Source organism: Staurois parvus, unplaced genomic scaffold, assembly GCF_062004578.1.
Source record: "Staurois parvus isolate SC_StPar_1 unplaced genomic scaffold, SC_StPar_1.0 ptg000153l, whole genome shotgun sequence".
In the NCBI taxonomy this organism is placed as follows: Eukaryota; Metazoa; Chordata; class Amphibia; order Anura; family Ranidae; genus Staurois; species Staurois parvus.
The window spans coordinates 1,703,123-1,847,301 of record NW_028317949.1 but is presented as its reverse complement, the minus strand read 5'-3'; the positions used below and the strand labels follow the sequence as shown (position 1 = coordinate 1,847,301).

Below are 144,179 nucleotides of genomic sequence, written 5' to 3'. Positions count from 1 at the left end.
CCAAATGCATTTTCACTTCAGTTTAGCTAAATACATTCCAGGTACATCAATACTAAAGAGGTTCCAAGTCTTATAGTTGTTTTTTTTTTTTTTTAAAGCAGTCACAGCCTAGGTAGAAATGTCTGTCTCCTGCGAGCATGCTGCTGAGAGGGATCCTTTCTGAACCAGGGATATATTATTATATAGGATTTATATAGCGCCAACAGTTTGCTCAGCTCTTTACAATATAACGGGAGACAATACTGCAACAATACAGTTCAATACAAGAGGGTTAGGAGGGCCTGATCTTGGGAGCTTACAATCTAAGAGCTAGAGACCTCATGCTCATGCTGTATGTTGATTGGAGAGCAGGGGTATGTCAGACCCTTGCAGAGAGATCACTTCATCCACAGTAAAAATCCCTCTCTGTAACATGCTGGTAGGCCACAGGCTTTTCTGCTTTTAAGAAAATGAACTGTAAGACTTTTGACACCTTTTGTTTTAATGCACGTTGAATGTATTTGGCTATATAGAAGCTGGAAGTTCAGTTAGAATTTAAATTGTAAATATATATATCAAGTCCACTGTTTTAATGAGTATATAGTCATACCTATTGTTTTTAATTACTATATTTTAAGACATAAAACATGTTTTCTTATTGGACATTAGTTTTTGTGCTTTGTATTCATTGACAGCAATATGTGGTTTTGAGCCATTACTGGAATGCCAAAAGCAGTAGTTCTCCTTTTGTTCTTTCTGCCTAAAGAGTTCTTTGAGAGCTGTACATCCTTTGGAATATCTGTCAAAGTGAATTAAAAGTTGTCGGGAGTGTGTATTGTATAGCTTACATAACTTATCTGTATGATAGCTTAGAATGTTTTAAGTCAAAAGTTATTAATGCTGCCACCAGGAGACACACTACTTGGATTTCTGCTTCAATGATTTTTATTAACCGCTTGCCCGTCGCCCTATAGCAGAAATACTGCTACAGGGCAGCACGGCTGCACAAAATCACGTATATATACATGTGATTTTGTATTCCTGGGTTGGGGGCGCGCATTCGCCCTACCCGCACCGCCATTGGTGGCTTCAGCTGTCAATCACGGGACCCGGTCAGTGATTCCGTGCCAGCACTTGGCGATCGCGGAGTGACACTGACAGGGGAACGGTCTGTATTTAAATACAGATCTCTTCCCTGTCAGCTCCAGCATGCTGCTTTGGATTGCTCTGCATAGCAAAGCAATACAAAGCAGTGTGCTTACACTGTAAAACACATACACAGCACACTGTAAAACAGCACACAGTTAACCCTTTAATCGCCCCAGTTCTTAAAGTTCAAGTAAACATACAGAGGATAACAAACTTGTATTATATAAATGTGTTAGAATTTGTATAGTCCTATCATAAACACACAATGGAACAAGAAAAGAAAAAGATAAATGGTAAAGAATTGTAGGGTATTCATCATGGAATAAAACATTTGTATGCCTCAGCAGAAGTATATCTAAGCCAAGGATCTCAGACCTTCCAGAAATCATCAATTTTTTCATCAAAAAGGGACTACCATTGATCATTATCCAGCTCAATTTTTAAATCTATTGAAAGATAATTGATGGTTAGTTCTATGGCCTGGCAATTGTAATCTGGGACGCAAGGAAAATGTTAGAAATGAGTTTAGCAGAATCTCTAGAAATCTTTTCCTTTCACCATACATCTTCCTCATACACATTCTGGGGGGGGGGGGGTACTTTTTCACCACCACTTCCACTTCCAGTCCCACTTGTGTTCAAGAGATTGAAGAGGAGACCCTCAATAGTGTAAATCAATGTATTAACTCAAATAAAAAACAATTGCTGCACTTACAGAATTCATATGTTGATACAGCCTCTGTGATATTCAGTGGTACCTTCACTTCCTCATCAAAATGGCCATGCACTCCACAGGGCGGAGATGTTCTATGATGTCATCATGCACACCGGCCAATCCCATGGTGATTCCTTGTATTTTGTACATCGCTTACTGTTTTCATGTTCCTGTTCCTTTTAATAAATTCTGTTTGTTTTTTTTAGCACCTTGAGGCTTCTCCTTTGTCTTATATGATATGGTCTGTGGAGTGCTGCGGTGTTCATGGATTGTGACAGATCACTCATGGATGCCACCCTCTGCTAATACTGACCGGCAACTGGCTGTTTGGATCCTCAGCACTCTTTTTATAAAGTGCAGATTGACCTCTCTGTGTTGAGATCTTCCCTTGTTATGAAGAGCTGTGCATGGGGAAGCAGCACTTGAACACTGAAGCACTTTAGATCTACTTGAGTATCACTAAAAGAACCTTATTCACTTGGTGGATTTTATTTTATGAACTTTTGATATGGAATAATAAACACATGAACTGGTACAGAAACAGAAAAATGAAACAGAAACAGAAAAATGTGCTTATACCACTCCAAATAATGTATGCTCATAAAATGGACATTGGAGAATGCAGTGATGGGTACAGGGATGACGGTATGACCTTTACTCTAATTTGGTCAATTCTGTTAAGGTTTATCATCGTGTCTGTGGTAGAGTGAAGGGATCCACTTTTTAAATGATCACCCTGACAGGGTGGTGCATGAGCAGGTATCCTAACGCATCTTTCATAAATGAGGTACTGATGTGTGCCTGTGACAGAAGCGTAGGCGGGACAGAACGCACAAAGAAGATGGTAAACACACAAAGCTTTATTGAACTATGGAAGGCACTTAATCAGGTTAGGAAGTTAGTGTCTGGGTACCCAAAAAAGGGGGGAAGAGGGGGGAGGCGTCCAAACAGTTATAATCTGGCCCACACTAGGGCGATTCAGGTAGCGATGGCCTGAGCACTCAGGGGGGCAGCCCAGGTAGCTACGATACTCCAGACTTCCTGTTTGTTAGGGAGCTGGCAGCTGTCATCCATCATCTCAGTGAGTAATCCTCAACAAGCTCATTCAGCTGTCAGTTGGGGATTCCTGGCTTACAGGTGAATGTAAACAGAGGTCTGGGGATGTTGGAAAGTGGGTTCCCCCAAAAATGCATACCAGGCCCTTCAGGTCATAGAATACATGAAGGGGAAAAAAAATCAGCTTTAGAATCACTTTAAGTACACCACAATGCAGATACTGTATGTAAACCACTAGGTTGTGGTACACTGTAAAAAACAAAGTGTAGGCACATTATGATGCATATTGTAAAACACCGTAAAAATGTGAATCTTGCCTCACAATTGTGAAACACATAGAAAAAAAAATACTAATTTTGAGATAAACATACAAAACGATCTTTCATACAACAAAGGCGCCTCAAAACAATCTGCTTGTACATCTATAAATCTATTTAACCACTTGAGACCAAGTTGCCATTTTTAAGAAGAACTGGGACTCAACAGATCCACAGGGCCCATCTGGCTTCTGTGGCGGATCTGTAGGCTGTTAGTGGCAGAACAGGGTTTAGTGCTAAGCCCAGGAACTGAAACAATCAACTACTGGGCTTCCAACCCTACTACACAGTTCTCCATAAACATTCTCTATAGCAAGCAACGTAAATATGTAAGGGGGCTTTTGGCACCATATGTTGGTGCCAAAAGCACAAATCCCTGTTATTCCCCTTGTTAACCTTTATATCACTAAAGAAAGGAAAGTCCACACACAAATGGGGTTGCCGCACTTTACTTGACAGTATATTGTCAATGTGAAAGTGTCATGCAGCACTTACAGTTAGCCGTCTTCCATTCAATAGTCTCTCTTCACCCAGGGTCATTAGTACTCACTGAGATGGGATCTCTGCTGTCAGCTCTTTTATGGGTACACCTCTCCAGGGACTCTCTAGGAGGATAGCCTCCCTGCAGAGGACTTTTGGCCTGGCCTTAAAAGCCTTTTGCAACTGGCCCTAGGCCCTCCCTCCATAAGGGTCAGGAAGTCTACAGCCAGCTCTCCCAGGAGCAAGTCAACCTCTCCCCAACCTCCAGGGCCTCCCCTTTTTGGCTACATCTGCCTGATGATGGGGTCTCTGGCTCCCATTCCCTAACTGCACTAATGCTCCACCCAACATGTCTTATATATGGGCTCTGACTCACCTATGACATAACTACAGGAGAGCTCTAGCTAACATGGAAGCTGTCACTTGCTTTTAAGTTTCCTTTATACAGACTGTAAAGGAAACAGAGCCATTTAATGGCCAGCCAGCTAACTGCCCCTACTTACAAACACTTCCATACATTTCCTTACACATGCTTCCGTACCGTGTTTATCTAGTGAAGTGATGTCTAAAGGGGAATAAATTATTGCAAACATTCACTTGAGCTTTACCATTGCAACACATTACATAAAAATTATAATTTTGTGATATTGTTTTAATTAGTAGACTCTGTTTATATCTTGATGTCTTGATATCTTCAATACCGGGCACTTTTACCCCCTTCCTGCTCAGGCCATTTTTCAGGTTTCAGCGCTCTCACACTTTGAATGACAATTGTGCGGTCATACAACATTGTACCCAAACTAAAATTTTATCATTTTCTTCACACAACTAGCGCTTTCTTTTGGTGGTATTTAATCACCACTGGGGTTTTTATATTTTGCTAAATTAACAAAAAAAGACCGAAAATTATGAAAAAAAACCGTTTTTCTTTGTTTCTGTTATAAAAGTTTGCAAATAAATAATTGTTCTTCATAAATTTAGGCCAAGATGTATTCTGCTACATGTCTTTGGTGAAAATAACCCAAATTAGGATGTATTTTTTAGTTTGTAGGAAAGTTATAGATTTCACAAACTATGGTATAGATCTGAATGTTGATCAATCCTGAAGAACTGACAGCCAATCTAATTTCTTGAGGTCCAAGAACGTCAGAACAGTACAGATATCCCCCTTTTTGCAGAGTAGACACTCCGACGTACTTCATAGGAGGCATGGCGAGTTTTTTGAAGTTGTATTTTTTTTGTCATAATTTTTCAGAAAATGAAAAACTTAAAAAAATTATTTTCACTATTTTTTTTTCACATACTGTCACCAGTGCAGTACAGCATCATCATGTAACTGGCATGGCGGTGATCAGGGACACTGACTGGTGACAGTATGAAAAAAATATATATATTATTTTTTTTTTTAATTTTTAATTAAATTTTTTTCTTTTTTTAAGATTTTTTTTTTTCATATTTCACTATGACCAAAGTAGTACAATGTTACCATAGTAACATTGTACTACTTTGGGGAAGTGATCAGTATTTTTTTTTTTTTACACAATTTGCTTATAGCAAAGAATTATTTTGCTATAAGCAAGCATTAACCTGAATGACATCGATTCATTCAGGGTTTTTTTTTTGTGCTTAGCTGTGATTTGGCCACGGCTAATCACTTGACACAGCTGGGCTGTGATTGGCCCAGCTTGTGCATGTGATCGCTGTGACCATTCACAACTAGACACACTAGTATACAATGGATGGCATGAATGAAGCCATCCATTGTATACAACTGTCATGTAACCTGCTGTGATTGGTCACAGCAGGTCACATGGTACCGGGAATGGGGCCAGTACTCAGACTTGTCATCGGCCGTGTCCGAGGTACACGGCCGGTGACAGATCGCCTTGCTGCGCGGCTCTTCAGGTGCATAAACTGTGCATGCCCGAAAGGACGCCATATGGCGTCCACCCCTAAAGGTGAGGGTTTTTGCTGGCCGCCATTCGGCCATAGGCCGGGAGGGAAATGGTTAATATACAGTATTGGGCTGCGCAAATTACATTGCCTTGATATAAAGAAAATTAGAGAAAATGCATTGCCTTGATATAAAGAAAATTAGAGAAAATGCATTTTTTCAAGGTTTTCACTTTTTCTCTAAAAAAAAATAAAATATATATCTAATCTTTCCCAAAAAATAATGGTTGGTATGTTAGGATGGACAACAAAATCTAAAATGTATATGTTGTGTAACAAGGAAAAATTCAAAACAAAACAATGCTCTGAAACTTGAGGGGGTATAGGAAGAAACATCTCGCAGACTCAGGAACTTCTTTTTACCCAAATAGACTGGCTCCTACACCACTTACTTGTTGTGGTGTGTAGATATAAAGGGACATCTTTGACATGCGTGGATAGCTTAAAGTGGTACTTAACCCCTCTCATCCTTTTTATCCCCCCTTGTCTGTATTGCTGCATTCTCTACAAAATACATACTCACATTATCCCACTGCGATCTGTTGCTCAGGTGACATAGATTGGGTCCTGCTCTGACCTGCAGATGTGATGCAAATCTCCCAGGAGGCTGCAGGACCAGGGAAAAGTCATTCAGGCCTAGGGCAGAATGGTGGCAGGGATGGGGACAGGGGCGGGAGGAATATTAAAAAAAATAACAGATGTAGAAAAGAAAAGCATTTCTGCTTGAGGAGTGTGCAGGGGTTTAATGGAACAAATTCCCTTTTAGGAGTTAGGTTTGCTTTAATAAAAACTGATAGATATCGTGTTTCCCCGAAAATAAAACATCCTCCGAAAATAAGACCTACTTACAGGTTTCCTTCTGGGTGAAATATAAGGCATCCCCCCTAAAATAAGGCCCCCCTAGGCTCTGTCTCGGAATGAAAATTAATTTACCGTAAACTGGTTGCTAGGGCCGCCCCGACTGGCGTCTAGCAACCAGTGACATTACGCGGAGTCCTGAAGTCACTGCTGTGTGGAGGCGGAGCGGAGGTCGGAGTGAGCGGAGAACGCGGGGCGGGAGAGAGGAGGAGACTTTCGCAGATGCGTGTAGAAGAACAGGAGGATCAGAGCGGATGGGACACGGCAAGGGTGGTGAGTGCTGGTCTGTCTCTGGTGACACTGCCTCTTATGATGATTGTTATGATGATGTTCCAGAAGATGATGACATGATTGTCATTGAATAAATGAGTTAATTCTTGATACTGTAGGATTCAGAGTTTGTCTGGTTTGTGTTGACAACTACCGTACTACCGTACCGTATACAGGTAATAAATTTCCTTTATTTTCATTTAACAATAAATGTGTACCGTATTCATCTTCATGGAAAAATAAGACATCCCCTGAAAATAAGACCTAGTGTGTTTTTTTGAGCCAAAAAAAATATAAGACAGTGTCTTATTTTCGGGGAAACACGATAATTGGGAGTGCATAATCTTTCATAGACAAATGAATGTTCCTTCAAACCGTTGTTTAATATATGTGGATATATGTGGATAGTCTAAGGGTTGGTCCATATTTATACAACAAACATATTAAGGACAAATCCTAGAGCAACCCTATCAGATAAATAGATTGCAGAGTCAAATAAACAAGTACCTTTCCCACTACCTGTGCTGCCAGAATGCTGCTCCATTCAGTTGAAATCTTCATCTAAAGTCCACAGGGAAACCAGCACACCCAAAAGTGTCAAACTTCTGGATGTACTGCAGCTTTCACTGGTTCTGTCTGCTGACCTCTACTCCTTATGGGATGCAGTAATAATGTGGAGGTCATCAGAAGAAACTAGAGTTGGGGAGGATACAGGAGACTGACACCCCTGGAAGTGTCAGTTTCCCTGCCAAAACGTCTACTAAACAGAGCAGTGTTCTGGTGGCATGGGCAAGTAATCCTTTATCAGTTGCATATTGTGCAAGCACAGTTGTTTCTGAAACTTTTTCTTATGACAGGGTCACTTTAAAACACTTGATCTGCAAATGCAATGTTTACAATATGTCCTAATTCATGCAATTGAAATCTGTCAGGAGTATTACTGCAATCTTGAATGCATGAAAAAAAAAACATATTACAGTTCCCTTTCCCAGATTATTACATGCATTTAAAGATTTGACTACAATGCGATGAAGACTTTGTATGGTGACTACATATGTACAAAATGAGAAATCCTTATTATTTTCATATGATCACTTCAGGTCTGCCAAACGTACTAAAACAAATGTACACAATAGTGAACACAATTAAATCAAATAATCTGTCTGCAGGTTTAGGTTATGTCAGAATGATTAATTCTGAATTCACCTTGCAGTGTTTCCACATTCATAGTACATTTCTATTGGGAGTGACCTGCTCATGCAGTCAGTTATGTCAGCAGGCTGCACAGAATAGTGTAAATCATACCACTTCTGACCAAATATGGTCCGATACTACTGCTTGATGTGAAACACGTCTGTATCTATTGAACTGATACAGCGTCACTTCCTTAGCAACACTGGTTGTTTCCATAGCAACGCTAAGGAAAAAGGGGAAAAACATCTTTTTCTTTTTCACCCTTATGATGCTGAATTGTTGTTATAGAAAACTGCAAGCGGTACCCTATAATTCACGGATTATTGAACAGATAAAAAAATATTTCAGCAGTCACATCTTGGTTTTGCAGGTTAGGGTCTAAGAAAAAGTCCTGCAGGTTTGACATTTTGTAACGTATGCTACCACATAAGTACTTGGCATGCTGATAATTCTTATTGTCTTACTGTCAATTGCTGGTGATACTGATTACAGCCTATGTTGTGCTAAGAAACATGTTATCCTAAAATAATCTTACTAATTTATACTCAGGTTTTTCTTTACTTCTTAGAGCAATGTTTGTGCAATTTTTCAGTTAAGCTATATACATAATTCCTATCTGATTGTTTTCAATCTGTTAAATAGTCTATATAGTAAAGTAAAATATAGTCAATCCTCGGGTAAAGTAAAAGCATGTCAAGTTCTTTATTCAGGGTGCCCAAACTATTTGTACCACATCCTGCAAATTACAGATACACAGAGGTTACCCCCTCAGAACCTTTAAGGTACAGATGGTATTGAATTAATCACCATCATTGTCAAAACATTTTCTATTCTATTCACGAATAATAATAGAAAAGAACAAAGCTAAAACTATATATATCCTGGACATGTATTACTCTCAATACCTTTGAGACCTCCTACCCAACACTCTTTTGTGTGTGTAAAACTGAATATGTAGCATGCACCATATCACAAAAATGTCAGATGCTAGAGTAGGGAGGCCTTGAAAAATTTTGATGCATCTTGTCCGCTTCTTCAGGAGAATGTAGAACTACCCCTTTAGGAGTTGCTAGAGATTTTGGTTCCCCTATAGTCCTACACATTTTCCACAGAACTGCATTCCAGAGACAGTAAAACAGTTCTTGAACTTGTTTTTTTTTTGTTTTATTAGGGGTATTGAACTTGGATAGGGATTAGGGACACATGAGATGTCCAAGGAACTGTTAACTGAGGACAACTTCCTGGAAACTATGTACAAGTCCACAGGAGGGTTTTTTTTTTCTCTTCTTGGAGAGCTCTCCAGCCTCCCCTGGTGTAGCACCCCAAACCCCAGATAGTCCTTCTCTATCCAGCAATCTTAGGGCTTTCCCCAGACAAAGGGATCTGGTATCTGCCACCTTAAGAGCACAGTCCAGCTGGAGGCTTGTCAGGTTTCCCACTCAAATGCCCTCTCCCTTCTTTCTGGTCCAGGGGGCATAGAAGTACTCACTGTTCCTCTACTGCAAGCTGTAGGTTGGTAGCTGCCTTCAAGCTTTCTGCTGAGCTGGCTCCTTTCTTAGCTCCATGGATGGTTCTCTCTCAGCTGCAGTTTTCCCTCTGTCCTGATCCCACCTGGAGGCAGGTCCCTTACCACCGGGCCCCGTCCTAGGCTCCACCCTCACCTCCTGCTCTCACATCTTCCACCCAAACTCTCTCTGCTATTGAGCAGGCTCACCTATCCTTAAGGGCTACCCCAACCCCTTGCCAAGCCTCCTGCTTGGGGATTGGTCAGGGTTCCTTAAGCATACAGATCAGCCACTCCTCACATCCACCCACTGAGTTCTAGAGACTTTTCCAAGTCTCTAGATCAGAGGGAGGTACCAGAGGGCTGACCTGCAAAGCCTCTCAGCCCTTCCCCAAATTGAACCTCTCTGATTGTCTCCACAGCTGATACTCAGCCTCCTATCTAAAAAATATTTAACTTACCTCCCCTAGCTACCTAAAAGAGTGCTACAAGAAGAAGTTGGAGATACAGTTAGGTCAATATAAATTATATTTGGACACAGGCACAATTTTAGTTTTTTCAGGTATTTACCAAAACATATTCAAGCTATAGTTATATAATGGATATGGACTGAAAGTACATACTCTCAGGTTTCTTTTGAGGGTATGTACATGCAAATTGGAGGAAGGGTTTAGGAATTACAGCTCTTAAGCGTAGCTGCCCCTACTTTTTCAAGGGACCAAACGTAATTGGACAATTGAATCAAAAGCTGTTTAATGGCCAAGTGTGGGCTACTCCATTATTTCTTCATCAATTAAGTAGGTAAGAGGTCTGGAGTTGATTCTAAGTGTGCTATTTGTATTTGGAATCTATTTCTGTGAACCTACATCAGGTGTTCAAAGGAGTTGTCCATGCAAGTGAAACAGCCCATTGTAAGGCTTAAAAATTGAAACAAATCCATCAGAGAAATAGCAGCAACATTAGGAGTGGCCAAATCAACAGTTTGGTAGATTCTGAGGAAAAAAGAATGCACTGTGAGCTCAGAAACGAGAAGGACGGGAAGAAAAAAGTGTGGAGAAGACTTGGAACAGCTCACGATCCAAAGCACACAACGTCACCTCTAAAACATGGTGGAGGCAGTATGATGGTATTGGCATGCATGGCTTCCAGTGGCACTGGGTCATTGGTGTTTATTGATGATGTGACAGTAGACAGAACCAGCTGAATTAATTCTGCAGTGTTTAGAAATATACTGTCAGCCCAGTTTCAGCCAAATTCAGAAACGTTGATTGGATGGCACGTCACAGTATAGATGGACAATGATACAAAACACACTGCAAAAGCAACCCAGGAGCTTTTGAAGGAAAAGTAGTGGAATATTCTGCAATGGCCGAGTCAATCACTTGATCTCAAGTCTATTGAGCATGCATTTCAATTGCTGAAGGCAAAAGTAATAGCAGAAAGACCCACAAAGAACAACTGAAGACAGCGGCAGTTAGAGCCTGGCAAAGCATCAGAAAGGAGGAAACCCAGTCTTTGGTAATGTCCATGGGTTCTAGACTTCAGGCAGTCATTGCCAGTAAAGGATTCTCAACAAAATGTTAAAAATTAACATTTTATTTATGATTATATTCATTTGTCCAATTGCTTTTGAGCCCCTGAAAACGGAAGGACTATATATAAAAATGGTTGCAGTTCCTGTAATTTGTACTTGATATTTATGCTCAACCCCTTAAATTAAAGCCGAAAGTCTGCACTTCAAATTCATTTGGATTGTTTCATTTTAATTTATTCTGGGGGCATACAGAGCCAAATGTATGAAAATTGTGCCTGTGTCCAAATATATATGGACTTAACTGTATGTATATCATCACAGTAGTCACATTGAATCCTATAAAATATGTCAACCACCAGTGTGTACATCTAAGGCTAGCCATAGACAGATTGAAATTTGGTTGGTTCAGCAGGGACCAGCCAAACATACAGTCAGGTCCATAAATATTGGGACATCGACACAATTCTAACATTTTTGGCTCTATACACCACCACAATGGATTTGAAATGAAACGAACAAGATGTGCTTTAACTGCAGACTGTCAGCTTTAATTTGAGGGTATTTACATCCAAATCAGGTGAACGGTGTAGGAATTACAACAGTTTGCATATGTGCCTCCCACTTATTAAGGGACCAAAAGTAATGGGACAGAATAATAATCATAAATCAAACTTTCACTTTTTAATACTTGGTTGCAAATCCTTTGCAGTCAATGACAGCCTGAAGTCTGGAATGCATAGACATCCCCAGACGCTGGGTTTCATCCCTGGTGATGCTCTGCCAGGCCTCTACTGCAACTGTCTTCAGTTCCTGCTTGTTCTTGGGGCATTTTCCCTTCAGTTTTGTCTTCAGCAAGTGAAATGCATGCTCAATCGGATTCAGGTCAGGTGATTGGCTTGGCCATTGCAGAACATTCCACTTCTTTCCCTTAAAGAACTCTTTGGTTGCTTTTGCAGTCTGCTTTGGGTCATTGTCCATCTGCACTGTGAAGCGGCGTCCAATGATTTGTGAAGAATTTGGCTGAATATGAGCAGATAATATTCCCGAAACACTTCAGAATTCATCCTGCTGCTTCTGTCAGCAGTCACATCATCAATAAATACAAGAGAAGCAGTTCCATTGGCAGCCATACATGCCCACGCCATGACACTACCACCACCATGCTTCACTGATGAGGTGGTATGCTTAGGATCATGAGCAGTTCCTTTCCTTCTCCATACTCTTCTCTTCCCATCACTCTGGTACAAGTTGATGTTGGTCTCATCTGTCCATAGGATGTTGTTCCAGAACTGTGAAGGCTTTTTTAGATGTCATTTGACAAACTCTAATCTGGCCTTCCTGTTTTTGAGGCTCACCAATGGTTTGCATCTTGTGGTGAACCCCCTGTATTCACTCTGGTGAAGTCTTCTCTTGATTGGTGACTTTGACACCCATACACCTACCTCCTGGAGAGTGTTCTTGATCTGGCCAACTGTTGTGAAGGGTGTTTTCTTCACCAGGGAAAGAATTCTTCAGTCATCCACCACAGTTGTTTTCCGTGGTCTTCCGGGTCTTTTGGTGTTGCTGAGCTCACCGGTGCGTTCCTTCTTTTTAAGAATGTTCCAAACAGTTGTTTTGGCCACGCCTAATGTTTTTGCTATCTCTCTGATGGATTTGTTTTGTTTTTTCAGCCTAATGATGGCTTGCTTCACTGATGGTGACAGCTCTTTGGATCTTATCTCGAGAGTTGACAGCAACAGATTCCAAATGCAAATAGCACACTTGAAATAAACTCTGGACCTTTTATCTGCTCGTTGTAATTGGGATAATGAAGGAATAACACACACCTGGCCATGGGACAGCTGAGAAGCCAATTGTCCCATTACTTTTGGTCCCTTAAAAAGTGGGAGGCACATATGAAAACTGTTGTAATTCCTACATCGTTCACCTGATTTGGATGTAAATACCCTCAAATTAAAGCTGACAGTCTGCGGTTAAAGCACATCTTGCTTGTTTCATTTCAAATCCATTGTGGTGATGTATAGAGCCAAAAATGTTAGGATTGTGTTGATGTCCCAATATTTATGGACCTGACTGTAGATCTGTGTGTGGGTGTCCCTGTTCGACCAAAATCGAACAAGCTAGAAAATCTTTGTCAGTTGGCCACTGCAGTGTATTTTGACAGCAGAGAGTCCGGCTTTCAAATACAATATCCTGGTGTCAGAGAGGATTCCTCCATTTACCTCATTTGTGTGGCTGGAGAAAGCTGTTCAGCAGCCTGAACAAAAAAATAGAACCATTAGCTTAAATATGTCTACCAGGTCACCAGAGAGGAAGAGGCAAGGGGAGAAAATGGGAACAGAGGAGATGCCAACAATATTATATGGGAGAGCAAAGTGTATAAACCTACATCTAATCCTATTGGCCCCAACCTTTCAACTAACTGTAGTATTCTGATGATACAGGGCCACTGTCAACCAGAACAATTCTATGGATCATACAAACTGATTGTAGAATAACTTTTTATCCAAGGTTATATAATTCCAGCACATAAGGAGTGTCCAAAAACCTGTCTGGGGTATGGGCCACTAAAGCAATGACTCACCACAAGGAGATAGCCTAGGTATATTTATCTGCAGCCCCTTCACATGTCCACAAACCACACTGACCATATTTTGTTTCATTGTTTCCTTATGCTGCCCATACAATCGGCAATTTTGCTGGAATTCTGTTGCTTCCCATCAGATTTCAGTTACAGGAATTGATTGAAAATAGCCTTTTGACTGGCATAGGAATATATTTTAGTTACTCTGCATTTTTAGTTGCTTGTTCGAAACAAAAAGTAAATGGAACCATGGGTGGCAGATTGCATGGTTGAAATGTGATGAAAGGCAATGAATTGGGATAAATTAACCACTTGCCTACTGGGCACTACTACCCCCTTCCTGTCCAGGCCAATTTTCAGCTTTCAGTGCTCTCATGAAAATTGTGTGGTCATGCAACATTGTACTCATATGGCATTTTTATAATTTTTTTGAGACAGATAGTACTTTCTTTTGGTGGTATTTAATCACCTCTGGGTTTTTTATTTTTTGCTAAACAAACCAAAAACAACTTAAAAGTTTGAAAAAAAAACTTTTTTCTTAGTTTCTGTTATAAAAGTTTGTAAATAAGTGATTTTTCTCCTTAATTGATGTGTGCTAATGAGGCTGCAGTGATGGGCACTGAAAGGCTACACTGATGGGCACTGATGAGGAGGCACTGGTAGGTGGCACTGATGGGCATTGACAGGCATCACTGATGGGCACTGAAGGGCAGCACTCATATATGGCACTGATAGGCAGCACTGATAGGTGGCACTGATGGGCACTGATGAGGAGGCACTGGTAGGTGGCACTGATGGGCATTGACAGGCATCACTGATGGGCACTGAAGGGCAGCACTCATATATGGCACTGATAGGCAGCACTGATAGGCGGCACTGACGGGTACTAATAGGAGGCACTGATGCGCACTGATAGGTGGCACTGACTGGCACTGATAGGTGGCACTAGTTGGCAGCACTGATAGGCGGCACTGACTGGCAGTGATAGTTGGCACTGAAAGGCAGCTCAGATGGGCACTGATATGTGGCATTGATGTGCACTGATAGGTGGCATTGATGTGGCACTGGCAGGTGGCATTGATGGGCACTAACAGGTGGCGTTGATGGACACTGACAGGTGGCACTGATGGGGCTACACTGATCATCAGTGCCCTCTGAGTAATGCCGAGTACAGGCTCTCCTCTGCTCACAAGCTGTCAGCGTGACAGCTCGTGAGGAGAGGAATGCCGATAACCGGCATTTACTTATTTACATGCGATCAGCTGTGATTGGACACAGCTGATCACATGACAGAGCCAACATCATCTGCTCTTTCTGCTGATCGATGATCCGCTGTGTCCCGGGGACAGAGCGCACCCCCGATTCCCATGCTGCACAACCTCGGGGGCACACACACGCAGTTAGAGTGGGAGGACGTCATATGGCGCCCACCCAGAACAGGAGAACCACCTTGCGTCCGTCATTTGCTTATATGGCGGGCGGGAGGCTGTTAAAGAGGTGCAAAGCATTGGGAAGAAACATTGATTTACTTGAGCCACATAACACACTTTGGGCAAGCTGTCATCTCTTTATGCCTGATTGATTCCTGTTCTGTAAGACACTCATCTAATAGATAAGATAAAGGAAACACCAATAAAGCACTGACAAATATTCCAACCTTTACTTTCTATTTACAAAAAAAACTAAATTGGGCTAGAGTAGGGCACTCTGTGGTACTCTGTGATGTTGTCATACTGAAATTTGATAGTAATTATCTGAATTGCTTATTAGCATTGTATTTCCAGCTTTTTGGTGACACACAACAGCTATTCAAATGTAATTTTTTTTGTCATCCAACTACATAATGAAAGACACTTGAAGCCTTCCATTGTTGACCTCTTTCTGAAAATAGTGTTGCTTGTCTGTTAGTAAAGTTCAAAAAACAAAAAGTGGGCCCCTGGAGGATTAAGCCATATTGTGCAGGTATACTAGCACATTATGACAGGCTTACCTTAAATGAAGCCCTTTAGCAGCGCACGGTCACTGCTGTCATAACTTCTATCTTCACCCAGTCTTCTTTCAGGGTTCACAGGCTCTGGCCGTTTAAACGGCCTTGCCATGATGACATCACTGTCACGGCACAGCGCTCTCAATAGACGCCATACTCCAGTAGGCCATCTATTCAGAGTATAGTGCTGATGCGCTGGTGAGGTCACTAGCCTCTACAATGTGTTTAGGAGATATTCACCTTGTTATAGGCTTACCTGTAGGTACAAGTCATAACGTGGACTTTGCTACCTCTTTAAGTCGATTCACAAGCTTTATCTGTAAATCAGTTTTGGGCTGGTGATTCAAAGTATGGAAGCCAGGCACTTAACTTCCCTAGCGGTATGATTATGTCCATATTTCTGTACTCAAAGCGGTACATTTTTTTTGCATAGAAATATGTATTTTTTTTATTGTAGGCCTGTAATTTTTAGGAATAACTCACTGAAATCTGTCCAAACAAGAGTCTAGTAAACATCCCAGGTATGTTAAAATTTGAAACACGAAATCATAAATTATAATATAATAAATAATCATAAAAAATAATAATATAATAATAATAAATTTAATTCAATAATATAATCAAACCAAAAACACTGAAATTTGAAATATAGCGCCAAGTTCGCACATCACTGAGCAAAGTCGCAAAATCGTTTTCAGTGTCTGATGACGAATTTCCCCACGAATAATTATCACTCAATTCTGCAAGTAGTTCTGATTTACTATCGCTGTTCTCTAGCTGGTCTAAAAACAATTTTGACCTAAAGGGACGCTTTTTGAACGCCATGGATGTTTCTCAGTTTCCAGGCAGAAAGAACAGTAAAAATGCAGGCAGGGCACAGGACAAAGCACTAGGGACAAAATGTATGTAAAATGGTTTGATACAGTAATGTTTTACTTTGTGATTTTTGTGTATTTAGTGAATGTCACTTTTGGTTATTTTCAAATTTCCCGCCGTTCCATCCCCCGTAGGTCCCGATGCTCGCAGGGGACGGAACCCAGAAGACAGATACCGGCATCCGCGGGAAGACATTACAGGGGACACTGCAGGAGGGACATCGTGGGAGCGCAGGACAAGGTAAGAGAAGAACAAATCCTGGAATAGCGGCGCATGGTAAGCCCGAGTGTAGCTCGGGGTTACCGCTTCTGGTACTGAAACTTTACCCCAAGCTACACTCGGGAATACCGCCAGGGAGGCTACCCGACAGCTAGGCAACTAGTATTTTTAAATCAAAGTCAGCAGTATCAAACTCAATGTTTCTCCCAAGGTTTCTTTTTAAAATCTTAAAGTCACAAACAGGTTAATTTCATGTTACTGGCACGTTTTTATTGCTGCCTGAGGTCACATTGGGAAGATTTTCCATTACTGATTCTATGCTCATGAGAGAAAACCTGGAGGTATTTGTAAACCATCCCCACACTAAAGACTAAAATAAAATGTTTTGGCTGCATTTCTAATTTAAAGTGATCCTGTAACCACTGAAAGAGACAATATACTTACCTTTCTGAGGGCCCATTTGTTGAAGCATCGCCACTTTGCTCCTTGCTGCTGAAGGTGTTTGACTCTTCAAGGTAGGTCACATACAGTACCTGCAACCCTAGCCTCTGTAGTAACATGAGGCACCGAGAGGGTTTAACCCTTTGAGGACCAAGGGACGTATTTGTCCCATGTTTGTAATTGCGTGTATCATCTGATCAAGAACTTAAAACTCTTTTTTTTTTTTGGTTTGAGTCAAAATATTAGTTCTTATCAACAAATGGATCTAGCTTTTTGCCAATTATTTCATGAAATGCCTTAGTTACTGCAACTGAAGTGTACGAACTTTAAAAACAAAAAAATTGATTCTTTTGGCTTTCCTTACGGTCCTCAAAGGGTTAAAGCATATGCAGCTGGGGAGCAGGTACTCACACACCTAAAATTGGGGACAGGGAAAAATCAGAGCGGCGCTGTTTCTAAACATGGGCTGCCAAAAAAGGAAATATATTGCCACTTTTATTACAAGGTGCACATTTTGTAAAAGTGACCCTGTGACTTTAAGTTGCTGTAGCAAATTTATTTGACAAAGTTATCTTTTCCTTTAAATTTCTTTTAATTGCTACAGACTACAATTAATTACACCAGGGTATATGCTTGTTAGAGTAATGAGATGTACTTGCAAAATGCTTAACAGAAAGTGCTAGGAGTGAATTATTCTCTCATTTTCAAAGCATGAGCGGTGCATTTTGAATATATACAGCAACTGAGCTAATCAATGCTTGCAAATATGCTCTGTGGTGTGTTGATCCAGAAGGCTTGCAAAAACTGCTTACTACTAGTTAAAATATTATTAATAAAATGCTGCCATCTTGAGGCCTTAAAGCTGAATTCCAGGAAAAAAAGCTGAAATAGCTATATTTATTATTATTATATTATACAGTATTTATATAGTGCCAAAGGGTTTGCTCAGCGCTGTATGTGCTATATGTGAACTGTCTCAACCTGCCAAAAGATGCGTGATTCTGCTTAGACAATATCTCCCCAACTCTCTGGCTTAAAGTGGCATTAAACCCAAAACCAAAAATGAATATACTGCAGCTTACCAATTAGATGAGGTAGCTGTATTTGTTTTCTTTTTTATGTCCCCCACCCCACTGTGTTTACCTGGTGATCTGGCCAGTAACACACCTGTATTAGATTGCCCCCACTCTGGATGAAGGAGCACAGGGGCACCTTTGGACAGCAGCATTTTCAGTCTGGAGGGAAGGGAGTGTTACATGTACTAACAGATTTAAATAGAGTAACAAATTGCAGCTGAACTCCAGGTACCACTTTATAATCAGGTACAGCAAACAAGTTATTTTTCCTTTAGGGATAAAGGTTTTACATACTGTACCAGCATATGACAATAGAAAAAAGAAAGCCTAAAAAAAAAACGAATGCAATCACCACATCTAAGATTTGGTAAGGAGCAATATAATAAATGTTTGATTTTGGGATCAATACTGCTTTAAGAGTAAAGTAACTTAACTGCTTCCCGTCTGCCCTATAGCAGAAATACTGCTACAGGGTGGCAGAGGTGTGCAAAATCACGTACAGTTGTGTTCAAAATAATAGCAGTGTGTTGAAAAAAGTGAATAAAGCTCAAAATCCTTCTAATAGCTTTTATTTCCATCCACACAAATGCATTGGGAACATTACACATTCTATTCCAAATCAAAACATGAAGAAAAATATATCAAATTTGTGTTGTTCCTCTAAAAAAAATTGAAGAAAAGTGAATATTAGACTGTTCAAAAAAAAAAAAGTGTTTGTATTCTTCTTTACAAACTCAAACATTCACTATATAAACTGAAAAATGTTTGAAGATTTTGCTTTCCTTTGAATCACTTAATGAATATTTCGTTGTATAAGCACTGTTTCTGAGAACTGCTGTACATCTGTGTTGCATGGAGTCAATCAACTTCTGGCACCTGTGGACAGGTATTCAAGTCCAGGATGATTGGACTACATTCCACAGTTCTTCTCTATTTCTTGGTTTTGCCTCAGAAACTGTATTTTTGATATCACCCCACAAGTTTCCTATTGGATTAAGATCTGGGGATTGGGCTGGCCACTCCATAACGTCAATCTTGTTGGTCTGGAACCAAGATGTTGCACATTTACTGGTGTGTTTGGGGTCGTTGTCTTGTTGGAAAACCCATTTCAATGGCATTTCCTCTTCAGCATAAGGCAGCATGACCTCCTTAAGTATTCTGATGTATTCAAACTGATCCATGATCCCTGGTATGCGATAAATAGGCCCAACACCGTAGTATGAGAAACATCCCCATGTTATGATGCTTGCGCAACCATGCTTCACTGTCTTCACAGTGTACTGTGGCTTGAATTCAGTGTTTGGGGGTCGTCTGACAAACTGTCTCCGGCCACTAGACCCAAAAAGAACAATCTTACTTTCATCAGTCCACAAAATGTTGCGCCATTTCTCTTTAGGCCAGTCAATGTGCTCTTTGGCAAATTGTAACCTCTTCAGCACATGTCTTTTTTTCAACAGTGGGACTTTGCGGGGGCTTCTTACAGATAGCTTGGCTTCACATAGGCGTCTTCTAATTGTAACAGTACTCACAGGGAACTTTAGACCTTCTTTGATCTTCCTGGAGCTGATTGTTGGCTGAGTCCTTGCCATTTTGGCTATTCTTCTATCCATTCGAATGGTAGTTTTTCGCTTTCTTCCACGTCTTTCAGGTTTTGGTTGCCATTGTAAAGCATTTGCGATCATTTTAGCTGATCAGCCTATCATTTTCTGCACTTCTTTATATGTTTTCCCCTCTCCAATCAACTTTTTAATCAAGGTATGCTGTTCTTCTGAACAATGTCTGGACCGACCCATTTTCCTCAGAATTTCAGAGAGAAATGCACTGTAACCAGCATGTACAATATTTGCTGCCTTCCTTCCTTAAATAAAGGCAATAATCGCCACCTGTTTTTCAAAGAATGAATGACCTCACTAATAGAACTCCGCACTCCACATGCCCCTTTCAATTAGTGATTCAATTACACCGCATCAGCAGCATGCATGTCTGTTGGGTCTGTTGGATTTTCTATTACTCTACTACACCTGCTAGTAAATTATTTGCCATGTAGAAATATCATTTCTACCAAAAACAGTGATTGATCAGGTTAGTGATGTCTGCTATTATTTTGAACACAACTGTATATATATGTGATTTACGCTCCTGCGGTGTTCGCAGGCCGGGGGGGGGGGGCCCACCGACCCGTGGGTGTTGTGATTTACACAGTTAGAACACTTTAGGACACATTTAACCCCTTGATCACTCCCCAAGTTAACCCCTTTACTGCCTTGTCATCAGTGTCATTAGTACAGTGTACAGATATTTTGCTGATCACTGTATTAGCGTCGCCGGCAACTTCAGATAGCGTTTGAGTCAGTTATCATCCCTCCCATATAGCGTCAGATTGCCTGTCATTACACCAGTCATCAAATATAACCCCTTGATTGTCAGGAATATGCTCACATGCACAATAAATCTCCATTGCTAGTATAGTGTCTGTATGGATCAATATCTTTGATCAGATCCGCAATATTACAGCGTTCACATTAGTATAGTGTCCCCAAAATACAGTGTTAGCGGGATCAGCCCCGACACTTGCGTTTAACCCCTACGCTTACCCCCCTCTCCCCTAGCAAGTGCAGTGTCAGTAGATCACTGTCACTTGATACATTAAACACAAAGCCGCAGTGTTCAAAGAATCAGGCCTGATCTCAGTTAGCACTTGCCGGTAAATTTTTTTGTAGCGGTTCAAGCAGTCCCTGACAGCCAGGTGCTCTTTTTTATGTGAGTCGCACTAGGTACCTATAAATTTAGTGGCCAAATGTCAATGGAAAGGTACTCTAGTGAAGAGACCTACAGGATTCTGAGCATGTCAGGTGAGAGCGAAGGGGAAGACTCACTGGCACAATCATACCTGACCCCGTTCCCAGGTTTCTGAAATGTTACAATCGCATGATGACTCTCATATGCAGCAGAGTGCCAGTACTAGTGCCACTCTACCTTTTGGTCAACTGGCGAGCACCAACTGCCTAGTACAGTATTTCACATACCAGCACTGCAGTATCACTTGGTGACGTGGCGAGTCCCATAAGTGCAGTACAAGCAGGTGCGGTGGCTAGCACAAGTAGTGTCACGCAGCCACCAAGAATTCGCACACACGCCCATAGAGCCCATAGAATGCTTCCGGATGTGCTTGCAAATCCCAATTGGCAGCCTACAAATTCTGCAGCACCCATACTTCCCCCATTCACTGCCCAACCCAGAATTCAGGTGGAAACAGCAAATTGAAGTACTCCCCCTGTTTTTTTTGGAGCTGTTTTTCACAGAAGATCTGTATGCATTGATTGTGGATCAAAGCAATTTATATGCACAACAGTTTATTGCTGCCGACCCAAATTCAAACCTTGCCTGACCATTCACATGGAAACCCATTATGGTTTCTGAATTTAAAGTTTTTTTTGGCCTAACCCTCGACATGGGCATTACTAAAAAATGAATTGCGGTTGTATTGGTCCACAGACCCGATTCATCATATGCCCGTGTTCTCTGATACCATGGCCAGGCATAGATATGAGAGTATTTATTTTATTTTTATTTATTTATAGTACTTATATAGCGCCGTCAATTTACGCAGCGCTTTACATATATATTGTACATTCACATCAGTCCCTAACCCTCAAGGGTTGTACAATCTAAGGTCCCTAACTTTCATTCATACATACACATACTAGGGACAATTTAGACAGGAGCCAATTAACTTATTAGCATGTCTTTGGAGTGTGGGAGGAAACCGCTGTACCCGGAGGAAACCCACGCAGGCACAGGGAGAACATGCAAACTCCAGGCAGGTGGTGCCATGATTGGGATTCGAACCGGCGACCCTAGTACTGCTAACCACTTGGCCACTGTGCTGTATAATGAGTGAGTATAATGTGTTTTATACATTTCAACAACAATACACTCTTTCGTCCTCAGGATGACCCTGAATTTGACCGGCTCCACAAAATTTGTCCCCTCGTAACTCACCTTAACCAAAAATTTGCAGATGTCTATACTCCCCAGCAAAATATCTGCGTTAAGGAGTCCCTCATTAATTTTTCTGGCTGCCTTGCATTCAAACCATTTCTCCCCTGCAAGCATGCCAGATGTGGGGTCAAGATGTATAAGACCTGAGAGGGCAACAGGCTATACATATAAGTTTCAGATTTATGAGGAAAAAGAAAGTTACGTAGAGTCCCCCGAATGCCCAGACTACATGGGGAGCAGTGGAAAGATAGTTTGGGACTTGGTGTCATCCTTTTTCCATATGGTGTACCACTTATACATGGACAATTTTTATTGAAGCGTGCCACTATTTAGACATTTGTATAATCTTGGAATTGGTGCATGTGCCAGATGCTGCTACAAAAAAGTGTCTGTTTATTTCAATTGGCTCTATATACTGTAATCCTTTTGTGCTTTACAAAGCAACTGGACGAAGTGGATCCTTTGTAAAATTCCAGCAAGAAATCATCACGGCCCTTTTGTATCCAGAAGGTGCTGTGGCCCAAACCCCCAACCCAGATGCAGTTAGCCGGCTGCATGAGAGGCATTTTCCCGATGCCATTCCTGGCACCCCAACCCAAAGGACACCCCAAGAAAGATGTTGTGTCTGTAGCAGACATGGAATTAGGAGTGACACCACCTTTTTTTATCCCACCTGTCCTGGCCAACCTGGTCTCTGCCTCAAGGACTGCTTCTGTCGTTACCACCCACTAGTGGAGTATTAGAAAAGGGTACAGCACAGTTCAGGGCACATATTTGCACAGGGTCTCAAAAGATGTTAGGTAGTCAGGAAACTGGCTATCGCATTTTGAGAGACCCTACAGTCTTGTTAAGTAAGTTCAAGTTAAAAAAAAAAGTTAAAAAAAACCCAAAAAATATAAAAGTACAAGTCTAAAAAAAAATATTACATTTTAAAAACCAAAATAGTTGCAGTTTTCTGTTGTTGTCATTGTTGTTACTGTTCTACTGTTACGATTTTACTGTTTTATTGTTAACCATTGCTGTTTTCTTGCTCTCAAAATATACATAAGTAGGTGTGTGCAGTGCTGTTGGATGAGATTTTTTTATCCGCAGTTAAAAAAAGAGCATATATGCCGAAGCATGGGGGCCTGGGGTGGCCAGTGAGTGGATGGTCCCTATGCTTCGGAATATATATTTTGTAACATTTTTTGGCAGATATTTCAATGAAAAAAGTTGTTTTATTGGGTTGCTGTTTTATTGTTAACCATTGCTGTTTTCTTTGCAGGAATGCCATTAAGCTGCAGCTCCAACTTGTTTATTCTGACAGCAACAGGGTCTTGCTCTCAGAATATTCATAAGCAGGTGTGTGCAGTGCTGTTGGATGAGATTTTTCATCCGCAGTTAAAAAAGAGCATATATGCCAAAGCATGGGGGCCTGGGGTCGCCAGTGGGTGGATAGCCCCTATGCTTTGGTATATATTTAAAAAAAAATTTTGGCAGAGATTTCTTCATCCACATTGACTGATGTGAATAGAGCAACCTGTTAGGTTCTTTTTTTTCATTCAGCCCACTGGCTAAAGGTCAAAAAAAGAACATTTCATGTGTGCCCACCATTAGAAGTGGGTGGATGCAGGGCGGTATATTCTAATGGTGGGCATACCACACACTTTTTCTGGCAGAGATTTCTTCTCTTTTTTTCATTCAGCCCACAGGCTGCATAAAAATAAAACAACATAGCATATATACCCAACAAGGACCAACGACGTACTGGTACACCACTGGACTTTGAGTGGTTTTACCAGGATGATGCGTGCAGCATCATATCATTAAAAGTGATTAAAAAAATATAAGGGACAGTGCAAAAAAAATTTAAACAAAAAAAGAACCCTCGCCCTCACGCACGAATGCACCTGCGTGCATGAGCGTTGACCCCTTACCAGTATGTAAACAGCGGTTGCATCATGCATGTGAGGTATCGCCATGAACATCAGATCAAGGGCAGTAATTCTAGCATTAGACCTCCTCTGTAAATCTAAAATGGCAGCTTGTAAAGGCTTTTAAAGCATTGCCTATGGATATTAAAAATGTATGCAGTTTGTCGCGATTGCATGGGGCATGCGCAGTTTTAAAGCATGTCATGTTTGGTATCTATTTACTCAGCATACCATCATCTTTTATAGTTTACTAAATAATTGACCAATATATTGTATTTTTGTGCATTAAAAGTAAAAAAAGTATATTTTTTTCAAAACATTTGCGTTGAAAAATCGCTGTGCGAGTACTATGTGACATAACAAAATTGCAGCACCCACCATCCTAGCACAAAAATACAGATTTTTTTCATGTGAACAAAAAGTGTCAGAAAAGGCTTGGTCTTCAGGTGGTTAGAAGAGTGAGTCACGTGTGGCATAAACTTCAGTCAATAAAATGAGTCAAGAAAATAATTTATTTTTTACCATGTTTTTTTTTACACACGATTTATTGCTCACACATGCCATGGGTATATGTAGAATTACTCCTCAAAATACATTCTGATACTTCTCCCGAGTATGGGGATACCACACGTGAGAGACGTTTTGGCAGTCTAGCCAAGTACAGGACCCCAAAATCCAATAAGCACCTTCAGGCTTTTAAAGGGATTTATTTCCTCATTACACTTCCCGACAGCCCAAGGAATTTGATAAGAAGCATGGTGAGTATTTTGCAGATCTCGTTTGTTGCCACAAGTTTTTGGAAAATGAAGAAAGAAAACAAAAACATATTTTTCTCTTCTTTTTTCATATTTCAAAACCTTGTGATAAAAAAATAGATCTGAAAGGTACTCACCATGCCTCTTTGTAAATTCCTTTGAGTGTATGCTTTCCAAAAAGGGGTCATTTGGGGGGGTTTGGTGCTATCCTGGCATTTCAGGGCTTCCAAAACTGTGATAGGTAGTGTGAAAGTGAAATGAGGAAGTTACGCACCTTCAAGCTTTCAAAGCGGTCATTGGATTTCAGGCTCCTTTATGTGGCTAGGCTCCCAAAAGTCTCACACATGTGGTATCCCCATACTTGGTAGAAGTAGCATAATGTATTATAATGACAAAAACTTTTTTTGTCATTTTCCAAAAACTTGTGGAAAAAAAATAAATCTTCAATGGACACAATATGCCCCTCAGCAGATAGATTAGGGTGTCTACTTTCCCAAAAGGGGTCATTTGGGGGTATTTGTACTGTCTTGGTAAGACATGTAGCAAAATACATTTAGTTTAGTATTTTTGAGGGTTTAGTTCTACTTTAGTTGAAAGGCTATTAGCCTGAGCCTCACTAAACTGAGGTTTTCTTTATCGTCTATTGAGTAGCGCAGCTTGAAGATATTGAAGTGATTGTAAACCCTCACCTTGTAAAGCAACCCATTCAGTTGTGTATACATATAAAAAAATACACCTTTTTTTCCCTTTTTTTATAAGTGATTACATATGCTTTGTTCTCAGCTGCATACGAGTCAAGGAGGAGAAACAGCAGCACACTGATCTTCCCAGTGAGTGGCTGCGCAGGGGGTGTGTGTCAGATCAATTCTGATCATTGGAGGAGAGCACACTGAGTTCCCAGCATAGCTAGAGAACTGACCATGCTTTGCTCTCCTGCGTAGTGTAGTCAGTTTTTAACAGGAAAGCAGAGGGACTGGCAGAAACACCAGGGATTTCACACAAAGGAAGAAATACAAAGAGAACAGGATACTTTTGCATACAAGTACATGGTACAGCAGGCACATATCATGATTCTGAAATGTTGAGTTTACATATTCTTTAAGCATTCTAGGGTTATACTGCTGCCTACAGGAGAAATAGATACTGGTCACATAAAACCTGAAGGCCTGCTCCTTTAGGGATAGAACAAAAAAACTATTTTAGCGCACTCAAAATACTTGTGCCTATAAAAATGTAAATGAAAGAACTTGTGAAATGTAAAAAAAGATGTACAAGTGTAAACAAAAATCAAGTTCATCAGAAAAAACAGTTCATGTCCATAAGTTGATTAACCCCTTGCCTACTGGGCACTTTCACTCCCTTCCTGCCCAGGCCAATTTTCAGCTTTCAGTGCTGTCACACTTTGAATGACAATTGTGCAATCATGCAACATTGCACCCAAATGACATTTTTATCATTTTTTCACACAAATAGAGCTTTATTTTTATGGTATTTAATCACTTCTGTTTTTTTTTTTTTTTTTTTGTTACACAAATGAAAAAAAGACCGAAAATTTTTAAAAAAAACTTTTCTTATTTTCTGTTATAAAAATTTACAAATAAGTAAATTGTCTTCTTCACTGATGTGTGCTGATGAGGCTGCATTGATGGGCACTGATAGACTGCATTGATGAACACTGATGAGGCTGCACTGATGGGCACTGATAGACTGCATTGATGAGCACTGATGAGGCTGCAGTGATGGGTACTGATGAGGCTGCACTAATGGGTACTGATGAGGCGGCACTGATGGTCACTGATGAGGCTGCACTGATAGACACTAATTGGCACTGATGAAGCTGCACTGATAATCAGGGCACAGATGATCCGTGCCCTGAATTTCAGTGTAAATGTCCCTTGTCACAGGAAAACTGGTTATCGGCTTTCCTTTCCCCAGAGAGTGGCAGGCCTGAGGAAATGAAATGCCAATAACTGGCATTTGTTTACATGATCAACTGTGATTGGTTCTTTACCCTGATCAGTAATGTGCTGTGTCCGAGGAACATAGCTGACCACCAATCGCCGTGCAATGGGCAACGGTTGCCCTGGAAGACATCTTTTGATGACAAAACAGGTTGGGCGGAGCTGCTGACGTCATCGTGCTTTACGAACATTTAGGAAGTGTGTTTGGATGCTGGTCCGGTCTATCTGTTTACATGCTCATGTCATTTTTTTACCAAGTGAGTTTAATTTTTTGATTACAATAAAGTTTTAAAGAGAAGCTTTCTCTTTTATACCTTGTATAATGGCACATATGCATGAGTGACAGAGTTCCTGGTTCCTATTGGAGGTCACTGGAGGGGAGTAAAACATCTTGAAAGATCATACAAACGCTTCAAGATCACGCTTTGATTCAGAGTCATGGAGCGTCAGTAAGGGTCTTTATATCACCTTGGGTGTTCGGCTTGTGTTGGTGGCACTTTGGATACAAACATTGGAGAAGTGTGGTTTCATAATCTTGCACACCTTGGATGGGACTTTCTTTAATTTATTTTATTTTGATTTAATGATTCTTTTCATATTTGAGTGCAAAACAGATTGCTGGGTAATATAGTCTGACATGTCCTGCCCAGTATACTGTGAGTGTTCTGGACAGTTTATTTGTAGTCTTCCACTACTACCCTATTTCATGTAGAGCTTTAAAAGTATTTGTTTCTGTTGTTTTATATGGCCCAGCTGGTCTATGCAGTTTGCCAGCTGCTGTCATTGTTAGGATTGAGAATAATGGGTTGCACTGTTGTGGCAAGCGCCCTGCCATTCTCCTATATAAAGCAATCACAGTATTCCCTTTGGATAGGATTGACAAAGAAGGGGGTCCTTAGAAATGCGTAGCCATGCCCACTGCTCCACCCACATGTAACATCATCCAGGAGATCCCCTGCAACACACTATGCCTGTGTACAGAGCTCTGTTCTGTCCTCCAGCTGCAGCTATTCCTCCATCTGACAGCCCAGCTATCCAGGACTACAACAGTGATTCCAGAGAGGCATCCATATTGAGAGTGTTGAGTACATGCTTTTTCTATTTTAATTTTGTGAGTGGCCAATTTGCATTTGATTTTAACATTAAAGCCCTTATCTCTACTGCACTTCGTGAGCGCTCTTCTTGTTTATTTTTAGGGCTATAACTCCTTCCACCTTGAAAGTTAGGGTTAAGCCTGCTTAGAGTCTTTAAGAGAATGGATATATTAAAGCAGAAAGGTTCTCTATATTAAAGTAGAAAGGTCCTCTATGACAAACTGCAAGCAGGCAGGCTCTTTATTGCAGAAGAGGCATGTAATCAGACAATGTAGATCAGAGGTCTCCAAAAACGTTCTAAAAAAAGGGCCAGTTTACTGTCCTTCAGACTTTAGGGGAACTGTTCTGTGGCTATAGGAAGTAGAAAATGCCCTGACATCAGTGGGAGTAAACAATGTGGAATTGAGCCCCCTCGTTGGTGTCATTGGGTGGGAAGAAACATGCCCCATCATTGGTGTAATTGGGAGAAGTTGTGCCCCATGCTTGGTGTCATTGGAAGGAACTGTGTGCCATTGCTAATGTCATTAAGAGGAATTTTGCCCCTTCATTGGCTTTAGTGGAGGGAATTATGCCTCATTGTTGGTGTCTGAGGGTGAAATATTGCCCCAAGGGCCAGATAAAAGCAAGCAAAGGGCCATATTCGGCCCGCGGGCCAGTTTGGAGACCAGTATACTTGAGACATTGGGGCAAAACAGGCAAAAAGTAGGGGAGAGCTACTAGGTTTAGGTCTGGATACTGCCCTGCAATACAACAGCAAAAATATATAACTGTGGTCAGATCCCAATAGCTTGTACATGCATATGATCAGGTGTTACAGGGGTGTGACCACGTTAACATTAGAAATGTAAACATGTATTGCAATATGTGTGAACAAAAAATCCATGTTTTTCATTGCAAAGTTTGCTAAAAAGGGTATATAGCAGTGTGTAGAGGGTCTATCCAGAATTTCTAGTGTTAACATGTGGTCACACCCCTCTAGCACCTGAGAGATTAAATGCGTTTACAAGCTATAGGGAACAGAGCACAGGTATCTCGTTTCTTTAGGTTGCTTTAACTACAGCTGCCCACTTGTTCTGTGAGTATACTGTAATGCTGGCTTTGAATAATCACAGCAGACAACTACGGTATACTGTGAACGGTGTCTCAGAAATAGGACAGAGATCAAATATGCTGCACATGCCCTGTGTACAATGATGACTTTTTTGGGGGGTGTGTGTAGCACGCCCAAAGTCTGCAACTAGTCAAACAAATTAATAAAAAAGTGTGAATCCTAAGTTGGTGGGAAGTCCTACAGATGTTTTGATGTCTCTATGAATGACTTTAAAGGGAAGTACTGTATAATAAATTATGTGATATTTAAAGTGGTAGTAAAGCCCGCTTTGTTATTTTTACCTACAGGTAAGATATAACAAAGCTTACATGTAGGTAGAATGAATAACTTCTAAACGTGCACCATTTAGGAGATATTCGCTCTTTTTGGCAGCCGACGCATGTGCTCTGAAGGAGCGGCATACCCATGCCATGACCCGTGACTCCCACATGCATGCTTGGTAGCGACATCATTGCGGCTTGACCATACAAGCTGCCACAGCCTGTGATCCCGGAAGGAAGACCAAGTCACGATGGAAACCGTGTCAGCGGTGACAGCACACCACTGGAGGGCTTCGTTCTAAGGTAAGTATTTCATAATGTGTGACGCATACTACCACATTATGCAATTGCCTTGCAGGGGATTTTTTTTTAAAAAAGCTGTGGTTTACTACCGCTTTAAAAGGAGAAGCGTGGGATTGTAAAAAAAAAAATAAACACATGTACTCACCTCTATGCTGCAGCATTGGTCTGATGCTGCAATTGTCCCCACCGGCTCTATCATATGACTGCTGATCGCTCAGTTCTCAATCCATTCTGAGCATAGAAAAGTGACTGTCAGTCATGACTCTGTGCTCTGCCCCTCCAGCAATCACTGGTGGGCTGGGCTGGGCTGGGCTGGGAAGGGGTCAGGTGCAGCTGACTCTGACTCTCAGGAGCATGTTGCTGATCAGACAGCCAGGTGGATCCTGACATTATTGTCAGAATCGTTCCAGATCCTGCAGAGGATCTGTGAAATTAGCCGACAGCAGGCTTTAGTCCACTGTTGTTTGGGTCCCAGGACAGCATACATAAGTGCACTCCAGTGACCCAGAAGAGAAGTATAGCCAGAAACCTATCATCATACTTCTCCTTTAAATCAATTTTTCATGTGATTTTTCACATTTTACAAGCTTGCTGCTGTTAACCTTTTATTTATTGCATTAAATGTAGAGATTTGTAGATCAGACAACAAATCCTGTGTAGATTACCGTCTTCAATAACTCTAACTGCTTAACAGCTATAGAGAGCAGTCACATACAAAGTGGATTTTTTTATTAAACGATCCAATTTAAAGATTTGCATTGTGAAAGCAGGAAAGCAGAACCACTTTGTAGCACTCAAAGGTGGATCCTGCATATCTAATGAACAAAAATGGCTGCACCCATGTACATATATCATTACAAACAATACACAGAAACAATATTTTTCATAAAGGTACATATACTTATATGAGTATTCACATTAAGCCATTCTTAGGTATAGCTAAATAGTCCACAAAGAGACTATACATTCATTTTAAAATGGACCTATCATTTAAATTCAGACATTTGTTCAAAAGTGCTTCTTTCTATTCATGAATAAAATTGCCATTGTTAAGATGCATTGCATAAGAAAGTGAAGGTAGCAGATCACATGGTCATAAATATAATGAGAAAATAGGTCTGATCCCATGTACATATAAAGCTGCAATAAAATGTTTATGCTGCTGTACTACCCCAAGTACAAAAGTGTAAAAATGTGGTATGGTGGCCACTTCTAATAAACAAGGCACTCATTTTCAATTTCCTAAAGGTAGCTCTGCATTATTTTCACCCAGTCCATAGTTAGCTTGGGCAAGGGTTGGGCTTTAAATTGCCCACCTTTGTTTTTAAAACTATTGCTGAATAACAAATGCTACTGTTATATTTCTTCTATAGGTGGAGCCGTGTAGTTTAACTCTCTAGCTCAGTGGTTATCAACTTACAAGGTATAGGGGGCCTCAGCTTTTCCCTCTGACATCAGAGGGTACAATACAACAAAGGACTGTCAGAGACAACAGAAACATTAGAAGAAATTAGGTCATAAATGGAAGAACAGGAGAAATTCTCCACTGGGACATCATCAGGGGCTGGGACAAAATGCACATAGGGTGGAATCAAGCATACTGACGTCACATACAGCTATCTAGGAATGCAGTGGCATTTCTGTAGGTGAATTAACCAGCATTTTATGTTCTGTTTAATGCACATTGCTTAGACAATATATTTTTTTAAATACTGCACTGAGAGACTTCTTCTATTCCCTCATGGTTGCTATGATACCAAATGTAAAATAGTCAGTGAGACAAGGATTCAGTCGATGGTCTGCTGTGCTGGTGCCATTGAGGTCCAGATTACAGGGATAATGAAGTGCAGCGGTAGCCATCCATCCTTGGGGTAATAACACACATGCAATTACCTCTACTTAGGAGGTAGAGGATCTGGTAACCTTAAAACTTACCTCTGGGTGCCGGGTACTTCACTTCTGTAATCTGCAGACTTGTTGCTGGGATGCGCATTTCAACTGGATGGAGGACATGGTACAATTTCTGAACTTTATCTTGATTTGTTTTAGATATGCATTCTACATAGAGGAGATGGAGGTTCCGATCGGGTCCGCCTGAAAAATGAGCAGGCGGACCCAATCAGAACGTCCGTGTGGAAGAGCCCTTAGACACCACATTTATTAAACGGTGGTTCTATTATTTATTGATTGGAAATTAACATACAGTATATTGGTTCCTAGCAAGAAGCCATTAGCACATACTGTTTGATCTATTTGAAGTTTATTTAAAAAAAAAAAAAGTTTCTGTTTGTATTACATACCTTATTTTAAACTCAGTGACACCATCACTAGATCTCTGAGTTTCTTTATCGAATGCAGGCAGATTGTAGCTGGCAATTGGGTCAATGTAAGCAATTTTAGGACAGGGGAGGAGTTTGTACAACTGTGAAAGCTTTAAATATGTTACAGTTAATGAATTTTATGGCAATTTGTAAAATACAGCTAAAGTAATTACCTAAATGATTATTTATATTAGTTTTCTGTAGTTCATTGTACAGTAATTCTCGGGGCTCTACTACTTTTGATTTAACATGTTTGTAGGTGGGTACAACACAGAGGTTACCTCGATAAAATACTACTGTTCTTAGAATTGTGAGGTCTGGATCACCTGAGATCCTGAATTCTTCACAGAACTGCTGATGTGCATCCATTTGATGAGTGCAAACTGTGTACATCATGGGAACATCCTACATACAAGCAATTCTCTTAAACCCTAAATTGCACAGTGGTACTTGCAGTCCTAACATTTACTGCTCCCAACAACTACTTTCAGGGAGGTAATGTTTAAGCAAATAATTTCAATATTTCAAAAAGCACAAGAAGAATGTCGGAAGGTCAGAGAGCAGTACAGCAAGTCACGACAAGAAAGATCTTTATCATCAGAATGTTAACCTCTGATAAACTTTTTAACCTTCTGCATATTTTTTATCCTTCATATTATTAGAGTCCCCAATGTCCTAAACTGGCAAATACCCAGGGTGATGTTTGCTATAGACAATACACACAAATATTTTCTTAATACAATTGACAATATAGAATTAGCCCAAAAATATTAAGTTAACTGGTAATTCTACCTAGCTCAGGTCACCATATATCAAAAGCATGTGCATATTTGATATAGTTCAAATGTGAATAGACAATGCAAGAAAAATGATCACTCTTGCCTCCAGTATACTAATTTTGTTTAAAGCTTCTTAGTTAGGTTTATTCGAAAATTGTCCTAAAGAAAAAAGATGAGGGCTGAAAAACGTTGCTGTAACTTTGTAAAATATTCATAAGTGGAAATCCATAGTTCTAAATAAACAGCTAAAATCACCTGCCTAAACCTGTTCCTGCAACCAGTCATACAAACGCATAAGATGAACAAATAAAAACAGAAATGTAAATTAACCCAAAAACACTATACAATGCTACAAAAAAACCAAAGCTTATTTTTGCCTGTAGATGTCACTGTTGCTCCCCCAGCCTGTGGGTCTAGTTACATTTGTCACTGTTGCTCCCCCAGCCTGTGGGTCTAGTTACATTTGTCACTGTTGCTCCCCCAGCCTGTGGGTCTAGTTACATTTGTCACTGTTGCTCCCCCAGCCTGTGGGTCTAGTTACATTTCTTAAATGATAGTAAAAACATTTGATCATACTACAGTAATGGCAAGCTACCACTTGTCGATGCTTTGTCACAAGGAGTTACTGTGAATCAGTAAAATGTGAGGCAAGATCTGGGTGAAGAGTAGAATGCAGCATTACAGAGATCAATTTAGTTCTTAAATCTATGCTGCCATTTCGAAGTGATTACCAGAGGAAAACAGCAACTAAGTAATTTAGGAGTTAGTCATGTGTGAAAAATTGCTACTCACTTTTTTTTCTACAAAATAAGTGCATTGAGTACTTCTATATCATAGCATTTGTGGTATTTGATTACTTTAGTAAGATGGTGTTTCTATTGCTAAGGCCTACCATATACAGGAGATCATTTTATTCTTCCTATGTATGAAGCATGAATGATCATAACTGTGAACATGGACAGCCAGCAATACTGGCAATCTGACAGGATAAGATTCTTCCTATATTTATCTTTGGCTATAAAGGACAGTTAAATAAAATAATCCAGAGTTCCACAATATTGCTCCAAAAGTTATTGATAGGGAAACTGTCGGATATGCACTAAATAGTGAATGTGGATTTTGAATGAACAAAGAAAGGGTTCCATTTAGTGCTAAATTCCCTGATATACTGTTACCTCAAGGTCTTGGGCACAGCAAATGCAGGTTGGTGTGTAACAAAAACTTCAGTTCCTTATTTACATGTAACTCCTCACATTGTTGTAAAATTAGATGAAAAGTTATAAGTCCACTTAGACAGTTGGATGAATTCCCCCAGTCTCCTTGTTTTTTCTGGGACACAATGACGGTCAATGAGTATGTCTTTTCACATAAGTGCATTGAGCTGTATGGCTATTTTACAGGGTATCATGCTGAGGAATATGCTTTTCTGCACAAACAGAAAAGGTGTTCTTCTGCAGATGAGTCCACTCATATGGCTTTGACTGGTATATTGTAGTTTCTGTCATCTTCAGTCATGAGACATATCTCATTCCAGTCTCTTTTGTAATCCTCAGGGTAATAAATTTCAAAGTCTTCAGTATCCAGTTTAGCCAACCGGAATAATTTTATCTTGACTTCAAGAGAATAGCCCACCAAACACAAATCAGCCTTAATAAAGAAAGAAAAACTGTTACTATGCATCATATAATCCCTTATTTGAATAGGTGGCCTACTAGATTACAGGACACAAAAGCCCTTCAGCCAGTTCCCGCGCAGTTTAAGAGGCCCTCCATAGTTGCAGTGTGTATCAGGAGTCACTTCCTATGTATATTGGCCATCTTTGTAGCTTATGTAGTATGTTTTTGAGGCCCAACTCATTAAAGAATCACTAAAGCATCTAAGAGACACATCAAAACAAAATGCATCAGAAAAATTATTTTACATTGTCCAAATGATGGACATCCATCCAAATCTGAACAATGATAAAGCAAGAACTGTCACTGTTACCTTTCACACATAAGGTATACATTTATTGATATTATCTATGCTTTGTAATTTGGACAATTTGTATATGGGTAGGCAGGGGCGGACTGACAACTCATGGGGCCCCCGGGCAATAGGGGATCATGGGGCCCCTGTGTCCTTGCCCAAACTCAAAAAAGCCTATGAAAAAGGTACCAGGGGCATCTCATGGGGCCCCCTACTGGCCCCAGGCCCTCGGGCAGTGTCCGAGTTTCCAAATGGTCAGTCCGCCCCTGTGAGTTGGTGCTTGTACTATGGTAAATGAATGCTGTAGAATACCTTATTATTTAAGGGAATAACAGCAAGTATGTACATGTGTCTGCAGATATTTTAAGTTTGTATTACAGTCTAGGTGTGGCCCTTAGAATCTAGCTGTGTTGTTAATAGTATAGTAACCCAACTACTGTATATGGAAACCTTCTCTACTGTGCCTATGTATCTAAGAACAGCAGATAAGTCTTCCTTATTAACTTTTGTGTTTCCCAGTGCTCTTGTCATCTGCACATATTGGATTTTAATGTGGTGTGGGGAGAAGTTGGAAAAATATAGCATTAAGAAATTACCTGCTCCAGTCCAGATGTATCGCCCACTGCATTCAAGTGGTTCATCATGTAGCTTAGAGGGTCAGCTGAGGTGTCCCGTGAGAACAAGAAATTAAAGAAGCATGGAGAGTGTTGTGCTGACTTTATATTTTCATAAGCATCAATCACCAAATACAGCATAAGAAATTTTAATCCTTCATACAGTTTATTTTCTGTAGCTTCATCAGAAAAAAAGGACTTGCACATTCTGTTTCTTTCAACCCGGTCTTTACAATTGTAAAATTCTGCCCACTGAAACAGAAAGCAAAGTCAAATTTAAATGTTAACACCCTATAAACTAAGAACTAACAAAGTATAAGTAATGTTAATATAACAGTATGTTCTTTAAAAAAAAACAAACATTCTTTCTTCTACCATTACAAAATAATGGATACAACACATGGCAAATGTCACTCCGATACTTGATAGAGTCACCCAAGACTCGAAGCTAGTCCATCATCAAAGAATATTATCAACACAAAAATACATCAAAATACTTTATTATAGGTTGTTTAGATGCATTTTTTAAATTTTCAGACCTCCCTTAATCCTCCATCCTCTGCAGCTGGTGTTCAGGGGTGTGTTTATGTCACAGCAAGAAGCGCATTCTTCAAAGATCAACTTCAGTTGCTAGCTCACAAACCTTATACATGGAAGGAAGCAACAATATGCTACCTCATTAGGCACTGCTGCTTTGAAGACGGTGGGCAAGGGGGCTGACAACATTGCTGTACTTTCTGCTGCAGACAGCTAGAGTTGATGGCCCTCTGCCTGAAATAAAAGAAAAAACAACTAAACGGACAGAATTAAGGGGTAAATTTATAGGAAACACCCAAACCCAAAAAGGATAGTCTGATTGAAGAATACTTGTAATGCACTTGATAAATGTTTAAACATACCTGCAGCAGCTTTCAGTACCCTATACCCAAAAGGACAAGATGTTTTAAAAGTAGGTCAGTGTGGGAGTGTGCCCACTGTCTTCCTACCCTGTGTATTTTCCCATCAGTATGATGGTTTGGCTGACTGGCCAGCAGGAATTATTGAGAGGTTATAAGAGGGCCTCTTTAGTAATAAAATGACTTTTTTTAATCTGTCCTGGCACAGATACATTGGGGTTGATTTACTAAAGGCTAAAATCAAATATACTGTTCACTGCAAGTGCAGTTGCACCAGGGCTTAGTAAATGAGGTACAGCTTCACTTTGCAAAGAATACCCAATCACATGCAATGAAAATTAAAAAAAAAAAAAACCAGCATTTTTCGCTTGCACATGATTGGATGATCAGCAGAGCTTCCCCTCAGATCCAGAGTAAATGCACTTGCAGTGCGCAGTATATTTGGCTTTAGTAAATCAACCCCATAGCCAAACTGCTTATTGTACTGGGTCTATGGAGGGGCTTCATAGATTTCTTCAACAGTAGTCTGATTCTACAGTTAGGATGTAGGCTTCATGAACATTTTTTGTATTAATCAGAGCACCCTTAACAGCAATGTCACTGTCTCACATTTACTGTGCATGGTTTAACACCTTGCTACACGCTAAACTCTTTTATTCCAAGTCACTTGTACGAGAAATTCCTGTGGATCAATATGTAAGGACACACTTAAATTGTTGATCAGATGAGGGTTTTAAACAGTTTGAGGTCATTAAATTTGGGAAGAGGGTACAATCACAGAGGCTCTGTAAAGGCCAATTGCAGTGTTAAGCAGAACATAAAGAAAGCATTACTCTTTAGCAAACAGAAGAACATAAATTGTTATACTTTTCATGTCAACTGTGCATACCAGGGGTCAAAATTGATTTAAAAAGGGCATTATCATTTGCTCACAAATGAAAGTGATTGTATCCAGATACACCCAAACTGTGTGAAATGACTTCAATTAAAAAGAATGTATATCCTTTATAAATTATGATCCTGACTTAACCTGGCTATACACTAATCTAAATTAAGCTGGTTCAGCAATGATAGAATGAATTTTGATCAGTGTGTGACAGTCCCTGCTCAACAAAAGTTGTTGTTTGATTGACTTCTGTCAAAGGGCATGTTGGAAATGTTTTTTTGATCAACGGCTGCACCCACTGCTTAATGTATTCTGATGGTGTTGAATGCAGCTGTCAGAATACAATGTCTGCCATTGGGAATTATTCCATCCACTTTGTGTAGTTAGGAGTAATCTGTTTTTTTTTTTTTGCTAAGCCCACTTGATAAAAAAAAACAAAAATAGGTTGGGCTACAGTAAAATCTTTTTCTTGGAGTACATTAAGGGAAACAGAATGAAGTAATTCAGCTACATTGGATTATGCAGCTGCCTTCAGGAGACTAATCAGGAAAGGGGATTTTATGGTAAGTCAAAATACTTCTTTATCATTTGTACATTGAGTCATAGAGGGACGTCCAAAAGCAGTCCATCTAAGGGGTAAGCAACACAGCAACAAAAATGTTAACAGGGCAATAAAAACCAACAGGTTAACAGAGTGGGCTTGACAAAGCCTACAGAGTCGCCTGAAGAACCAACCAGCATCAAGCAAGGCCTAATTGACTACCTAGTAAAACTGAACGAATGTGTCAGTAGAATACCAGGTGGCAGCCAAACCTAAAAAAAACAGATGTCAGATGCTGAAAAGCTCATGAGGCACTAACTGATTTAGTGGAGTGTGCTTGAAAGGGAAAGGTGGTACCTTGCACCTTATGGCAATAGGCAATGGCAACGTGAAAGGAAGAAACCACTCTGAGAAGTAAATATAACCTTGTCTCTGTGTAGCAGCAGCCCAGATTCTTTGTAAGTTAAATGCACTAACTTTGTTCAATTTAATTTTATTGAAATTACAGAAAAAAGTACATACATACACTCTATTGCCAAAAGTATTGGGACACCCCTCCAAATCATTGGATTTAGGTGTTCCAATCACCTCCATAGCCACAGGTGTATAAAATCAAGAACCTAGGCATGCAGACTGCTTCTACAAACATTTGTGAAAGAATGGGTCACTCTCAGGAGCTCAGTGAATTCAAGCATGGTACGGTGATAGGTTGCCACCTGTGCAATAAGTCCATCCGTGAAATTTCCTTGCTGGTAAATATTCCATAGTCAACTGATAGTGGTATTAAAACACAGTGGAAGCAACTGGGAACAACAGCAACTCAGCCACGAAGTGGTAGGCCACGTAAAATGACAGAGCGGGGTCAGCGCATTCTGAAGCGTACAGTGCAAAGAAGTTGCCAACTGTCTGCAGAGTCAATAGCTAAAGACCTCGAAATTTGCTGTGGCCTTCAGATTAGCACAACAGTGCATAGAGAGCTTCAAGGAATGGGTTTCCATGGCTGAGCATCTGCAAACAAGCCTTATATCACCAAGTGCAATGCAAAGCGTCAGATGCAGTGGTGTAAAGCATGCCACCACTGGAATCTAGAGCAATGGAGACGTGTTCTCCGGAGTGGCAAATCACGCTTCTGTCTGGCATTCTAATGGACATGTCTGGGTTTGGCAGTTGCAAGAACGGTACTTGCCTGGCCTGCACAGAGTCCAGACCTTATCCCAAAAGAACACCTTTGGGATGAATTTGATCGGAAACTGCTAGCCAGGTCTTCTTGTCCGATATCAGTGCCTGACCTCATATGTGCTTCTGGAAGAATGGTCATACATTCCTATAGACACACTCCTAAGCCTTGTGGGCAGTCTTCCCAGAAGAGGTGAAGCTGTTATAGCTGCAAAGGGTGGGCCAACTTAATATTGAACCCTACGGACTAATACTGGGATTCCATTAAAGTTCATGTGCGTGTAAAGGCAGTCATCCCAATACTTCTAGCAATAAAGTGTGTGTGCTGTATGGAGATTGAAGATTGAATGATAGGAGATCTCCAATATAACAATTCAATCTGGTAAGGTTACATTACAGTTCAGTCACTTTACACAGAGAAGAAAAAGTGGCAGAGGAAGGGATACATGGCATCATCTTTGGCATCAAGTGTAGGTACATAAGAAAATTAAATTTCATAAAGTATACTAATATTCAGTGTTACACAAAGAAAGTACACTGCTCAAAAAAATTAAAAGAACACTGAAAAACATTAGATCTCAAAAGGGGAAAAATATCATGCTGGATATCTATACTGATATGGACTGGGTAATGTATCAGGAATGTAAGGATGCCCCATCATTTGATTGAAATTAAAATTATTAACCTACAGAGGACTGAATTCAAAGACACTCAGAAAATCAAAGTGAAAAAATGTTGCAGCACGCTAGTCCATTTTGCTGAAATTTAATTGCAGCAACTCAGAATGGTACTCAGTAGTTTTTATGGCCCCCTCGAGCTTGTATGCATGCCTGACAATGTCAGGGCATGCTCCTACTTAGACAACAGATGGTGTCCAGGTGTATTTCCTCCCAGATCTGGACCAGGACATCACTGAGCTCCTGGACAGTCTGAGGTGCAACCTAGCGGTGTCAGATGGACTGAAACATGATATCCCAGAGCTGTTCTATTGGATTTAGGTCAAGCGAGCATGGGGGCCATTTAATGGTATCAATTCCTTCATCCTCCAGGAACTGGCCGCATACTCTCGCCACATGAGGCCGGGCATTGTCGTGCACCAGGAGGAACCCAGGATCCACAGCACCAGTGTAGGGTCTGACAATGGGTCCAAGGATTTCATCCCGATACCTAATGACAATCAGGGTGCCGTTGTCTAGCCTGTAGAGGTCTGTGCGACCCTCCATGGATATGTCTCCGCAGGCCATCCGTGACCCACCCCCAAAATGGTCAAGCTGAATAATGCTACAGGCAGCATAACGTTCTCCATGGTTTCTCTGGACCCATTCACGTCTGTCACATGTGTTCAGGGTGAACCTGCTCTCATCTGTGAAAAGCACAGGGCACCAGTGGTGGACCTGCCAATTCTGGTCTTCAATAGCAAATGCCAATCGAGCTCTATGGTGCCAGGCAGTGAGCACAGGGCCCACTAGACAATGTCGGCTCTTCAGGCCACCCTCATGAAATTTGTTTTTGATTGGTCAGTGGCCGGCTGAAGGTAATTTTGTAGGGCACTGGCAGTACTCAACCTGTTCCTCCGTGCACAAAGGAGCAGATACCGCTCCTGCTGATGGGTTAAGGACCTTCTACTGCCCTGTCCAGCTCTCCTGGAGTAACTGCCTGTCTCCTGGAATCTCCTCCATGCTCTTGGCAACCTTCTGGCAATGGCATGTATTGATGTGCCATCCTGGAGGAGTTGGACTACCTGTGCAACCTCTGTAGGGTCCAGATATCATCTCAAGCTACCAGTAGTGACAATGACCCTAGCCAAATGCAAAACTAGTAAAAAATAGTCAGAAAACATGAGTAGGGAAAAAAATTCAGTGGCCTCCCTTGTAAAACCATTCCTGTTATGGGGGTCATCTCATTGTTGCCCATCTAGTGCACCTATTGTTAATTTCATTCACACCAAAGCACAACCCCTTCTGCTTATTAACTGACCAGATCAATATCCCTGAAGTTTAATTGACTTGATGCTATACTCTGATTAAAAAGTGTTCCTTTAATTTTTTTAAGCAGTGTATATGTTGAAGGGTTCACATATCAGAGTATACGGTAATGATTCTTGGTATAATGGATGGATTAAAATCTCTGAGGAGCAACACAGAGTAGAAGAGAGCATGTGGTTGGACAGGGTAGAATAGGAAGGATAAGGATACACTCTGTCACAGCTATGCAGGAATGGGATCAGCGTCACTCTTAGCCCATGAAAGGAACTCAGATGAGTAACAAAACATGGACCATGAGGTCCAGGTGAGAGAAAATGGTTCCTCCTTGCCTGTTTCCTGCTCCAAAAGGTGTTCCAGTTCTCCTACAGAGTCCAGCTCATTGACCCATTCCCCTAGGAAAGGCGCGATGTTTGTCTTTCAATGTCAGGGGGAAACCACCCTGGCTGCAGTCATGAGGTGACTCATGACATCTTTTTTTTTTACAGATTTGAAGGGTTCAGGCAGCATGGAAAGAAGGGCTACTTCAGGGGAGGGTTCAATAGAAGTCGCCATCAGTTTACAGTATAAATCGAAAATGTGTTGCCAAAATCTCCTGATGGAGGGGCATTCCCACCAGATGTGTAGTAAAGTACCCTTGGAGGCCTTGCAATCCCATATGTGAGGCGTGGATGGGTTAAAACAATGGAGAACCGACGGACATCTGTCCTATGTGCTTACTAGTTTAAACCCTTTTTCTTGATTCTTTGTGGCTAGAGAAATTTTGTGGGTCAGGATAAAGCCAGTCCGGAAGAGGGATAGTGTGATGAAGCTCTGCTTCCCAGACTTGTGTATAAGGAGGGGGATCAGGAGAAGATGTGTTCAGAAGTAACGAATAGAGTTGGGAGACTACATCAGTAGGAGGGTGTTTCTGTAAAAAGCAAAGATTCAAATTCAATCGGCTTGTCTGGTATGGAAGGAAGAAGCTGTTGTCAATAACATATCCGCCTGGAGCCAGGTCCCAAATCCCATAACAAATAGAGCTGGTGGGGAGACCGGGGTCCAGAAAAAGGGTTCAATCAAAGGTGAGCCAAGTAGACAAAACCACATATCCATATTTAAAGCTGAAAAAGTCAAAACATCCAAATGTTTATTGTGTCCCAAAATGTACAAACAGCATTTTTACTCCCCAGCTTGGGGAGTAGGCGTGTAGTTTGTATGTTTTGAGACAGCTTTATATATGGATATGAGGTTTTCTCTACTTGGCTCACCTTTGCACCTTTGACCCATCCCTCTTGGATCCAATGCTCATTGTTCCTGCTGGCTTTCTATAAACCTGTTGATGCCATTATCGGTTAATGTAAACATCTGTTTGTTATAAACGTTATTTTCCTTAAGTGTGCTATATGCTTATTTTTGGCCTTGTTTATATAATTTTAGAATCATATGTTATATTCCGTCAGAGAAAGGATTGAGGCACTATTTTGCAGCAAATATGTCAACTATGGTTCTTATGTTCTCCAAGGTTATTCCTTGTAAGGTTATGTAATAAGCCTGTTAGTTATAAGCTATATATGCTTTTTATGATAAGCTATGTGATTGCTCAGATATCACTGAGTATATTTTCATTTTGATGTCGTGCCTCTTACAGCCCCATTAATTTTTTTCTAGTCAGGGTTTCCATGTCTTCCTCCGAAACGCAAGCAACACAATCCAGGTTTGTTAACAGCTGATCATTTAAGTACCACATCCACTCTTTCAGAGGAGCAGAAGGGAGCAAGAATGTCAGCTAGATGGGAGAGCGATCAGACCATACCATAGTATCTACATAGCATTCAGGAGACCAATCCAAACAACTGTGGTCGGTAAGGAAATAGTTGATTCGACTATAGGATCAATGGACAGGGGAAAAGTAGGTGAAGTTTTGGGACTTAGGATGCAAAACCCTCCAAACATCAATCAAGTGCATGTCATATAGAGCGTACTTTAGGAACCTCAATTTAGAAAAGGAGATAAAAGACCTCACCATAGACGATTCCAAAACCAGATCCAAGGTGATACTGGGATTCTTGCCCAGGATAAATTTCCCTTCCAAAAAATGGACAATACCTTCAAATAATACATAGCAGTTGAGATATGGTTAACATTTGTGAGATAGATATTGGCAACAGTAAATTTAGTGTCCTATAGTGAAAATTTCACATATCTCTCCTGTGACATATCTCCCCTGTGGGTCGGACATGTGATTAAGCAGGACAATTGGAAGAGCTTTATGGAAAGCAATAGAGACTCACTTGTCCTTCTGAAGAGGACTGGTACTGTGGAACCACCTGTTAAAGTATCTGTTGGAGGAGGAAGGGGTAGAGTCAGATTTAAAATGCATCTCTTGCAGGAAGAGCACATTAACCTGCTGTTTGTGCATTTGGAATAGAATTTGCCCTCGTTTAGAGGTGATATTAAGACCATTAACAATGTTTGAGCAAAGTTTCACTTTCTGGCGCGACACCATCATGTAAGCCATGTGGAGCAGGAATGAAGGAGGGGAAAGAAAGGGCCAGAAGGTGGGGGAGGAAGGGAAAGAAAAAGTCAGGGCTACAAATGGGAAAAAGATAAAGAAAGGAGATAAGGACAGAGTACCTGGGGGCAATTAGACACTCAAGAAGAGTGCCTGCAAACACAGGGCATTGCATGAAATATCAAGTTGTAGGCACCAACCGTGCCAATCCTATTGAGGGAGAGAGGTCGAAGTAGGAAAGGTCGGAGGTGCGATCCCAACAACATATCAGGCATGACCATGTGCAAGGTATGCCCATTGAAAGATACAGTTATGTCCATATATATTTGGACACAGGCACAATTTTAGATTTTTCAGGTATTTACCAAAACATATTCAAGCTATAGTTATATAATGGATATGAACTAAAAGTGCACACTGTCAGGTTTAATTTGAGGGTATGTACATCCAAATTGGAGGAAGAGTTTAGGAATTACATCTCTTAAGATTAGCCATCCCCCCTTTTTCAAGGGACCAAAAGTAATTGGACTATTGAATCAAAAGCTGTTTCATTGCCAGGTGTGGGCTACTCCTTTGTTATTTCTTTATCAATTAAGCAGGTAAAAGGTCTGGAGTTGATTCTAAATGTGGTATTTGCATCTGTTATATTAGGTTCTTCTTATAGCTTTGTTTACAGTGTCCAATCTCCTGAAGGCAGCAGAATAACCCAACTTACCTGAATTACTAATTTATTTGTCCCTACACTGGAACTTCAGTTATTAAACAAATGTCACACAGGCAGGATTTTTAATGCAGAAATGACATACTATACCTTCCTGTCCACCTTGTATACTTAGCTGTGCACGCACAACAGTATAATTTCAGCGATGCAGAGATGACTGAACTCCCACATATGCACAAAGGGTGACATAATCTTAGCCCAGCCAATGAAAATGGCCGAAGATCAGTACCTAGATGCAGACTGGCTAATGATGTCAGCGGCTGGTGGGGAGCTCTGGGAAACTGCTGCTCTACCGTGATGTTTAGTTCCCTTTACCGTTGGATTAATAATTTTTTTTTCTTTTTTCTAGTCAAGTAAATATAAAACATTGCATACAAACATACTGTATTCTTATATCCGTCCAGTAGTTGTAACTTTGCGGTCCTTTTCATATATAATTTACAGTTTCTTTCATCTCCTGTTGTTTAAAGCCTGTTATTTATATACTTCAGCAGTCCAGAATTAACTTTTCACACACGAATGAGTCAGAGCAGTGAATCATCATCCTCTCTCCCTTTTCCCTCTATATGGCTCAATCAAAGGTTTCAATGAAATACAGTATGCCTGAAAGGAGACAATTACTGTTCCACACTCTCTTCAAAAAAGATTTGGAACCCCATGGTTAGGGTTGCACTGTGCACTAAATACTACTTTGTTAAGAAAAAATAGTATATATACAGTATATATAATAAAACATAACATCAGTTTAAGGTATTTAAAAACAAAACATAGGAGTGATATACGAAAACAAATGTTTTGACCATGGACAGAAACTATCCAGATCTCAGATGAGCTAATTATCAGAAGACGATAATGGTGGCAGATTGGGAACTTGAAATAATAAACTCTGCAGAAAAACATGACAATACACGGTCCCTGGAATACACTAGAACTGGCAGATTGTGTGAAAGAGTCTCTCATGTGTTCTAAAAGTGGTGCAGCATGTGCCAAATTCATGTACCTATCTAGAACATGTACTTGAACTTAGCTCATGCTGTACCACTTCTAGAATGCACACACGACACTTTGGTAAAATCTGTTTGCACTAATTTATCTATGTAGGCCAAAAGAGAGTTAATCCTAATTAGCTCCACTTTCATGAGATACATACTGTCTCTATTTTATTTTGAATTTGTCACATTGAATGCGACACAGTTCATTTTGTTCCATTCAATGTGACACAATGTAAAAGTGGTGCATTTTGGAATTTGGTGCACGAGTTGCTGTCAGAGCCAAAAGTGTAATATTTACTTCATGAATTTGGCGCAATACCTTTAGAAGAGTGATTAACACCAGAAAAGTGAAGTGTTGTGGCAGCTTTATTGAATTCCCTCCCTGTATGTTTTATTACAGTTTCAGGAAAATATCAGTCAGAAGAAACTATATATCATTTGAAAGGGTATGTGCCATTAAATGGTGTAACTGGCTGGAATCTCCTAGGACAGACATGGCACCTTCCCTCCTGAACATCGCTAGCTGGATGATGAGGGGAAATAACGGCTCAGCTGTATGCCTTTTAAGACCTGTACCTGTGAATTCTTGTACCTTTCCCTAAAGCAGCCTGCAACAGGCACTGACACAACCAGTCAGGTTGGTTTCAGGACACGCAACCTGCATTGCTATTACTGAGTGAAACTGCAGACACTGGGATGGATAAGTACCTGGCCCAGTCAATAATGAATGTGCATTAGGCTATATGCTCTGCTGACAGAAAGAGAATTAGAGAAATTATATATATATTGTCGTAGCTAAGCTTCAAACACATGCATTGGTGTTTCTAAGGTTATAATCAATGTAAGAAAGTAGCTTTGACTGTTTTATTTTACTCCAATTGACTTTGGCACTTTCCAGTATAAAACTGTGTTTGTATTAAGTATGTTTGTCTCACCTTTTGGCTGTAAGAGAATATAAAGCATGCAATGAAGAGACAGATTTACTAATCACCCACCTTGTTTACAGGATTACAATGACAGTTACTGATTAGTGCATTGTACTTAAAGGGCAACTACTAAGTCAATACACTTTAGGTAAATTTGTTTTCATACAGCATCATACATCTGGACATGGATCATCTGATGGTAATGAATACCATGTAATTGTGACCCTTTGGGTTATCAATACTTTAAGGTGCTGCAAACAGGTAATGCTACAACCAGGCCAATGCTGAAATTGTTTGCTAAAACTGTATCTGAATTTCTTGTAAGCCATATGAAGTAACACCTTTGAACTTTTGGGCACAAACATCATCAGGCACCTTAGGCTTGGTGACGTTTGCTAGCTAGGGAATCTTTCACTTCAAAGGGGATATTTTCTGCTACCCAAGTCCGAAATATGACTGCAGCTATTTCTACATATGGGCTTCTGCAACTTGACATAAAAATGACACTTGTGAGACATTCCTGTAGTCAGAGAGCAATATAAATATGGTTCTTTGAAACATCTGAGACTGGAAAAAAATTGTAAAATGCATTTTTCTCTTTACATTTATTCCTAATTAAATAAATGAAAAAGTTTAAACAGTATTAATAAGATGAGGAAATGGTTTAACCAATCTTCAGTAATGGCTGTTTTAATGGTGTATGTGTTTTACTTCTGCATATTTTACACATAGTTGTCTCATAACAAAAAATTATTCCAAAGTTACTGGATATACTAGATACAGCCAGTAATGAGTTGACACATTGCTCCCATCCTCCATCATAGGAGTTGATCATATAAACATGCTGGTAGTCAGTTTCCCATTCAAAACTAAAGCATAACAAAATATTATAAAACAACATACAGTAATTTGCAATGCAGAAACATTTTATGTCATGTTCATTCTATTACAATAGCAATTTTTTTTGTGAAATGGCAAGTGCTGAAGGGTTCTGTAACCAACTCAGTATAGTGTGTTCATTCCACTCTATGAAATAAACCTAATGCAACTTGTATCATGACAGCAAGTCTCCTATTGTACGCAGATGGCATCCTTTACAAAGTGCAAGAAACAGTTCCCAGACCATAGGCAGAGTTTTTTCTTTTGATGTGCATGTTTTGCAAAGGTCTTTGCTATAAATAGTGCATAACTGCATGAAAAATGTTATCCTTAGGCCTTGTTCACATGGGCGTACTTAAAGAAGAGCTCCACCCAAAAGGGGAAGTTCTGCTTTAAGGATTGGCACCTTTGGGGAGCGGGTACCCAAATTTGACAGGTTGCCTAGGCGATCGTAAGCAGAAGTTGTCCTCACCCCCTTCCTCCCTGTGGTCTTCTGGGGCACGTGACAGGTCCCAGAAGACTACGGGGCCATTCACAAAGCACAGCGCTTCTCGCCCCGGATGTCCACACTGAAGATGTCGGCGCCAGGGAGAGAAGACGGCTGGTGAAACCAGCTGTGGTTAAGATACCGCTGGACCGAGGGACAGGTAAGTGTCTGTATTTTAAAAGTCAGCAGATACAGTTTTTGTAGCTGCTGACTTTTTTTTTCAGGTGGAACTCTGCTTTAAGTGTATGACCATAACAGGGCCTTGTTTGCCTTCACGGGGATGCACAGTCCCTGAACGCAGACCATGTACGTTCAGAGACCTGCACAAACCCGAACGGATGTCAATTTGGAGTATCATCTGTGTCCATCCAACAGCTGCCTCCCAAGTGACATGAATGGGATTGCCTGCACAGGGATGCTGGGAACTCCTATGTATGCTTAAGTATGCCCATGTGAAGGAGGCCTTAATGGTGTCTATTAGAAAAATGTTTAGCTCAATAACATTTAATTAATCTGCCTTTTAACTACCCTGCAATAATATCATTTGCTGAGGTGATGTGCTTAAACCACCGTGCATCTCTACCATTAAGATCTACAATTCCACTTTTATTCCATTCTATTAAAAATTTATTGAGACAATCCCCAGTTTGCAGTCTTACTGCAGAGGGTAAGCCTTCATTTGCATTTTTACACGCTATGAATTCCAGCGGCAAGGACCTGCAGATTCATGGGGCTGGAAATGACAGATGCATGCGAATAGCAGCTATTTGTGACTGTTGGCACAGCCAACAATTACCTGCGATGATCATGATCATATGCACACAAAGTATCAGGCTAATACTTATAGCCTTTGTATACAATAAATGATTCAGAGACAGTTCTTATTTGCAGCCAGTGTAGATAGAACACTTACACTATTTCCCAATTTACTCTCTGCCCATCTAATAACATCACAAAAACGATGACGATTACTACACCTAAATACAAATCTAAAGTGGCATTCTGTGCTGCTTAGGAAACTAAGCCTATTGTTCAGTTAAAGTGGTTGTAAACCTCAGGCATGAAATATGAACAAAGGGTATCCCTCTATGGTGTATACTTGTTTCAGTTAAGAGCACCAAATATGATTTCTGACTGCTGCCCTGTTCCTCTGCTATCAGCATGAGTCACTTCTGAGACGTTTTCCCCGACACCAAGAGAAAAATGGTGACAACGGAGGGACCTCCAGTAGAGTGACAGTCTCAGCTCTGTTCCTGTGAGCTGTGTGGAGGGAAGTGTGTCTGTAAATTCAGCTCTCCATCCCCTTTTTGCTGAGCACTCAGACAAGCTTTAAAATTCTGGATTTTGAATGGATGTAAAGAGAAGACCGCAGAAAGGCAGGTACAACTTAACTGGGTATATGTAAGAGTTTACAACCACTTTAGGAATGTAATACCTACATCACTTTGGCAACTAAGATTATCTGCCAAGACCTTTAGTGGTATGAGAGCTTCACTAAATACAAAACAAACCCTTTTATGTTTAAAGTGGTTGTAAAAGCTATACATTTTTACCTTAATGCACTCCCTGCATTAAGGAAAAAAATATCCCAGTAGTTGTATAGCCTTCCCATCCTAAATAATTACCCGAGTCCTCACTCAATCCAGCGCTGTGCCTAGCTGTAGCGGCTATCTCCTCTCTCTCTCTCTGCATTCACAGGACTTATTCTGTTTGCTTTTGCTGACCTCAACGGATATGGGCAACAGAAATAATTAATAAGGCAAATGGCACCAGTCACTTATCTGACTTTAGTATATGGCAATCTGTTTAGTTTCCATTTACTACATTTTGCTCAGCTCTTTGCACTATTTTATTCAATAAACCCTTTTGTATTATTTAACCACTTGCCTACCGGGCACTTTACCCCCTTCCTGCCCAGGCCAATTTTCAGCTTTCAGTGCTGTTGCACTTTGAATGACAATTGGGCGGTCAAGCAACACTGTACCCACATGAAAGTTTTATAATTTTTTTCACACAAATAGAGCTTTCTTTTGGTGGTATTTAATCACCACTGGTTTTTATTTTTGGCACTATAAACAAAAAAAGAGCAAAAAATGTGAAAAAAAGGTTTTCTTTGTTTCTATTATAAAATTTAGCAAACAGGTAATTTTTCTCCTTCACTGATATGCGTTGATGAGGCTGCACTGATAGGCAGCACTGATGGGCACTGATGAGGTGGCACGGATAGGTAGCACTGATGAGGTGGCACGGATAGGTAGCACTGATGAGGTGGCACTGATGATGTGGTGCTGATAAGGTAGCACTGGTGGAAATTGATGAGGAGGCACTGATGATGCACTGGTATGCAACAGTGATGGGCACTAATAGGCGGTACTGATAGGCAGCACTGATGGGCGGCACTGACTGTTAGCACTGACTGGAGGCACTGAGTGGTAGCACTGATGTGCGGCATTGCTGGGCAATGATAGGTGACACTGCTGAGTGGCACTGATAATCAGTGCCCTGATTATCAGTGTAGAATTCCATGGAAACCCTCCCAGAAGTGGACAACTGCGCTGTAGTCGTCTTTCGGCTATAGTTTGGTTGGCAAGTGGTTAAACTGGTGTCAATACCATCATAAGGCATAAAGTAGTAATTGTATAGAAACATATAAAAGTGACAGCAGAAAAAGCTGCCTGTTTTTATTTTTTTGTTTGTTTTTTTTTATTAACTTTTTTGTCTGAGTATAGATCTTTGCTTGTACCAATGTATCAATCAATTCAAATCAGGTTTTAAAAAGTGCACTTACCTGGTTTTTGAAGCTTTCTAGACAGCTTCGCAGTTTTCCATAGACCTTTGGACCTGTGTACTTCTCATGTCCAAAGCTAAACTGTTGTATCCAATTACATCCTTGAGAATATAGAAGCTTTTCAGGAAGCTATTCAAATAATAAACAGAAACAAAATTGTTTCAAACTTGCTACACCACTCTCCTCCATACTATTGAAACTAAACATATATCGAACAGCCTTAGATATAGACTGCTGTCCAAAGGATTGCCACAAATAGAGCCACTTACTCTAGATGCGCAGATATAGACTGTGTCATAATAACACAGTAGTGTGCTGCGTTTCAGTAAATTTACAACCAGTACATCTTTATGGTGACTGGATACAGAACCATGACTACAGGGGTCATAGCAAACTAGACTAATAATACTGGGGCCCACAAGCCCCCACCACTGTCACCTAACTTAAAGTCCCCATTTCAAAATGTGCATGTAAGGCTAGGTTCATACTGCTGCCATATGATTTTTCTTGGACTTTAAATGCAATTATGTAGTGCTACTTTGATATGTTTTGTATTTTCTATGGGGCCAAAATTGCACTGGAATGACACCAAAGTAGTACAGGAACCTTTTCCAAAATCACTGTGCTGAGTTGCAATAATTATTATTACACAGCATTTATATAGCGCCAACAGTTTGCTCAGCGCTGTACATTACAATGGGAGACAATACAGTAACAATACAATAAAATACACAAGGGGTTCGAGGGCCCTGCTCCTTGGAGCTTACAATCTAGGAATGTGAATGGACACCATTAAAAACAATTTGATTTCCTTTGTCATTTGATTCTGTGTCACTCAAGGCACAACTGAAATCACACTAGTGTGAACCAGGCCTAAAGTTGAAAGTATTTACTTACCACACCTGCTACCCACACTACCATGCTGCTCCATTACCCCCACAGTGCTCATTTGTTCCACCCATCCACCTACATGTCATGACAAATGTCTGTGAACCCGGGAATCTCTAGACAACACAAATATCAGATATCTATGAGTAAGAGGATCTGATGTTATTGATTCTGGCTCCAGCGGGGCAACACTGCCTGGATACCCATGTGACGTTGAGGAATACAGCAAACACTCCTCAATGGACCACTATAAGTTGGATAAAACCTTATCCGCACCCTCTCCATCACCACCACTTTTATTCCTCTGTGCTTGACCAGGTTCTGGCACCTTTACAAAGTTGTTTCCTATGCAGATACTTGGCTAAGTTTTGTTCATATTGAAAATGATGGAAAAAATTACAGTCAACCCATGTTAGGATACGTAAAAGATTTTATTTGCCTTGTGAAAATACTAAAACTGAAATACCTTTAGGATATCCTTTTCTTTCATCCATCCAGGAAAGGGCATTCCTTGACTAAACACTTGGAACATGACAGCTCTAAGAACACAGTAATTGTCCTGTTTTACATACTGCAAAGTTTTGATATGATGATTCCAGTACAGGTTTTTGTATGCCTGTTGACAAAAGTGATATATAGCAACAATATATATAATTATTTAGTTGATATATATATATAATTATTTAGTTCAAAAAGTGTGATTATAAAATCAAGTGTATGGTGATACCAAATCTGAGTAAGGAATTCACCTCTTGTGGTTCCTTTTGGTATCTCCCTAAATATAATAGAGCAAAATGTTATATACAGTAATTGTAAATACTGTGAGTGAATGATAAACTTAAAGAAGTCTAATCAGAAAGATATGTAGTTCATCCTGTTAATACTGTACATGCAGCACTTTGTAAGGTTTTAATCGACGTTGTGCATGCTGAGCTAGCATGGTGGGCAGCTTGCTGTGAGAGACTATCACAAAATTAGATGTGACTGACAGAGGAGGGGGGTGGAGACATACACAGTGCTGGCATTTCAGAACTGATGGTGAGTGACAGGCACACAGAGGAAGTGAAGCCATAGATACAGATGCACAGTCACAGATGAATGATGATCTTACATAGGATGACTGCAGAGAATATTTGGTAGGTGCCTATTCTTTCAATGTACTGTATGCAAGGTTTTCTTTCCTACACATCTAGTACAAAGAGGAGAGAATATGTTGGTTATTGCTATGCTGTAGCTCTCACACAGAAACACCCATAAATAGGGGTTCAGTCTAGGATAGAGCTACAGTCAGCACAAGCAGAAAAAAAGATGCACTTTTATTTGCTAACAGGATTCTAAATAGGACTGACTGTTACATGAACTCGGCTCCCTAAGGGTTCCACAAGTGTTTTGCAAGTTCTGCTTCTTTAAGCAGGAATTCCCTAATCCCCAGTATGTTACCATAGAACACCAAAACTGTCTGTGCAGTATCAGAACACTATGTACACCAAGAGCATGCAAATCAGCTGTTTGCTGGAGTCAACATCCTTTTATTTTACAGTATGTGGGCCAAATTAGTCACCCAGTGCTTATGAAATGTCTGGTCTCGTGGGAATATCTAGCCTCTGAATTCCCTTTGCAATATGAGAAACCATCAATTCAATCAGCTAACACTAATATTATTATTACAGGTACTTATATAGCACGGTCAATTTACGCAGCGCTTTACACACACATATATATATATATATATATATATATATATATATTGTACATTTACATCAGTCCCTAACTCTCAAGGGTGTACAATCTAAGGTACCTAATTTACATTCATACATACACATACTAGGGCCAATTTAGACAGGATCCAATTAACCTACCAGCATGTCTTTGGAGTGTGGGAGGAAACCGGAGTACCCGGAGGAAACCCACGCAGGCACAGGGAGAACATGCAAACTCCAGACCGGTGGTGCCGTGGCTGGGATTCGAACCAACGACCCTAGTACTGCCAGGCCATATAGAGCTCTCTAGGACCCTCAGAAAAACTTATGGATGCCTATGAGTCTGGCAAGGGATTTAAAAGATCACCAAGTTAAATTAAACCAAACATTCCACTCAAAGGAAAATAATCTACAAGTGGCGCAGATTTCAAAACAACTGATCATTTTTTCTGGAAATTCAATCCAAGACCTGCCTGTTTGGGGCCAAAACAAGTCTTCCAAGTACCCTAAAATGTCACTGTGGGATCTGCAGAATGAGACTGAACAAATTTAACCTCCATGGGAGGTGTGTTAGGAAAAATAAACCTTTACTGCCTGAAAAGAAAATTACAGCAAGATTACAGTCTCTTATTGAGCATGTAGGCAAAGACCCGGCCTGCCCTAGATAGCGGCCTGACTTGAATCCCAGTGAAATTTTGTAGGGGATTTGAAACGGGCACTTCATACAAGGAAACGCACAAACATTTTGTAACTGAAAGAATTTTGCATGAAGGAGTAGTCAAAAATTTCCTTGGATCGAAAATCCAACACTTAAATTGTATGTATTGCAGAACCTGGTTTCTTTAGCTTTGGATAGAGTAGGAAAGATTAGGAAATCTCTACAGCATAAGAGAAATTCCATACATAGACAGTTGCCACCAGAACAGATGTACCTACTGGAAAATGTACCCCCACCTCTTGTTCTTGTGATAACTTTAAAGTGGTTGTAAAGGTTCAAGCTTTCTTTACTTTCATGCATTCTATGCATGAAGGGAAGAAAAAAAAAAACAAAAACTTTGTATGTGCAGTAGCTCACCTAACACCTACCTGACCCAATCTTGATCCAGCGATGTGCAGAAGAGCCTCAGCTGTCCCGGGTCTCTCCATCCTAATCATCTGAGACAGTAGCGGGAGCCAATGGCTGTCAATCACCCCGTGAGTCAATGTGAAGAGAGCAGGGGCAGGGCCGAGCCATGTCTGTGTGTGAATGAACACACAGCAGTGGCTTGGGAGGGAGTCTGCTCAGGTCCCCCATAGCAAGCTACTTGTTAAAGGCAATTGGTAGGAGGGAGGTGCCAAGAGGGCCAGCAGGGGACCTGAGAAGAGGAGGATCAAGGCTGCTCTATGCAAAACCACTGCCCAGAGCAGGTAACTATAACATGTTTGGTAAAGGCTTTTTTTTTTTTTTTTTTTTTTAAATAACAATCACTTTAACACCTTCCGACCCAGCCTATAGCAGACTGATGGCAGGACACTCCTCCTCCTGAGTGGGCGTCATATGACATCCTGTCAGAAGGTGCAGATCAAGGGGCTGCGGAGCGGCGCAATCTATCACCGGCTATGTTCACAGGACACAGCTGATGACAGATCACTACACCAGCCCGCTGCCAGTGTCATGTGACTGCTGTGACCAATTACAGCAGATCACATGACAATTGTATACAATGGATGGCTTGCTTTCATGCCATCCTTGTAAACAACTGTGTTGTTAGCTGTGATTGGTTACAGCGGTCACATGGGAAAGACTGAATGAGTCAGTTTAATTCAGTAAAAATGGTTGTTAATACCAATGAAATACACTGCTCAAAGAAAAAATTAAAGGAACACCTCAAAACACATCAGATTTCAATGTGGAAAAATATCATGTTGGATATTTATACTGATATGGACTGGGTAATGTGTTGGGAACGCAAGGATGCCTCATCATTTGATGAAATCGAAAATTAGTCCATTTTGCTGAAATTTCATTGCAGCACCTCACATGGACTGGGTAATGTATAAGGAATGCAAGGATGCCCCATTGTTTGATGGAAATGAAAAATATTAACTGAATTCAAAGACATCCAGAAAATCAAAGTGAAAAAATGATGCAGCAGGCTAGTCCATTTTGCTGAAATTTCATTGCAGCAACTCGACAGAAACAATTGAGTACTGACGTGATACTTTTTTTATTTGCACTAACATACAATTTTAAGGACAAGTTTTCGGGGTATGTCCCCTTCTTCAAGGTCCAGGCAGTACTACTTCACAAAGTTTTAGCAGAATGTTAAAAGAGATGTTGAAAGGGGGAGAAAAAAAAACAGAAAGAAACACACACACACACAAATGTACACAGCAATGGTTATAAAACTAGGATAAGACTAGAGATAAGACACAGCAAAAGCAAAGACTGGGGGGGAGGGAACAGCACTCACAGAGGGGGTCGTAAAACTGTTGGATAATGAGTGAGGAATCCCATGTCCAAATTAAGGCCATTATCTATTGTGGCAAATAGAAATATTCTTAGTTCAAAAGTTTTCCTTTTCTGAATAGTTTTGAAATTTCCTTTAAGAACTAAAATATTGAGGTCTTCCATAGTGTGGTGCAGTTGTGCGAAATGGTGTCCCACAGGTGTGCAAAGGTCATCTTCTTTATGTTCCTTCATGGTATGTCTGTGCAAATTCATCCTTGTTTGCAACCTCTGTCCTGTTTCACCAACATAAGATCCTTTGCTGCATTTTCTGCACTGGATAAGGTACACAACATTACTAGAGGTGCAGCTGTATGATCCGGAGATATTGAAGATCCCTTTTGAGTGTCTGACACTGTTTGATGGATTGATTTGGTTGCACAGTTTGCAGCGTTTTTTATTGCAGGGTTTGCTTCCATTATTTGTGACCTCATAATCATAAGGAAGTTTCCTACTGATTAGTTTATTTCTGAGGTTGGGGGGTTGTCTGAAAGCCAGTTTTGGGGCTTGCTGGAATATTTCTTTCAGAGTTCCATCCTCTGTTATGATGGGTTGTAAATCTCTGATTATTTTTCTTATTCCTTCTAGAGCTGGGTTGTATGTGGTTACTAGAGGTATTGCAGCAACTCAAAATGGTACTCAGTAGTTTGTATGACCCCCCACGTGCTTGTATGCATACCTGACAATGTCAGGGCATGCACCAACTGAGACAACAGAGGGTGTCCTGGGGTATTTTCTCCCAGATATGGACCAGGGCATCACTGAGCTTCTGGACAGTCTGAGGTGCAACCTGGCGGCGTCGGATGGACCAAAACATGATATCCCAGAAGTGTTCTATTGGATTTAGGTCAGGCGAGTGTGAGGGCTATTCAATGGTGTCACTTATTTCATCCTTCAGGAAATGCATGCATACTCTCGCCCCATGAGGCCGGGCATTGTCATACACCAGAAGGAACCCAGGACCCACTGCACCAGTGTAGGGTCTGACAATGGGTCCAATGATTTCATCCCAATACCTAATGGCAGTCAGGGTGCCATTGTCTAACCTGTAGAGGTCTGTGCATCCCTCCATGGATATGCCTCACCAGACCATCCCTGACCCACCACCAAAATGGTCATGCTGAATGATGTTACAGGCAGCATAACGTTCTCCATGGCTTCTCCAGACCCTTTCATGTCTGTCACATGTGTTCAGGGTGAACCTATTCTCATCTGTAAAAAGCACAGGGCACCAGTGGTAGACCTGCCAATTCTGGTGTTCAATGGCAAATGCCAATCGAGCTCTATGGTGCTGGACACTGAGCACAGGGCCAACTAGAGGACGTCGGTTGGGCCCTCAGACCACCCTCATGAAGACTGTTTCTGATTGTTTGGTCAGAGTCATTCAAATCAGTGGCCTGCTGGAGGTCATTTTGTAGGGCTCTGGCAGTGCTCATCCTGTTCCTCCTTGCACAAAGGAGCAGATACTGGTCCTGATGATGGGTTAAGTACCTTCTACGGCCCTGTCCAGCTCTCCTAGAGTAACTGTTTGTCTCCTGGAATCTCCTCCATGCTCTTGACACTGTGCTGGGAGACACAGAAAACCTTATGGTGATGTGCCATCCTGGAGGAGTTGGACTGCCTGTGGAACCTCTGTAGGGTCCAGGTATTGCTTCATGCTACCAGTAGTGACACTGACCCTAGCCAAATGCAAAACTAATGAAAAACAATCAGGAACAATGAATAGGGAAAAAATGTCAGTGGCCTTCACCTGTAAAACCATTCCTGTTTTGGGGGTCGTCCTATTGTTGCCCATCTAGTGCACCTGTTGTTAATTTCATTAATACCAAAGCAGCTGAAACTGATTAACAACCCCCCTCTGCTACTTAACTCTGCTCAATATTCCAGGAGTTTAATTGATGTGATGCTATACTCTGATTAAAAAAGTGTTCCTTTATTTTTTTGAGCAGTGTACACTGGTATCAGCAATCATGTGTAAAAAAAAACCCCAAAAAAACAAAATCCTGATCACTTGTCCAGAGTAGTACAATGTTACTATGGTAACACTGTATTGCTCTGGTCACAGCGTGTTGAAAAAAAATTGTATAATAAAAAATAACAAATTAATAGAAACAATTTTATAAAATAAAAAAAATTATTATTTTTTTTTTTTTTTACATACTGTCACCAATCAGTGTCCCTGATCACCGCCATACCAATTATATGCTAGCACTGTACTGGACTGTGACAATATGTAAAAAAAAAATTTGTGAAGTTTTTTTTTTTTTATTTCTTCATTTTCCATAAAATTGTGACAAAAAATTACAACTCCAAAAAAAACTCGTTATGCCTCCTATCAAATACCTTGGACTGTCTATTTTTCAAGAAATTAGATTGGCCATCAGTTCATCAATACTGATCGATTGCCAGATATATACTGTATACCATAGTTTGTGGACTCTATAAAAAACATTCCTACAGACTACATAATATACACTGATTTGGGTTATTTTCACCAAAGAAATGTAGCAGAATATATTTTATTTTAAATGCATGAAGAAAAGTTATCTATTTGCTAAATTTTAAAACAGAAATTAAGAAAAAAGTTTTTTTTAATTTAATTTCTTTTGCTAATTTAGCAAAAAAATAAAAAAACTCAGTGGTGATTAAATACCACCAAAATAAATCTCTTATTTGCATGAAAAAATAAATTTGTTTTATGGGTACAGTGTTGCAATGCTGTGCAACTGTTATTCAAAGTGCAACAACACTGCTAGCTCTGGGAGCACTATGTGTGCTCACTCCCAAACCGCCTCTGTCCATGTTTGTCTCTGTTGCGGCTCCCCCCACTGGCTGTTATTGACAGCAGCGGAAGCCAATGCTGTGTCTCAGCCAATGAGGAGGTAGAGATCCAGGAGAGCTGCTGCTCTTGTGCACTACTGGATCGGGATCAGACTTGAGTAAGTATTGGGGAGGCTGAAGGGGGAGCTGCACACTGAAGATTTTTTCCCTTCATGGGTAGAATGCATGAAGGTAAAAAAACTTCAGCCTTTATAACCACTTTAATCTGGCCATACATGGATCAAAATTTGATTGGTTCAGCAGGTACTGGCTAATTTTTGATCCATCTATGGCCATACAGGTTTGAGAAGAGTCGATTTTGTGACAGACTCCTCCCGAACGTGACTGCCAGAATATTTTTGCTCAATCAGCACTTGCAGCCATTCAGCTGCAGCGCTGATCAGTATATTCTGGCAGAGGAGGAGTTCCACTGCCAGAATATAATGTTGCAGTGGGGGGATTATTCTATCCACCTTGGATGTGTGGGTGGGGGAATCTGATGAATCTATGGCCAGCTTTAGTGCTGATGGTCACCAAGACAAACAGAAAAGAAGAATCTGCCTAGCAGAGACACAGGTAGCAATACAAACTTGACAGGAGTTCTAAAAACAGGCCAAACTGTATTAGGTGTTTTTAGTTCAGCCAGATTCCTCCAACCATGTTATAAAGGCTGGGTTAATTTTTCACCTGACTGCTTCAACTTTTCAATTGAAGTACGTCAGGTAGGAGAAGGCTAACAGGGCCCCACACATTATTGAATTTTGGCCAGTTCATCAGGAACCGTTCAAAATGCAAACACTGCATGGTCAACTTACAGTAGAGTAACTCCACTTTTGTTGAGAAAAAAAAACATTCCCCTCTGTGTGATCTATGTACATTGCAGGGATTTTAACAAACTTTGTTGCAGATTCCTGTTGTTTGTTATTCTAAAGCATATGTGTTAAACACAAGGCCCGGGGGCCAAATCCAGTTCTCCAGGCCATTTCATGCGGCCCTCACAGCCAGGGCTTTTTTTCAGCTGAAACATGGTGGAACAACATTCTGCCACCTCTGGCTCTTGCCTTCTGTTTTTATAAGGACAGCATTACTCTCAGTGGTTCTCACAGATCCCTGCATGCACTCAATGTGGGAGACAGATACCAACCAATGATCTCCCTGCAATTGAGAGAAAGGCAGAGCTACCTACACTGCCTGGAGGTACTATAGTGGGGCTAGGTAGGTGAGATGTGAAGAAGCTTTTGGGGGTGTGGGGAGAGACAAGCGCTGTAGAAGGATATGTGCAGAGGTCAGAGCCGAGGAGGAGGGGTGGGAGTGAGATATGGACAGCCTGTGAAAGAGAGTTGAGCCCTGCACTATGTGCATAGTACACCCCTAAACCCGGAACTCTGTATGTAAAGCACCCCTCAACCCCGCACTCTGTACACTGTGCACCCTTGAAGTCTGCACTCTGTACGTAGTGCATTCCTGAACTCTGCACTCATAGTGCACTCCTGAACTCTGCACTCATAGTGCACTCCTGAACTCTGCACTCATAGTGCACTCCTGAACTCTGCTCTCTGTGTGTAGCGCACTCCTGAACTCTGCACTCTGTATGTAGCGCACTCCTGAACTCTGCACTCTGTATGTAGCGCACTCCTGAACTCTGCACTCTGTATGTAGCGCACTCCTGAACTCTGCACTCTGTATGTAGCGCACTCCTGAACTCTGCACTCATAGTGCACTCCTGAACTCTGCACTCTGTATGTAGCGCACTCCTGAATACTGCACTCTGTATGTAGCGCACTCCTGAACTCTGCACTCTGTATGTAGCGCACTCCTGAACTCTGCACTCATAGTGCACTCCTGAACTCTGCACTCTGTATGTAGCGCACTCCTGAATACTGCACTCTGTATGTAGCGCACTCCTGAATACTGCACTCTGTATGTAGCGCACTCCTGAACTCTGCACTCTGTATGTAGCGCACTCCTGAACTCTGCTCTCTGTGTGTAGTGCACTCCTGAACTCTGCACTCTGTATGTAGCGCACTCCTGAACTCTGCACTCATAGTGCACTCCTGAACCCTGCATGTAGCACACTCCTGAACTCTGCACTGATAGTGCACTCCTGAACTCTGCACTCTGTATGTAGCGCACTCCTGAATACTGCACTCTGTATGTAGCGCACTCCTGAATTTCACATACATAGTCTTAGAGATACAACCCACCCTTTGAGGGTAATCATAATGCAGATGTGGCCCTTGATGAAATTGAGTTTGACAACCCTGTTCTAGAGAAATAGCGGTTTGTTTCTCTGTGTCCATGTGTAGAGTGAATGGGAGTGGTTTCATAAATATCAGTCAGCTGCTGCACCTGCAGGGCTCTAATAAGGAAACTGGCAGGGTCTGCATCTCTTTAGATGTGATTTCCCTTTGGAAGTATCTCACCAAAAATGATATTTTTGTTGCAGGGGATGCCAAAAATCTGATTTGTATCTTAGTGCAGACTTCTTGGAAACTCAGTAAGCTAATCACGCAAGCAGGAAATTACATTTCTGGGGGGTGTTCTGTACATCATCTATGTACAGAACACCTCCAGTTTGCCATATTGTATTGCATTTTACAAAGAACTGAATGCTGCAGATTGAAGGAGAAAGGTAATTTTAATAGTAATCAATTAGAATATGACTTGTGTCACAATTTTATACACTATATTATTTTTTTATATTTCCTATTTTTTTTCCCTACGAAAGTGGAGTTACCCTTTAATCTTGCCATACTCATTAATAAAAAAAAAAAAAAAACTTGACTATACATACACAAATGCACTTTCTCCTTCAAAGTAATATAAAAGTGTAGTAAAATCCTGATGTTGCATGACAAAAGTTAATTTCAGTTTGGTGATAGGTCTTTTTTATGTGAAGGGAACTCCTTGAATTGGGCGTTACTTCGAATCAAAATTACCTTTCTTTGACAAGAGTGATGGTGTTAAAGGAACATGACATTATTGTTTTTGAACAAGGATATGTTGCACAACAAAATTAACTATATCCTTGTCTTTTCTACTCAAAATATTCCACAGTTTTGGTGTACAAAAACACTTTTTTAAAACCCTGCGATTTTTAGGGCTTGCAGAGTTTTCCCTTCTCTGAAAGCTAAGAGCTACTGAATGTGACTACATCATTTTTATTGCCAGTCTGGCGAACAGTTTAAAACAGAGTGAAAATTTACTTTTTTTTTTTTGACAGAAGCTACGTTGAATGATACTTGCATATTTCACTGTCTGGAGGGATCCCAGCTTTGTTTGGGGTTCCCTGGGTAAAGGAGGATGTCTTGCCTCTATTGTATAAAAAAGAATAATGGAAATATGCACACTGTTCGATAAAGTAATTTGTGAACTGTATTCAGAATTGCACTAGCCACACTCACATCACAGTGTAGTTTGTACCATGTATTTGCAGTCTAAAGCAGCGTTTTCTGATTTTTTGATACATGGAGGCTGTATGCATTGTATGCTGGGTATACAGTGGGAAAAATAATTGATCCCCTGCAGATTTTGTAAGTTTGCCCACTTACAAAGACATGAAGGATCTATCATTTTTATCATAGGTGTATTTTAAATGATAGAGACAGAATATCAACCAAAAATCCAGAAAAAAAACACATAATACAAATGTTATAAATTGAATTGCAGTTCAGTGAGTAAAATAAGTATTTGATCCCCTAACAACCAACAATAATTCTGGCTCCCACAGACTGGCTATGTGCTCATGTGGTACAGATTAGTTCTGTCAATTTAGGAAGGTGTTCCTAAGGACAACTCGTTATGTGTATAAAAAGACACCTGTCCACAGAATCTCTTTCTCTTGGCAAGCACAGAGGTAAGACGGTTTTTGTAGTTGGTTACCAGGTTTGCACACATCTCAGGAGGGATTTGGGTACACTCTTCTGCACAGATCTTCTCTAAATCCTTAACCTCCTTGATGATTCTTTCCGATTTTTTGTGCTGAAAGCGGTACCATTATTTTGCATGGAAATATGTAGTTTTTTATTGTAGGCTGTAATTTTTAGGAATAACTCACTGAAATCTGTACGAACAAGAGTCTATTAAACATTCCGGATATGATAAAATTTGAAACACGAAATCATAAATTATAATTTAATAAATAATCATAAAAAATAATATTGTAATAATAATAAATTTAATTCAATAATATAATCAAACCAAAAACACTGAAATTTGAAATACAGAGGCAAATTCACACATCGCTGAGCAAAGTCGCAAAATTGTTTTCAGTGTCTGATGACGAATTTCCCCACGAATCATTATCACTCAATTCTGCAAGTGGTTCTGATTTACTATCGCTGTTCTAAAACCGCTTTTAAACGTAGAAGGGACGCTTTTTGGACGCCATGGACTTTTCTAAGTTTCCAGAAAGAACATTCAAAATGCAGGCAGGGCACAGGACAAAGCAGTAGGGACAAAATGTATGTGAAATGCATTGAAACAACAATGACAGCAAAAATGACATTTTTTAAAAATGTCAAATTTCCCGCCGGTTGCGGCGCCCGTACGTCCCGACGTCACAGGGACCAGAACACAGGAGCCGGATGCCGGCATCAGCTGGAGGAGATGGCCGGGGATGCTGCAGGGGACACATCGCGGGAGCGAAGGACAAGGTAAGTGCTGCAGGGACCCCCAGAGCAGCGCCGCATGGTAAGCCCGAGTGTAGCTCGGGGTTACCGCTTTTGGTATAGAAATTTTACCCCGAGCTACACTCGGGATTACCGCTAAGGAGGTTAAGGTTTCTTGGCTGTCGCTTTTCAGCTCAAAGTTTCATCTCCCTCCACAAATTTCCTATAGGATTAAAGTCTGGAGACTGGCTAGGCCACTCCGTGATCTTAATGTGGGATCAAATACTTATATTACTCACTGAACTGCAACTTAATTATAACATTTGTATCGTGTTTTTTTCTGGATTTCTGGTTGATATTTTGTGTATATCATTTAAAACACACGTATAATAAAAATTATAACCCTTAATTTCTTTGTAAGTGGGCAAAATTACAAAATCTGCAGGGGCTCAAATAATAATTTTCTCCACTGTACAAAACAAGAAGCTTAGCATTGACAACCTATCTGGAAGCACTTTGCTAAGATAACAGTGTTTAAATGGTAATAGCAGGAGGTGCTGTTGTTGTTATCCTCTTCTTGATGTTCAGAATTGCGGTAGCTTATTTTAGGACATTTTCCTGTTGCTTCATCTTCCTTTTAGAAATGTTTTTTACTTATTGTACTTATTTAGCATTCCAGTGTGTTTTATTTTGGAGTAGTGCACTGCCAAGGAGATTATGCACTTGGTGCTGAGTTCCTTACAGTATGCAAAAGAATCTGAAGCAAGTCAGATTGACCTTGCCTTACTTTCTGGTTGGAAGACCTCAAGCATTAAATATATAGCTATACATAGAGCCATTTCCTCTCCAGATTGATTAACCCTGACCTGCCCCTTTCATTTGTTGGATTTCATGTTTCAATCAAGAAAACGCAGCATCAAATGTGTGCATTACCTAGAGTTTTCTGCATGCAAATGAATACTACCTAGCAACACTTAGGCCCCTTTCACACAAGGCGTACTCCGTCAAGCAGATCTGCCTGCTCAGAGGGGGATCTGTCCGCTGATCCTCACTGAGCAGGTGGATGACAGGTCTGTGTCAGCTCTGCTTGTGCAAAGCGGACACAGCCTGTTGTTCTCTATAGAGCGGTCGGAAGTAAACGCCTCTCCTATTGCATCGGACTATCATCCAAGCTGATCTGCTAGATGGATGGTGAAAGCATCCCCATATGTCTGATTTTGGCAGACCGGATTGGATCGGATGCAGGTGGGAATAAACAGACACGTCTGTTTACATCCACCTCCCCATTGAGCACAATGGGTGGTCCGATCAGGTCCACCTGAAAAACAGATGGGTGGACCCGATCGATCTGCTCATGTGAAAGGCTTTACATCTCCAGATTGCCACCTGCTCATGTAGGCACTTTGAAACATGCATAACTCCCTATTACAGTCAGCCAACTGCTAGCACAGGGCTGAGGGCTGTTGAGAGGTGTACTGAGGCAGGGTGCTGTGATGTTTCAGGAGGCTATGTACAGCACCTTGATACCCCTCCTACCTGACATATTGGGGTTTATTTACTAAAGCTGGAGAGTCCAAAATCAGACTCCCTTCTGCATAGAAACCAATCAGCTTCTAACCTCAGTTTGTTCAATGAAGCTTTGGCAATGAAACCTGGAAGCTGATTGGTTTCTATGCAGAAGTGAGTCTGATTTTGCACTCTCTAGCTTTAGTAAATAAACCCCATTCTGTCTGCATTGTATAGCGAAGCACAGCATTCTGCCTCTTTATGTCACTTGATTCAAGCAGCATCAAGAGATATATCAAAATGTCCTGAAGGGTGAATATCCGCCTGGAGAAATGGGTGTTCCTAGGCTGGCTGTATGTACCTGCAGACCACCCTAGGTAAAGCTTATATTTGATACATGACTGTAAAGAATGAAATCTTGTGAATAAAAGGAGCGAGCCAACAACATTTAGGCCAGGGAGGAAAGAGCTAGATGGTGATAATTGCCCTCTAGCCAATAAATGAGCAGGCTCAGTCTGACTTGCTGCTGCATTTTGGATCAAAATATAACAAGTCCAATGTTTACCTTCCTCATGTATGTGACATTTGGTGCTTCCCCTTTCCATTGTTTAGAACAATAAGACAGTAAATCAACTTCTGTATTCACGCTCAAGTTTCCTGAATGTAAATGTAAAAAATAAAAAAAGAACAATAAGATTTCCTGTATTCCCATACCACTTTGAATGCGTTTATCCTAAAAAGAATATTAAAACTTACTTCTTTTTTTAAAAAGTCCTTGACATGGAATGCTACACCTACAAATAAGCAGAAAAAATAATGAAAATAATTGTGAAAGCGGATTATGTGGAAACAGTGCATATGTGAAGTGCATACCACAAGGAAATTAGGGCTTTGAAGTGTTGCCACATCATACACAGGACAGCCACAGCAACTACAAGGCACTGATGTACATGATTCCACATCTTGCTTATAACCTCAAGAATGGGTGGAACTCTTGACTGTTCATCAGGTGTATCTGAAACAAAGACAGCAAAATGTCATCTGTATTCAAATTTACATTTCATTTGCACTTTCAATGTTACAAACTTACAACACAGACTTTGTAAGTCAGAAATGAAAAAAAAAAATGATAATGAAAGCAGCAGGGCAGAATTTGCTGGTAACAGTCCCATAAATACTGTATATGCTTGGTCTTCAAAGCTGTACATATTAAACGACAAAAATGGGACATAAGACATGCATGCAACCCAGATGTGCCACTTGTTTAAAGCTCTAATCATTTTTGCAGTAGAACTGGTCCAGTCTAAAACAAGCAGCAAGGAGAATATTAATTTCAGTAACCCGGTTTATTGAATTATGCTGTAATTATCTTTCATTTCTAGTGAGCCTTCTACTGTGCAATAATTTGGAATCATAGAAAAAAAAAAATTCCGGGAGAGACCAGGTTCCACAATTACATCTCACATGCTGGCTTGGGTCACCTCCAAATAAGCAATCTACTGAATCAGCAACAGGAATGCCACACACTAAGATGCAAAACAAACTTCCTTTATTAAAATAGCCAAACAGGAACAAATTCTATTCTGACATGTTTCGTGCTAGCCACAGCACCTTCTCAAAAGAAATCGCTTTGTCTTGCACAAAACATGTCAGAATAGAATTTGTTCGTGCTGGCTATTTAACCGCATGCCACCCAGCCACTGTACATATACGGTGGCAGGGCGGCACTCACAGGCAAAACCACGTTTTAAAACGTGTGTTTTGTAAACAAATTGGGGGTGCGTGCGAGGCACGCTGCCGCCCTATTTGTCCTGTGGATCACCGCCGCAGATGTCAGTTGCCGGGTCACAGCCGCTCATTAGCGGCTATGTCCCGACGATCGGCGGTAAACGGTGACAGAGAGCACAGCTGCAATAGCTGTGCTGTCTGTCACCTCTCTATCAGCTCGAGGATGAGCTGATCGAGAAAGAATAGTTTCACTTTCTCGATCAGCCTTGTCCCGCAAAGCACACACCCCCGCCCCCTAGTAAAACACTCCCCTCACTCCTATAACCCTTCCCTGCTAAATAAAGTTAACCCCTTCCTCCCCATTGCCATTAGTACAGTTTCAGTTTGGTGTTTTTTTTGCACTGATCACTGTATTAGTGTTTTTGGGGATGTCAGTGACCCCAAGTCAGTACCCCCCAATGTCAGAATGTCCGCCGCAGTCCCACCATAAGTCGCTGCCATAAGTCCCTGATCGCCGCCATAATTCGCTGATCGCCGCCATTATTAGTATAAAAAAAACCCCTAAAAATCCCAGTATCTTTCCCGCCATTTGTAAATGCTATAACTTTCACCTAAACCAATTAATTTACACGTATTAGGGTTTTTTTTAGCAAAGACATGTCGCAGAATGCATTTTGGCAGAAATGTATGACTAAATTTGATTTTTTTTTACTGGACATGTTTTATAGCAAAAAGTCCAAAATATTGTTTTTTTTTCCTCAAAATTGTCAGCCTTTTTTTTTTTATAGCGCCAAAAATAAAAAACCGCACAGGCGATCAAATACCACCAAAAGAGAGCTCAATTTGTGGGGAAAAAAAAGGATGTAAATTTAATTTATGTACCATATTGCATGACCGCGCAATTGTCCGTTAAACTAGCGCAGTGCTGTATAGCAGAAAAATGGTGTAAATTGCAGTATCTATACCATAGTTTGTAGACGCTATAACTTCCACACAAAGCAATCAATATACACTTATTGGGATTTTTTTACCAAAAACATGGAGCAGAATACATTTTGGCCTAAATTTATAACCAACTTTGAGTTTACTATATATTTTTTATAGCTGAAAATAAAAAATATTGTTTTTCTTCAAAATATTTGGCATTTTTTTCTTTATAGCGTGAAAAATAAAAAGCGCACAGGTGATCAAATTACACCGAAAGAAAGCTCTATTTGTGTGAAAAAAAGGACGTAAATTTCGTTTGGGTGCAGCATTGCATGACCACGCAATTATCAGTTGAATTAGTGCAGCGCCAAGTAGCAAAAAGAGGCCTGGTCATTAAGGGGGGTAAATCCTCAGGAGCTCAAGTGGTTAAATAAAGGAAGATTATTTAGCATTTTGGTATGTGAGATTCCAGTTGCTGACACAACAGAACCCTATTCATCTTTTTATTACTGTCTGTGTCCCTGAAAAAACACAAGAGGTACCAACCCTGCTTCATTCTATCCACAAAAAAAAAAAGGTTTTGGCTGGACATACATGCTAAGTAGACTGACACATTAAAAGGAGAAGTATGGGATCATAAAAAAGGCAAACAGACATACTTACCTCCATGATTCAGCATATGTATTCGGAGGAAAAATCAGTGCTCTTAGGGTAATAATAATAAAAATGGCTTAAAGAAGAACTTCATTCCCCTTTAGCTTTAGCCCCATCCACCCTCCTTTTTACTCTGTTGCAATAAGATACATTCATAAGGCTCCATGCACACTGGGCGTTTCAATAACGCTGGTAACGTTAGCTGTGTAAAGCCACGTTAAAAACATGAGCTTTTCAGCATTTTTGTATTAGCGTTTAGTGGCGATTTGCCACATTTTTCCACGTTTGCGTTTTTTTTTTTTTTTTAACCAAAAAAAATTTTTTTTTAGTCACAAAAACATACAAAAACACTGATGTACTGTGTTTTTCAGCATTGGAGTGTTTTTACAGCTAAAAAAATCCTCTAGAAACCCACTAGTCCTGGGGTTTTCTTTCACCCAAAAAACGTTGATTACAGTCTGTGTACATGGATACATAGGAGAGCATGCTGTAGAAAAAAAAATGTCAAAAGCCAAAAACAGCAGCTGTAAAAGCATCCAATGTGCATGAGGACTATGAGTTCAGAAACTTTGCTCACATAGCCCAAATTACAGTCTACAACACCCTTTTTCAAAAAAGTTGTCCAGGCACCCTGGGGTGCCTTCAGGTTTCTTCAGGGGTGCCTTGGCAAAATGCCTACAAATTATTGTTTCATAAGCCAGCTGGTGGATCAAGCCTACCTTTCAGTTACACAAAGTCACAGATTTTCATTGTGTGCCATTACAACCTTCTGGCTGCCAGCATCCTAACAACCAACAGCATCGGTTCATAAGGAGGACGTTGGGTGACTGCACACCATTCTTGTTTGCCCCTCCCAGTCAGCATTAGGCTCACATTAGCTGAGTGAGGAAGAGAAACTGAGGGAGAAGAGAAACACTGGAATACTAGTCAGTACCAATGTGCAAACATGTCATTTGCTTGCAACAATAAATCACCTCTGATGTTGGGTGTCCTATACGGTGTGTGTGGATGTTGCTGCATTATGTAAAACTATTCGATTTGTTCTTTTATGTTTTAAAATAGGGTGCCTCAAGATTGTGCAGAATTTGAAAGGATGCCTTGACTGAATAAAGGTTGAGAAACATTGGCCTAGTAGACACTGTCTGCATATAATATTTAGATCTTTTATTTTAAAAGCAAATCAATGTTCAAATTTTGACAAGTGTTTATGGTCATTCAGGGTCCTGCTTAGCTATAAATATATACTCTCTGAATTTCACCAACAGGACAACATGGGGTTTATTTACTAAAGCTGGAGAGTCCAAAAATCAGACTCCCTTCTGCATAGAAACCAATCAGCTTCCAGGTTTCATTGCCAAAGCTTCATTGAACAAGCTGAGGTTAGAAGCTGATTGGTTTCTATGCAGAAGGGAGTCTGATTTTTGGACTCTCCAGCTTTAGTAAATAAACCCCCATGGGTCTCCCTGCCTCAATATCATGATTCTGTTTAATTCTTTTACCCACTGTTGCATTTTGCATTGTAGATTCTACATAGAACCCTGCATGGGTCTAATCATTTGTGTGGAAAATGTTTAATTTCTAAATGTAATCTGATCAGAATGTACAACATTGAATGACTCACGTACCAAGGAAATGCTTAATCAGATCACATCAGTAAATTTTCCATCAAGCAAGTCAAAACATTGGGGTTGATTTACAAAAGGAGCAGAGCAGATTTGGTGTACAAAGTGGATTTTCACACGGCTTAGTGAATGAGGGTTGGGCTGACTTCAATCATCCTATCGTGTCAAATAATAATTCTGTTTTTGTTTTTTTAATGTACTTTTCCCATGATTGGATATTCTTTGCATGGTGATTTTTTGATTAGCTTCAATTCTTGTCATTATTATTATTACATCGCGTTTATATAGCGCCAAAGGATTTGCTCAGCGCTGTACAATAGAGGGGGGACAATACATGAAACAGTACAGCAACTACAAACCGCACACGAGGGGTTACTCTTTCGAGCTTACAATCTAGAAGGGACGGGGTAGTGGCACAGGAGGAAATGGCTGTGGGGGATGGAGTGGTAGGAGGAATGAAGGAGAATGGCTGTTAGGTGAGGGTGGGGTAGGCTTCCCTGAAGAGGTGGGTTTTCAGGGAGCGCCTGAAGGTGAGGAGGGAAGGTGACAGTCTGATGGATTGGGGTAGTGAGTTCCAGAGGATGGGGAGGACCTGGAGAAGTCTTGCAGTCGTGCGTGGGAGGAGGAGACCAGGGAGCAAGACAGAAGGAGGTCCTGTGAAGAGCGAAGGGTACGGGTAGGGTGGTACTTGGGAATCAGGTTGGTGAGGTAGTTAGGGGCAGTGTTGTGAATGGCTTTGTAGGTCAGTTAGCAGTTTGAATTTGATGCGTTGGGCAATAGGGAGCCAGTGGAGGGAGAGGCAGAGGGGGGTGGCAGAGGTGGAGCGGTTGGTGAGGTGGATGAGTCTAGCCGCTGAGTTCAGGATGGTCTGAAGCGGGGAGAGCCTGCACTGGGGTAGGCCGGTGAGAAGGGAGTTACAGTAGTCAAGGCGTGAGATAATCAGGGAATGTACGAGTATTTTAGTGGTGTCTGGGGTAAGGAAGGAGCGTATCTTGGCGATGTTGCGAAGGTGGAGCCTGCAGGTGTTTGTAAGTGATTTGACATGAGGTTGGAAGGAGAGGTTTGAGTCCAGAATGACGCCAAGTACTTTGGCTTGCGGGGCGGGATTGATGGTGGTGTTGTTGGTAGTGATGGATAGGATGGGCGGGGGGGGTGCGGGCAGGGGAAATAAATAAACACAAAATACCTCTGCTGTTCACTTTCATATTAGTGAACATGACTGAACAGCCATGACACAGCAGTACCAGATATCCAGATGCAAAAGTTGAAAATCTTTGCATCAGGAGACAAGGAAAACATTACTTGCAATATCACTTTCAAAGCCAAATATTTTATATCATATTTATCTGTACTGCACAAAGTTTCCACACCACTTAACATTTTCACATTTGCATGTTATTGTTTTTCATGTTTGCATACTGTCAGTCCATGTCCATAATGCTGACATGAGGACATACATTTGCATTGTAAACGAGGTTCATTAGCATATGCAGATCCATTGTCCATTTTTGTATGAACTCTGTTGCTGCTTCCTTTTTGTAGTAATTTAAGTTTTTGTTAGTGTGTACACTACTTCTGATCATACAAAATGAGTTCAGCTTTCCTTTTTTTATTAATAAAATGTAATAGCACATGGGGATACTACAAAGACTCCCAGTGTACAGTCATGAGTTAGCATACGGGGAACTCTCCAAACAGTGCTGTGGAGAGTTCCGACATAATATTGAACTGGAGATACTTCAAACCTGTGGTCATTGCTCATCATCCATCTGCAGGCTCAAATAGAAAACATTGATGCTATTGGCACTGCGTGATGGCCCATTATTGTTGGCCTCCTGGGAACAGTTGAGATCAATGTGAACCCTGTTCCTACATGACTGCTATTCAGATACCAAAAGAATAAATAACCAAGCATCTGTGCCCACATGAATGTTCAAATTCTGCTAGTTTTCATGGGGGAGCTATGACAATGGAATGTTGCAACTATGAAAATAATCTGAAGACTTCTAGTTACAGCTACAGTTTCAACATTTCACCTATATCTCAACATTTCTCATAGTGTGGAGCAAATGTCTAAAAAAAACAATGTTATTAGCAAAGGATCTTTGCAGAAACAATCCTTAGATTCAATGCACAGTTTTTCTTATAAGCTCAAAAAACACTAGAAAAAAACGCTGGATGGAAAATGCTGATAATAGCATTTTTTTGCCAGAATTCAGTAGCATTTTACAGTACATAAAGAAAAAAAAAATGCTTGAACAAAGCTTTTAGGAGCATTTTTGTAGCATTGAGGAGCGCTCTGCATTTTTTTTCTGCTCCCTAAAATTCAACAAAAACAATTTATTTTTCTGCTCCTAGACGTTGAAGCTTGAAAACCATTTCTAGCATAAAATAGTGTGCATGGATACATAGGATAACACTATTAGCTTCTAGGAGCAGAAACAACATGCCCATAATAGCTTCTAGGAGCTTAAAAAAAAGCCAGTGTGCATAGAGCCTTAAACCTTGCCCAGACAAAACACTGCAACAAAATGTCTCAGGTGATGAAGTTTAGTAAAGAAATGGCAATCCGTGCCATTACCCACAAACTCCTGTGCTTAGGGATGGACTCTGTATAGATAGGACCACATCACAAATTTCTTGGGATATGCACGCCTTGCAGCCCTCAAATGACCGGGGAAGTTCAAATTACTAAGCGGAGAAAAACAAACAGAGGGTGCACCGGCCTAGTGCATTACCTTAAAAATGTATTTATTAAAATAAAAAAACATGTGTTAAATATATTTTTATTTAATAAATACATTTTTAAGGTAATGCACTAGGCCGGTGCACCCTCTGTTTGTTTTTCTCCACTCAATGAAGTTTAGTACCAACATCCCTCAGCAAATAGATGAAATGTCTTTTGAACTCTCTTTTTGTGAGCAGATTTAACCTACAACAACAGTATTGAACTTCCAAAGTACGGAATGTCTGACTAATGTGAAGTATCATACACGTCTGCATTTTAGAAGGAAACGTGAGAGGAAAAGGTTCCTAGTCTCCGAGGTGCAATCCACGTTTCAGTTTTTTTCAACTTTATTTGTAGTGGTGCACATAACACTTCATTCATGTCACTGCACAGCAGCATGGTGGGTTGCATTGCTGTATAGTGACATGCAGTGGACCCCTAGCCATGACTTGCATTTTTCCATTGCTGAAAAACAATGGTCACTGCACATAGTGTGAACAAGCCCTGATTCCCAAAAAAATGTTTTTGAATGCTTTTTTCAGAAACGCGTTACATTCCATTTAACATAGTTTCTTATGGGACATGTTCACTATGCTTTTTTGAGCAGCTGTGTTTTTGGAAAGGGTCAGGGACTTTTTAAAATGCAAAATGCAGCATTTTTGCTACAATAGGGCTCAATAGAAACGCTGCTGAAAGGCATGTAGTGAGTTTTTGCCACGTTTTGCATTTTTATTCTGCCCAGCAACAAAAACATTTTCCCTTTAACAAAAAACACTGAAAAAATGCACAACGCAGTAAAAATGCTGTGAAAATGTGTGTGTAAAAACGCAAAATGAAATGCAAAAAGCATTGCAAAGATGGATCAAAACAAACTGCACTGGTGTGAACCAGGCCTTGGTGTAATAGGCGTGCTTTTATGTCTGCACATTCTGTGGCCAGAACAGTGTCGAGTGCAGAATTGACAGCTGCTGTCTGCCAACCTACCTGTCTAAAATGGGCTTTCATTAAAAATTATTAAATTATTTCACGAACATCCTGAGATTTAGGAGCCCTGCATGTACAAGTGGTGTACAAGTGGTGTACATGTACTAGTGGTATAGAGGTGGTAACAACAGACAATGAAAGAAGTAAGCTACGGGAGGATAAAGTAATCCTGGATCATTGACTTATGTGCTTGCCAGATCTTTAAAAGTACATTTGAAGTTTTAAATGTGGGCGTGCAAAACCACATGAAAGAAGTGGTTCCAGAGAAAAGGACAATTGCATGAGAAGTTCTGATGGCAAATGTAAAAATGTGAACTGAGTTTAAGACAAGAGTTCACATACAGAGCAGAAGCTAAAAATGAGATGATTTTTTGCTGGTACTTTAAACCCCCCCCCCCCCCATTCATACTAATGTGATTTTTCATATGATTTGACAGTTCATAATCGCATTACAAGTTGCACCCTATTTGTGCCTTTGGAACCATTCAAATCAGTGCGATTCCAGATGATTTCAAAAAAAGGTTCTTTGTGATTTGATGGGCAACTTGCATAGACTTGCATGACATTGCACAGATATCAGGCAACCACACATGAAATCACACTGACCAGCGGCTTTGAAATCACGCTACTTAAAGGAAAGCAGTGCAATTGCAAAGCTGCATTCAGTGTCAACCAGGTCTGAAGTTTGAACCGTATTTTCTATGTAAGTTAACCACCTGAGGGACTAAGAAATAAGGAAAGCACTTGAGACACGAGAGAAGAGATGAAAAGCTGTAGAGATCATAATGGACTGGAGTAATGCTTAAGCTGGCCATACATTTAAAGATTCTTCCATCTGCACAAACGAGGTGGATAAAGGAATATCCCTACCGGAACATGTATTGATCAGTGGATGCAGCTGACTCGCTGCAGTCACTGATTGAGAACATTTTTTTTTTTTAACATGCCCCTTTAAACAGGTGTCATTTAAATGACCATGATTCTGTCTAGTGGGGACTGCCACACACTGATCAATATTGGCCTGGTGCCTGCTAAACCAACCAACTTTGATCACTGTATGGCCAGTTTTATCTATTTGTTGGAAGGGCACAGAGAAGAGTGGAACAACATTAATGTAACACAGGGCTTGACACATGTGCTTTGAATCTAGGCGCAAGCTAAAAAAGTTAGGTACTAGTTTGTTGCCACGCAACAAAAAAAAAATTGAAAATAATGGCACCTGAACCTGAGGTTTGCAATCACTAAGATTCTGCAGTGATCCCAAAACTCCCAGGTGTGAATGGAGCCACCCTGGTTCACACATATGTGATTATGGATGCGTTTTCAAACTCAAAGGTTCGCATGATAGGCTAAATATTATGTGTTTCTCTTGAAGTGGTTCACACAAATGCAATCCACACGCATTACGTTTTGAGTGCCATTACAAGAAAAAGGGTCCTGTGTGAGTTTGAAGCAATGCATTCCAGACTCGCAAGTGATAGAGTAGAGTGGCATGCGGAGATAAGTGTTCACATAGGATTGCTATTGACAGGGGTTTTTGCATTGAAGTCAATGGGCAGCGTTTTTGCATTGAAGTCAATGGGCAGCGTTTTTTGCATTTAAGTCAATGGGCAGCGTTTTTTTGCATTTAAGTCAATGGGCAGCGTTTTTTTGCATTGAAGTCAATGGGCAGCGTTTTTTTGCATTGAAGTCAATGGGCAGCGTTTTTTTGCATTGAAGTCAATGGGCAGCGTTTTTTTGCATTGAAGTCAATGGGCAGCGTTTTTTGCATTGAAGTCAATGGGCAGCGTTTTTTGCATTGAAGTCAATGGGCAGCGTTTTTTGCATTGAAGTCAATGGGCAGCGTTTTTTGCATTGAAGTCAATGGGCAGCGTTTTTTGCATTGAAGTCAATGGGCAGCGTTTTTTGCATTGAAGTCAATGGGCAGCGTTTTTTGCATTGAAGTCAATGGGCAGCGTTTTTTGCATTGAAGTCAATGGGCAGCGTTTTTTGCATTGAAATGAATGGGACGAGATTTTGCATTGAAGTTAATGGGAAGCAGTGTGTGAATGCAGGCGTCAGGACACAATTTCTAGTTGTCATGGCTACCTGGCACTTGGGATTTGTCGAGCCCTGGTGTAACAACATTTTAATGGATCACTTCCATTCAGTGCATACAATCTGGTATAGGTGTTTGGCCCTGATACTTGTTACGCACTTTAGCCAACAAGGTCATCAATAATTTATAACATTTAATTAATTACTAGCATTACTAGGGTGGACTCCCTGCGCAAAATCACGTATATAAACGTGATCCGCACTCCCGCCGTGTTTGACGGTAGGGGGGTGCGCACGCGTGTGCCCACCAATCCGTCAGTGCTGTGATACAGTGCAGCAAAAATCAGTTTGTAGATTCAAGCCAGTGATCTTCCCAAAAACACAGCGGTATCAGGATCAGCCCCGGCACATGCCAGCACCTGCGTTTAGTCCCTACGCTTAACCCCCCTCCCCTGCTCCCCCAGCAAGTGAAGTATCAGTAGATCACTGTTTCTTGATACACTGCACACAAAACTGCAAGGTTAGCAAGATCAGGCCTGATCTCTGCTAGCACTAGCAGGTAATTTTTTTTTTTGTAGCCGTTCAAGCAGTCCCTGACAGCCAGGTGCTATTTTTCCCGTGAGTCACATTAGGTACCTACACATTTAGTGGCCAAAATGTCCAACCAAATGTGCTCTAGTGAAGAGGCCTATAGAATTCTGACCATGTCAGATGAGAGTGAAGGGGAGGCCTTCAGAATATGAACCTGTAGACACCAGCGGCACCCTGACATATAGCTCAGATGATGGAGTAGAGGTCCTTGCTAAGGTCAGGCGTACCCAACCCAGTTCCCAGGTTGCTGAGGTGTTACAATTGTATGATGATTCTCATATGCATAGTGCAAATTCTAGTGCCTCTATACCTTTTGGTGAACTGGCGAGCCCCAGCGGCCTAGTACATCCTGCTCTTTTTTTTTTTTTTTTATACCAGCACTGCAATATCACTTGGTAGAGCCCATAGTGTTCTTCTGGATTTGCTTACAAATCCTGATTGGCAGCCCACAATTTCTGCAGCATGCGTACTTCCCCCAATCACTGGTCAACCTAGAATTCAGGTAAAAACAGCAAATTTAACTACTCCCCTTGATTTTTTTTTGGAGCTGTTTTCATGGAAGATCTGTATGGATTGATTGTGGATCAAAGCAATTTATACACACAATTTATCACTACCAACTCAAATTCAAACCTTGCCAGACCATTTGCATGGAAACCTATTCAGGTTTCTGAAATTAAAGTTTTTTGGGACAAACCCTCAAAAATGAATTGCAGTTGTATTGATCCACAGACCTGATTCATCATATACCTGTGTTCTCTGCTGCCATGGCCAGGTATAGATATGAGAATATAATGTGATTTATGAATTTCGATGACAATACACTCTTGTCTGGGATGACCCTAAAATTGACCGGCTCCACAAGATTCGGCCCCTCGTAAATCATCTTAACCAGAAATTTGCAGATGTGTAAACTCCCCAGCAAAACACCTGTGTTTAATTTTTCTGACCACTTCACCAATTTCTCTCCAGCAAGCGTGCCAGATGTAGGGTCAAATGTATAAGGCCTGTGAGAGGGGAACAGGCTATACAGCAGTGGCAAGAAAGTTTAGGACTTGGTGTCACCCTTTTTCCACCTATACGTAGACAATTTTATACAACCGTGCCATCATTTAGACATTTGTACAATCTTGGAATTGGTGAATGTGCCACCGTGTGACCTAATCGCCAGGGCTTCCCCCCCGGCTTGTAAATACCTGTCTTAGAAAGGAGAAAGCCTGCTTGAAAAATGATGAATTGCTCACAGTGAAGTGGAAGGACAAATGGGATGTTTTCATCCTGTCTTCCATTCACACAGACACGACCATCCAAATTTCCACAGCAGCTGGTGTTGTTGAGAAGCCCCTTGGTGTCCAAGACTACAACCTTAACATGGGAAGGGTGGACTTCAACGACCAGATGATAAAACCGTACTTAGTTTCCTGTAAAGCCAGACGTTGTTATAAAAAAAGTGTCTGTATATTTATTTCAATTGGCTCTGTACAACGCTTTTCTGCTTTACAAAGCAACTGGAAGAAGTGGATCCTTCCTAAAATTCCAGGAAGAGAGCATCACGGCCCTTTTGTATCCAGAAAGTGCTGTGGCCCAAACCTCCAACCGAGATGCAGTGAGCTGGCTGCATGAGAGGCATTTTCCTGATGCCATTCCTGGTACCCCAACCCAAAAGTCACCTCAAAAAAGATTGTGTCTGTAGCAGACATGGAATTAGGCGTGACAAACACTTTTCTTTGTCCTCTCTGTCCTAGCCAACCTGGTCTCTGCCTCAAGGACTGCTTCCATTGCTACCATATACTAGTGGAGTATTAGTATAGGGTAGGCACAGCACAGTCTAGGGCACATGTATACAGTACACAGGGTCTTGAAAGATGTTCTGTATTCAGGAAACCGGCTATCGCAGGGGATATTCACATTTGCTGTGATAACAGTAAACGTGATATAAAAAAAAAAAAAAGGGGACAGTGTAAAGATAATGATTTTAAAAAAAACACCCTTGTCCCCCCTACGTGTGCACTCAACGGCATACGCAAGTGTTTGACCTGTGTTGGTATGTAAACAGCGGTTGCACCATGCATGTGAGGTACGTCAGATTGGGCCAGTAATTCTAGCACTAGACGTCCTGTGTAAACCTAAAATGGTAGCCTGTTAAGGCTTTTAAAGCCACGCCGATGGATATTAAAAATGTATGTAGTTTGACACCATTGCACAGGGCATGCGCAGTTTTAAAGCAGGTCTTGTTTGGTATCTATTCACTCGGCATACCATTATCTTTTATAATTGGCCAATATATTGTGTGTCTGTGCATTCAGATTTAAAAAAGTGCATTTTGTTTTTTAAAAAAGTGTGTTTGAAAAATCACTGCGCAAGTACTATGTGACATAAAAAATTGCAACACCCACCATTTTATTCTCTAGGCCGTCTGTTTTAAAAAAATACATATAATGTTTGGGGGTTCAAAGTAATTTTCTAGCAAAAAATACAGATTTTTCATGCTAATAAAGTGTCAGAAAAGGCTTGGTCTTCAAGAGGTTAGAAGAGTGAGTGATGTATGGCATAAGCTTCTAATGCTGGGCATAAAATGCAAAGATAACAACCTCCCCCAAATGACTCCTTTTTGGAAAGTAAACACCCCAAACTATTTGCTGAGAAGCATGTTGAGTCAATAGAAGAATTAATTTTTTACCACAAGGTTTTGGAAAATGGCAAAAGTTTGATTTATTTATTTATTTTACACAAAGTTATCACTTAAATGATATATTGCTCACACATGTCATGGATATATATGGATTCACGCTCAAAATTCATTCTGCTACTTCTCCCGAGTATTAGGATACCACATGTGAGAGACTTTTTGGCAATCTAGCTGTGTACAAGACCCCAAAATCCAATAAACACCTTCAGGTTTTTAAAGGGCTTATTTCCTCATTGCACTTCCTGAATATCAATCAGTTTCGGAGGCTCTTTAATGTCAGAATAGTACAGATTCCCCCCCAAATGACCGCTTTTTGGAAAGTAGACACCCCAAGGAATTTGATAAAAGGCATGGAGAGTATTTTGTAGATCTCATTTGTTGCCACAAATTTTTGGAAAATGAAGAAAGAAAACAAACATATTTTTTTTTTTATTTTTCAAAACCTTGCTAGAAAAAAAATTAGATCTGCAAAATGCTCACCCAGTCTCTTAAATTCCGTGGGTGTCTACCTTTCAAAAAAGGGGTCATTTGAGGGGGAGGGGAGGGGGGGTGTTATCCTGGCATTTCAGGGCCTCCGAAACTGTGATAGGTAATGAGGAAGTAAAATGAGACAGTTACGCAGCTTCAGGCTTTCAAAGTGGTCATTGGATTTCAGGCTCCTGTATGTGGCTAGGCTCCCAAAAAGTCTCACATGTGGTATCCCCATACTTGATAAAAGTAGCAGAATGTATTTTGGGGTGTAAATCCACATATACCCATGGCGTATGTGAGCAATATATAATTTAAGTGACAACTTTGTATAAGAAAAAAAAAATTGTCATTTTCCAAAAACTTGTGGTAAAATATAAATTATTCCATTGACTCAACATGCCTCTCAGCAAACCAGCACAGCACCATATAGTAAAAAAATGGCGTAAGTTCCATTATCTATACCATAGTTTGTAGATGCTATAACATTCACACAAAGCAATCAATATACACTTATTGGGATTTTTTTTACCGAAGACATGTAGCAGAATACATTTTGGCCTAAATGTATAACTAACTTTCAGTTTACTATATATTTTCGGATATTATATCCGAAAGTAAAAAATATTGTTTGTTTGTTTTTTGTTAAATGTTTGGTCTTTCCTTGTTTATTGCGCAAGAAACAAAAAACCCAGCGGTGATCAAATACAACCAAAGAAAGCTCTATTTGTGTGAAAAAAAGGACATCAATTTCATTTGGGTACAGCATTGTATGACTGCGCAATTATTAGTTATAATAGTGGAGCGCCAAATAGCAAATAATGGCCTGGTCAGGAAGGGGGGTAAGTGGTTAATAAAAGAGAAAATATATGCTGTACCACTAGCAATTTCCTATAAAGTGATCAGGTTGTGAAAATAAATGTCAATAAAAATCGGTCAATTTTCGACTGATTCAAATTCCATTAATTCAGAAAGTTAGGATTTCTTCAGTAATTTAATGAAAAAAAAAGTGTGCCGGATCCAAATCACATCAATATAGATGAGGATTTGAGTTGCAGGTGACTTCCATTAAAGTCTATGGGCACAAGTCGGACCGAAGTCGCCTTGAAGTGGTACATGAACCTTTGCTAAAGTTGGAATGACTTCAGTAGTGCTAATTAAGACAGTTCTCGTGTCATGCAACTTGGGGTCTCACAAGTCGGAGCCCAAGCTGCGGCAATGTGAACGGAGTCTAATGCAGGGATCTATTGCTGCAGAGGAAAGAACAGCAGAGATGGGATCAGCTCTTCCCTTCTCCACCATGGCCACCAGAGATCCCACTGATGTCAGAGATTACATTGCTGGGGTTTCCTACATAACCACATAGCGCAGTATATTTATAAATTGCTCTACAAAGTACACTTAGAGATTTGAAAGATTAGATAGATATGAAGCCCGGGAGGTGATCAATCCAGTTCCTGGGTTTAGCTCTGGACCCTGGCTTACACTGACAGCCCGTAAGTCCAGGGGACACATCCTCCAGATGCGCCCACAGCATGTGCTGCTAAAATAGCTGTTTGAGAGATTGCATTTGCATCTCCATCACTGTGTATATATGATGATTAAATGAAAGGTAAAATCAAATATTAACCCTAAGCAAGACATGTAGGGAACCAGCAATTGTGGTATTATCAATAGCAAAGCACAAAGAGGCAGCTGAAACATATTTTTTCATGATAAGAGGATATGGCAGAGGAGACAGCTGTTGGGCAGTCCGGAACACAAGAGAATAAACAAATGATTCTGGAACCTGAGAGAGAACTTTGATTATCATCTGAACATAAATTATTTTGAAATGCAAATATGGTAACAAAATCACCTAGATTATAGTTATAGATAGAAAGGTGAAGAGCTGCAAGGACATTGTGGTACACCAACAGACTGAGGGAAAAGAAACTAGATGTGTGGACATGAGAAACATTATCCAAACCTAAAGGATACTTTGGGTAGGATTATGGGGGTGAAACCGACAACTACCCCACAATGACCACCTGATCTATTATGGTTGCATTTACATATAGGCAGGTCTTCTCGCTACATAGCTATTAGTAAAGTTTGTCAATCTGACCTACACTTACTATCCCGGATCCCAAAGGATTTTTCCACAAACACCCAAAAGAGGAGTCCCTTTGAATACCCAACTTCCCCGCATACTCAGCTAGATCTTGCTAATACACCATGTTGGCTGCCCCCATCCCAGTGACATTGCTGCAGTCAACACTAGTGACAGAGGAGCTGGTGGTTACAAATACAGCACACAGCAGGGAGACACAGGCATTCAACACTCCACGTATAATCAGTTGCTGAAAAGTTCTGTAAGAGTTTAAAGATTGAAAGCAACAAAATCAGTACCAGTAAGTATTGTCAATGTACTCCTACAGGCTGCCTTTTTTTTAAGCAAGAAATTTTTATTTTTTTTTTTTAAATGGTGCTGCAGCACCAGCTAAACAGAATTAGAAAACGATACCCAATCAGGTCACATTTCTTCTCACCCGCAGTATAAAACCGACTTTGTATATAGTTAAATTGGTGCTAGACAGATGTGTCTTTCTACAGGCATTGTTATGAGTCGGTAAAAATAGGCACCCTGCTGGCTGGTGTGGTGGGGGACAAATTGGGGAGATGGAGAGTGCTACGGATGGATAGGGATGGGGCACAGTTTGATAGGTGCTACTGCTGTGATGAAGAGGAGCTCTGACAGAAGAACTATGGATGGGGAACACTGTTGTTAACATTGGGACATTAAAATGTGGTGGCAGCACTATGGGTGTGGAGTGCTGTGTGGGTGAAGGTGCTGTGGCTGTGAAAGGCAGCACTGCTGATAGAGAACAGAGAGATGGATGTCACGGTGTCTGTAATGAGGAACACTATAGCTTTGATAGGGAAAGCTAGAACAGGTTTGGGTTACTGTGGCTGTATTGGGGAAGAGGTTGGGGTTACTGTGGCTGTGATTGAGGTACTGGAGCGAAGCTGGTCAATTTGGCTCTTGAAGGAGATACCAGAGACATGGGAGTCACTGTAGCTATAACAGTGTTTAATTGAAAAAATGTGGTTGTTTAAGGCTCCATGAACACAAGAGCTTTTTTTAAGAAGCCGTTATCAGCATTTTTTTCCGCTCCTTGAAGATAAATAGTTATCTTATGTGTCCATGCACTATTTTGGTAATGTAGCGTTTCTCAATCTGCAGCCTTTAGGAGCAGAAATAAAAAAAGTTTTTGGAAACTTTTTTCCGCAGACAAAAAATGCTGAATGCTCCTAAACGCCACTAACAGCTTTTTGCTAGGTTTTTTCCCTACATGTACTGTAAACGCTAATAAAATGCTAACGCTTCTAATGTTACTTAAAGACTACTAAAAAATTATAGTACCAGTGTTTTTTTATCCAGTATTTTTTTTTAGCTTAAAAAAAAAAAACGCTAGTGTGTATGGAGCCATAGGGTGATGGAAAACCCTGAAGCTATGATGGAAAAACTGCAGACATAAGGGTTAATGCAATTGTGTGGACAACATTTATCATTGCATAGAATTACCTACAGTACTTTCAGAACTGAAATTTAATTCCAAATTATATGTGAAGAGCTCTGTAATATACAAAATTGTAAATATTTCTTAAATACATATGTCATTATAAGATAATGGTCTGTCTAAACATGTTTGAACATTTTAAACCAACAACTGAAACCAAATATACTGTAATGACATTTCCACTACAGTGTGCTGCAAAATGTTTAGAAACAACCGATAAAACCCCCCATAGTTTTACAATAACAGTCTATTTGCCAATTTGAAAGCACTGTAATAAAATATTTTTATCTTAACAACATGGTTAAAAAATAAATATTTAGACTAATATATGTACTATGCAGATATGAAAATTGCTAAGTACACCACGCCAAGTCTTGCATTTCCAACTATGAGTCATACAAATTAAGTGAAACCATATCCTGAGTATTTTCTTACAAACATTAAGGCCTCTTGCATACTGTACTGATGTATGATCATCAGACATTCCAGGCAGAAAAAACAAGAGGATGGGCTGTATATCACTTACACGTTTTTGCAAATATGCACGCCCAAGCAGGAAGCATGGCATTTGCACATATTCATGCATATTTGTGAGCATACATGCAATCATACTGAGGGGTACATTACCCCTGAAAATTGTATATTCTTATAGCTGTGTATAATTTATACATGTAATATAGTATTCAGTATACTTGCGTGTTTTGTTTTTTTTAATCTCATGTGTCTTTAAGTTAACTAAGTGATGTTGACATGGGTTGTAGCAAACTAAAAGGCCTCATGTACACTATTTTTTGCCAAAGCCCCTGAACCGAACTCAATAAAAGCCTATGTGTCCATGTACCCATAGGCTTTTACAAAAAATACTGAACTGTAAAGAATAGACTAACTGAAGAAGTAGGTAATTAATCACCCCACCTTCATTTGTGGCTTTGTCCATTTTTTTTCTATGACACATAGGCTTTTACCAGAGTTTAGGAGTAGCAAAGTTTAGGGGCAGTTAAACGTTCCTCTCCTGAACGCAGAAGAATCGCTTTCAGGAGAGGAACGTTTTGGCCAAAAAACACAAAACGTGTGTAAATGCGGCTAAACACCAGCCATGTTTAGCGCTTGAGCATTTATCCATGCCAATAGAAAATAATCTGGCCAATCAAATGAATAAACATCCAATTGCTAAATGTGGGTAAACGCGGCTAAACGTTTTTGGTGTTTTCCTGCTGCCAGGAAATCTTAACATCTAGGGGAGTTCATGTGTACATGAGGCCTTACCAAAGATGTTTACAAGGGTCATCTTTTCTCTCAAGGTCTAGTTTTTTAAACCACTGTCCAGTTATCAAACTTGTTGGTATCAGTTTTCTGGGTAGCTGCATGTCTTTGTGCACCTTTGCTCTGAATGTTTTACTGACTTCTACCTACAGCCTGCCTATATTGTATATATAAAAGCGTGTCTTGCAAAAATCTAGTGGGCCCAGCTCCAGCCTTCATGCCTACAGTCTCAGTATGCAGATCTACACTCAGCGGCCACTTTATTAGGTACACCTGTTCAATTGCTTGGTAACACAAATTGATAATCAGCCAATCACATGGCAGAAATTCAATACATTTAGGCATTTAGACATGGTGAAGACAGGGAAAGGGGATTTAAGTGACTTTGAATGTGGCATGTTTGTTGGCATGTCACATGCTGGTCTGAGTATTTCAAAAACTGCTGATCTACTGGGATTTTCACACACAACCATCTCTAGGGCTTACAGACAATGGTCCGAAAAAGAGGCTATGTCCAGTGAGCTGCAGTTGTGTGAATAAAAATACCTGGTTGATGATAAAAATTGCAACACCCACAATTTTATTCTCTAGGGACAAAATAAATATAATGTTTTAGGGTCAAAGTAATTTTCGAGCAAATAAAACGTTTTTTTTTCATGTAAGTAAAATGTGTCAGAAAAAGCTTGGTTTTCAAGTAAGCTTCTAATGTTGGCCCTAAAATGCCAGGATAGTAGAAGCACCCCCCAAATGACCCCTTTTTGGAAAGTAGACACTCCAAGGTATTTGCTAATTCATAGCTCCCAACTATCCCTGTTTGGAACAAAGTCCATCTGTCTGAGATGGGATTTGGACGGAGTTTCGCCTTCCAGTAGGACAATGACCCTACACATACAGCCAGAGCTGCAATGGAACCATATTCATGTGTTAGAATAACCAAGTCAAAGCTCAGACCTAAATCCAATTAGAATCTGTGGCAAGAATTGAAAATTGCTGTTCTGTTCACAGATGCTCTCCACCCAATCTGACAGAGCTTGAGCTATTTTGCAAAGAAGAATGGGCAAACATGTCCCTCTCTAGATGTGCAAATCTGGTAGAGACATCCCCAAAGACTTGCAGCTGTAATTGCAGTGAAAGGTGGTCCTACAAAGTATTGACTCTGGGGGCTGAATACATATGCACACCACACTTATCTATATTTTACAAATAAATATCTGAAAATACAGGATTGTGCACTATGTAGGAAATGAGATAACAGAAGGAAGAGACTGCTGCACTCACTGGTCTAGTGTACTCTCTCAAATTGAACAATAAAAGAGAAATGTGATGCGCTACCTCCTCATATAAACCATACATTTTAAATAAACATACAGTGACAGTCCAAAAAAAATGTTTTTCAATATAGTACAGTAGTAAAGTCCAACATATGTTGTACGATCATCCAGTAACATTCCACGCCGTGCTTGAATTGTGGCCCCACTCTCTGCTCACCTTAGATGTTGACCTATAAATTATAATAGGCCAACCACACTTCAAAGAATTTCGTGCCTCCAAATTTCTGATCCATAGTGTTCCTGCCACGTGCTTTATCTCCAATGGACCTTTGAGACCCAAATCCGTGAAAAATAATACAGAAAATACCATAGTGCAACACCGGTTTTTTTTTTTAAAACCAAAATTAACATGTTACATTATCCACTCGCATTAAAGGAGATTTATGTATGCTTTATAGTGAACAATTATTTACATGACTCCACTGTGCCAACTACATGGTAGTGTTACCCATCACCGAGTAGGTGTACCACCTTCTTCCCTGGCCCAACAATTTAGGTCACACACACTTAGGGATACTATATTGCTTCTGCTGATCAACTGTCGATCTTTAGTGGCTATTTCCTTAGCTCTGGCTCTTGAAGGAAACTGACTCTAGGATATCCAGTGGGATTATGATGTGTATAGTTAAAGAGGAAGGAACAGATCAAAGTGCAACCCCATAAACTATATACAGTATCTTACAGAAGTGAGTACACACCTCACATTTTTGTAAATATTTTATTATTTCTTTTCATGTGACAACACTGAAGAAATGAAACTTTGCTACAATGTAAAGTAGTGAGTGTACAGCTTGTATAACAGTGTAAATTTGCTGTCCCCTCAAAATAACTCAACACACAGCCATTAATGTCTAAACCGCTGGCAACAAATGTGAGTACACCCCTAAGTGAATGTCCAAATTGGGCCCCATTTTCCCTCCCCAGTGTCATGTGACTCATTAGTGTTATAAGGTCTCAGGTGTGAATGGGGAGTAGGTGTGTTAAATTTGGCGTTATCGCTCCCACTCTCTCATACTGGTCACTGGAAGTTCAACATGGCACCTCATGGCAAAAAACTCTGAGGATCTGAAAGAAAAAAAAATTGTTGCTCTACATAAAGATGGCCTAGGCTATAAGAAGATTGCCAAGACCCTAAAAATTAGCTGCAGCACGGTGGCCAAGACCGTACAGTGCTTTAACAGGACAGGTTCCGCTTAGAACAGGCCTCGCCATGGTCAACCAAACAAGTTGAGTGCACATGCTCAACGTCATATCCAGAGGTTGTCTTTGGGAAATAGACGTGCTACCAGCATTGCTTCAGAGGTTGAAGGGGTGGGGGTCAGCCTGTCTTTGCTCAGACCATACGCTGCAAACTGCATCAAATTGATCTGCATGGCTGTCGTCCCAGAAGGAAGCCTCTTCTAAAGATGATGAACAAAGCCCGCAAACAGTTTCCTGCAGACTAAGGACATGGATTACTGGAACCATGTCCTGTGGTCTGATGACACCAAGATAAAAACTTACTTGGTTCAGATGGTGTCAAGCGTGTGTGGCGGCAACCAGGTGAGGAGTACAAAGACAAGTGTGTCTTGTCTACAATCAAGCATGGTGGTGGGAGTGTCATGGTCTGGGGCTGCATGAGTGCTGCCGGCACTGGAGAGTTACAGTTCTTTGAGGGAACCATGAATGCCAACATGTACTGTGACATATTGAAGCAGAGCATGATCTCTGTGATGTCGTCATGGAGCAGTAGAAGAGGACTCCAGTGGCAACCTGTGAAGCTCTAGTAAACTCCATGCCCAAGAGGCTTAAGGCAGTGCTGGAAAATGATGGTGGCCACACAAAATATTGACACTTTGGGCCCAATTTGGACATTTTCACTTAGAGGTGTACTCACTTTTGTTGCCAGCGGTTTAGACATTAATGGCTGTGTGTTGAGTAAATTTGCAGTCCCCTCAAAATAACACTATTATACAAACTGTACACTCACTACTTTACATTGTAGCAAAGTGTCATTTCTTCAGTGTTGTCACATGAAAAGATAGAATAAAATATTTACAAAAATGTTAGGGGTGTACTCACTTCTGTGAGATACTGCACACTTAATTTTCGGTAAAAAAATGCACTCACAAAATTATTAAATGCATAACATGACCATAGTCAATCAAAATGGTTCCTCACATTCCTCGCACATCGCTTACACTGATGAAGTCACGTGATCTGTGACTTCATCATGGTAAGCGATGTGCGAGCGATGTGGGGAACCATTTTGATTGATGGCTATGGTCATGATGACCTAAATTGATGGGTCAGGGAACAAGGTGAGTGCATGGTGCACCTACTTGGTGATGAGTAACACTACCATGTATAATAAACAAGATATATGAGCGCTGGGTTAAGGTAAGAGTGGAAAGCTGTCAGCATAAAGCGGGAAAACCTCAAAATCCTCCAATGCAGCGCTAGAATAACATTAATGGGTGAATACAAGTACATGTGTAAAATAGGCAAACGAAATGTTCAAAACACTATTCAGTTTGAGGTATAGTCTCACAGAAGCAGAAAATGACAATCATACTCTAGTCCTTATAAATGCACATGTAGGATAGTAGACACAAATGCAGTGATATTCAGAAAATAGCGTTTGGCCATGCTATGAGATGAAAAAAGACCAGTCTAGGGTAACATCTCATAAGTGCAAATGGTGACAATAGTGCTCAAGTCCTTATGGTAGATAAAGCAAAAAACTGTGATTGCTGTAGCTGTGAAAATAGGTGTACAATGCACTAACCAGATAGCACAAATGATTGTGCATTGGAGTATATAAGACCTACTTCTTGGTACTCAGGGAATGGAACCTTAGACATGGATGAAGTTGTCAAGGCAGGATCAGCCACCAGGGGTCATCCATCCAGGACAAGTTACCAGTCTCCAGCAATGTGAATCACAGCCATCAGGACAGGTTAGAAGTCTCCAGCAATACCGGTATCAACCATCGGGGGGATCATGAAGATATGCATAGATCAGATAAGAAGAAGCACCTTAAGAGAAGGGGGGGCTCGCCAGTAGAAATAAACGAGCCCGAGAGAAAAAAGCTCCAATAGTGTAGTAGTTTTAATGTTTGAGATAGAAATGACATCCAAAAACAAAAACATTCCAAAAACTTACATCAATCAATAAAAACGTTGTCAGCCATAAGGAGAGGCCGTATGGTGTAATGGTAAGGTTAGGGGCACCTCCCTAACACTACCATGTAGTTGGCACGGTGGAATAAAGCAAACGATTGTTCACTATAAAGCACACATAAACCTCCTTTAATGTGAGTGGATAATTTAACACGTTAATTTTGTTTTTAAAAAAAAAACAGTGTTGCACTATGGTATTTTGTTTTATTTTTCACGGATTTGGAGCTCAAAGGTCCATTGGAGATAAAGCACGTGGCAGGAACACTCTATGGATCAGAAATTTGGAGGCACGAAATTCTTTTAAGCGTGGTTGGCCTATTATAATTTATAGGTCAACATCTAAGGTGAGCAGAGAGTGGGGCCACAATTCAAGCACGGCGTGGAATGTTACTGGATGATAGTACAACATATATGGACTTTACTACTATATTGAAAAACATTTTTTTGGACTGTCACTGTATGTTTATTTAAAATGTATGGTTTATATGAGGAGGTAGCGCATCACATTTTTGTTTTATTTGCAAAATATGTTGAAAATCATTTATCATTTTCCTTTCACTTGGTCTATCACATAAAATCCCAACAAAATACATTACGTTTTGGTTGTAACATGACAAAATGTGGAAAATCTCAAGGGGGATGAATACTTTTTCAAGGCACTGTAGTTACAATGGTCCAACTTGCACCAAAGTACACCGCTCAAAAAATTAAAGGAACACTTTGAAAACACATTCGATCTCAATGGGGAAAAATCTCATGCTGGATATCTATACTGATATGGACTGGGTAATGTGTTAGGAATGTAAGGATGCCCCATCGTTTGATGGAAATTAAAATTATCAGTCTACAGAGGACTGAATTTAAAGACACCCCAAAAATCAAAGTGAAAAAATGATGCAGCAGGCTAGTCCATTTTGCTGAAATTTCATTGCAGAAACTCAAAATGGTACTCAGTAGTTTGTATGGCCCCCACATGCTTGTATGCATGCCTAGCGTCCGGACATGCTCCTAAAGAGACGATGGATTGTGTCCTGGGTTATTTCCTCCCAGATCTGGACCAGAACATCACTGAGCTCCTGGACAGTCTGACGTGCAACCTGGCGGTGTCAGATGGACCAAAACATGATATCCCAGAGGTGTTCTATCATATTTAGGTCAGGCGAGCGTGGGGGCCATTCGATGGTATCAATTCCTTCATCCTCCAGGAACTGCCTGCATACTCTCGCCACATGAGGCCGGGCAGTGTCGTGCACCAGGAGAAAGCCAGGACACCACTGCACAAGCGTAGGGTCGGACAATGGGTCTAAGGATTTCATCCTGATACCTACTGGCAGTCAGGGTGCCATTGTCCAGCCTGTAGAGATCTGTGTGTCCCTTCATGGATATGACTCCTCAGATCATCACTGACCCACCACCAAAATGGTCATGTTGAATGATGTTACAGGCAGCATAATGTTCTCCACGGCTTCTCTAGACCCTTTCATGTTTGCTACATGTGCTCAGGGTGAACCTGCTCTCATCTCTGAAAAGCACAGGACGCCAGTGGCGGACTTGCCAATTCTGGTGTTCAATGAAAAATGGCAATCGAGTTCTATGGTGTCCGGTAGTGAGCACAGGGCCCACTAGAGGACACCGGGCCCTCAGGCCACCCTCAGTGGCCTGCTGGAGGTCATTTTGTAGGGCTCTGGCAGTGCTCATCCTGTTCCTCCTTGTACAAAGGAGCAGATACAAGTCCTGCTGATGGGTTAAGGACCTTCTATGGCTCTGTCCAGCTCTCCTAGAGTGACTGCCTGTCTCCTAGAATCTCCTCCATGCTCTTGAGACTGTGCTGGGAGACACAGCAAACCTTCTGGTAATGGCACGTATTGATATGGCATCCTGGAGGAGTTGGCTTGCCTATGCAACCTCTGTAGGGTCCAGGTATCGTCTCATGCTACCAGTAGTGACACTGACCCTAGCCAAATGCAAAACTAGTGAAAAACAGTCAGAAAAGATGAGTAGGGAAAAAATGTCAGTGGCCTTCACCCGTTTTGGAGGTTGTCTCATTTTTGCCCATCTAGTGCACCTGTAGTTAATTTTATTAACACCAAAGCAGCTGAAACTGATTAACATCCCCCTCTGCTACTTAACTGACCAGACCAATATCACAGGAGTTTAACTGACTTGATGCTATGCTTTGAGTAAAAAGTGTTCCTTTAATATTTTTGAGCAGTGTATGTACAGTTGTTCAAAATAAAAGCAGTGTGTTGAAAAAAGTGAATAAAGCTCAAAATCCTTCTAATAGCTTTTATTTCCATCCACACAAATGCATTGGGAACATTACACATTCTATTCCAAATCAAAACATGAAGAAAAATATATCAAATTTGTGTTGTTCCTCTAAATAAATTGAAGAAAAGTGAATATTAGACTGTTCAAAAAAATAGCAGTGTTTGTATTCTTCTTTACAAACTCAAACATTCACTATATAAACTGAAAAATGTTTGAAGATTTTGCTTTCCTTTGAATCACTTAATGAATATTTAGTTGTAGTCGCACTGTTTCTGAGAACTGCTGTACATCTGTGTTGCATGGAGTCAACCAACGTCTGGCACCTGTGAACAGGTATTCCAGCCCAGGATGATTGGACTACATTCCACAGTTCTTCTCTATTTCTTGGTTTTTCCTCAGAAACTGCATTTTTGATGTCACCCCACAAGTTTTCTATTGGATTAAGATCCGGGGATTGGGCTGGCCACTCCATAACGTCAATCTTGTTGGTCTGGAACCAAGATGTTGCACGTTTACTGGTGTGTTTGGGGTCGTTGTCTTGTTGGAACACCCATTTCAAGGGCATTTCCTCTTCAGCATAAGGCAGCATGACCTCTTCAAGTATTCTGATGTATTCAAACTGATCCATGATCCCTGGTATGCGATAAATAGGCCCAACACCGTAGTATGAGAAACATCCCCATATCATGATGCTTGCGCAACCATGCTTCACTGTCTTCACAGTGTACTGTGGCTTGAATTCAGTGTTTGGGGGTCGTCTGACAAACTGTCTCCGCCCACTAGACCCAAAAAGAACAATCTTACTTTCATCAGTCCACAAAATGTTGCGCCATTTCTCTTTAGGCCAGTCAATGTGCTCTTTGGCAAATTGTAACCTCTTCAGCACGTCTTTTTTTTTCCACAGTGGGACTTTGCGGGGGCTTCTTGCAGATAGCTTGGCTTCACATAGGCGTCTTCTAATTGTAACAGTACTCACAGGGAACTTTAGCCCTTCTTTGATCTTCCTGGAGCTGATTGTTGGCTGAGTCCTTGCCATTTTGGCTATTCTTCTATCCATTCGAATGGTAGTTTTTCGCTTTCTTCCATGTCATTCAGGTTTTGGTTGCCATTTTAAAGCATTTGCTATCATTTTAGCTGAGCAGCCTATCATTTTCCCCTCTCCAATCAACTTTTTAATCAAGGTACGCTGTTCTTCTGAACAATGTCTGGAACGACCCATTTTCCTCAGAATTTCAGAGAGAAATGCACTGTAACCAGCATGTACAACATTTGCTGCCTTCCTTCCTTAAATAAGGGCAATAATTGCCACCTGTTTTCAAAGAATGAATCACCTCACTGATAGAACTCCACACTGCTATTATTTTGAACATGCCCTTTCAATTAGTGATTCATTTACACAGAATCAGCAGCATGCATGTCATGACTGTTGGGTCTGTTGGAGTTCTATTACTCTACTACACCTGCTAGGAAATTATTTGCCATGTAGAAACATTTCTGCCAAAAACAGTGATAATCAGGTTAGTGATGTCTGACTGCTATTATTTTGAACACAACTGTATATGCAATGCCTGCAACACCGCTGTGGAAGAAGAGAATCACTGTGACATTACTGCCCTTCCTCTCCACCTCATCCAATCAGAGAATACCTAACAATAATTGAGACAAATGCAAGGTGCCTGTGCCAAGCAAGCAATCCCCATTGGTTACTATGCAGCAGGGAAGCTGCTTGACACGGGACCCTGAAAACACTTGATCACTGCAGTAGTGGTGACTACTACCTGTAGTTCAGAATTCATTTTATGAAAGTTTGTAAAGCATGTTCTCAACTGAACTGAACTTTAACCTGGTGCTCACCTTCTGCTTTAAAGTGATATATCCTGAAATTCGCAGCTGGCAGCTGTCATGCTACCCCTCTGATTTCAGTACCTTGAATCTTTGACCGGTATGCAGATAGAGACATACAACTAAGTTTTGGCTTTTCTTTTCTGCATATTTGTGGTCTGTAACAGAAAAGAACCACCAAAATTTGGATGCCAAAGTTCAAAGCAACTGTCAGTGAACTACGTCTGTGAAGCTTCTCATTGATTTAGGTCGCAGTATAGCTAGTAGTAGTTAGTTACATATAACCGGACCTGTGTCATGTTGAAGACATTTTGCTGCTCATCCAAATGGCATCCTCAGTTCTATTTAGAGCTGAGAAAGTTGCTTGTATAAAACAAAAACCATCTCTAGGGCTCATGCACAAGGCCTGTTTGTAGCACAAATATGCTCTTGCATCACAGGAGGCATATACAGCCAGACAGAAATAAATGGTGGTACACGGCTGTAATCCAGTAAACATTGATGCTGTTATGTGTTTGGGGAGTACGTCATACACACATGTGCATACAGCCATCCACTTTCAAGGCCGGCTGCATGTGCCGGGATAAGAATTTCAACAAATAGTTTTCCGGGGAATGTTTTTTTTTTTTTTTTGTGTTAAACTAAAAATTGCTGAGAGATTAGATTACAAAGAGTGGTACAGTATATCAAAAGTAATTTTTTTCCAGTTTGTACGGAGTAGGAAGTGCTATAAAACCCGGTAAACAGTTTATTTTTGTGTCCCCTTTGAGAGGTCTCTCTTCTCTTTCTGTCCTGTCAACACAACAGGAAGTGAGAAGATATCTCTGAACTGAAGTAAAAGTGAGAGATTTCTTTTTGAATAAAGTTTCAGTCCCAATGACTGGGCTCACCAGGACAGGGACAGGGGCAGTAATTAGGACCTGAAAGGGTTGTAATCCCTCACCATTCCTTCCAGAAATAAAAACAAAGTTCTGGCTTTAGATGCACTTTAAGGAAAGCCTATACTGAAGGAAATATGGTGGGTGCTGTAACTGATCTACTTTTAAAAATGCAAGTATTCTCTCTCTGCTTCTATACTTTGAGTCATTTACAGCAGAACAAAACCCTGCATGTCATGGTTACATCCCTGGCCGGTTTCTGTCTTCTTCTCCCCAGGCAACTTCCAGGTGCTGGGTTTTCAGCCTCTTGACTGGCTGGTTGGGGGACAGTGTGATCCCAGCAATGCACACAGCAAACAGTTATCCTGGCACAGTCACAGTGTGACGGGAATACATGCTGAGCAGCGCATGCGTAGCTCAGTGTTCAATAAAAGACTACGAGCAGGCAGGAAGGTGTATCCTTTTGCAGAGGATATATAGTATATCCCTTCTGCAACAAATAGCTACCTGCTTGCAATTTTAAAAATATTAGGTTTAGTTCCTGCTTTAGGCATGCAGAACAGGGAAGTCAGAGGGAAAGAATTCTTAGCCAATGTACTAGTTTTAGGTCAGATACTCAGACAGTACTGAAGCAAGTGGATCAGCAGAGCAGTCAAAAAACTGGTATTTTCAGAAGGAAAGGTCTGCAGTGAACTTACACATGCATTTATTATAACACTGCATTCAGAGGCATAAAAATCATTTTAAAAATTCTTCTAAAAGTGTTTTTTTTTCTGCCGCAGTGCATGAGGCCTAAACTGGAACAGACCTACCATAGGTCCCCAGAAGCACCTGCCACAATGGACAAGTGTTTCATGACATACTTGCACATTATAGTAAACTTACCTCCTTGTTTGCCTTTCAGCAGTGAGGCAAAATCTGAGCTCCCTACTGCTAGTGTTGCATTGTTCTCCGCCACTTCTTCCAGACAAGCATCTTTTTCATAGGCCACTGATGATGGATCTCCTGACGCATGTTTGAATTACATTCTCCACGCACAATGTACATGACTTCTCCATCATGTCCAACAACGCCACCATCAAACCCGCCCCGCAGGCCAGAGTACTTGGTGTCATTTTGGACTCCAACCTATCCTTCCAGCCCCAAGTCCACTCTTTAACAAACTCATGCAGACTCCACCTCCGCAACATCGCCAAAATCCGCACGTTCCTAACTCCAGAAACCACTAAACAGCTCATCCACTCCCTCATCATATCACGACTCGACTACTGCAACTCCCTCCTCACTGGCCTGCCTCGCCGCTGGCTATCCCCGCTTCAGTCCATCCTGAATACGGCTGCCAGACTCATTCACCTTTCCAACCGCTCCGTTTCCGCCACCCCCTCTGCCAATCCCTCCACTGGCTTTCGATTGCGCAACGGATCAAATTCAAAATCCTAACGCTGACGTACAAAGCTGTCCACCATACTGCCCCGAACTACATCACTGACCTAATATCCAAGTACCGCCCAGCACGCACACTCCGCTCCTCACAAGACCTCCTTCTCTCTAGTTCCCTGGTCTCCTCCTCCCATGCCCGCCTCCAGGACTTCTCCAGGGTGTCACCCATCCTCTGGAACTCCCTGCCCCAACCCATCAGATTATCACCTACTCTCCTCTCCTTTAGGCGCACCCTGAAAACCCATCTCTTCAGGGAAGCCTACCCCACCCCCTGCTAACCTGCCGACCTCCTCCACTCTTCCTACCACTCCATCCCCCACAGCTATCTCCTCCTGTGCCACCATCCCCTCCTTCCTAGATTGTAAGCTTGAAAGAGCAGGGCCCTCGATCCCCTCATGTTTTGCTTTGTATTGGTACTGTTCTGTCACATGTTCTGTCCCCCTTTGTAATGTACAGCGCTGAGCGAACTATTGGCGCTTTATAAATACTGTATAATAATAATACATGCTCCGCAAGAAGTGAACAATTTAAAAAAAACTGCTAGCAGACAGACAGGTAATGGAGTTCTCTTCTTTCTTAAGATACATTAAAAACTCTGTTTTGCCAAAAAATTACACCTATCAATTTTTTGGACCGGAGGGCTAATTCATACCTGTATATTACAGTAACATGATAAAACAGACGTTTTGCCATGGGTTACAGCAAAGCACAGTAATCCATAATCTATAGCAGCGTGCGTTGCTATTCAGCTGAGTTTCTTTTTGTCTGTCACCTACTTAAAGTAGAGTTCCAGCAGTGTTTTGTGTTTATTAGTTTTTGTAGCTGCTGATTTTTAATAAACACACACTTACCTGTCCTGGGGTCCAGTGATGTACTCACCCACGCAGTCCCTTCTCTCCTCCATGGAACTGGCATCTCTACTGTGGGCACCAGGCTGTGGCTTGCGGCTTCACAGCCTGGTGTCCACTGCACATGCGCGAGTCGCACTGCCTGATTGGTCCGACAGTCTCCTGCGACCTGTGAAAGCTCCCAGGAGACTGCGGGAGCAAGGAGGGGGACAAACTTCCGGCTCACTTTGCTGAGGTGAACTGAGCCGGAAATGGGAGCAGGTACCTGTCAAAACTAGGTACCCGCTCCCCCCCTCCCCGTCAAAAAGTGCAAAATTTGCCAGTGGAGGGGGGGGAGGAGGCAAATAAGCGGAGCTTCCACTTTTGAGTGGAACTCCGCTTTAACTGTTAATGGTGAATTTGTTGCACTGTGTTAATGAGTGTTGTGTTAAGGCAGCCCATTCATATGAATGAGCTGCCTAAAGTACCAAAAAAAGGTGCATGTAACATTTTTGGCAGTGAATGACATTGCACCAACACGCGTAACAAGCGATACCATTCATTACCACAGCACAATAGTGTGAACAAGCCCTCAAAGTCCATTTAAAACTGCACGTCTTTCTAAGGCAAGTCATAGATGATACGATTTTCTTTCCTTCCACCATGGCTTGAAGGAAAAAAAATGCTCGATCCCTCCTGCGGGGCTATTGTTTTCTTCCAATGGGGAGCCATCCCTGCCGGTAGAACACAATGATCACTACTGGCTGCATAGCCACTGCCAACGTTTGCATGCATAAATGATAGGCTCGTTGTAACAAAGTTGATCAATGGACTGACTTCAGTACAACAAGCCTGCCCATACATGGTTTGAATTTCAGCCAGTCCCTACTGAACGGGACAAAATTTGATCCATCTATAGCTGGGCTAAGACTGCCCTGTTTACAGTGTGCCAACACACTGTTGTGTGACTTCACTTTAGAAAGGCAATGCATACAGAGCTCGGTCAATGGCAATATTTGGGAAATGACTTGTCATTGGGTGGGTGGAGCCTGATGGAGTATTGAGAGAATAATTAGGTCTGTTTTACTTGTGATTGACAGTACATGGTACTGAGCAGATTTGAAAGCTGCTACTGGACCACACTGACAATCATTAGTAAAGCAGACCTCACTGAGAACCAGTCTCTCAATTCCCCATCAGTCTCCGACCACCCCAGTCCAAAACTCCCCAGCCATGAATCTGTGTGATGGGTGTAGTGGTTGGAGAGGGAGGACATGAGTGTACTGAGGAAGGAATGTCCAGGGCAGACACTCAGTGTTGACCCAGATTCATGTACCGATCTGCAAGCACTGATACCTTTATGAATTCCTCCATGTGTCTATATTCTGTGTGCAGAAAAGCATATGTAATAGAAAAGTTTTAGTGTTGAGGATTATTCTGAGTATAAGGACTGTGACATATAGGTGCTGTGTATACAGTAAGTAGTCTCCGGTTTGGTTCACTATGCCCCTTTAAGTCCCTCCCACTGTTAGTGCCACACCCACTGCTCACTGTAGTGTGCTGTGCACACCGTGTGATTGTTCTCCTTGAAGTCTTTCACACAGCAACACCCCAGTCCCATAACGTCCCTTCTAGGATCCCATGAAACCTGTGCACGAATACTGAGGAGTGATGCTGTGGCAGCTGGGAGTGCCCTGGGCATCAGGTGACCCTGTCCTGGTGTAGGTAAGGGTTCATTCAGGCGGGTGCAGAGGGCTGTACACCATTATAGACAAGCCTATTTCTACACAGGAGTCGCAGGTGTTTGCATACAGTCACATGTACAAATCAATGACAGGCTGCCGCTGTATGTGGGTAACCGCATTTATAAACATTTACATACGTACAAGGATGAATAAACAGCCCTGAACACAAACTATCTGCATCCAGGCCAGGGGCACAAATCCATCCACCAACGTACACCGCAGCCTGTCATTGATTTGCACAGGGGGCTATACACAAGCACCGCCGACTCCTGGGTGCAGAAATCAGCTTATGTTTTTTATAGTGTACGACCCTCTGTGCCCGTTTGAATGTACCCATGCACTTTACTCTAACAAATGACATAAACATGAGCCACAGCAATATTTTAACCCTAAATACGGGACTAAACCCAGGGCAAAACTACAACATAGAAAACAGCATAAACATTGATTTGTCCATGGAGTCCAAGTCTCACAATTAACTCAGTATCATAAAGGTGAGTGAAACATTCATAGGACCACAGCTTAGCAATGCCATACACTGCGCACACTAAAGCTGGCCATATATGGATCGAACCTCAGCTGGTTTAGCAGGGACCAGCTGGGATTCGATCCATCTATAGGCAGGCTGATTGTACTCAAGTCAATCCATCAATTGACTTGGGTACAATCAGCATGTCATATTTTTACATGCGATTACTGGCAGCGGCTATAGCTGCTAGCAATAATTAATGTGTTCTCCCAGCAGGGATGGCTCCCTGCACCCCCCTTTCCTGGTGGGAGAACACAATAGCCTCTTGGGAGCGATTCCTCCATCACTGACTGTGTTGAAGGGGGCTTGAATAATTCATCACAAATGGCCTGCCTAAGACTGACCATATGTAAATAATCTGATTGTACATTCTCCTTTAGATCTTTCAATAAAGCCCAGCTCCAGGAAACTTTAAAACCCAAAACTGAAAGGATAAATTGCTAATTTTGTCTAGGAGAGAGAAGCACTTTTACTTACCTGATCCTCTGCTCCCCCCCTGCAGATAGTCTCCCCCATGCTTCGCCTGTTCCATGGTATCATCACTTTCAATGCAAGGCTATGGACCTTGCATCAGTCATAATGACAGATCCTAGACTGCAAGAGCACAAGGGAGAAGACACTGTGGGGACCAGTTTATCAGCGCAGAGGGGTTGAGAATCAAGTAAGTAAATCTTCTTTTCAATGTCAGCTTGATCTAAACAAGTAATTGACCATTGCAGTGTGAGGGCAGCTCTACTGCAAGGGATAACTTTTCAGTTGCCTCGAGTTTGGCTTTAACTTTGTAGTTGAAGGGCCTGTCTGATTTGATACAAATTGAAAGGATTGCTTAAAGTGTTAAAGGCAGATTTTGCTATTTTTAAAAAGTAAGATAACATGTTACACTCACCTGCACTGTGCAGTGGTATTGTACAGAGTGGTCCAGATCCTCCTCTTCTCAGGCCCCCCATTGGTGATCCTGGCTTCTCCTCTTCTTTGTGTACCCCCATAGCAAGCTGTTTGCTATGGGGACACCCAATGCATGCTCGCTCCCAACCTGTGTCTACAGAGTCGCACTCCATAGACAAACACAGCGATACTTAGCCCCGCCCCCCATTTCCTCTTCACCGCATCTGATTGACAGCAGCAATTTACAATGTATCACACATGTAGGCTTTCCTACTACATAGTTGTTGGTAGATCTAAAGTAGATTGTATAATCAGATTGATAGCCGTATCAAAACGATGTTAGAGGAGAACAAACCAGAAGTCATCTATTCAGTTAAAGCAGAAATCCGGGCAAAAAAAAATGTCTGTCCTTGCTGTGCCGGCACTGCACGGGTTAAAGTGTTACTAAACCCACAACCGTAAAATCAGTCTGTATATGCAGTAATGCGTCCTTGTTATACTCACTGTGGAACGTAAGGGGTAATCATCTGCATTTTGTAAAAATGCTGTTTGATCCTGACTTCGCTGATCCTCCCCTTCTTCCAGTGTCTCCCTCTTATCTCCTGATCAGACATATCATGTGGAGACACACTGCACATGCTCAGTTGGGTGTGTATTGCTAGAGAAGTGTTTTTTTTTTTTCTTGGGAGAATGCATGTGATCAGCACAGAGCCAATCAGCACTGTGCAGACAGAGGTCAGGGGTTCTGCATCCTCCTAGAGAACTCCTCCTACAAGCTTTAACATGTGCTGGGCTGGACACTGATAGAAGTCACAAGACTGCTCTAACTGCTGATGAGAAAAGGTATTTAGCAGTTTATATTTACTAAAATAATTACACTTCTATGTTCTGCGTACTGTGGGAGACCAGATATAGTGAATGCAGGGTACAGGGTTTAGTAACACTTTAAATGCTTGTTTTCCTCCAAGGGTGAGGACACTGAAGATATACTCACCTGACCCGCTGATCCTCCCCGCACAAGACTGGTCCTTTCAGCTCCTGTACCCCCCCCCCCCCCATGGTCCAATGGTCTTTGAAATGGGCTGTTCCTGACGTTAGCACGCTCAATCTGCGCTCCACAGACAGGAACAGTCCACTGCTGGACCGTGGGGAGCACAGTTTTCTGTAGGCAAGTGTAGAGAAAACGAGCAGCCAATCCATGCAGTGGGGGACACAGCCCTGCTGCATGGTGAATAGAAAAATTGGAGTTCTGTTTTACACCTCGGTCACACCGGATGCGACTCGACTTGCCATGCGATTTGGCACGCCATGTGAGTTGCAAATGACTGCAATTAAGGCAGTCGTATCCATTTGGACTTGATGGGGCCGCACTGATTTCACTATTTCAGGTGGAACGTCCACAGACATCTGGGCAGACGTCTAGCAAGTCGCACCACAAGTCAGAATGACATCCAACTGTGAGATTGTGCGACTTCACTGGAAATTGCCCGATTATACAGACAGATCGGTGTCACCCAGACACTAATATCAAACCAGCAGGCTCTCCTACTACATACCTGGTGGATCTAATGAGATTGTACAATCACATCGTACAGTTTATTACCAGCCTTACCTAAATGATATAGGAGGACAAGTGATGATGTCACAGCAGGCAGACTCCCGGCTACATTACTAGCTGATGGTAGATGGTGCACCGAATGTACAATGTATGGGCAGTGTATCCTGCTGCTCACCTGCAGATGTGTGAGATGGATGAGAGCCCAGCCTGTCCCGTCCTTCTATATTCTGGCTCGGAGGAGCTGTCCCTGCCTCCTGACGACGATGGTGGATGTCAGTGTGATCCTGGCCGGACCCAGCCATGCCTGAGTGACAGAACAGAGCAGGCTCCTCACAGACACACACGGCACCACCACCTCTCATACACCACTCGCCGCTCCGATATCAACTTCCTCCTCTACAACTCTTCACTCTTCCCTCATTACCTTCTCTTGTTTTGTTTTGGCACCCAATCACAGTGCGTTGTGGGGGTGGTTCTGTCTAGGGAACGCCCCCTCAGAGATGCCCAATTTTTACCACAGATACGAGCGAGCGTGCTGCCAGGAAGCTGGGGCGCTGCTGATTGGGAAGTGCACATTCATTTCCCGCCAGGACTCCTAGACTGCCTGTTTACTTCATATGTAGAGGTGCTGGGGGGCCTGAGCCGGCCACTGCCACCTAAATCACTCATACGATGTATGTTACTACACAGGGGTGGACTGACAACTCATGGGGCCCCCGGGCAATAGGGGATCATGGGGCCCCTGTGTCCTTGCCCAAACTCAGAAATGTCTATGAAAAAGGTACCAGGGGCATCTCATGGGGCCCCCTACTGACCCTGGGCCCTCGGGCAGTGCCCGAGTTTCCAAATGGTCAGTCCACCCCTGTTACTACATCACTTTGGAGAGCTGTGCCTCACCTAGGGGCAGACTGACAACTCATGGGGCCCCCGGGCAATAGGGGATCATGGGGCCCCTGTGTCCTTGCCCAAACTCAAAAAAGCCTATGAAAAAGGTACCAGGGGCATCTCATGGGGCCCCCTACTGACCCCGGGCCCTTGGGCAGTGCCCGAGTTTCCAAATGGTCAGTCCGCCCCTGCTTTGGAGAGCTGTGCCTCACCTAGGGGCGGACTGACAACTCATGGGGCCCCCAGGCAATAGATGATCATGGGGCCCCTGTGTCCTTGCCCAAACTCAAAAAAGCCTATGAAAAAGGTACCAGGGGCATCTCATGGGGCCCCCTACTGACCCCCCCCTACTGACCCCGGGCCCTTGGGCAGTGCCCGAGTTTCCAAATGGTCAGTCCACCCCTGGGCCTGCAGCAGTCATGCAACACTACCCATATGATTTTTTTTATAATTTTTTTTGAGACAGAACTTTCTTGTGGTGGTATTTAATCACCTCTGAGTTTTTTTTATTATTTTGATAAACCAAAAACAACTGAAAATTTTGAAGAAAAAAAGTTTTTTTCTTAGTTTCTGTTATAAAAGTTTGTAAATAAGTAATTTTTCTTCTTCACTGATGTGTGCTAATGAGGCTGCAGTGATGGGCATTGATAGGCTGCACTGAAGGGCACTGATGAGGAGGCATTGGTAGGTGGCACTGATGGGCATTGAAAGGCATCACTGGTGGGCATTCAGACATCACTGATGCGCACTGAAAGGCAGTACTCACATATGGCACGGATAGGCAGCACTGACTGGCACTGATAGGTGGCAGTGGTTGGCAACACTCATAGGTGACACTGACTGGCACTGATAGTTGGCACTGAAAGGCAGCTCAGATGGGCACTGACAGGTGGCATTAATGGGCACTGACAGGTGGCACTGATGGGGCTACACTGATCATCAGGGCACTCACTGATCATCAGTGCCCTGATGATCAGTGTAGATGTCCCCTCTGAGAAATGCCGACAACCAGCATGACCGCTCATGAGGAGAGGAATGCCAACAACCGGATTGGACACAGCTGATCACATGACAGAGCCAAAGTCATCAGCTCTTTCCGCTGATCGGTGATTCGCTGTGTCCCAGGGACACAGCGCACCACCAATTGCCGCGCTGCGCGCCCCCGAGTTTGAGTGGGAGGACGTCGTATGACATCCTCCCAGAACGAGAGAACCACCGCCCATTTCCTTATATGGCAGGCAAGAGGGAGGCGGTTAACTGACACCCAAATTAAATTTACGTCCTTTTTTTCCCACAAATTGAGCTTTCTTTAGGTGGTATTTGATCGCCTGTGCTTTTATTTTTGCGCTATAAAAAGAAAAGACCATGTCCAGTAAACAAAATTTTAAAATAAAATTTCGTCATACATTTAGGCCAAAATGTATTCTGCGACATGTCTTTGGTCAAAAGAAAATCCCAATACGTGTAAATTAATTGGTTTGTGAATGATATAGCCCTAACAAATGGCGGTATAGATACTTGGGTTTTTTTTTTTTTCATTTTTTACTAGTAATGGCGGCGACCAGCGATTTATAGCGGGACTGCAGCGTGCATTTTGACTCTGGGGGGAACTGACTTGGTGTCACTGACATCCCCAGTGACACGAATACAGTGATCAGTGCTAATAAAAAGCACTGACACTGTACCAATGGCACTGGGCAGGAAGGAGTTAGCATGAGGGGTGATAAAAGGGTTAACAGTGCAGGGAGTGTTTTACTAGGGGCTGTGTCTGTGTGCTTCACTGTAAACACACTGTGTGCACAGCCCTGCAAAGCAGTGTGCAGGAGCTGACGGGAGAGCACTGTTTTTTACAAACAGTCCCCCCCCCCCCCCCCTTGGCAATCACCAGGCTCCGGCAAGTAATCACCGAGCAGGACCAGGTGATTAGCGCGCACCCCCTACCCAGAAATGCAAAATCACATATATATACGTAATTTTGCGCACCCATGCCGCCATGTAGCAGTACTTCTGCTATAGGGCAGATGGGAAGAGGTGAAAGAGGAACTTCAGTTGAATCACTTGCCCTCCAAAAGATTGACCCAACCCTTCCTGACCAGGCCATTTTTTGTGATACGGCACTGCTTTACTTTAACTGACAATTGTGCGATCAACGCTGCATCCAAATGAAATTGATGTCCTTTTTCTCCCATAGATAGATTTCTTTCGGTGGTATTTGATCACCTCTGCGGTTTTACTATTTACGCTATAAACAAAAAAAGACTGACAATTTAAAAAAATATATATATATTTTCTGCTATAAAACATATCCAGTAAAAAAAAATTAAAATCAAATTTCTTCATAAATTTAGACCAAAATGTATTCTGCTACATATTTTTGGTTAAAATACCAATAATCGTATATTGATCAGTTTGCACAAAAGCTAGTGTCTACAAACTATGATACATATCCTGGATTTTTTTTTTCCTATACTAGTAATGGCAGCGATCAGCAGCTTATAGCGGGACTGAGGTATTGCAGCGGACATTTTTACACTAACTGACACTTTGTGGGAACCAGTGACACTATTACAGTGATCAGTGCTACAAATATGCACTGATCACTGTACTAATGACACAAGTTGGGAAGGGGTTAACATCTAGGTTGATGAAAGGGTTAAGTGTGTGCCTAGCTATGTGCTTGGTGTACACTAGGTGGTGCTTTTACTAGGGGAAGTGATGGATCGTGTTCTCAGATCTGCAGAGAGACACGAATTATGACTCCCTCCTGTCTCAACAGAGCTATGTAACCATAGCCTGTTCTTCCTCCCTGACCAATGTTCTGCAGGTGCCGGCGAACCCAACAACTGCTCACTAGGGCTTCTAGATCGTTTTGCCCACTTGTGTCGGAAGTGCAAAATCACAAACATGTATGTGATTTTGCACAGGAATGCCGCCTTGTAGCAGTAAAACTGCTATAGAGCAGAGGGAAAGTGGCATAAATACAGTAAATAAAACTCAGCAGCTACAAATACTGTAGTTACTGACTGTATTATAGAGACATTTACCAGTCCAGGAATCCAGCTCTGTATGCACCCGGGCTGCTTCTTCACAGGGCTTCAGGTCCCTGGTGCCACGATCATTGCTGTGGGAAGCCGGATGTGCTGATGTGTCATAGCCATCTTTGCACTGTGCATGCATGAGATGTGCTGCACTTTCTCAATGATCTGGGACATCCCACATGGAACAAAAATATATTTGAAATGTATTTTAAAAATATTCTTCCCAAATATATTGACATATATTTGAAACACTACAATTTTGGCCATATTCAATATATTTCAAAATATATTTCAATAAATATATATATATATATATATATATATATATGCAATGTCTCCCAGAAGTGAGTACACCCCTCACATTTTTGTAAATATTCTATTCTATCTTTTCATGTGACAACACTGAAGAAATGACACTTTGCTACAATGTAAAGTAGTGAGTGTGCAGCTTGTATAACAGTGTACATTTGCTGTCCCCTCAAAATAACTCAACACACAGCCATTCATGTCTAAACCGCTGGAAACAAAAGTGAGTACACCCCTAAGTGAAAATGTCCAAATTGGGCCCAAAGTGTTAATATTTTGTGTGGCCACCATTATTTTCCAGCACTGCCGTAACCCTCTTGGGCATGGAGTTCATCAGAGCTTCACAGGTTGCCACTGGAGTCCTCTTCCACTCCTCCATGACGACATCACAGATCTGGTGGTTGTTAGAGACCTTGCGCTCCTCCACCTTCCATTTGAGGATGCCCCACAGATGCTCAATAGGGTTTAGGTCTGGAGACATGCTTGGCCAGTCCATCACTTTTACCCTCAGCTTCTTCAGCAAAGCAGTGGTCATCTTGGAGGTGTGTTTGGGGTCATTATCATGTTGGAATACTTCCCTGCATCCTAGTCTCCGAAGGGAGGGGATCATGCTTTGTATGTCACTTGTCTTTGTACTCATTACCTGGTTGCCACCACACACGCTTGACACCATCTGAACCAAATAAGTTTATCTTGGTCTCATCAGACCAGAGAACATGGTTCCAGTAATCCATGTCCTTAGTCTGCTTCTCTTCAGCAAACTGTTTGCAGGCTTTCTTGTGCAACATCTTTAGAAGAGGCTTCCTTCTGGGAAGACAGCCATGCAGACCAATTTGATGCAGTGTGTGGCATATGGTCTGTGCACGACAGGCTGACCCCCCCACCCCTTCAACCTCTGAAGCAATACTGGCATCACTCATACGTCTATTTCCCAAAGACAACCGCTAGATATGATGCTGAGCATGTGCACTCAACCTCTTTGGTTGACCATGGTGAGGCCTGTTCTGAGTGTAACCTGTCCTGTTAAACTGGTGTATGGTCTTGGCCACCGTGATGCAGCTCAGTTTTAGGGTCTTGGTAATCTTCTTATAGCCTAGGCCATCTTTATGTAGAGCAACAATTCTTTTTTTCAGATCCTCAGAGTTCCTTGCCATGAGGTGCCATGTTGAACTTCCAGTGACCAGTATGAGAGAGTGAGAGTGAAAACACCACATTTAACACTCCTGAGACCTTGTAACACCAAGGAGTCACTTGACACAGGGGAGGGAAAATGGCTAATTGGGCCCAATGTGGACATTTTCACTTAGGGGTGTACTCACTTTTGTTGCCAGTGGTTTAGACATTAATGGCTGTGTGTTGAGTTACTTTGAGGGGACAGTAACTTTACACTGTTATACAAGCTGTACACTCACTACGTCACATTGTAGCAAAGTGTCATTTCTTCAGTGTTGTCACATGACAAGATATAATAAAATATTTACAAAAATATGAGGGGTGTACTCACTTCTGTGAGATACTGTATGTTGAAATGCGTTTTTATTACAAAATATATGAAAAATATTTTTAAAAATGCATTTTCAAATATACTGTATGTCTTTAAAAATACAAATCTACAATTTTGGAATGCATTTACAAATCTAGGTAAAAATATATGTTAAAATGACTATTTTATATATTAAAAAAATCTGAAGAATATATAAAAAAAGATATATTTTTAAAAATATTTTTCATATTTTGTAATATATAAAAAAACACATTTCAGTATTCAGTGTGTGTGTGTGTGTGTGTGTGTGTGTGTATGTACAGTGTGTGTGTGTGTGTGTGTGTGTGTGTGTATATATATATATGTGTGTGTGTGTGTGTGTGTGTGTGTGTGTGTGTGTGTATATATGTATGTGTATATACAGTTGCAAGAAAAAGTATGTGAACCCCTTGGGATTACGTGGAGGTTTGCATGAATTGGGCATAAAATGTCCTCTGTATGTCATCTAAGTCACAACAATAGAAGAACACAGTCTGCTGAACATAATACTACACAAACATTAGATGTTGCCATGGTTTAATTGCACATAACATGTAAACATTCACAGTGCAGGGAGGAAAAAGTATGTGAACCTTTGGACTTAATAACTGGTTGACCCTCCTTTGGCAGCAATAAACTCAACCAAATGTTTCCTGTAGTTGCAGATCAGACCTGCACAACGATCTGGAGTAATTTTGGACCACTCCTCTTCACAAAACTGTTTCAGTGTAGCAATATTCTTGGGATGTCTGGTGCGAATCGCTCTCTTAAGGTCATGCCACAGCATTTCAATCGGGTTGAGGTCAGGACTCTGACTGGGCCACTCCAGAAGGTGTATTCTGTGCTGTTGCAGCCATTGTTTTGTTGAATTACTTGTATGCTTTGGGTCATTGTCCCGTTGCATCACCCATCCTCTGCGGAGCTTCAGTTGGCGGACAGACGGTCGTACGTTTTCCTGCAAAATGTCTTGATAAACTCTGGAATTCATTTTCCCATCAATGACAACAATCCGTCCAGGCCCTGAGGCAGCAAAGCAGCCCCAAACCATGATGCTCCCTCCGCCATGTTTTACAGTGGGGATGAGGTTTTGATGTTGGTGTGCTGTGCCTTTTTTTCTCCACACATAGTGTTGTGTGTTCTTCCCAAACAACTCAATCTTGGTTTCATCTGTCCACAGTATATTTTGCCAGTAGTGCTGTGGAACATCCAGGTGCTCTTTTTCAAACTTCAAACGTGTTGCAATATTCTTTTTGGACAGCAATGGCTTCCTCCGTGATGTCCTCCCATGTACTCCATTCTTGTTTAATGTTTTCCTTATTGTAAATGTGTCAACAAAAATGTTAGCATGTGCCAGAGATTTCTGTAGGTCTTTAGCTGACACTCTGGGAGTCTTCTTTACCTCATGCAGCATTCTGCGCTGTGCTCTAGCAGTCATTTTTACAGGACGACCATGCCTAGGGAGAGTAGCAACAGTGCTAATATTTCTCCATTTGTAGACAGTCTGTCTTACCGTCAACACATGAACATCAAGGCTTTTGGAGATACTTTTGTAACCCTTTCCAGCTTCATGCAAGTCAACAATTCTTGATCGTAGGACTTCTGAGAGCTCTTTTCTGTGAGGCATGGTTCACATCAGACAGTGCTTCTTGAAACCAGTAAACCCAAAACAGGTGTGTGTTTTTTAAGGGCAGGACAGCTGTCAGCAACACATCCAATATCATCACACTGATTGGAGTCAAGGTTGGCTCACTCCTGGCTCCAATTAGCTCTGGGAGAAGTCATTAAGCTAGGGCCTCACATACTTTTTCCTCCCTGCACTGTGAATGTTTACATGTTATGTGCAATTACACCACGGCAACAACTAATGTTTGTGTAGTATTATGTTCAGCAGACTGTGTTCTTCTATTGTTGTGACTTAGATGACGTTCAGAGCACATCTTATGCCCAATTCATGCAAAACTCCACGTAATCGCAAGGGGTTCACATACTTTTTCTTGCAACTGTGTGTGTATGTGTGTGTATATATGTATGTATATATATATATATATATATATATATATATATATATATATATGCCAAAAATACTAACTGCAGTCCACCGCAGATCACTTTTCAGGGGGATAGACATCGCCCCAGCTGTGAAAGGAACCCTAAAGCCCAGCTCCAGGCAGATAAAATTTCCCTTGCAGTGGGGCTTTTCTGCACTGCAAGGATTAACAGTCACTGGTGTATTTTGGTTTTGTGCTGCCCTAGGAAAGACTAAAATTGGGCACCCCACCTCATCTAAACTTGTCCTACCCCTTCCTGTTTAAGATCCACCCTTTCAGGACAGGATGGGAAGAGGAGGGCAGCGTGACGGGGGGCAGCATGATAGGAGGGAGGCAGCGTGACATGAGGGGGGCACGACGGGGGCAGTATAAAAGTGGGGCACCACAGCAGGAGGGTAGGTGTTATCTTTCACTGCCACTGACCACCAATACAGGGGGGTGGGGGTTAACTTTCACTGCCACTGACCACCAATGAACCACTGCCTCTACTGCATGTGGCCTCACGGCCACCCTGGCTGTTCCTCAAGAGGTGGGGTAACTTTCACTGCCATGGTACTTTGATACCATACAATCTGGTGCAAACAAATCCACTGCATTTGCTATCTGCATTTGGGGTGTCATTACACTGGTGTGTTCCCCAGTCTAATGCAATTCTTAGGTTTGAAAAATGTGAGGCTACTGAATTTTGCATTATTTATTCTGTTGCTTCCAAAAATATCAAATAGTTTGGATATACGAATAATGAATACACCCAAAATATTGAAACTGAAAACTAATATATATCAATCTTTCGAGAAAAACTGCAAACTTTTTGGAATCCACCTGATCCATCAAATATGCAAAACAATTGCCAAAAATACAAACTGGTTCAACATGACATATATGACAAAATTCTTCAATGAATGAATGCATCCGAAACAAAATGAAACTAAAAAATTTCTAATTATTGCTCGACATTGCCATGAATTTCCAGTCAAGGCGCACACGGCCCAGGAACCCCACTCCCCTATTCCATTGTATTGTTCCAGTTTTACTGAGATGCAGTTATGGGCATGTCTGCTAGGGCCTATTTGTTCTTCAGGACCTAGCTCTACTGTACTTGCTGCTCTCCTCCTTTTAGAACAAACAATGTCAGTTTATAGAGCACTTTTGGTAGGTATGGTGGCAAACCCTAGTCAGTTTGACTGTTTTCTCATCCACTGGGTGCCCCAGTAAAATTTTCTTTGTAGTTTTTAAGCCCTCTGTCCTCCTCAGTCACATCCAGGCCTTTTAAATTGCAGATGCTGGACCCTTGAGTCTGAAGTCCATCAGGCTATTGTTCAGATGTATCTACTCTTCATTTTCAGCTCCCACTGGATACTTTTGACCATTCAAAAACCAAATCCCACTGTATCCCATATCCCATATGTATACAAAATAACATATTGTGTTGTCTATTGCAGTTCTCTATGATGTTAATAGTGGAGCCCTAATGCTCACTGAGGCTGCATTCACACTTGAGTGTTTTGTAGCTTGAAGCTCGAAGCTCCAAAAACACTCAAACTTAAAAAATCAATTGTTCTCTATGGTGCCTGTTCAGCCAATCAGGTGTGAATGGGCACCATAGAGAACAAATTATTTTTTAAGTTCGAGCTTTGTGGAGCTCCGAGCTTCAAGATACGAAACGCTCAAGTGTGAATGCAGCCTCACACTAGTGGCAGACCTTGCTGTTCCACTGCAGCAGTCTGCAGTGGATTGCTTTTGAGAGGGCAGTTGACAGGAGGCTGGGATATATCACTACCTCACTGTCTGTTTTACCTTTTGCAAAACCAGCAACCCCCTGTGGGTACTTTACAGCAAACCAGGACCCAGAAGTCGATGATGACTACTAAAGTAGTGGCATGTACTAAAGTGATTTTTAGCTTCCCTAGCTGTTCCACTGGTATGAACTATGCATATTTACATCATTCCAACCAATGTAACTGTGCTATAACTTTTTTTTCTCATCTTGGTTGGAGCTCATTCATATGTGTGGTGTTTCTAAACATACCTCTGAAAAGCAATCTGGAGTTTTTCTCTTTTTTGAGGTGGTTTAGAGCTGGTTTACAAATGTAGCAATATTGTTGCCTCCTGATTGTCTGTTTTTTTTCTAACCCAAAAGGAAATTATCGCACCACAGCCAAAAGCCAAGCGCATGTAAGCAACTGCTTCAAAAAAGGTTGTGTTATGTGTTTTCTGTTTTCTATTATGTAATTCTTTTGCACTGGTTAACATTGCCCTGCTGAGTTGGTGCTTTATGGAAGTCAAGGGTTAATACTGCTGATCAGGTTTTCCCAGGCTTTTTGGTGGTACCACCCTTGGCTGGGTCAAATATTTAAACAATATGAGATTTCTACCTTGCTGCTAGATCGCTCCTTGGCGGGAACCCACTCAGGGTTCCAGGAGTCATGGACTTATACAATCTGGACTCTAAAAACTTTCAATTTTTCAAAAGATATAAGTAATTCAATGGGCAGGGGCACTGAGAAAGCACTTGTATTAGGAATGAATGTCCGTGAACAAGAAAAGCTGTATATTTATAACAACTTTTGTAAAAGGAACATTGTTATTACATATCTTTGCATGCTCTGAAGTTACTTAGGGATATAATTAAAGGGTGCTACAAGGCATATCACACATATGGTTCTCACCAGGGGACAAGACACTACAAGAAGAGCTACAGTACCAGTGTCTGATAAACGGTCCAGGTAACTAGAGAAGAACTCCCCGCTGTCCCCATCAGGGCACCGTCCACACGCATATCACGTGGTTTTGGCATAGTCCCTTTTCTAGTTCCTGCCCACCAAGTGCAACAGGGGATATCATTTTTGTGTGTACAACCCCCTCCGACTCTATTGGGTTAAGAAGGGCAAAGAAACCACAACTCGGCTGTCACGTGTGACGTGAACAAGCCCTAAACCACTTACACAGAGGATGCAGAAAATGTTTTTGCATCCATGCCACACCCAATCACAGCCTTTTCTTACCACACAAAGATCACTTCTGGCTTCATGGCAGATTTTAATATTGGAAACGTATAAGAATTTTCATATGGCAGTTGCCATTTTTGACCTATATTTAACCACTTGTCTACCAGGCACTTTTACCCACTTCCTGCCCAGGCCAATTTTCAGCATTCAGCACTGTCGCACTTTGAATAACAGTTGCGCAGTCATGCAACAATGTACCCATATGACATTTTTTGCATTTTTTCACACAAATAGAGCATTCTTTTGGTGGCATTAATTCACCACTGGGCTTTTTTATTTTTTGCACTATAAATGAAAAAAGACTGAAAATTTGGGGAAAAAAACTGGTTTTCTTTGTTTCTATTATAAAATTTGCAACAGACAATTTTTCTCCTTCACTGATGTGCATTGATGAGGCTGCACCGATGGGCACTGATAGGCAGCACTGATAGCCAGCAGTGATGGGCACTAATGAGGCGGCACTGATGAGGAGACACTGCTGGGCATTGATGAGGAGGCACTGATGAGGCTTCACTGACATGTGGCAATGATGGGCACTGATAGGTGACAATGATGGACACTGATCGGCACCACTGATGGGCACTAATAGGCAGCACTGAAGGGCACTTACTGGTGGCACTGATGTGCACAGATTTGCAGCACTGTTGGGGACTGCCATGGCAGCACTGTTGGGCACTGATGGGCACTTTTGGGCCTGCGCGGATACTCAGGGCACTGAATATCAGGGTACTGATTATCAGTGTAGATGTCTCCTTTCACAGTTGCCAGTAATCGGCAGTACTTTACCCATGCTGTGACTGCGTGAGGAAAGTACTGCCAATAACCGGCAAGTGTATTTACATGGTGATCACCTGTGATTGGACACAGCTGATCACGTGGTAAAAGGCCGCTGTGATTGGCCCTTTACCATGTCATGTGATCAGCTCCTGTTCATATGACATCCTCCCAGAACTGGACATCCATGCTGTAGCTGTCATTCAGCTATAGAGTGGTCAAGAAGTGGTTAAAGAGGATCTGCAGTCTCACCTAAAGTCAGCAGCTACAACTACTGTTCTTTGTGAATGGTCCCACAGTCTTAGGGGACCTGTGTGTGTCCCAGAAAGCTGCAAGGAGAAGGAGGAGAGGCCAAACTTCCTCACAGATTACGGTGGCACATCTGACCAGAAGTAGAAGTGGATACCAGCTTCCCCCTCCACCCCAAAAAAGTGTTAAATGTGGCAGTGGGGAGAGGGAATGTAAACAAGTGAACTTCCCCTTGAGTGCAGTTCCGCTTTAGTGGGTGCAAGTTCATGGGTTCATTGATCCTGACATCAATACTTAACGAATCACTGATCCAAGATGAGCATGGAGTCAGTGATGCCTAAGAAGTCAGAATTTCAATATTATATGATTGTTTCAAGTCAGTAACTCACTAAGTAGTGAAGCCAGGATCAAGATGACAGCCCCCATGCCTGCACCTTTTAAAGACAAGATAGCACTGTTCCCTACTTCCACTCTCACACATTCAATGGATATCATAGTTGCCAACAGTCACGGATTGCCCGGGACGCTCATAGAGTTTTGACATTTGTCAAGGACAGTCTTTGTCTCGGGCTGAATCACCATAAATTATATTTATAGTGGAGCATCTGTAATATTTATGGTGGAGCATGCTGTGATATTCATGGTGGAGTATACTGTGATATTCATGGTGGAGCATACTTTGTTATTTGTGGTGGAGCATACTGTGATATTTATAGTGGAGCATACTGTACTTTGATCATTCCTTGTGCCATGTCTACAGTCTGTCTCCTGTAGAATGTCTGCAGTTTTTGACCATCTCCTGTACTACCCCTGCAGTCTCTGACCCTCCCCTGTACTAACTGCAGTAACCTCTAGCAACCAATCAGTGAGTGTGGTCCAGTTCTTTATGTTTATATTATTAATGTGTTTTGTTTTTTTTTAAGATAAGTCTATGTGTGTGTTTATCAGTTTTTTGGTCTGTTGTGGAGAGCAAAATTGTGTGGGGGAGCCCAAGAAAATTTCAGACACCATTTAACCACACCTCATTTAAGCCACACCCAACATTTAGAGTAATTTAAGCCAAACTCACTTTTTGGCGCTGCGCACACCACCATATTTTTTATCTAATTTACATATCGCTCCGCCTACACTGGCTTTCTGGACGTACAATAAAAAGAAGAGTGTCCCTAAAGTTTTTTTAAATGTTGGCAACTGTGGGATATGGTAGTATGCATTTGCAGCTTTCCTTTTGCTGAACATATCTCGCACTGCCTTACTAGTGAAGGGTGTGTTTTGCAAATGAAATACTGTGAGTGAGCTGTGCTATGAAAGAAACCATTATACCTGCTTTGGTTCAAAGACAATGATCAAGACAAGACTTGCACAAACTCCTGCCTGAACATACATACAGCAGACAGTTTGCAAGTAGCATTTTAATAAGTAAATGTGGTCACTGGATGTTCATGAACATAGCATCAAAGATTTTAAATGGATTGGAGGAGATATCTGTGAATTTTATGATGGTCATGCCAAAAGTATTGCACTATTATTACATCTCTTATTTGTCTCCCTTTAACAACACAATATAAAAGAATTGCAGGAATTTACATTTGTCATTTGATGGGTGCATATAGTATAAAGCCCTGTGCTTCATTTAAACAGGCATGTGCAATTCATGGGGCCCCCGGGCAATAAGGGATCATGGGGCCCCTGTGTCCTTGCCCAGACTAAGAAAAGCCTATGAATATGGTACCAGGGGCATCTCATGGGGCCCCCTACTGACCCCAGGCCCTCGGGCAGTGCCCAAGTTTCCAAATGGTCAGTCCGCCCCTGGGCATGTGCATATTTTGTGCATGAAATGCAAGTCCTTGCTGGCAAAGCTAGAGGAAGATCCTACTTAAAAAACACACCTAAAGTACTTGCATGTAGATGCATTTCATCATGTACAGCATGTAGACATACACTTCTTCTAATGATGCGTTTACATACAGAACATTTTCAGATGCATACAACCCTGGATGGAGCTATGTCCTACATTTTTACACACTGCTAGAAACACTGCAATTTTATGTTTGCAGATATAGTTGTGTGCATGGTCCCATTGATTCATACAATGCTGCTTTTAGATGTGTGCAAAACTTTTTTTTAACAGGGAAAACATTTGGAGAGTCACAATGTACATAAATACAAAAGTTCCCAAATTATGTACAGCATAGAAAGCATAGCACATAGAGAAACATACTATAGCCCTCACAGAAACTGCAACCGTAAGCTCTGACTTGATGCCACATTATTAGCAGCGCACGCAGAGAATGACAAAAGTGAAGCTTCCCACCTATTAGCTAGGTGTCTCATCACACAGTGGAAGCAAAAAAAAATGTTACATCACTTGCACTTTCAACATGAAACATGTTGTCACTTTCACACCTGCAAATCATGTGCTGTAGTGTTACCATTGTTGTGCCTAACCCCTGTAAGTCAATTGGTACACAGTAAGTCCAATATTAACCACCAAGCACCCATCATTATAGGATGGCAGGAAGGGAAGTTTCCACTTAAGAAGAATTTCTTTTTTAGTGTTGTAAGATGCTTAAAAAAAGTAGTAATTTGACATCTTTTTTTATTAGAAAGAGCATTATAAATACCCAACAGTAGCACAAGAGGGTCAGGTGTAACAGATATACTAAGTGCTTCTGATAGTCTGGTTGTAAATTGACCCCAATAGGCATACACTTGAGGACAGCTCAATACCATATTGGAGAAGGTGCCAGTGGCACTCTGACATTTGTTACACAGTGAGGAGAGTGTCGGGTTAATACAATGTAGCCACTGAGGTGTATAATATATACTATAGGAAAATCAATTTGTCCTTGGCAGAAATCACAAGTTTAGTATACTAGGCTATCACATCCTCCTATTCCTCTTCTGAAAGCGTAGGCATGTCGTTTTGCCACTTCTCTAACAAGGAAGAAGCCTTAGGGCCATGATAAGTAATGTGGTGAGCGTAAACTGAGGAGAGGGGTTTAATAAGATCTGCAGCTCTCAAGAGGGATTCCAAAGGATATTGTTGAAACAACACTTCTTTTCCCCACCCATTCCCCTGTACCTAATGTATAATCTTTATTGTAAAAAAAAGTACCTAAAGTCCTAATTACTTACCTTAAACATGATAGGCTGAATAAGAGGTTTTCTTTCTTCTTAACTGTAGTGTGGAAGGGTCCTTGCAATGCCACATAGTAATGTGCACCCTCCCTATGAGAATAGCCGGTCCTCACAGGATCCTGATGTCCTGAAATATAAAACAGGGACAAGACTAGGGGCTTTGCAACAAAGAACAGATGGCAGCTGCCAATCACTGACCAACACTACTGGAAAATAATTCATGGGGGGTCATGTAACAGAAGATTCAGATAATTATTTTTTTTTAAAACAAAAACACGAATAGGTAAGTACAGGTGTGGTGAGAAAACCTGTTTTCTTTTTCATTCACTTATGTTATTTCTCAGTCCATTGGCAATGTATTGCTGTTCTGTAATTTCTTTTGTCAGTCAATTGCCAGTCTTACTTTTGGTTGTCTGAGTTTATCAAGACTATTTTCACATGAAGTAGGATTACACAGAGCAAGTATTAAAGGACTTTTGGTTACAATGGTCAGTGCAAGGAGTGAAACTATCAGTGATAGGGTTTTGGAGAGTAAACTTGGCTAACCAGTGTTAGATTTGATCATCCTGCGGGTTGCAGAAAAGAAATCTAACAGATGTCTCCATCCATTGTAAATGGTGCAGATGGATGAATCCACTTGCTGGGCTTCTGCATCCTGACAGCTGGCAATACAAGCTGCATTCAATTGGAGCCACCTATGGTGTGAATTTCAGCCCAATTATCAGTTAAAGCTGAAATCTACAGCTTTAAGGACAGTTTCTTGTTTTATTTTCTGTGGTTAAAAAACTCTAAGCACCATTTTTTCCCTAGCCAGTTTCATCACACTCAACCTAATTCAAAGGAGCAGCATTTTGACAAAGAAACAATTTAGTTAAAAGCTCCCATCATCCTTCACTCTAAGAAAAGGAAACAGGTGAATCCTGGGAGGTCAGGCTCAATCCTAAGAACTGAGGGAAAGGAACCAGCCATAATTCTCTGCAGCACGTCATGGACTGAACTTACATCCCCTACAGACAGCATCGCTGGTGAACATGGACTTATTGCTATCTGCAGCCTAATAATTAAATTGTATTTGTATGTGTCATAAATTGATTGTACGTATTTCTCATATGTTTTTCCCAATACCTTCACCCACCCTGTTAATAAAGCTTCAGGAATATACACCGGCATACCGCTTTACTTTCGACGGTATTACATGGACCACATTGACAGGACAAGAGCAGGAGATGAGAGGGAGTACAATGACCTCTCAGGTGGAGCTTTTATCATGTGCGGCAATCATATAGATCATTACCTCGATACCTCTGTTATCTCTAGTGCACCAGGCATGTGCACTTTCCTTGTGAGTGTTTGCTTTTAATTTATTTCAATAAATCATTTATATGGGTACACATTATGTGATTTTTCTCTTCTCATATCATCGGTGTATTGCTCTTCACTGCTTTTTGGAGGAACCATATCTGGAGGATATTCCCAGAGAGAATAGGGTTAACAACACAATCAGACCGAAGTTCAGTAGGTCTATCCATCAGGTGAGAGGCTGAAAGTGAAGGTTTCTCACTAGTGGTAATTTTGTTTTAATCCTATTGAACACTTGGACGGAAGGGAACGTACTCATACTTATGCATTGAGACTTTCACCTGGATGTTTTCATATGCTATTTTTCTGAATAGTTACATTACTATTTTGATACATTTGGATCATTGACTCAAGGGGATTCTTCATATTGTTTATACATTGAGAATTGATACATAGCTTTTGTGGACTTTCAGCATTCTTTGTCTGTAGCACTGTCCTTTTTTATTTTTTTTCTAAAGCTTCAGGAATACTTTCAGTCTGGCTTATTGTAGAATAGGAGGGTTTAACTGCATGTCGAATTACACACAGGGAAATGAATAGTGAGGACAGAGCAGTTTAGCAGGGGTGAAATGTACGCCTGGAAGCCTGCCCTATTTCCTCCTCACTGCGAGCACCCCAGCACTCTTCTTCCTCTCTTTACTCCTCTTCTGCTTCCTGCTAGCTGTGCATCACAGGGTGTATTTCATACCAGATGATTGTCAGGCAGCTTGTGTTGCTTCTGCATTGCAGATGAACACTTGCTAGGTATGAGGCCCTACAGTGGCCACACACTCTTGTGGTATGCCACAGGGAATTCTGGCGCTCAGGGTATTTAACCAGGAACCACTGCACCACCAGTTTTAGGATGTATGACAGGCAAGGTATGTGTGTGACCAGCCAGCAGGTTGGTGCCATTGTCATACACATTCTCATACAAGATGGCATAAGGCCAGTCACCTGCCAGCCTGCCCCTGAATAGTTTTCAGAACCCCTTACCCAGTGTGACTCCCGTTCCACAGGCTGAATAACAGCATGGCAGCTGTTATGACTGAGCCTTTTGCAACAGACTCTGGCATGCTTAGGGAGACTAGTGATTCTGAGGAGTCACTAGATGAGTCCATTGAGAAGGTAGAGATGGTTTCACTGTATCCCTCACTAAGTAACAGGACACAGGATTGCACCTCGGCTCCATTGTTGGGCCTTGTCCTGCATCCTCCCCCACCAATAAATGCACCCATGGGGTCTTAAAGGAAATGAAATGTCCCTGTCCAGGATTGCTTGACCACATGTCTGTGATCATGTGGATACTGCTGCTGGCTACATGGTCCAGTGACAAAGAGACATTATCTTCCACATGCTGGTAGAGGGCAGTGTAGCAATTGTGCATACAGAGATGGACGCGGTCACCCATCTTGCTAAGGATCCTCCATCTTGTATCATTTCTACTCCCAAATCAGTCTCCCTCCTCCAATTCCCCCCTCCCTCAGGAATGTGGTCTTTGTGTGTATGCTGAGTTCAAAAGGCAACAGGTCCCAGTGGGAGGGCTCCATGGTTATAAATCCCAACCTAGCTGGTGCCTGGATGTCTGTTAGCTTTTCAATCTGGGAATTCAGTAAAATACTCCAAAATTAGAACTATTCACACTAAGGACATCTAGCTGATCTCTTAGTTGAGCACTATTGAAGTCTTGGCTGAAAGTAGATAACAGACCTCTTTTTAGTTTTAGCAACAAATAGTTAAGGAGTGAGCAAAGTCCTTTTTCAGTAGTTGTAGTTACAGGACTGAGCTCCTCAGGTATAGGCCAGTTACGACAGACTGCAACAGCCCAAAGGCAACGTGGTGGTGGTCACATGCTTTGCAGTAGCAACAAATAGACAAACTCTTCAGAACACTAGTCAGTGTTCCCTTTCCTTTTCAGACCCACGCTGACTATCAAGCACCATTGGAGGTAGCAAGCACACAGACTCCCCAAATTCCTCAGTGTCTGTACTCACAAGGCCCAAGGACAGAATAGTTGCCTCCTTCCAAGCAAAACCCTCCAGTGAAACCAGACAGAACTTTAACAGACAGCTCCCCTTAGTCAGCTTACTGTAGAAACCAGGTTTACTCTGTAACTTCAGGCCCTCAGGTTGACCTACCTGAGGCTGCATGACAGCCAGTGCCAGGCAAGGCAAGCCAGCCTACAGTCTGGCTAGGATTCAATCCTCTCCGAAGAAAGACACCGGACCCATGTACTCACCGAACATAAATACCACTCCCAGCATGCAATGGGACTGCCCTCCCCTGCTATTGACCAAGGCTGTATCCATATTCATGCTGCTCATTTGCCGAGTTCCCTCCCAGGTTCTGGAAAGCTTTCATAGCTTCCTGAAGGCAGGCAGAACTCAGGGCAAACTCAGCAGCATGAGAGCATCATGAGCAGACCTGACTAATCCATCACAGCGCTCTGTTATGCAGAGAGCCCAGTTAGATTTTCCTAACAGTTTCTCTGGTAAGCAGAGAAACACAGCTTTACTTCCCCTAAATATACAAATCCTAGCACCTACCTAGCAGGGTGTTACATATACATTTGTGAAAAAATGTAGTTACATATGAAAGACAACACTTAGCTGTGGTTGACTCTTCTGATTGGCCAAAAGTCCAGCCACCTATCCCGCACTCAGCACCATTAGACATTCTGAGGCTTCATGTAACATCCATTCTTCCACTTCAGTTTTTGAGGCATGCAGAGCTGCTGGATGAAGCACAACTCAACACAATTACTAAGTTTTGCTGAGAGCATCTACTGGGTCCAGATTTGGAGGCTATGGGATCATCAAACCTACTAATACATGTGGGTTGCCTGTGAGGTAAAAAATGTTTTCCTTTCACCTTATTTGGGACTGCCATTGAACAATGTTGTCCCCAAGGCTGAAGAAAAATGGATTTGTGTCCTTTGGAGTGCACAGTTTCCACTCCGAATTATATTTTTCCCTTAAAGATTTATGGTTCCTTAATTCCAGATTCTAACTTTTTGACTGCAACTGCTCTGGAGGGGTGCTGGCTGTGCCTCGAGGGATGAGTTATGCCTTTTGTCTATTACAGACTGATCTATTAAAGGGAAATAGGCAGTTCACAGCAAATTTTCACTATACAAGGGATATATTAATTAGCTTAGCGAATGAGGTGAAGCTCTCCTGGCATCCATCATCCAATCATGCACAGGCATAAATACTTTTTTTTATTTTCTTTGAATGTGATTGGGTATTTTTTTGCAGAGTGAATTTTTACCACATTCGCTAAGCTAAAATTGTCTTGCAAAAGCAAGCATTCCCCTGCCTTTAGTAATTCAACCCTTTAATGTCCATTTCGTAGAGGCTGGAATATATACCCAGTGGTGCTGTGTTCCTCAGTGAACTGCTTAGATTTTATTGTGAATACATAAAAAAATTACCTGCGTTTCAATTTTGCAGACCTTTTGTATAAATTGTAGAAGTGATTTGGATGTCTATGAAGTCATTCAACACTGAGTTTAACAAACTAATGCCTCCAGATGTCTCACCTCCACTGCCGATCCTTCTCCTTTGTCAGTCTCACTGCCACCTGTGTGTTTCATTTAAAAGGATGGCAAGTAGGGAGATTGCTGAACGTGATTTCTTGTGGCTGTGGATAAACCCAGAAATGCCTGGTCTACAGTACTCACCAGGGCTGCTGTTAGAAATCATGGGGCCCCATACAGCCTACCTGTCAAGCCCTACCCACTCACCCCCCAAATTATAAAATTATATTTTTGATAAAAATACACTGAAATCATTATTAGTGGACACAAACACAACAAAATTCCTACTAAAGCTTTGTGTGTAAATAAGGAGTTAGGCTCATTCACATGTGTGCTGTGGCTTGTACAGTGTGATTTAGTGGTTTGCTTATGTTATTGGAGCTGTGTGCAGGCAGCCTATGTTATTCTATGGAAATGTAGCAGCTGTACAAATACAACAGCAGGTCCTAATTTGACAGGCATGTGGGTGTAGGTGTACAGCCCCAAACAAATTCAGTTTGCATTCAAGGCCACTCAACTGTGCCTTCACACCTACCAAATTAGGACCTGTGGTTGCGCCCCTGCACCCCCTTGGAGCAACAGGTGGTTCCAGCCGCATAAATACTGCACTCATTCATTTAGCCAGAGTACCTGTGTAAATGAGTCCTTAGAACTTGTTCACATTTGAAGTTGGGGAGTGGTAAAACCCCCATGGTTGGGCTTCGCTATTACCACCTATCAACCACTACCCCCTAGGCCGGTGTCTACTCTTCCTATTTGGTGATCCAGCACTGATGTACAGCTCTCATCCCAGCTAATGGAAGCAGATCAGGGATATCCTCCACTACTGAGGCCCTTAAAACAGCAGTCTAGATTAATTAGTAAGAAATAATACAGCATGAACAATGTCACCTTCTTCATCATTATATCAATATATATCACGTTCGTCCTGTGAGTAAATGATTAACACCAACAGATGATTTACAGTACATCAAAAATATTATCTCTTCTATTTCTGGGAGCCCTGCCCTTGATGATGCTTTGCTGCCATGCTGCTGACTCACACACTCTTCTATTTAGTTTAAAAAATTAATTGTAACCTGTGTTTATTGCTGCTTGTGTCCTTGTTTGGAGGATTGCCTCTTACTTATTTTTTTGTGACACAACCCATCAGATGGACAGGAAGTAAGGGAAAATTTTCTTTTCCCAAAGTTGTAATTTTTATTGATGCCCACCTAAAGATTTTGGAAGGAATGGGTTGCATTTAGAGGGAGTTTACTCTAACAGCATGATGTGAAATATATGAAGGAAAGTACAGCATCTCAGGCTAAGATACTCTCATGCATGAAGAAACCTCTGGGAGGTTCTTTGGACAATATCCAAGAGATGTAGAAGAGAAGGAGTGCCCCACCAGTGGCTGAGAGTGTAACTGGTTTTATTTTACCATAGTACATCCAGATGAAGCAGTTCAATGCTTTTTGGGGGTTCAAGGGACCCCATTTTATCAGGGCTCATTATCCTGATTAATATTGGCCAGGAGTGATGCCAGACTCCAAGGCCCCTTTCCCACGAAAGGTCCAATCAGGTCCACCTGTCAGTTTTTTAGGCAGATCTGATCAAACCCTCCATTCACCTGTGTGGACCAGCAGGTGTAACCAGACTAGTGTCTGGTTACACCTGCTTACCTCCAGTCTGACCTGGTCTGCTAGAAAAAACATGGAAGGGGATCTGTCCCCCTCTGTCTAGGCGGATCTGATTGGAGGGTAGTGAGGTGTAATTGGACAATGGAGTCTGTTTACACCCAACCTCCTTGCAGAGTGGGCTCAGTCTGTTTCCACTCTGCATAAACTCAGTGGACACAGACCTGTCATCCATCTGCTCTGCTCTGATCAACAGGGGATCAGTGGACAAAGCCCCTGCTGATCATAACATATGTTAAAAAGTTAAAAACCTACTATGACAATCTTTGAAAAACAAGGCTTCAGCGGCTCATTCAAGTTATACTTCAAGATTCAAAGCTGATGCTGCTCATTGGGGAAAAAATGTAACTTACTCCAAAGCCCTTAGCAGAGCACGCTTTTCTCACTTTTATTTTTATTTTGGGCATGTTGTGCATGTTTTTAGGTGAGTATTAGAGATGAGCGAATCGAAGTATCCGAAGTGGAATTCGAGTCGAATATCGGAAAAATTTCGATTCGTGCCGAATCCGAAAAACAGCCTAATTCGGACGCGCGAATCGAAATTTTTCCGAAAATGGCGGCTGACATGTGCGGCGACGGAGCGGGGATGTCGGGGAAGGCGCGCAGACAAGGCGCGCTGCCCCATAATGCATTCCTCAACGACATGTGATCGCATCAGCCAATCAGCAGCCAGCCAGCCAGCACTGTGTAATGGTCGAGGTATATATAGCGGCCATTTTGGAAATCTTCATTTGCCTGCAGTCATTGAACAGAGGCAGACCGCTCTGTACTAGGGACAGGGACAGAGTTAGGGCCACAGAAACGAGAATTGGGGACAGAGAGAAGTTACTTAGGGACAGAGAACCATTACTCAGGGACACAGACTTGTTAATGAGGGCCACAGAATCGTTATTTAGGGACAAAGAAACGCTAGTTAGGGCCACAGAATTCATACTCAGGGACAGACAGAATTGTTACTCAGTGCCAGAGAATTGTTACTTAGGGCCACAGAAACGTTATTAGGGCCACAGAATTTTTACTCAGGGACAGACAGAATTGTTACTGAGTGCCAGAGAATTGTTACTCAGGGACAGACAGAATTGTTACTGATGCCAGAGAATTCTTACTCAGGGCCACAGAATTCATTCTCAGGGACAGACAGAATTGTTACTCAGGGACAGACAGAATTGTTACTGAGTGCCAGAGAATTGTTACTCAGGGACAGACAGAATTGTTACTGAGTGCCAGAGAATTGTTACTCAGGGACAGACAGAATTGTTACTGAGTGCCAGAGAATTGTTACTCAGGGACAGACAGAATTGTTACTGAGTGCCAGAGAATTGTTACTCAGGGACAGACAGAATTGTTACTGAGTGCCAGAGAATTGTTACTCGCACAGACACAAAATTGTTACTCGCACAGACACAGAATTGTTACTCGCACAGACACAGAATTGTTACTCAGGGCCACAGAATTCATACTCAGGGACAGACAGAATTGTTACTGAGTGCCAGAGAATTGTTACTCAGGGACAGACAGAATTGTTACTGAGTGCCAGAGAATTGTTACTCAGGGACAGACAGAATTGTTACTGAGTGCCAGAGAATTGTTACTCGCACAGACACAAAATTGTTACTTGCACAGACACAGAATTGTTACTCGCACAGACACAGAATTGTTACTCAGGGCCACAGAATTCATACTCAGGGACAGACAGAATTGTTACTGAGTGCCAGAGAATTGTTACTCAGGGACAGACAGAATTGTTACTGAGTGCCAGAGAATTGTTACTCAGGGACAGACAGAATTGTTACTGAGTGCCAGAGAATTGTTACTCAGGGACAGACAGAATTGTTACTGAGTGCCAGAGAATTGTTACTCAGGGACAGACAGAATTGTTACTGAGTGCCAGAGAATTGTTACTCGCACAGACACAAAATTGTTACTTGCACAGACACAGAATTGTTACTCGCACAGACACAGAATTGTTACTCAGGGCCACAGAATTCATACTCAGGGATAGACAGAATTGTTACTGAGTGCCAGAGAATTGTTACTCAGGGACAGACAGAATTGTTACTGAGTGCCAGAGAATTGTTACTCAGGGACAGACAGAATTGTTACTGAGTGCCAGAGAATTGTTACTCGCACAGACACAAAATTGTTACTTGCACAGACACAGAATTGTTACTCGCACAGACACAGAATTGTTACTCAGGGCCACAGAATTCATACTCAGGGACAGACAGAATTGTTACTGAGTGCCAGAGAATTGTTACTTAGGGACAGACAGAATTGTTACTGAGTGCCAGAGAATTGTTACTCAGGGACAGACAGAATTGTTACTGAGTGCCAGAGAATTGTTACTCGCACAGACACAAAATTGTTACTTGCACAGACACAGAATTGTTACTCGCACAGACACAGAATTGTTACTCAGGGCCACAGAATTCATACTCAGGGACAGACAGAATTGTTACTGAGTGCCAGAGAATTGTTACTCAGGGACAGACAGAATTGTTACTGAGTGCCAGAGAATTGTTACTCAGGGACAGACAGAATTGTTACTGAGTGCCAGAGAATTGTTACTCAGGGACAGACAGAATTGTTACTGAGTGCCAGAGAATTGTTACTCGCACAGACACAAAATTGTTACTTGCACAGACACAGAATTGTTACTCGCACAGACACAGAATTGTTACTCAGGGCCACAGAATTCATACTCAGGGACAGACAGAATTGTTACTGAGTGCCAGAGAATTGTTACTCAGGGACAGACAGAATTGTTACTGAGTGCCAGAGAATTGTTACTCAGGGACAGACAGAATTGTTACTGAGTGCCAGAGAATTGTTACTCAGGGACAGACAGAATTGTTACTGAGTGCCAGAGAATTGTTACTCAGGGACAGACAGAATTGTTACTGAGTGCCAGAGAATTGTTACTCGCACAGACACAAAATTGTTACTTGCACAGACACAGAATTGTTACTCGCACAGACACAGAATTGTTACTCAGGGCCACAGAATTCATACTCAGGGACAGACAGAATTGTTACTGAGTGCCAGAGAATTGTTACTCAGGGACAGACAGAATTGTTACTGAGTGCCAGAGAATTGTTACTCAGGGACAGACAGAATTGTTACTGAGTGCCAGAGAATTGTTACTCGCACAGACACAGAATTGTTACTGAGTGCCAGAGAATTGTTACTCAGGGACAGACAGAATTGTTACTGAGTGCCAGAGAATTGTTACTCAGGGACAGACAGAATTGTTACTGAGTGCCAGAGAATTGTTACTCAGGGACAGACAGAATTGTTACTGAGTGCCAGAGAATTGTTACTCAGGGACAGACAGAATTGTTACTGAGTGCCAGAGAATTGTTACTCGCACAGACACAAAATTGTTACTTGCACAGACACAGAATTGTTACTCGCACAGACACAGAATTGTTACTCAGGGCCACAGAATTCATACTCAGGGACAGACAGAATTGTTACTGAGTGCCAGAGAATTGTTACTCAGGGACAGACAGAATTGTTACTGAGTGCCAGAGAATTGTTACTCGCACAGACACAAAATTGTTACTTGCACAGACACAGAATTGTTACTCGCACAGACACAGAATTGTTACTCAGGGCCACAGAATTCATACTCAGGGACAGACAGAATTGTTACTGAGTGCCAGAGAATTGTTACTCAGGGACAGACAGAATTGTTACTGAGTGCCAGAGAATTGTTACTCAGGGACAGACAGAATTGTTACTGAGTGCCAGAGAATTGTTACTCGCACAGACACAAAATTGTTACTTGCACAGACACAGAATTGTTACTCGCACAGACACAGAATTGTTACTCGCACAGACACAGAATTGTTACTCAGGGCCACAGAATTCATACTCAGGGACAGACAGAATTGTTACTGAGTGCCAGAGAATTGTTACTCAGGGACACCTAATCGTTGAATTAAATAGTATGTCAGACAACATGCAGAGGAGTGGCAGAGGAGGCAATGTTTTAGGAGCGAGCAGACGTGGCAGCAGAGGAAGGGGTCGAGGCAGCAGTATTCGCAGCCAGAGGCCAGTGCTCCCGGTGTCATCCAGCGGTCGTGTCTCCACCGACAACCCTGCCGTCATTGATTGGTTGGCTCGGTCGTCTTCCTCTTCCCAGGTCACCTCTGACACCTACAGCCAACGGTCGGTGGGTACGTCAGACACAACCGTTAGTTGGCATGGCCCGGGACCAAGCCCACTGAAATCACGTGTCCTCTACCTGCCCCTGTCCTTTGCTGTTCCCTCACCAAGCGAAGTATCGCATGCTGTGGGCTCAGCCCCACTGTACAGTGAGGAAGAGCTAACAGAGGGCGGTCAGGAACGGGGGGAGACATCGGCCTTTTCAGCAGCCAAGCGAACAAGTACTGGCGAGGAGAGTGGCTCGGTAGCCGGTCTAGAGACAGGTCTGTCTCCTGACCCAGACGCAGCCGAGGGGGCTAGTAGTGAGGCGGAGACCCTACTTGATGATGAGGAGGTTGATCGCACTTGGCAGCCTCGTCGTCATCAGGCAATTTCTTCCGCATCATCAGGAGAAGAGGGTGGCAGCTTGGCAGCGAGCAAAACAGTCGGTGGGTTGCCCAGGAGACAGCAGCAGGGTCGCATCAGTGTCAGTGGAGCCAAACGTCCACGGAGTAGAGCACCAGCTCCACTGCAGCCTACCACCACGGCCAGTAGTGGTGCCGGTGCGCACGGAGGAAGTAGCAGTCAGCCAGTGAAGAGTAGCGGGGGCAAAGTTTCCTACTCGGTGGTGTGGCAATTTTTCCTCAAGCCGCCCGAGGAAGTAAACGTAGCCGTATGTCGACTATGTGGCCAGAAATGCAAGCGTGGCCAGGGGGCCCATGTTGGGACTACAGCGTTGCGTCAGCATATGCAGCGTCACCATTCGGTGGCCTGGGAAAACCGTGATAAACATACGGCGGTTCTGCCTGCCCCAGCCCCCGCTCCATCACCCGCTCCGTTACTTGCTCCGTCACCCGACATCGTCAATCGCCCTCTATCAGCCAGTCAAGGCTCCAACACCTCTGCTGAGGGGAGTTGTCGCTCATTGGCATCTTCCGCTCGTTCAGATGCTCCTTCTCCTGCTACTCCTCTTCTCGGATTCCGTCAACAGTCTTTCTTGGAATCCGTATCCAAGAGACAACAGTTTGCGAGCACGCACCCGACGGTGCAAAAGCTGAACGTCCTCCTGTCCAAGTTGCTGGTGCTGCAGTCCCTCCCTTTCCAACTGGTGGACTCAGCACCTTTCCGAGAAATGATGGCTTGTGCCGCGCCGCGGTGGAGAGTGCCAAGCCGTCATTTCTTTGCCCAAAAGGCAGTGCCAGCCCTGCATTCACATGTAGAAGAGATGGTGGGCCAGTCTTTGAGCATGTCGGTCTCTGCCAAAGTGCACGGCAGCGCCGACGTGTGGAGCTGTAACTACGGTCAGGGACAGTACATGTCATTTACGGCCCACTGGGTGAACGTGGTGCCGGCACAGCCGCACCAGCAACTTGGACAGGTCACGATGCTTTTGCCTCCACGTTTGCACGTCCTTGGTCCAGCAAGCATGTCCGCCTCTACCACCTCTTTTTCCGCCGTGTCCTCAGCCGCCACCCCCGTGCCAAGTCCCATTACCCGACCGGCATATCACATGTGCAGGGCGCAACGGTGTCACGCTGTGCTGCACCTGGTATGCCTTGGCGAACGTAGTCACACAGGGGAGGAACTGCTGAGTGTAATGAACAGAGAAATCGACAGATGGCTGTCTCCGCGCAAACTAAAAATCGGAACCATGTTGACTGACAACGGAAAGAACATGGTGTCTGCTCTGCGTCAAGGAAGGTTGTGCCATGCGCCATGCATGGCTCACGTGTTCAATCTGGTTGTCAAGCGGTTCCTAAAATCCACCATCCCACTGCAAGACATCCTTAAAATGTCACGTAAACTGTGCATGCATTTCAGCCATTCCTACACCGCAAAGAACACCCTCATTGAGCTGCAGCGGCAGAACGGAATTCCACAGCATCGCCTGATCTGCGACGTTGCAACAAGGTGGAATTCAACCCTACACATGTTAGACCGCCTTTACGAGCAGCGAAAGGCCATCACCGATTTCCTGATGTTACAAGCGGATAAAGGTACTCCCCTGTGTAACTTAGATGTCAGCCATTGGCAGCTCATGCGTGACACCTGCCGCTTGCTCAGGCCCTTTGAGGAGGCCACGCTATTCGTGAGTCGGCAGGACTATGGGATGAACGACGTCATTCCTCTGTTGCACGTCCTGGAACAAATGCTGTTAACAATGGCTGGTCAGGGTGCGGTAGACGTGGCGCACAGATCTCAACGCCACATGACCCCTGTGGGGGCAGGACAGGAAGAAGAGGAGGAGGTAGAGGAGGACATTTGTGCTCAGGAATTATTGAGTGAAATGGGTGGTTTTTCCACTCAGCGGACAGGAGTGGAGGAGCAGGAGCATCTGGTAGAGGAGGAGGAGGAGGAGACAGAGGACCCAGACGCACCGTGGCAGTATGCTGTGGAGATGGAGGCAGGGAGTCCCTCGCATTCCTTGGCACAAATGGCCCATAGCATGCTCGGTTGCTTGCGTAGCGACAGCCGAATAATAACCATCAGACAGAGGGATGACTTTTGGCTGTCCACCTTGTTGGACCCTCTCTACCGGTCCAAAATGGTGGCCTTTTTCACACCTGCTGAGAGGGAGGCCAAAATTACGTACTATAAAAACCACCTATGTAGTCAGTTGGTCTCTGCCTTTGTGCGCCAACGTCCATCCTCAGACACTGTGGGCCCTGTGCGCTCGCGTTCCGCTGGCATGGCAGCAGGGGAGGGGTGGGGTGGTAGGAGCAGTGGCAGCTCCACCAGCAGTGGCTGCCTCAGTCTGCAGTCGATGATGAGTAGCTTTCTTCACCAGCGCAGTGAGGAAACTACTAACCAGCCGCAGCAGCAGCAGCAGCATCAGGTGGACCTGGAGCAGGAGCTCAAACAACAGGCTTGGGCCTACTTGGACAGCACCCTGCCAACCGAGGTAGACAATCCCCTTGACTACTGGGCAACGAAACTTGACCTTTGGCCCCAACTAGCTGAATTTGCCCTTGAAAGGCTGTCATGCCCGGCCAGTAGCGTGGCATCGGAGCGCGTGTTTAGTGCGGCAGGAGGTATTGTAACTCCGCGGAGGACACGACTGTCCACCCAAAGTGTGGAGAGACTCACGTTTGTGAAAATGAATCAGGCGTGGATTAGTCTGGATTTCAAACCACCAGTTCCTGACACAACTGACTAAATCCGCCATGAATCATGCCTCAAACATGTGCCACTTTGAGGTCTCCTCACACACTGCTGGTGTGTTGAATTTTTTGACATAGGGTGCTGGCAGATTATGGGCCTCCTATAGCTGCTGCCAGGCCCCTAATCTGCCATAGGCCCCTATATACCGCTTCCTCATGCTGCTGCCAGGTCCAGAGTCTCTCATGGGTCCCTGTACGGCCTCCCATTGCTGCTGTCTCCATCGCCACACTCTGCCATGTGCCACTTTCAGGTCTCCTCACACACTGCTGGTGTGTAGAATTTTTTGACATAGGGTGCTGGCAGATTATGGGCCTCCCATAGCTGCTGCCAGGCCCCTAATCTGCCATGGGCCCCTATATACCGCCTCCTCATGCTGCTGCCAGGTCCACAGTGTCTCATGCCATGTGCCACTTTCAGGTCTCCTCACACTGCTGGTGTGTTGAATTTTTTGACATAGGGTGCTGGCAGATTATGGGCATCCTATAGCTGCTGCCAGGCCCCTAATCTGCCATGGGCCCCTATATACCGCCTCCTCATGCTGCTGCCAAGTCCAGAGTCTCTCATGGGTCCCTGTACGGCCTCCCATTGCTGCTGTCTCCATCGCCACACTCTGCTGCCATGTGCCACTTTCAGGTCTCTTCACACTGCTGGTGTGTTAAATTTTTTGACATAGGGTGCAGGCAGATTACGGGCCTCACATAGCTGCTGCCAGGCCCCTAATCTGCCATGGGCCCCTATATACCGCCTCCTCATGCTGCTGCCAAGTCCAGAGTCTCTCATGGGTCCCTGTACGGCCTCCCATTGCTGCTGTCTCCATCGCCACACTCTGCTGCCATGTGCCACTTTCAGGTCTCTTCACACTGCTGGTGTGTTTAATTTTTTGACATAGGGTGCAGGCAGATTACGGGCCTCACATAGCTGCTGCCAGGCCCCTAATCTGCCATGGGCCCCTATATACCGCCTCCTCATGCTGCTGCCAAGTCCAGAGTCTCTCATGGGTCCCTGTACGGCCTCCCATTGCTGCTGTCTCCATCGCCACACTCTGCTGCCATGTGCCACTTTCAGGTCTCTTCACACTGCTGGTGTGTTTAATTTTTTGACATAGGGTGCAGGCAGATTACGGGCCTCACATAGCTGCTGCCAGGCCCCTAATCTGCCATGGGCCCCTATATACCGCCTCTTCATGCTGCTGCCAAGTCTAGAGTCTGTCATGGGTCCCTGTACGGCCTCCCATTGCTGCTGTCTCCATCGCCACACTCTGCTGCCATGTGCCACTTTCAGGTCTCTTCACACTGCTGGTGTGTTAAATTTTTTGACATAGGGTGCAGGCAGATTACGGGCCTCACATAGCTGCTGCCAGGCCCCTAATCTGCCATGGGCCCCTATATACCGCCTCCTCATGCTGCTGCCAAGTCCAGAGTCTCTCATGGGTCCCTGTACGGCCTCCCATTGCTGCTGTCTCCATCGCCACACTCTGCTGCCATGTGCCACTTTCAGGTCTCTTCACACTGCTGGTGTGTTAAATTTTTTGACATAGGGTGCAGGCAGATTACGGGCCTCACATAGCTGCTGCCAGGCCCCTAATCTGCCATGGGCCCCTATATACCGCCTCCTCATGCTGCTGCCAAGTCCAGAGTCTCTCATGGGTCCCTGTACGGCCTCCCATTGCTGCTGTCTCCATCGCCACACTCTGCTGCCATGTGCCACTTTCAGGTCTCTTCACACTGCTGGTGTGTTAAATTTTTTGACATAGGGTGCAGGCAGATTACGGGCCTCACATAGCTGCTGCCAGGCCCCTAATCTGCCATGGGCCCCTATATACCGCCTCCTCATGCTGCTGCCAAGTCCAGAGTCTCTCATGGGTCCCTGTACGGCCTCCCATTGCTGCTGTCTCCATCGCCACACTCTGCTGCCATGTGCCACTTTCAGGTCTCTTCACACTGCTGGTGTGTTAAATTTTTTGACATAGGGTGCAGGCAGATTACGGGCCTCACATAGCTGCTGCCAGGCCCCTAATCTGCCATGGGCCCCTATATACCGCCTCCTCATGCTGCTGCCAAGTCCAGAGTCTCTCATGGGTCCCTGTACGGCCTCCCATTGCTGCTGTCTCCATCGCCACACTCTGCTGCCATGTGCCACTTTCAGGTCTCTTCACACTGCTGGTGTGTTAAATTTTTTGACATAGGGTGCAGGCAGATTACGGGCCTCACATAGCTGCTGCCAGGCCCCTAATCTGCCATGGGCCCCTATATACCGCCTCCTCATGCTGCTGCCAAGTCTAGAGTCTGTCATGGGTCCCTGTACGGCCTCCCATTGCTGCTGTCTCCATCGCCACACTCTGCTGCCATGTGCCACTTTCAGGTCTCTTCACACTGCTGGTGTGTTAAATTTTTTGACATAGGGTGCAGGCAGATTACGGGCCTCACATAGCTGCTGCCAGGCCCCTAATCTGCCATGGGCCCCTATATACCGCCTCCTCATGCTGCTGCCAAGTCCAGAGTCTCTCATGGGTCCCTGTACGGCCTCCCATTGCTGCTGTCTCCATCGCCACACTCTGCTGCCATGTGCCACTTTCAGGTCTCTTCACACTGCTGGTGTGTTAAATTTTTTGACATAGGGTGCAGGCAGATTACGGGCCTCACATAGCTGCTGCCAGGCCCCTAATCTGCCATGGGCCCCTATATACCGCCTCCTCATGCTGCTGCCAAGTCTAGAGTCTGTCATGGGTCCCTGTACGGCCTCCCATTGCTGCTGTCTCCATCGCCACACTCTGCTGCCATGTGCCACTTTCAGGTCTCTTCACACTGCTGGTGTGTTAAATTTTTTGACATAGGGTGCAGGCAGATTACGGGCCTCACATAGCTGCTGCCAGGCCCCTAATCTGCCATGGGCCCCTATATACCGCCTCCTCATGCTGCTGCCAAGTCCAGAGTCTCTCATGGGTCCCTGTACGGCCTCCCATTGCTGCTGTCTCCATCGCCACACTCTGCTGCCATGTGCCACTTTCAGGTCTCTTCACACTGCTGGTGTGTTAAATTTTTTGACATAGGGTGCAGGCAGATTACGGGCCTCACATAGCTGCTGCCAGGCCCCTAATCTGCCATGGGCCCCTATATACCGCCTCCTCATGCTGCTGCCAAGTCCAGAGTCTCTCATGGGTCCCTGTACGGCCTCCCATTGCTGCTGTCTCCATCGCCACACTCTGCTGCCATGTGCCACTTTCAGGTCTCTTCACACTGCTGGTGTGTTTAATTTTTTGACATAGGGTGCAGGCAGATTACGGGCCTCACATAGCTGCTGCCAGGCCCCTAATCTGCCATGGGCCCCTATATACCGCCTCCTCATGCTGCTGCCAAGTCTAGAGTCTGTCATGGGTCCCTGTACGGCCTCCCATTGCTGCTGTCTCCATCGCCACACTCTGCCATGTGCCACTTTCAGGTCTCTTCACACTGCTGGTGTGTTTAATTTTTTGACATAGGGTGCAGGCAGATTACGGGCCTCACATAGCTGCTGCCAGGCCCCTAATCTGCCATGGGCCCCTATATACCGCCTCCTCATGCTGCTGCCAAGTCTAGAGTCTGTCATGGGTCCCTGTACGGCCTCCCATTGCTGCTGTCTCCATCGCCACACTCTGCTGCCATGTGCCACTTTCAGGTCTCTTCACACTGCTGGTGTGTTAAATTTTTTGACATAGGGTGCAGGCAGATTACGGGCCTCACATAGCTGCTGCCAGGCCCCTAATCTGCCATGGGCCCCTATATACCGCCTCCTCATGCTGCTGCCAAGTCTAGAGTCTGTCATGGGTCCCTGTACGGCCTCCCATTGCTGCTGTCTCCATCGCCACACTCTGCTGCCATGTGCCACTTTCAGGTCTCTTCACACTGCTGGTGTGTTAAATTTTTTGACATAGGGTGCAGGCAGATTACGGGCCTCACATAGCTGCTGCCAGGCCCCTAATCTGCCATGGGCCCCTATATACCGCCTCCTCATGCTGCTGCCAAGTCTAGAGTCTCTCATGGGTCCCTGTACGGCCTCCCATTGCTGCTGTCTCCATCGCCACACTCTGCCATGTGCCACTTTCAGGTCTCTTCACACTGCTGGTGTGTTAAATTTTTTGACATAGGGTGCAGGCAGATTACGGGCCTCACATAGCTGCTGCCAGGCCCCTAATCTGCCATGGGCCCCTATATACCGCCTCCTCATGCTGCTGCCAAGTCTAGAGTCTGTCATGGGTCCCTGTACGGCCTCCCATTGCTGCTGTCTCCATCGCCACACTCTGCTGCCATGTGCCACTTTCAGGTCTCTTCACACTGCTGGTGTGTTAAATTTTTTGACATAGGGTGCAGGCAGATTACGGGCCTCACATAGCTGCTGCCAGGCCCCTAATCTGCCATGGGCCCCTATATACCGCCTCCTCATGCTGCTGCCAAGTCCAGAGTCTCTCATGGGTCCCTGTACGGCCTCCCATTGCTGCTGTCTCCATCGCCACACTCTGCTGCCATGTGCCACTTTCAGGTCTCTTCACACTGCTGGTGTGTTAAATTTTTTGACATAGGGTGCAGGCAGATTACGGGCCTCACATAGCTGCTGCCAGGCCCCTAATCTGCCATGGGCCCCTATATACCGCCTCCTCATGCTGCTGCCAAGTCCAGAGTCTCTCATGGGTCCCTGTACGGCCTCCCATTGCTGCTGTCTCCATCGCCACACTCTGCTGCCATGTGCCACTTTCAGGTCTCTTCACACTGCTGGTGTGTTTAATTTTTTGACATAGGGTGCAGGCAGATTACGGGCCTCACATAGCTGCTGCCAGGCCCCTAATCTGCCATGGGCCCCTATATACCGCCTCCTCATGCTGCTGCCAAGTCTAGAGTCTGTCATGGGTCCCTGTACGGCCTCCCATTGCTGCTGTCTCCATCGCCACACTCTGCCATGTGCCACTTTCAGGTCTCTTCACACTGCTGGTGTGTTTAATTTTTTGACATAGGGTGCAGGCAGATTACGGGCCTCACATAGCTGCTGCCAGGCCCCTAATCTGCCATGGGCCCCTATATACCGCCTCCTCATGCTGCTGCCAAGTCTAGAGTCTGTCATGGGTCCCTGTACGGCCTCCCATTGCTGCTGTCTCCATCGCCACACTCTGCTGCCATGTGCCACTTTCAGGTCTCTTCACACTGCTGGTGTGTTAAATTTTTTGACATAGGGTGCAGGCAGATTACGGGCCTCACATAGCTGCTGCCAGGCCCCTAATCTGCCATGGGCCCCTATATACCGCCTCCTCATGCTGCTGCCAAGTCCAGAGTCTCTCATGGGTCCCTGTACGGCCTCCCATTGCTGCTGTCTCCATCGCCACACTCTGCTGCCATGTGCCACTTTCAGGTCTCTTCACACTGCTGGTGTGTTAAATTTTTTGACATAGGGTGCAGGCAGATTACGGGCCTCACATAGCTGCTGCCAGGCCCCTAATCTGCCATGGGCCCCTATATACCGCCTCCTCATGCTGCTGCCAAGTCCAGAGTCTGTCATGGGTCCCTGTACGGCCTCCCATTGCTGCTGTCTCCATCGCCACACTCTGCTGCCATGTGCCACTTTCAGGTCTCTTCACACTGCTGGTGTGTTAAATTTTTTGACATAGGGTGCAGGCAGATTACGGGCCTCACATAGCTGCTGCCAGGCCCCTAATCTGCCATGGGCCCCTATATACCGCCTCCTCATGCTGCTGCCAAGTCTAGAGTCTGTCATGGGTCCCTGTACGGCCTCCCATTGCTGCTGTCTCCATCGCCACACTCTGCCATGTGCCACTTTCAGGTCTCTTCACACTGCTGGTGTGTTTAATTTTTTGACATAGGGTGCAGGCAGATTACGGGCCTCACATAGCTGCTGCCAGGCCCCTAATCTGCCATGGGCCCCTATATACCGCCTCCTCATGCTGCTGCCAAGTCCAGAGTCTCTCATGGGTCCCTGTACGGCCTCCCATTGCTGCTGTCTCCATCGCCACACTCTGCTGCCATGTGCCACTTTCAGGTCTCTTCACACTGCTGGTGTGTTAAATTTTTTGACATAGGGTGCAGGCAGATTACGGGCCTCACATAGCTGCTGCCAGGCCCCTAATCTGCCATGGGCCCCTATATACCGCCTCCTCATGCTGCTGCCAAGTCCAGAGTCTCTCATGGGTCCCTGTACGGCCTCCCATTGCTGCTGTCTCCATCGCCACACTCTGCTGCCATGTGCCACTTTCAGGTCTCTTCACACTGCTGGTGTGTTAAATTTTTTGACATAGGGTGCTGGCAGATTACGGGCCTCCCATTGCTGCTGCCAGACATGTAATCTGCCATGGGCCCCCGTACCGACTCCTCATGCTGTGACGTTGCAACAAGGTGTAATTCAACCCTACATATGTTAGACCGCCTTTACGAACAGCTAAAGGCCATCACAGATTTCCTGATGTTAAAAGCGGATAAAGGTACTCCCTGTGTAACTTAGATGTCAGCCATTGTCAGCTCATGTGTGACACCTGCGCTTGCTCAGGCCCTTTGAGGAGGCCACGCTATTCGTGAGTCGGCAGGACTATGGGATGAATGAGGTCAAATCGGCCATGGGCCCCCGTACCGCCTGTTCACGCTGATGCTGGTCCCACAGTGTGACCTGGGTCCCTGTACGGCCTCCCATTGCTTCCACTCTGCCATGTGCCACTTTGAAATCTCCTCACACTCCTGCGGTTGTCCATTTTGTCATAGGTTGCTGGCAGATTACAGGCCTTCCATAGGTGCCACCAAGCCCCATATCGGCCATGGGCCCCCGTACCGCCTGGTCACGCTGCTGCTGGGCCCACAGTGTGACCTGGGTCCCTGTACCGCCTCCCATTGCTCCCACTCTGCCATGTGCCACTTTCAGGTCTCCTCACGCTCCTGCTGGTTTCCATTTTGTCATAGGTTGCTGTATGGCCTCCCATTGCTGCTGCCTCCACCGCCACACTGTGGCTCCAAACACTGGTTTTGGCCCCGTGACTGGCCAAAGGAGTGAAGTGTGCAGTGATTCTAAGATCGACGGCACTCATCTGCATGTCATACTGACAGACAGTATTATTTCTCTTCCCCAGCAGACTCCAAGGGCATTTAAATTAAAGGTACAGTGTTCTGCACTAATATTAAGTCTCTCTGAAGCCTAGAAACACCCTTTTTTAAGTTAAATTCACAGCGAATTTATTCGACTCGAATCGAATATTGTCCACGAATTCGCCGAATCAGTCGAATCGAATTTTTCATTTCTTCGCTCATCTCTAGTGAGTATGTGTGTTTGTGTTCAAAGCAAAAAAAGTTCAGACATATGTGGAACTCATCACATTTGGAAGATGGAATAGTGTGGACATTTTGTGGACTTTGCATTGTGGACAATTTTTTGGAATTATTTTGGAAATTTGGGGTAGAATTTGAGTTTTGGGGAAGGATTGCAGAAAAGGTTTATGATATATGTGGAACTCAATGGGGATATTTTCTCTATTTAGCACAAATAAAAAAAAAACATTTTTTCAGAGTATTGGGACATATTAGGTACATTGTTGGAGTACATCTTAAAGTTTGAGTGAATGTTGGAGCATAACACCATTCCCCCTCCCCAGCACTTCCATGTTATTGTTAAATCTACCTTCTGTACTGCACACTAACTGCCTTGCCAAGGGCCAGGCAGTTTTTACAGACTATAGCTTTGATATTGCCTACAGTATGTACACTGAGATTCTAGAGAAAGTATTACCCATACTTGTTTCTGAGTCCTTGAGAAAGTGGAGGCTAACACTACAATTATGTGCATTGGATCTACGGATTGACTACCTGGGAAGCAGAAAGTATAACTGTCCCTGGACCCATAAGATCATAAGGTATAAGTATGATATTTACTGAGAATGTTGCTATTGGTTGTGCCACCTGAGCCAGCTATGAAATCCCATTTGTTTCTAAGTCATTCCCATGTGACCCTGGCTATTTCTGTCACTATGAATTTTATACCAGGAAACAACTCAGAAATCACAAGTATAGCTAAGAAGACAATCTCATGAAACCTCAGACAAGATTTTAACCTTGCCTGAAGGTAGAAAATACCCTTGTTCAACCCCTTAAATTACCAACTGTTTACTCACTTTATCTCACATTCTGTACAAAACAAAACAACAACTTTTCTTGGCATCCCACTTTAGTCTTGCAATCTAACAACTTTTTTTGGCATCCCACTTTAGTATTGCAATCTAATAACTGAGTTTCTTGAACACTTTTTTTAGATTAAAGAAGGACTAATGAAGACTAATGCAGGAAAAAACAACACCCATTTCAGTAACGTTTTGAAAGATAAGGCCTGCTTAGGGAACCCTTTCATTTTTATTTACCTATCTGTGTTGGACATTAATATATGCTAAGTCTACAAGTTCTACAATGATGTTTTAAGTATTTATTGTTAGTAGATATTAACATATACACTACATGATCAAAAGTGAACACCTGGCCATCATACCTATACTAACAGCCTCCATTTTTCTAGAAATATTTTCAAAAATAGATTTTGGCGGTTTTCTGAGGAAATGCCTATTCAGCCAAAAGAGCATTTATGAAATGAAGGACTGATTTTTAGAAGACCTGACTTGTAATTGGCATTCAAATTCATCTCATAGGTCTTTATTAGGGTTTAAATTAGGGCTTTGTACAAAACACTCTTCCACATCAAACAATGTCTTTATGGATTTGGCTGGAACAGAACATTACTAACTTGCCAATAAGGTAGTGTAGTACTCACCCCCTTAAGGGCTGCTGAATTTGATGGGTCCCTCTAAGCTCTGCACAGCCAGGCAACACACATTTTTCCACATCTTCACACACAGAGGCAGTAAAACAGTCCTTGAGCTTAGTTTTGTTTTTTTAGGCGTTAACAACTTGGATGGGGTCTAGGGGTATATGGGATGCCCAAGGAACTGCGAAACTTGAGGACAAACCTCTTAGCAAACTTTACACTGTACAAAAATGTGGATCAGACAAAAATAGCACTGTCTCTTTAAAGAGCACTGAAGTCCTGTTGATGTACCTCCTCAGACCCCAGATGTGTCCTTTCTCTTTCACCCGGATGCCCTGAGGGTATCCCTGGGCAAGGGATTCCAAGATCTGCAAATTAAGTAATCCCAGATGAGGACTAGTTGGGTATTGCAGCTGACCATCCTCTCCCTTCCGTGGCCCAGAGGGTGTAGAAGTACTCACACTGTCCTGTTAGATTGATGGGTTTCAGGTCTTACGCTGGGATGGCTCCTTCTCTGCTGACAAGATGTAATCCATAGGAGACGGTGGTACAGCAGAGATCCTTCCATTCAGCACCAGCCTGTATTTAGCCCCCCCCCCCCTCCCAGACTCCACACTCCAGAACCTTCTTTTAGTTCATCTTCCACCCGCACACAACAACCTATTGCACAGGCCCTGCTACATTTAAGGGTTGCTCTTAGCCACCATGCATGGCCTCCTGCCTGGGGATTGGCCAAGTTCCCTTAAACATTCAAATATGGACCTCCACCCCTCCTCCAGAGAGTGCCAGAAGTTTCTGGAAGGGTGGGAGCGCTCCAGGAGCCCTAACCTGTAGAGCCTCCCAGCCTGTCCCCAGGTGAACCCACTACCTCACTCCCAGGCTGTCTCATTCCTGGCTTCTAATAAGCCTCTAACGAAAAAAAAAAATCCTATCTATCTAGAGGGTGCCATAGTTGGAAGTGCACAGCTGCACAATTGGATAAAATGTCTTTGATTTCTGTAGCAAAAGTACCCTTGGCTGAAAAACACCTAACCTAAATACTGATCATACCAAAATATCGATTAGTTGATCATATAATATAAAGCCAACCATTTTTTTTGTTTTAATTTGCATTGAATAGAGAAAGGTTAGAGCCTCTCCAAGGGATTTATTGGTTTCTATGTCCTTGTTGGGGAGGTTTTGTAATGGAAAACCATCAGGTCAAATTTAGAAACAATATCCTACTTTTCTGTTGTGAAAATCATTAATACAATCAGCCTTGAAATACAGCGCATACAGGTAGCATCTTCTACACAAATGTTGTTTGCTGCTTTTGCTAAACTATATTCTTAAGACCCTCTTCACATATGTGTGATCCAAAGCAATGTGTTAACATAAAGGGCCTAAAATCACACCTGCACCATTTTTGCCTACACACTATATTGTGTTACCATGCATTGTGGAACGTTGAAATGCAGGTGTGTTGGAGGTGCATTTCTTTGGTGCATTGGGGTGCTATTCAAAATGAATGACACTGTATTGTTAGTCACTCTCAGCATGCATGTTGAGGCTTGCAAAACAATGGTCCCAAAAAAGGAAATTGTAAAAATTAAAAAATGAACAGTAAAAATTGGACTATTTTCACACTATATTTCATTTGGAAATCTCTCTAGATATGGTATAATGCAAGAGTGTAGGATGAGTTTCCAAATGCAAAAGGAAACATTCTCTCTTTTTTTTCCCCATGAAAAATCCTCATTTTAGGTCTGTGAGATTTAATGGGAAAATCCACAAAAATCACAAATTATACCAAAGATCAAACAGAGCAGATTTTTCAGAGTTCACTCATGTCTCTTAGCTGATAGAATCAAAAATTGTTTACATTTCTAATTGTGCACACCCTTCATATCATTATTTGGGTTAAGTTATAAATACGAAAAATCAAAATTCGGAATGCGCTAAATTATATCAAACAAATAAATTAATTTGTGTACAAAAGTCCAAAACATCCTAAAATGCAAAAAAATCTCCAGTGAAACAATCCATAAAGAAGTGTAGAAAAATGTGTAGAAACAAATGTCCAACACCCCAAGCGAAATTTCTTCTTAAACATATAAGTGCACCGTGCTTAATCCACCACCAAATGAATGGAATAAACTCACCAGAGCTCAATGCTGATCAAATTATAAATCAGCACAAGCGTGTTTGCTCTGGGAGCGATGAGAGAAGACAGATCATGAAGCAACACTCTGTAGCATGGACACATCCAGATACCAGGAGCAATACTCTGCAGTAACTTTGAAGTATGGCCAGGACTCCTTATATAGTGATCATCCTCCAAATATATAGTAATACCACTCAAAAATAAAGGAAAGGCATGATGGTGCAGTAAGTAAAAACCATTTAGCTTTATTGCAATCTCATCCTACTCACAAAGTTAAGTGTCCACCTGACACTGGTATAACAAGCGATCAGATACAAGGAATGGACGAGCCCCTTTCACCGCGGACACCTCGCCGACAGCTCCAGGGAACGTCCTGACGTCATCCAATAGGCTCCGCCCAGAGCTCCAGAGGCGGAGCCTATTGGATGACGTCAGGACGTTCCCTGTAGCTGTCGGCGAGGTGTCCGCGGTGAACGGGGCTCGTCCATTCCTTGTATCTGATCGCTTGTTATACCAGTGTCAGGTGGACACTTAACTTTGTGAGTAGGATGAGATTGCAATAAAGCTAAATGGTTTTTACTTACTGCACCATCATGCCTTTCCTTTATTTTTGAGTGGTATTACTATATATTTGGAGGATGATCGCTATATAAGGAGTCCTGGCCATACTTCAAAGTTACTGCAGAGTATTGCTCCTGGTATCTGGATGTGTCCATGCTACAGAGTGTTGCTTCATGATCTGTCTTCTCTCATCACTCCCAGAGCAAACACGCTTGTGCTGATTTATAATTTGATCAGCATTGAGCTCTGGTGAGTTTATTCCATTCATTTGGTGGTGGATTAAGCACGGTGCACTTATATGTTTAAGAAGAAATTTCGCTTGGGGTGTTGGACATTTGTTTCTACACATTTTTCTACACTTCTTTATGGATTGTTTCACTGGAGTTTTTTTGCATTTTAGGATGTTTTGGACTTTTGTACACAAATTAATTTATTTGTTTGATATAATTTAGCGCATTCCGAATTTTGATTTTTCATTTTTCACCAATCTTTTGGGTTAGAGGTTTGCTGCTGCAGAAGGGTGATATTATTGGTTGGCGCTTTCTTTTTTAGGTTTTTTGTATTTTTTTAAGTTATAAATACGCAGATAAAAGTTTGAACAATATTAAAAGGTCAGAGCAGTGGTAAAGCACTTTCACTTTGTATGGGGAAAAAACTACTTGGGAATAGTTCATCCAAGTCCTGTCTATTCTAAATCGTGCAGAGACAAATTAATAATACACCTCACTTCTTATGAGGACCTCACCAAACTGGCTGTACCTAACTCATTATCATTATTATACATGATTTATACAGCACCAACAGCTTGCACAGCTCTGTAGAATATAGAGGGAGTCAGAATAGATACAATATAATTCAATACAAGAGGATTAGGAAGGCCCTGCTCCTGGAGTTTACAATCTAAAAGGGAGGGGAAAATGACACAAAAGGTAATAGCTGTGGAGAATGAGCTGATGGAGATGCTCAAAGTACAGTTTTTAGGTGGAGGTTTCCCTAGATAGATGCACATTTGAGGCTAAAGAAAATGAATGTTTGTTTAGAAACTTTACGATTGCCACATCATTGTTGTAATGAAATAGTAATAAGAATTACTGAGGCAAATGTTCAAATGTCAGCTTTTAGTCTATTATGTTAAACCAATATACTGCATCATGTGTGTTTGTAAATGAATATTTGTTTTTACTGTTTGATAAAGGTTGTCTCTCCAGCAGCAGAAGCTGTAGTATGTTGTTTTTCCATGTGAGGGCAGTAGAACACCACTTCCACAACATAGAAACATGCATTATGTGTACAGTACTGTAGGAAAATATATTTGATTTACTCCTAATAATTAATTTTTATAGCACAAAGAGGCATGGACAACTGTAAATCGTCCCATCCATTTAGATATTGCTTTGACTCGTTAAGTGTAGTTTGACAATGAAACTAGTTAGCTTTTTAATTTACAGATGTTGCCAGCATATGATACAGCTAGATGCTTGCACATGGGAAAAAAGGAAGGGGACCAATGAAATTGAAGGAGTAAGCATGGAATAGGGGAGAGAAGAGTATATAAGACTACAAGGAAGCTTATGACATATCATTCATGTGCAGCCAAGGTTTACTGACTATGTTAAGTAACATCTTATTAGACCAATTTGCAGCTTTTTTGTAAATAGTACGTTTTGGGGGTTTTTTGTTTTTGTTTTGTTTTTTTTTTAGTTTAAAAAGCTGAATTTGAAGTTTTTTTTGGGTACAGTTAAAAGAGAAGTTTGGGAAAGGACAACAAGTCCTGATCACCTGGGTGGATGCAGCATTCTGTAGGTACAATACTGCATCTGTCCTCTGCCTCCTCTAATACCAAGAACTGAGCGGTCAAAGACTTGATCGCTCAGTTCTCATTCTTCACTGAGTAAAGAGCTGGTGACTGTCAGTCTATGGCTCTCTGCTCTGCCGCTCCAGAGCTCACTGAAGTATCAGACTTCGGAGGGGACGGGAGTGGCTGGCTCAGGCTCTCAGCAGCTTGCCAAGAGGCTGAGCCAGCTGCCGGTCGGGAGTTTGGGTGGATCCCGACAGTAAAGTTGAGGTCTTTCCAGAGCCTGGTCAAGCTGAGTGACATCAGCTGACAGCAGGCTTTAGCCAGCTCAAAATGAAAAGCGAAGAACTAAGTGCACTCCTGTGATCTGTAGAAGTATAGCCAAAAGAGCTTTATCACTTTATTTTGGCTGTATGTATACATACTATTGGATACTCAACCTTTTTTGTCTTTTATCAAAAGCAGAAGACAACTTTCCCAACTTTCTGAAATGATAAAGAGGGACATCTTTTAGTACACAGTATGCAGGTAAAGGGTGTGTCTCTGTCACAGCCCTGGTTACGCAGACTGCCAAGACCTAATATACATAAAGTGATTAGCTAAACCACATAATAATAGATTCAGCAATATAGATGTCACATATAAAGTTTGATGCAGCATAACACTTTTTTTTACAGTAAAATAGTATATTTTGTGAGATGAGATGTACACATTAGACCAGAAGTATGGACAACTGAGGCTGCAAGAGGGACAGAGGGATTGGGTCTCAAAAGAAGGGCAGTGCCTTTTAGATGACGGATAGTTACCCTCCCCCCCCCCCAGAGTAGTACAATGTTACTACTGTATGGTTTAAGTATTTAACAAAAGAAAATGTTTATGAAAATTAAATAAAATCACACTGCAGCAGCTCCTCTAGATGGTGTCAGTGTTAAGGAACCCAACCTGTCCCACTGCCCCCAGCTGTCCCACTGCCCTCCTCCTGTCCTGCTGCCCCCCTTCTGCCCAACTGCCCTCCTCCAATTTCGCTGCCCTCCTCCTGTCTCACTGTCCCCCGCCTGTCCCACTTCCCACTGCTCCCATTTGTCCTGCTGCCCCATTTCCTGTTCTCCCCACCTGTCCTGCTGCCCCACTTCCTGTCCCGATGCCCCCCTCCTGTCTCACTGCAGTGTGACATGTGGGGGGGGGGGGCAACTGGACAGGAGGGGGGCAGTGTCACTCAGATCACACACATAGCTTGGGAATGACCAATCCTCCCAGACCTTACCTTTCTGCAGCTTTTGATACTGTTGACCATCCCCTCCTCCTCAAAAAACTCTGCTTTCTTGGCCTTCGAGACTCTTCTCTCTCCTGGTTCTCCTGCTACCTATCACAGCGCTCCTTCAGCATTACCTATAACTCTGTCTCCTCCTCTCCACTTCCTCTTTCTGTAGGGGTCCCTCAAGGTTCTGTCCTTGGACCCCTTCTCTTCTCCATCTACACCTCCTCCCTTGGTCACTTGATAAACTCCCATGGCTTTAACCACCGCCCGCCATATAGTAATATGACGGACACAAGGTGGTTCTCTCGTTCTGGGAGGATGTCATATGACGTCCTCCCATTCTCACCGCGCATGCGCGGCTGAGGGAGCGCGCAGCGTGGCGATCGGCGGTGCTCTGTGTCCCTTGGACACAGCGGATCACTGATCATGGAAAGAGCCGAAGATGTTGGCTCGGTCATGTGATCAGCTGTGTCCAATCACAGCTGATCACATGTAAATAGGGAAATGCCGGTTATCGGCATTTCTCTCCTCTCGAGCTGTCACGCTGACGGCTCGAGAGTAGAGGAGAGCCGGTAATCGGCTTTCCGCGGAGGGGACATGTACACTGATCATCAGGGCACTGATGATCAGTGTGCCCTGATGATCAGTGTGGCCCCAGCAGCGCCACCTGTCAGTATCCATCAGTGCCTTGTGTCAGTGCTCATCAGTGCGTCGTGCCAGTGCCCATCAGTGCCACATCAATGCCACATATCGGTGCCTACCAGTGCACATCAATGCCACATATCAGTGCCCATCTGAGCTGCCTTTCAGTGTCACCTATCAATGCCAATCAGTGCAACCTATCAGTGATGCCAATCAGTGCCACCTAACAGTGCCAGTCAGTGCCGCCTATCAGTGCCAGCCAGTGCCGTCTATCAGTGCGCATCAGTGACGCCTATCAGTACCAGTCAGTGCCGCCTATCAGTGCCATACAGTTGTGACCAAAATTATTCAACCCCCACTGAAATTGAGTGTTTTGGCCAGTTTGACATTGCTTTTGA

General features: G+C 42.5%; 1 protein-coding gene across 1 annotated transcript; it reads right to left on the bottom strand.

The window, feature by feature from the left end:
- Positions 1 to 30,304: 30,304 nt before the first annotated feature.
- Positions 30,305 to 100,183, bottom strand: OTULINL (OTU deubiquitinase with linear linkage specificity like). Its single transcript, XM_089674824.1, has 8 exons — positions 99,949 to 100,183; positions 64,926 to 65,067; positions 64,809 to 64,846; positions 64,618 to 64,709; positions 51,395 to 51,544; positions 50,041 to 50,169; positions 35,255 to 35,524; positions 30,305 to 34,337 (listed from the first exon to the last, which is right to left on the bottom strand). The coding sequence occupies exons 1-8, from the start codon at positions 100,133 to 100,135 to the stop codon at positions 34,158 to 34,160; spliced, it is 1,188 nt and encodes a 395-aa protein (XP_089530950.1). The 5' UTR covers positions 100,136 to 100,183; the 3' UTR covers positions 30,305 to 34,157.
- Positions 100,184 to 144,179: the final 43,996 nt, after the last annotated feature.

What these genes read in the sequence shown, in the direction of transcription:
- OTULINL (XM_089674824.1), bottom strand. Translation starts at nt 100,135, where the DNA reads ATGAGAGGTGGTGGTGCCGTGTGTGTCTGTGAGGAGCCTGCTCTGTTC. An exon ending in AAAGCCCTAATTTCCTTGTG is followed by an intron (nt 64,847 to 64,925) that starts GTATGCACTTCA and finishes GCTTATTTGTAG; the next exon opens with GTGTAGCATTCCATGTCAAG. An exon ending in AAGAAAAGGATATCCTAAAG is followed by an intron (nt 50,170 to 51,394) that starts GTATTTCAGTTT and finishes TTATTTGAATAG; the next exon opens with CTTCCTGAAAAGCTTCTATA.